Here is a 144,179-nt window from a genome sequence, read left to right as displayed (position 1 = left end):
ACGTTGTAATCAAATTATATTTAGCATGGACCAGAGTGATAAGAGTGCCATAAATTAAGAACATGAACAAAGGGGCCTGGGTTTTAATGAAGCCCTCCCTCATGCCATCTGTAATGATCTGCACACTTTCTACATCTGCACTGCTCCCCCACAGAATCTGCCATAGCCATCATTCATTTTACTCCACAATCCTCAGCGTGAGATGTGACGCACATTAAAAACAATGTAATAGCTGATGGCTTCCACAGTTAGCATGTTGCTGATATCTTGAGAATTTCGCACTCAAGCAATAAATCACGAGGGGTGTGGTATATTGCCAATATACCACGGCTAACGGCTGTTCTTAGGTGCGACGCATCGTGGAGTGCCTGGACACAGCCCTTATCTGTGGTATATTGGCCATATACCACAAACCCCCGAGGTGCCTTATAGCTATTATAAATTGGTTAGAAACGTAATTAGAGCAGTAAAAATAAATGTTTTGTCATCCCCGTGGTATAAGGTCTGATATACCACGGCTGTCAGCCAATCAGCATTCAGGGCTCGAACCACACGATGTATAATCCAATCAAATCAAATGTATTTATATAGCCCTTCATACATCAGCTGATATCTCAAAGTGCTGTACAGAAACTCAGCCTAAAACCGCAAACAGCAAGCAATGCAGGTGTAGAAGCACGGTGGCTAGGAAAAACTCCCTAGAAAGGCCAAAACCTAGGAAGAAACCTAGAGAGGAACCAGGCTATGAGGGGTGGCCAGTCCTCTTCTGGCTGTGCCGGGTGGAGATTATAACAGAACATGCCCAATATGTTCAAATATTCATAAATGACCAGCATGGTCAAATAATAATAATCACAGTAGTTGTCGAGGGTGCAGCAAGTCAGCACCTCAAGAGTAAATGTCAGTTGGCTTTTCATAGCCGATCATTAAGAGTATCTCTACCAATCCTGCTGTCTCTAGAGAGTTGACAACAGCAGGTCTGGGACAGGTAGCATGTCCGGTGAACAGGTCAGGATTCCATAGCCGCAGGCAGAACAGTTGAAACTGGAGCAGCAGCATGGCCAGGTGGACTGGGGACAGCAAGGAGTCATCATGCCAGATAGTCCCGAGGCATGGTCCTAGGGCTCAGGTCCTCAGAGAGAGAGAAAAAAAGAGAGAATTAGAGAGAGCATACTTAAATTCACACAGGACACCGGATAAGACAGAAGTACTCCAGATATAACAAACTGACCCTAGCCCCCTGACACATAAACTATTGCAGAATAAATACTGGAGGCTGAGACAGGTGGGGTCAGGAGACACTGTGGCCCCATCCGATGATACTCCCAGACAGGGCCAAACAGGAAGGATATAACCCCAACCACTTTGCCAAAGCACAGCTCCCACACCACTAGAGGGATACCTTCAACCACCAACTTGCCATCCTGAGACAAGGCCGAGTATAGCCCACAAAGATCTCTGCCACGGCAACCCAGACAGGAAGATCACATCTGTAACGAGAATTGAATCACCTTTTCCATAAGTAGACCATTACTTTAACAGGTCACCTCTTCTCAGCCTTCACATGTTTTTCTCTGATCCATCTGAGATCTTATTTTATCTACTACTAGTAGTGAGAATGCCTGTTTCATGGGGGTTGTCAAAACTTCCTAGTGTGAGAAAAAACACAAATAAGGCAAAGGATGTGTGTGTGATCATTGGTGTGATCTAGCTAGCAAAAATCATTTGGATCTCTCTATCAGCATGGATCCTGTAGTTGGGACATAGAGAAACTAGGACACCAGGTGTCACTAGTCTGATCTGGTGTACGTTGTCTGACTCAGCTTTTTAGTGCTGGTGTTTTGCCAATCTGACACAGTCATGCTCAACAATAACTGCCATTACTCTCTCATTGACACACATGTACAGTAGCACTCCGCTCTTATGAGCTATGGGCATTGACTCATTGTCAGTTTGTCATGAATAATGATGAGCATAAGAGGTCTCATTACCTTACTATGTTCATTAAATCTTGTTTAGTTTCTGTGTGCTTGATCTCATTGAGCATTATTAACTCAAATAAGATGTTCGGTCTGTAACAGATGCTTTTACCATATTTCTTGCTCACAACCACATTGCTCTCTGTACAGTTCTAAACTTGTTCCTAGAAATGACAGGCCCGAATCAATCAGCGTTATGGCTCTGTGTGCACGCCATTACAAGATGCAGATTGATGTATTCTAACGCCACTCAATTGGCTGCAACATAATTTGTTCCATCCCACTGTGTTCCAGTGGTATGGCTGCTTCAGCTTCTATCGTTACAGATTCATCGTAGAAAGTGCTGGGGTGGGATTACAGCCTGTTCATTTCTATGCTTGACTTGGCTGAATGGCTTTCGTCATATGAATGGTAAAAAGGGATCAATGTGGCTATACGAATAAATTAAAACATGTTAACTCTGCCCAAAGCACAAATACATGACAGGAAAGCAGGAAATCATTAGGCCTACAACATGACAAGAAAATATCAACATATAGCACACACCAATTATGTGTATTTTATGTAATTATTATCCACAAAACAATGGCAAAGAGGAATCAGAATTTCAGATTTTTTACTTGAGGGAGGCTTACAACAATTCTAGGACACCGGAAGAAGTAAATGCTATTTTGAAAAACTTGTCTACTTTAGATAGAACAAAAAATAACTATTCAATATCTTCTTCAGTCATCATCAGATTAGTGCCTGAAATGGCCCTTCCCAAGGTTCTTCCAAAAGCATGGGACAAGATTAGGCTGTGTGTTATAGGGTTAGATAGGCCTATGGAGATAGGTCTAGCCTATAACCATCACTGACATGACCATTACAGGTGGGCTTGTGACACCAAACCATACTGTCAACTCACAAGACAAGACATAAGAATAAACAAACAAACACTTAATGTATAAGTCCAATATGCAAATTTGAGTTACGTACCAGAGGAAACAAGGTTGACCCATCTCTGGTTGAAGTTAATTATCTTAACCATGATAGCATTCCTGGAAAAGCATTGACACTGGCTCTGTAGTCCCATCAAAGGACACACGGCAGAATGAAATTGACAAAACAGTTGACCAAGGTAAGATACAAAATATTTACAGGCCTACAGTACCTGTCCAGCACAATGCATCCTCTCTCACCTGTTCCATTTGGCAGACATTTCTAATTGACATTTTCAGGTGGTCTCATTCTAAGGTAAGAATGCCAGTTGCTGGCTGGTCCATTCCAGTAAGTTGACGGAGAATCACTCCAACACGTTTTTGAAACTGTAAATTGACATCCATCCGGGTAATTAGGTCAAGGCTAGAAGGGATCCTGCTTTTGTCAAATTAACGTCAAAAGTAGATTTGTTTTGTGAATTTTAGCTAACCCTAACCCTTTTCCTAACATGAACCTAATTCAATTCAATTAAAATCAAATTGTATTTGTCACATGCGCAGAAGACAACAGGTGTTGTTCACCTTACAGTGAAATGCTTACATACAAGCTCTTAACCAAAAATGCAGTTTTAAGAAAAAGTGTTAAGTAAAAAATAGATGAGTAAAAAGTTAAAAGAGCAGCAGTAGAATAACAGTAGTGAGGTTATATACAGGGGAACCCGCTAGAGAGTCAATGCGCAGGGGCACCGGTTAGTTTAGGAAATTGAGGTAATATGTACATGTAGGTAAAGTTAAAGTAAAAATGATCCTAACATGCTGTGTTAATTCTCCTAACCTGCTGCATAAGTTCTCCTAACCTGCTGTGTTAATTCTCATGCTGGGTTAAGCTGGGTAAGTCCTCCTGACCTGCTTTGTTAGTTCTCCTAACCTGCTGCGTAAATTCTTGTAAACTGCAGGGTTGATTCTCCCACACTGCTGAGTACGTTCTCCTAACCTGTTGTGTTAATTAACCCTATCTGCAGTGTTAGCTCTCCTAAACATCACATTAGATCAGATCAGCTCTCATAACCTGCTGTGTAAACTCCCCTAATCTGCAGAGTAAGATATCCTAAACTGATGGGTAAGCTCTCCAAACCTGCTGTGTTAGTTCTCCTAAACTGCTGTGTTAGTTCTCCTAAACTGCTGCGTTAGTTCTTGTAACCTGCTGTGGTAATTCTCCTTACCGGCTTTGTTAATTCTCCAAAACTGCTGTTAGCTCTCCAAAACTGCAGTGTTAATCCTAATGGGTAAGATTAATCAATCAATCAAATGTATTTATAAAGCCCTTCGTACATCAGCTGATGTCACAAAGTGCTGTACAGAAACCCAGCCTAAAACCCCAAACAGCAAGCAATGCAGGTGTAGAAGCACAGTGGCTAGGAAAAACTCCCTAGAAAGGCCAGAACCTAGGAAGAAACCTATAGAGAGGAACCAGGCTATAAGGGGTGGCCGGTCCTCTTCTGGCTGTGCCAGGTGGAGATTATAACAGAACATGGCCAAGATGTTCACAGATGACCGGCAGGGTCAAACAATAATAATCACATTGGTTGTAGAGGGTGCAACAGGTCAGCACCTCGGGAGTAAATGTCAGTTGGCTCTTCATAGCATATCATTCAGTGAGTCTCTACCGCTCCTGCTGTCTCTAGGGAGTTGAAAACAGCAGGTCTGGGAAGGGTAGCACGTCCGGTGAACAGGTCAGGGTTCCATAGCCGCAGGCAGAACAGTTGAAACTGGAGCAGCTGCACGACCAGGTGGACTGGGGACAGCAAGGAGTCATCAGGCCAGGTAGTCCTGAGGCACGGTCCTAGGGCTCAAGTCCTCTGAGAGAGAGAGAGAAAGAAAGAAAGAAAGAAAGAAAGAGAGCAAACTTAAATTCACACAGGACACCGGATAAGACAAGATAAATACTCCAGATATAACAGACTGACCCTAGCCCCCCGACACATAAACAATTGCAGCATAAATACTGGAGGCTGAGACAGGAGGGTCAGGAGACACTGTGGCCCCGTCCAACGATACCCCCGGACAGGGCCAAACAGGCAGGATATAACCCCAGCCACTTTGCCCCCAAACCCCCAAACCACTAGAGGGATATCTCAACCATCAACTAGCCACCCTGAGTATACCCCACAAAGATCTCCCCCACGGCACAACCAAAGGGGGGGCGCCAACCCGGACAGGAGGATCACGTCAGTGACTCAACCCACTCAAGTGACGCACCCCTCCTAGGGATGGTATGGAACAGCACCAGTGACTCAGCCAGCAAGGGTGGTTCGTTGCTCCAGTGCCTTTCCGTTCACCTTCACACTCCTGAGCCAGACTACACTCAATCATAGGACCTACTGAAGAGATGAGTCTTCAATAAAGACTTAACGATTAAGACCAAGTCTGCGTCTCTCACGTGGATAGGCAGACCATTCCATACAATTGGAGCTCTATAGGAGAAAGCCCTGCCTCCAGCTTTTTGCTAGGAATTCTAGGTACAATAAGGAGGCCTGCGTCTTGTCACCTTAGCGTACGTGTAGGTATGTGCAGGACCAAATCGGAAAGATAGGTAGCAGCAAGCCCATGTAATGCTTTGTAGGTTAGCAGTAAAATCTTGAAACAGCCCTTGCCTTAACAGGAAGCCAGTGTAGAGAGGCTAGCACTGGAGTAATATGATCAAATTGTTTGGTTCTAGTCAAGATTCTAGCAGCCGTGTTCAGCACTAACTGAAGTTTATTTATTGCTTTATCCGGGTAGCCGGAAAGTAGAGCATTGTAGTAGTCAAACATAGAAGTGACAAAAACATTGATACATTTTTCTGCATAATTTTTTGACAGAAAGCTTCTGATTTTTGCAATCTGTCCTTGAAACAGTCTTGATATATTAGTTGAAAGAGAGATAAGGGTCCAGAGTAACGCCGATGTCATTCACAGTTTTATTTGAGATGACTGTACAATCATCATGATTAATTGTCAGATTGAACAGAATGTCTCTTTTTTTCTTGTGACCTAGAACTAGCATCTCTGTTTAAAAGCAGAACATTTTCCGCCATCCACTTCCTTATGTCTGAAATACAGGCTTCCAGGTAGGGCAATTTTGGGGCTTCACCATGTTTCATCGAAATGTACAGCTGTGTGTCGTCCGCATAGCAGTGAAAGTTAACATTATGTTTCCGAATGACATCACCAAAAGGTAAAATATATAGTGAAAACAATAGTCGTCCTAAAACGGAGCCTTGAGGAACACCGAAATGTACAGTTTATTTGTCAGAGGACAAACCATCCACAGAGACAAACTGATATCTTTCCGACAGATAAGATCTAAACCAGGCCAGAACTTGTCCGTGTAGACCAATTTGGGTTTCCAATATCGCCAAAAGAATGTGGTGATCGATGGTATCAAAAGCAGCACTAATGTCTAGGAGCACGAGGACAGATGCAGAGCCTCGGTCTGACACCATTCAAAGGTAATTTACGACCTTCACAAGTGCAGTCTCAGTGTTATGATGGGGTCTAAAACCAGAGTGAAGCGTTTTTGTATACATTGTATATATTTGTCTTCAGGAAGGCAGTGAGTAGCTGCGCAACAGCTTTTTCTAACATTTTTGAGAGGAAATGGAGATTTGATACAGGCCGATAGTTTTTTAAATATTTTCTAGGTCAAGGTTTGGCTTTTTCAAGAGGCTTTATTACTGACACTTTTAGTGAGTTTGGTAGGTCAACGAGGTCAATGTAAATGTTAAGTAAATGTTAAGGTCAACTACGAGACAGCCTATAGGGAGGAGGTCAGAGACCTGGCCGGGTGGTGCCAGATAACAACCTATCCCTCAACGTAACCAAGACTAAGGAGATGATTGTGGACTACAGGAAAAGGAGCACCGAGCACGCCCCCATTCTCAACGACGGGGCTGTAGTGGAGCAGGTTGAGAGCTTCAAATTCCTTGGTGTCCACATCAACAACAAACTAGAATGATCCAAACACACCAAGACAGTCGTGAAGAGGGCACGACAAAGCCTATTCCCCCTCAAGAAAAGTAAAAGATTTGGTACCAAAAATTCATAAAAAATCCTGCAGTGATTTTCTGGATTTTTTTTCTCATTTTGTCTGTCATAGTTGAAGTGTACCTATGATGAAAATTACAGGCCTCTCTCATCTTTTTAAGTGGGAGAACTTGCACAATTGGTGGCTGACTAAATACTTTTTTGCCCCACTGTATGCAGAGTCGCTTTAACTATACATTCATGTACATACTAACTCAATTGGCCCGACCAAACAGTGCTCCCACACATTGGCTAACCTGGCTATCTGCATTGTGTCCCACCACCCGCCAACCCCTCTTTTTACGCTACTGCTACTCTCTGTTCATCATGTATACATAGTCACTTTTACCATACCTGCATGTACGTACATACTACCTCAATAAGCCCGACTAACCGGTGTCTGTATATAGAGCCGTTTATTATGTTCAACATAGGAGGGCCAAGCACAGGAGTAGCTCTTTCAGTAGTTTAGTTGGAATATAGGGTCCAGTATGCAGCTTGAAGGTTTAGAGACCATGATTATTTTCATCAACGTGTCAAGAGATATAATATTTAAAAACTTGAGTGTCTCCCTTGATCCTAGATCCTGGCAGAGTTGGGCAGACCACTGAGTTTTAAAGGAATACTCAGATTTAAAGAAGAGTCCGTATTTTGCTTTCTAATGATCATGTTCTTTTCCTCAAAGAAGTTCATGAATTTGTCACTGCTGAAGTAGAAGCCATCCTCTCTTGGGGAATGTTGCTTTTTAGTTAGCTTTGCGACAGTATCAAAAATACATTTTGGATTGTTCTTATTTTCCTCAATTAAGTTGGAAAAATAGGATGATCGAGCTGCAGTGAGGGCTCGTCGATACCCATTTCCGTTCCAATTTTCTGGAAGCTTGCTCAGGTATTTTCTGTATACCAGGTAGCTAGTTTCGTACGACAAATGTTTTTTGTTTTTAGGGGTGTGACTGCATCTAGCGTATTGCGCAAGGTTAAATTGAGTTCCTCAGTTAGGTGGTTAACTGATTTCTGTACTCTGGCGTCCTTGGGTGGGTGGAGGGAGTCTGGAAGGGCATCTAGGAATCTTTGGGTTGTCAGAGAATTTATAGCACGGCTTTTGATGATCCTTGGTTCGCGTCCGAGAAGATTATTTGTTGCGATTGCAAACGTAATAAAATGGTGGTCTGATAGTCCAGGATTATGAGGAAAAACATTAAGATCAACAACATGTATTCCACGGGACAATACTAGGTCCAGAGTATGACAGTGGCAGTGAGTAGGTCCAGAGACATGTTGAATAAAACCTACTGAGTTGATGATGACTCTGAAAGTCTTTTGGAGTGGGTCTGTGGACTTTTCCATGTGAATATTAAATTCACCAAAAAGTACAATATTATCTGCCATGACTACAAGGTCCGATAGGAATTCAGGGGACTCAGTGAGGAACGCTGTATATGGCCCAGGAGGCTTGTAAACAGTAGCTGTAAAAAGTGATTGAGTAGGCTGCATAGATTTCATGACTAGAAGCTCAAATGACAAAGTCTGGGGTTTTTTTGCAAATTGAAATTTTCTATCGTGAATTCTAGCAACACCTCTGCCTTTGCGGGATGTGCGGGGGATGTGGTCAGTAGTGTAACCAGGAGATGAGGCCTCATTTAACACAGTAAATTAATCAGGTTTAAGCCATGTTTCAGTCAGGCCAATCACATCAAGATTATGATCAGTGATTAGTTTGTTGACTGTAACTGCCTTGGAAGTGAGGGATCTAAAATTAAGTAGCCCTATTTTTTGAGATGTGACATATCACAATCTCTTTCAATAATGGCAGGAATGGAGGAGGTCTTTATTCCAGTGAGATTGCTAAGGCGAACACCGCCATGTTTAGTTTTTCCAAACCTAGATCGAGGCACAGACACTGTCTCAATGGCGATAGCTGAGCTGACTACACTCTGTGCTAGTGGCAGACTCCACTAAGCTGGCAGGCTGGCTAACAGCCTGCTGCCTGGTCTGCACACTAACTCATTGTGGAGCTAGGGGAGTTAGAGCCCTGTTTATGTTCGTAGATAAGATGAGAGCACCCCTCCAGCTAGGATGGAGTCCGTCACTCCTCAACAGGCCAGGCTAGGTCCTGTTTGTGATTGAGTCCCAGAAAGAGGGCCAATTATCTACAAATTAAATGTTTTGGGAGGGGCAGAAAACAGTTTTCAACCAGCGATTGAGTTGTGAGACTCTGCTGTAGAGCTCATCACTCCCCCTAACTGGGGGGGAGACAATTACTCGACGCCGACACATCTTTCTAGCCGATTTACACGCTGAAGCTATGTTGCACTTGGACACATCTTTCTAGCTGATTTACACGCTGAAGCTATGTTGCACTTGGCGAGCTCCGACTGTTTCATCCTAACATTGTTGGTGCCGACGTGGATTACAATATCCCTATACACTCGCCAGTTTTAGCTTTAGCCAGCACCATCTTCAGATTAGCCTTAACGTCAGTAGCCCTGCCCCCGGCTAAACAGTGTATGATCGCTGGATGATTTGTTTTAAGTCTAATACTGCGGGTAATGGAGTCTCCAATGACAAGGGTTTTCAATTTGTCAGAGCTAATGGTGGGAGGCTTCGGCATCTCAGATCCCGTAACGGGAGGAGTAAAGAAAAGGGAAGGCTCGGCCTCTGACTCCGACCTGTTGCTGAAAGAGGAGAACCGGTTGGAAGTTTCTGTCGGCTGAATGAGCGACACCAGTTGAGCTATCCAACAGCATTTCCTTCCAGAAGCCATGAGAAAATTTTCCGGCTGCGGGAACTGTGCGAGGGAATTTAAACTTCAATCTGTACTTACTGGTGGCACAGACACTGTTTCATCCTTTCCTACACTTAAATTACCCTTGCCTAACAATTGCGTCTGAAGCTGGGCTTGCAGCACAGCTATCCTCGCTATAAGGCGATCGTTCTCTTGTATATTATGAGTACAGCGACTGCAATTAGAAGGCATCATGTCAATGTTACTACTTAGCTTCGGCTGCTGGAGGTCATGACGAACCAAGTCCAGATAAAGCGTCCGGGGTGAAGAAGTTGAATGAAAAAAAGTTGAGCGAGGGAAAACCAAAAATATAAACGTAATTAAAAAGTAAAAAACGTAAAGTTGTCAGGTAGCAAAGTAAGGATAACAACTAACCGCACAGCAGCACGTAAACAAGTCTACAAATTGTGACCTGAAATTGAGTATGACGATAAGAATGCGGTGACTGACAGAGTCGAAATCCTTGGCCAGATCTCCTAACCTGCTTGGTAAATTCTCATAATCTGATGTGTTAATTATCCTAACCTGCTGTGTAAATTCTCCTAACCTGCTGTGTTAATTATCCTAACCTGCTGTGTAAATTCTCCTAACCTGCTGTGTTAATTTTCATAACCTACTGTGTTAGTTCTCCTAACCTGCTGTATTAATTCTCATCACCTACTGTGTTACTTCTCCTAACCTGCTGTGTAAATTCTCTTAACCTAATGGGTAAGATCTCCTAACCTGCTGTGTTAATTATCTTAATCTGCTGGGTAAGTTCTCCTAACCTGCTCTGAAAATTCTCCTAACCTGCTCCGTAAGTTCTCCTAACCTGTTGCGTAAGTTCTCCTAACCTGCTGAGTAAGTTCTCCAAACCTGCCGGGTAAGTTCTCCTAACCTGCTGCATTATCTGTCATAACCTGCTGTGTTAGTTCTCCTAGCCTGCTGGGTATGTTCTCCTGGCCTGCTTGGTTAGTTATCCTAACCTGCTGCCTAAGTTATCCTAACCTGCTGCGTAAGTTATCCTAACCTGATGCGTATGGTCTACTAACCTGCTGTGTAAGTTTTCCTAACCTGCTGCGTAAGTTCACCTCGCCAGCCTGGTAGTTATCCTAAACTGCTGTGTTAGTGCTCCTAACCTGCTGTGGTAATTGTCCTTACCTGCTGTGTTAATTCACCTAACCTGCTTTGGTAAGTTCTCATATACTGCTGTGTAAATTATCCTAATCTGCTGCGTAAATTCTCCTAACCTGCTGCGTAAGTTCTCCTAACCTGCTGCATAAGTTCTCCTAACCTGCTGCGTAAGTTCTAATAACCTGCTGCGTAAATTGTCCTAACCTGCTCTGTTAATTCTCCTAACCTGGTGTTTTAATTCTCCTTACCTGGTGTGTTAGTTCTCATAACCTGCTGTGTTCATTCTCCTGACCTGCTGGGTAATTTCTTCTAACCTGAAGTGTTAATTCTACGAACATAATGCGTAAGTTCTCCTAACCTGCTATGTTAATTACCCTAACATGCTTTGTTCATTTACGCAGCAGGTTAGGAACATTATCCTAAACTGATGCGTAAGTTATCCTAAACTGCTGCGTTAGTTCTCCTAACCTGCTGCGTTAGTTCTCCTAATCTGCTGTGTTAATTCTCCTAACCTGCTGAGTAAGTTAAATTCTCCTCACGTGATGGGTAAATTCTTCTAATCTGCTGTGTTAATTCTCCACACTGCAGTTTTAATTATCCTACACTGCTGTGTTAATTCCCCTAACCTACTGTGTTAGTTCTCCTAAAATGCTGGGTAAGTTCTCCTAACTTGCTGTGTTAGTTCACCTAACCTGCTGGGTAAGTTCTCCTAGCCTGCTGCGTAAGTTCTCCTAGCCTGCTGCGTAAGTTCTCCTAGCCTGTTGCGTAAGTTTTCCTAACCTGCTGCATAAATTCTCCTAACCTGCTTTGTATGTTCTCCTACGTTGCTGCATTAATTGTCAACACCTGCTGTGTAAATTGTCATAACTTGCTGTGTTAGTTCTCCTAGCCTGCTGGGTAAGTTGTCCTAGCCTGCTTTGTAAGTTATCCTAAACTGCTGTGTTAGTTCTCCTAACCAGCTCTGGTAGTTCTCCTAAACTGCTGTGTTAGTTCTCCTAACCAGCTCTTGTAGTTCTCCTAAACTGCTGTGTTAGTTCTCCTTACCTGCTGTGGTAATTCTCCTTACCTGCTGTGTTAATTATCCTCATATGTAGGGTAAGTTCTCCTAACCTGCTGTGTTAATTCTCTGAATATGCTGTGTAAGTTCTCCTAGCCTGCTGTGTTAATTCTCCTAACCTGCTTGGTAAGTTCTACTAACCTGCTGGGTAAGTTCACCTAACCTGCTGGAGAGTGAACTCCGAACCTGTTGTGTTACAACTGAACCTGTTGTGTTAGATCCCCTGACCTGCTGCGTAAGTTCTCCATCCTGCAGTTTTAATTCTCCTAACCTGCTGTGTGTCACGTTCTGACCATCGTTCGTGTGTGTTTTCCTTGTTTTAGTGTTGGTCAGGACGTGAGCTGGGTGGGCATTCTATGTTGGATGTCTTGTTTGTCTATTTCTATGTCTGGCCTGATATGGTTCTCAATCAGAGGCAGGTGTTAGTCATTGTCTCTGATTGGGAACCATATTTAGGTAGCCTGGGTTTCACTGTGTGTTTGTGGGTGATTGTTCCTGTCTCTGTGTTTGTTTGTGCACCAGTATAGGCTGTTAGGTTTTCTCGATACGTTTCTTGTTTTTGTTAGTCTATTCATGTATAGTTTCTTCATTAAAGAACCATGAATAATCACCACGCTGCGTTTTGGTCCGCCTGTTCAGAACTGCCAGTCTACAAGGAGCTGCCACCACAACAGGACCAAGCGGCGTGGTGACAGGCAGCGGCAGCAGGAGCTACGAAGTCTGGAGTACACGACTTGGGAGGAAATAGACAGGTGGGCGGTCGACCCAGGGAGAGTGCCGGAGCCCGCCTGGGATTCGATGGAGCAGTGCGCGGAAGGTTATCGGAGAATGGAGTTGGCGAAGCAAGCGCGGCGCGGACGGAAGCCCGAGAGTCAGCCCCAAAAATGTCTTGGGGGGCTCACAGGGAGTATGTCTACGCCAGGTAGGAGACCTGGGCAAACTTCCTGTGCTTACCGGGGGGCTAGAGAGACCGGGCAGGCACCGTGTTATGCTGTGGTGCGCACGGTGTCTCCAGTGCGGGTGCATAGCCCGGTGCGTACATTCCAGCTCCGCGTATCGGCCGTGCTAGAGTGAGCATCGAGCCAAGTGCCATGAAGCCGGCTCTACGCATCTGGTCTCCAGTGCGTCTCCTTGGGCCGGCTTACAGCCTTGCGCTCGGTGTCTCCGGTTCGCCTGCATAGCCCAGTGCGGGCTATTCCACATTGCCGCACTGGCAGGGCGACCGAGAGCATTCAACCAGGTAAGGTTGGGCAGGCTCGGTGCTCAAGAGCTCCAGTGCGCCTGCACGGTCCGGTCTATCCAGTACCACCTCCACGCATCAGCCCTCCGGTGGCAGCTCCCCGCACCAGGCTTCCTGTGCGTGTTCTCGGCCCAGTACCACCAGTGCCAGCACCACGCATCAGGCCTACAGTGCGCCTCGTCTGTCCAGCGCTGTCAGAGCCTTCCTCCTCTCCAGCGCTGCCGGAGTCTCCCGCCTATCTAGTGCTGCCAGAGCCTTCCGCCTCTACAGCGCTGCCGGAGTCTCCCGCCTGTTCAGCGCAGTTGGAGCTTTCCTCCTCTCCAGCGCTGCCGGAGTCTCCCGCCTGTTTAGCGCTGCCAGAGCTTTCCGTCTCTACAGCGCTGCCGGAGTCTCCAGTCTGCAAGGAGCTGCCAGTCTGCAAGGAGCTGCCAGTCTGCAAGGAGCCGCCAGAGCTGCCAGTCTGCAGGATGCCGCCAGAGCCGCCAGTCTGCAAGGAGCCGCCAGAGCCGCCAGTCTGCAAGGAGCCGCCAGAGCCGCCAGTCTGCAAGGAGCCGCCAGAGCCGCCAGTCTGCAAGGAGCCGCCAGAGCCGCCAGTCTGCAAGGAGCCGCCAGAGCCGCCAGTCTGCAAGGAGCCGCCAGAGCCGCCAGTCTGCAAGGAGCCGCCAGAGCCGCCAGTCAGCATGGAGCAGCCAGAGCCGCCAGTCAGCATGGAGCAGCCAGAGCCGCCAGTCAGCATGGAGCAGCCAGAGCCGCCAGTCAGCATGGAGCAGCCAGAGCCGCCAGAGCTGTCAGTCAGCATGGAGCAGCCAGAGCTACCAGTCAGCATGGAGCAGCCAGTGCCGCCAGTCAGCATGGAGCAGCCAGATCCGCCAGTCAGCTAGGATCCGCTATTCAGCCAGGATCCGCCATTCAGCCAGGATCTTCCAGATCCGCCAGTCAGCCAGGATCCGCCAGTCAGCCGGGATCTGCCAGAACTGCCAGTCAGCCAGGATCTGCCAGAACCAACGACCTGCCTGGGCTTCCTCTCAGTGCTGAGCTTCCTCTCAGTCCCGAGCTACCCCTCAGTCCCGAGCTACCCCTCAGTCCCGAGCTACCCCTCAGTCCCGAGCTACCCCTCAGTCCCGAGATACCCCTCAGTTCCGAGCTACCCCTCAGTCCCGAGATACCCCTCAGTCCAGTGGGGTCCTTGGTGAGGACTACTAGGCGAAGGTCGGCGGCGAGGGTCGCCTATCTAGGGACGCTAAGGATATGGACTAAGACAATTATGGAGTGGGGTCCACGTCCAGCGCCAGAGCCGCCACCGCGGACAGATGCCCACCCACACCCTCCCCTATAGGTTTAGGTTGTGCGTTCGGAGTCCGCACCTTGGAGGGGGGGTACTGTCACGTTCTGACCATCGTTCGTGTGTGTTTTCCTTGTTTTAGTGTTGGTCAGGACGTGAGCTGGGTGGGCATTCTATGTTGGATGTCTTGTTTGTCTATTTCTATGTCTGGCCTGATATGGTTCTCAATCAGAGGCAGGTGTTAGTCATTGTCTCTGATTGGGAACCATATTTAGGTAGCCTGGGTTTCACTGTGTGTTTGTGGGTGATTGTTCCTGTCTCTGTGTTTGTTTGTGCACCAGTATAGGCTGTTAGGTTTTCTCGATACATTTCTTGTTTTTTTATTGATCGTGTGTCGTCTTTATTTTCGGTCCGACTCTCTTTCACCGAAAGAAAACCGTTACACTGTGTTAATTATTCTAAGCTGCTGTGTTAGTTCTCCTAAGCTGCTGTGTTAGTTCTCCTAAGCTGCTGTGTTAGTTCTCCTAAGCTGCTGTGTTAGTTCTCCTAAGCTGCTCTGTTAGTTCTCCTAAGCTGCTCTGTTAGTTCTCCTAAGCTGCTCTGTTAGTTCTCCTAAGCTGCTCTGTTAGTTCTCCTAAACTGCTCTGTTAGTTCTCCTAAGCTGCTCTGTTAGTTCTCCTAAGCTGCTGTGTAAGTTCTCCTGACATGCTACGTAAGTTCTCTTGAACTGCTAGGTAGGTTCTCCAAACCTGCTGCGTAACTTATCCTAACCGTAAGTTATCATAAACTGCTGGGTAAGCTCTCCTAACCTGCTTGGTAAAATTTCACTATCTGCTGTGTAAGTTCTCCTAACCTGATGTGTTAATTCTCCTAACCTGCTGTGTTAGTTCTCCTAACATGCTGGGTATGTTCTCCTAACCTGTTGGTTATGTTCTCCTAACCTGCTTTGTTAGTTTTCCAAACCTGCTGCATATGTTTCCTAAACTGCTGGGTAGATTATCCTAACCTGCTGCTTAAATTCTTCTAACCTGCTGTTTTAATCCTCCGTTCTGCAGTTTTAATTCTCCTAACCTAGTGTGTTAGTTCTCCTAACCTGCTGCCCCTAACCGTAAGTTCTCCTTAACTGCTGGGTAGGTTCTCCTCACCTGCTTTGTAAGTTCTTGTAACCTGCTGTGTTCATTTTCCTAACCTGCTGGGTAAGTTCTCCTAAACTGCTGTGTTAATTCTCCTAACCTGCTGTGATAGAAGAGGAGTGGGAGGCCCTGGTGCATAACTGAGCAAGAGGACAAGTACATTAGAGTGTCTAGTTTGAGAAACAGACGCCTCACGAGTCCTCAACTGGCAGCTTCATTAAATATTACCCACAAAAACGTCTAAACGTCAACAGTGAAGTGGCTACTCCGGGATGCTGGCCTTCTAGGCAGAGTTGCAAAGAAAAAGCCAGACTTTTTCCAGCCAGACCAAAAAAAACATGTGGTCGAAATACTACATTTCAGTTAATCGTACATCATTTTTTTTTTAAGTCGAGGAGCCTTAAAACTGTTAAGGATATGGCAGACATACGCCCCCTTTGGAGAGATTGGGTACCCCTAGTAAACTGGAAAAAAAATCTGTCAAAAATTGTTAATATATGCAAATAAAAATTATTATTGGATAGAAAACACTCTAAAGATTCTAAAACCGTTGGAATTATGTCTGTAAGTATAGCAGAACTCACAGGGCAGGCATTCTTCCAAACTAGTTTTTGTGGCCATGAAAGTTGGAGCAACTTTGACGTCATGGCCCCCACCCTTCCCAACCAGCTATGATTCTGGGGACACTTTCTATCTCTTCCGCTAGATGTCCTCTTTCATTAGAGCTTCAAACCGTTCAAATCCCGCGAGAATTGACCCTATGGGAGTGAAATTAGTGCGTGCCACGAGAGAATAGGCTGTGCGTATGGGCGCGAATTGGTCACAGCCATTCCTTTGTTTCCAGCACTCAAGAGAAGGGCAGACGATGGCCGATTGAATTGAAGTTTGTTTTGCACGTCTAAAACATCATAAAGCTTGCTTCTGCACTTAGTTTGACCTGTTTAGTCGACATATAATGTGTAATTTTGAAGTTTTGATGCGCAACTTATCCGGACCAGAGGACGTTTTGGGTGCATTTCAGCTGATGTTATTAGCAGTAGCTAATACAAAGACGCAAGACTTGAAACCAAACGATGTATTGGGTAAGTATGAAGCCTTCCAGAACATTCTGAACGAAGACCATCGAAGGTAAGGGAATATTTATGCTTAAATCTGTGTTTCTGTTGACTCCAACATTACGTGGAAATGTAGCTTGGAACTGAGCGCTGTCTCAGCATATGGAATAGTGTGCGATTTCTGTAACATTAAAAATAAATCTAACACAGCGGTTGCATAAAGAAGCAGTGTATCTTTCTAACTATATGTAGAACATGTATATTTAGTCAAAGTTTATGATGTCTATTTACGTTATCTTGCCGCGCTACATAGATTTCCTGCGGGCATTTTTGAGTAATTTCTGAAGGTGAACTCACTGTAAATGGACATTTATGGATATAAATGGCATATTATTGAAAAAAAAAAATATGTACTGTGTACTACTATATTACTGTCATCTGATGAAGATTTTCAAAAGGTTAGTGAGCGATTAATTTTTTAATCCTGCGTTTGTTGATTGCATGTTTTGGCTATTGAAATGAGCTGTGTCTGGTGGTGGTTTTACATATATATGTGCTATGTTTTCGCCGTAAAACATTTTAGAAATCTGACTTGCTGGCTAGATGAACAAGATGTTTATCTTTCATTTGAGCTATTGGACTTGTTAATGTGTGGAGGTTAAATATTTTTAAGAATATTTTTGCGTTCCATGCGCCACCGTTTCAGCTGCACGTGGGAGGGTTGATTCCCAATTGGGAACCAATATCGTAAACAGGTTAAGTTCTTGTAAAATAGCTGTCATGTACCTCTATTACCATCATAGACCACTAGTAAGGAGGTTAACTCTAAATCTTCAGGGGATGTAACTGTGGGTTCAAGGGCCCCTCGCGTCAAGCTTTTTTTGTTAAGAAAAAACTGTTCACTGCTGGTCCTCGACACTAGATTCAAATAAGGCGCATGTGACGAAGTGGATGATTATAATAATGCATATAAAATGTTGTACATGTAGTAAGTGTGGCCTACACGTCTGTTATATAGCCTATATTGTAGGGGGAATTATTTATGTAGCAGTAGCCTTTATGTCGGTCTGCAAGAAGGACTTCCGTTTGTAACACACTAACAAAATAAATGTCATTTTACATTTCAACTGGAAAAACGGTATCTCTCCTTGGATTCGAATTTGCCACAAACTGCAAAATGACCGGGAGCCATACTAGCTAAACTGTATGCTATTCGTCCAATTGCAATGTCGCACATGTTTTAGTAATATCTAATAGCAGAATTGACTTCAGTTAAGGACACTTTTGTGAAAAGTGTTCAATCATGGTCAACTATGCCAACATTTGTAATTGGCTGATGCAGATTTGTTCTCAAGTATGGACCCATAGGGTTCAGATGTATTTACTGCTGAATCTCAGGTTGCCACATTTCAGCTAGCCCTAGCCCTAAACTGTCTGCATCACACAAGTGCAGCATGTCAAAATCTGATTGGATGCATTTGCTCTATTCCCATTTTTTGTTGGTGGTGCACTCTTTGATGGTGTGTACATCTTACAGAGTGTGGCTTAATGGCAGTTTGCCTCCAACCACTATGCTGCAGTAAGGAAAAGCTAGATTGATTAGTGCACAAATTAACGCAAGAAAGAGATCATTCTCCCTCCATAAACTAATTTGCTGTCCTGGATCTCTTATTAATAAGTCAATCCAATTAACATTTCCAAAGAAATGGCTATTGCTGTAGTAAATCTACTAAATTCAATAAACTTAATTACAATAAATTCAGTAAACATTTAGATTGAATGCAGTAGCTGTGTCACTTACACCACTAGGATGCTTTAAGCATAATTTAATAAAATGGCAAAGGAACCTCTGCAAAGCCACTTAACCTTGTAAAAGCCTTGAATACACATTAAGCTAAAGCTTATTTGGACAGGAATAGATAATAATTGATCTGGATTTCTTTGCAAATATTTGATCACTCCATCTAAGTTGTTATTGGGTGACTTCACTGTGGTCGCCTCTAATTGCTGTTTGTCACTGGTCTCACTTGTCATTCGGTGCAAAGCTCGGAGGCCACTTTTTCTTTTGGATCCCAAGAAGCCGGCAGAAGTCAATACTGGGGGATCCTAATCTTTCTGGGTTTAGTCATGATGTAGCATGCTTTATTCCTAATGAGCGGTGATTAGAAATATATGAGCTGTGCTGTAGCTCAAAATCTTCTGTGCAGGAAGGCCATTGTCAAGTCTGCCCAACAGCACTAGACTACATGCAGCACTACAGGAAAAAGCAGCATAATAAGAGTGAGCAAAACCTTGTTTGAATACTGTAGTTCAATGCAAGAAAAAAAGATTGTTGACTCTGAAGCTAAGATTCTAGTCCACTTCTCTCAGATGTTCACCTGTGTTGCACAGCTGGTTTGTGAAGGAGTGAGGGTACTACAGTATTACCTCGATAACTAGTATCCCAGTAAGGCCTTGAAATTAACTTTGCCGTCTTTCCATAGGTCCAGTATAATTCCTGAGTTACAGGAGACCCTGTCTGAGGCCCTTCCAGAGCTGACCACAGAGCCCATCACTGGAGTTGTTGTGGTGGTGTGCCGAAGCAAGCAACCTGCTGGATACTTTTTTGTAAGTAACTTCTTGCTTTTTTAATCATTCACTCTTTTAGATTGAGGATACATTATGAAGCATATTATTTAATAAAAGCATATAGCAATGCTTATCATGGAATATAAATAAATGTTACTGCACTTCGCTCAGCATTTTCCAGTTACTTTGACTTCAACCTCATTTGAAGGCAAATTAATTATGTTATGCATATGCATATGTTGTAAAGTAGGTACAGTACTATTTTGGTAAATTCAATACCTTCTGTAATCACCATTTGATCAAAACCGTGTTCTCAATATCACTGCTGTGTTGCTGTGGATTCTACCATTTTGTTTTTGGAAGGTAGCCATGAAGCACTTGGACCTGCCCTTGGCTATCACTTCTGAGCAGTGTTGTGTTTTTTGTGAGACGAATCAAATAACTAATTCATGCAGTTTACTTTGATGATGGAGATGAGTACTGTAGACCTATTTGTTGCCATTAGTCCTTTAGCCTTACCAAAGGCTATGGTTTAACAACCCTTGGTGAATGCCCCCCACAGTTCTGGCACTGTGTCACCATGTTTGTTTAACACTCTCAGCGAAGAGGGGTTCCCGGCTGTTTGGCACCCCAGCAAGTTTGAACAATCTGGTTGTGAGAGACAGAGGAAAGTAGGACAGCAATATCACTGGCCCATGGGAACCATGTTTATATTTTTGAAAGAGTGAGAAGTGAGAGCTAGCGAGATGGAGAGAGGAAGATGTTTTGTGAATTTAGCAAAGCACAAAGCATTCACAGTGATATAGCCTGAAGTGGGCTCAAGGGCAGATCTCTTCTCCTTTTCTTTCTCTACCCTCTCTCTTTCTTTTTCCTTCCTCTCATCCCCTTCTCTCTCTTCCTGCCCCAACCCACACAGCCCAACTGTTGTAATCTCTGGTGGGTTATGGTGGGTTGGCATTGTGACGATGCGTTCCCTACTGGCATTGGGACTGCATGCATACCACATGGCAGTGAACGAGAATGAAAATGCTGCTTGACTTCCTGCATGGTTCCTTCAGTAGGATAGATCCCTCTGTTACTGAAGGGAATGGAGGTGTTGCTCCGCTTTGGTAGTCTGGTTACGTCAATGGTAAGTCATGTTCTTCTGCTGTTCATGTTATAGGCTAGACCTTCTTTGGTTGCTCCTTTTTGAATTTCTCTTCAACAATGACTGCTTTTTAGAAATATGTTTTATGCCGTAGTAGATCAATGAGCTGATTAACTCTTTTGCTCTCCACTACAGTGCACTCACATCTCAGACCTTGAACAGGTTGTTCCTACACAAGAGAGCAGGCCCAGATCAAACACAGCTCCACAGGGATCGGGATCTTAGCTCAAGCTGCAGCAGCCGCCCCACATCAAACACCTTAAGCGGGCACTGACACTGACACAGACACTTAGGGCCGCAAAGGGAAGCTGGGTGTCATTCAAATTTGCCTGAGCATATAACATACTACCCTCATGAACACATTAACATAAGTTTATTTGAAGGAGTGTGTTTTGCTAGCCTGAGATCTGAGCCTCCTGTAATTGGCTAGGACCTCCGCTGAATCGGTTGACCAACCTCTGATGACTCTGAATCTTGTGTCCGTTTAATATACTGTAGAAGCAGGGTTGGGTAGGTTACCTTCCAAATGTAATCCGTTTCAGTTACTAGCTTCCTGTCCAAAACTGTAATCAATAACGTAACTTTTGGATGACCCAAACTCATTAACATAATCGGATTACTTTCAGTTACTTTTGGGTTGCTTCATCCTTAGAGGCATTCAAATAAGACAAAAGGATCCATCAAACACATTTGGTGTGTCATCATAGTGGTCTCTGACTTGTTGTAAGACTCAATCACATGGAACAAACTTAAAATTGCGCCTATTTTCAATGCTGAAATTAATGTCGTTGAGAAAACAGAAAGGTGTCAATGTATTTTTACCCAAACATACTTTTTTTAATTGAAAAGTAATCCAATATGTAATCATCTAGTTTTCCAGAAGTATCTGTAATCTGATAACAATAGTTTTGCTCGTAACATAACTGATTACACTTACAGTTCTGTTTTGTTAATCAGATTACATGCAACTGACTACATGTAATCAGTTAATCCCCAACCCTGTGTAGAAGAATTATCATTCAGCAGTTTATTGGTGATCTCGATGACTGGGAGGCAATGTGTGCTTCGCCTACGGTGCATTTGGAAAGTTTTCAGACCCCTTACCTTTTTCCACATTTTGTTACGTTACAGCCTTAATCTAAAATTTCTTAAATAAATGTTTTTTCTCATCACATTTATTAAAAATACAAAACAGAAATTTAGACCCTTTGCTATGAGACTTGAAATTGAGCTCAGGTGCATCCTGTTTCCATTGATCATCCTTGAAATGTTTCTACAACTTGATTGGAGTCCACCTGTAGTAAATTCAATTGATTGGACATGATTTGGAAAAGCACACACCTGTTTATATAAGGTCCCACAGTTGACAGTGCAAGTCAGAGCAAAAACCAAGCCATGAGGTTGAAGAAATTGTCCGTAGAGCTCAGAGACAGGATTGTGTCGTGTCACAGGTCTGGGGAAGGGTACCAAAACATTTCTGCAGCGTTGAAGGTCCTCAAAAACACAGTGTCCTCCATCACTCTTAAATGCTCTTACTCTTACTAGAGCTAGCCACTTGGCCAAACTTTGGTAAGGGAGGTGACCAAGAACCCGATGGTCACTCTGACAGAGCTCCAGAGTTCCTCTGTGGAGATGGGAGAACCTTCCAGATGGACAACCATCTTTGCAGCACTCCACCAATCAGGCTTTTATGACAGATGTAAAATGTGGTCTACTGTATTAGCACAATGATTTGTCTTCAAGCTCACATGATTTGGAAATAATCTACTATATCAGATTTTTTTTTTTTTTGGTATGGCTCTAATGATATTTTGGTTTCAATGGTAGCAGCTGTCTTTCATAGCCTTTTCCCAGCTAAAGTCCCACGAGGCTGCCTATTGTAGGTGCTCGCTCTCATTATTAACTCAGTGACGTTTTCCGTCTTTTGAGATCTGTCAGGAATTACCAGTACTACCAATAGATTGACCTATTCCATAGCAGTTTTTAATTTGTGCAGAATTGGCAGTTGGATATGTCAGTCAATCAGCCCACTTTATATGTGTACATATATATGTGTACAGCCCACACTCAACGTCAACAAAACTAAGGAGATGATTGTGGACAGCAGAGGGAACACCCCCCTATCCACATCGATGAAACAGTAGTGGAGAGGGTAGTAAGTTTTAAGTTCCTCGGCGTACACATCACAGACAAACTGAATTGGTCTACCCACACAGACAGCATCGTGAAGAAGGCGCAGCAGCGCCTCTTCAACCTCAGATGGCTGAAGAAATTTGGCTTGTCACCAAAAGCACTCACAAACTTCTACAGATGGACAATCGAGAGCATCCTGTCGGGCTGTATCACCCCCTGGTACGGCAACTGCTCCGCCCACAACCGATAGGCTCTCCAGAGGGCAGTGAGGTCTGCACAACGCATCACCGGGGGCAAACTACCTACCCTCCAGGACACCTACACCACCCGATGTCACAGGAAGGCCATAAAGATCATCAAGGACAACAACCACCCGAGCCACTGCCTGTTCACCCCGCTATCATCCAGAAGGCGAGGTCAGTACAGGTGCATCAAAGCTGGGACCGAGAGACTGAAAAACAGCTTCTATCTCAAGGCCGTCAGACTGTTAAACATATAATGTTACATACCCTACATTATTCATCTCATATGTATACGTATATACTGTACTCTATATCATCTACTGCATCTTTATGTAATACATGTATCACTAGTCACTTTAACTATGCCACTTTGTTTACATACTCATCTCATATGTATATACTGTACTCAATACCATCTACTGTATCTTGCCTGTGCCGCTCTGTACCATCACTTATTCATATATCTGTATGTATGTATGTACATATTCTTTATCCCCTTACACTTGTGTCTATAAGGTAGTAGTTTTGGAAATGTTAGCTAGATTACTTGTTGGTTATTACTGCATTGTCGGAACTAGAAGCACAAGTATTTCGCTACACTCACATTAACATCTGCTAACCATGTGTATGTGACAAATAAAATTTGATTTGATTTAACATCAAAATGACAAGTTCAGAGTTCAAAGATTGATATAAAGTCAGATATGTGATTCTTCTGTTCTTCAGACTTTTGGAAAGTGGAAGTGGAAACACTTAAAGCAATGAGCCCTGTTGGACGATGGGAGCCACATAACAGTAGATAGTATAAAGAAAATCGAGAGCAAATGCATCCAAACTTTTCTCCTGCTTCTACCTCTGCGTCTCTGCAATTGGTGTTTCAAATTCTGTCCGCGTCACCCCCTGCTTCTGGAGCTGTGGCAGGATGACGCCTGAGGTGTCGCCTACTGTAGAAGCGCTGTGCCCTCTTACGCCCCTGCTTGACTTTGGGTTTCACACAGCCAGTCTTTTGTTTACGCTGACAGGATGCGCTGGCTACTGACCTGGAAAAAGTGGCCAAGACGGGTTGTCTTGTAAGGAGGTGGGGCTTTTGGTGATGTATGGGCTTCTCATCAGACCTTTTAACTTGCCCGCTGGAGATGCCTGCACACCCTCTCTCTTTCTCTCTTTCCCCCTCTCACTTTCCTCCTCTCTCTTTCTATCTTTCCCCCTCACACTTCCCCCCTCTCTCTCTTTCTCTTAGCCCCTCTCTCATCCCATCTAGTCACTGGTGGTTTTGCATGAGTCACTCCCTACCATGTTTTCCACAGCCAATCACCAGGGTCATTCATCATTATTGTCAGGGTGGTAATGTGTGTGGGTGGGTGCAGAGATCCAGGACTTCTTCGTTTGAATGAACCTCATTAAATATACTCTTCTTTGTGAAGGATCCTCTCGGAGAATAAGTCTGGCAGTCATTTTGGTGATTTACTGACGATGGCCAATGTAACATGACGTTTCAGCCAAGCTTATTTGCTGGTAGCTATGGAGAAGTGTCTGACTCACTCATGTGAGTGTCGTTTTGGCTTCATCATTCTTCAGTTCATGCACACTAGGTGGGCTGCCAACACTGTCCGTCATAGCCTTTTCTAACGTGCCTGGGCTCTTGTGCATTATGTTACCATATCCGAATACACTGTAAATACTCAAATCTCCCCATTCCCATCAGAATCTTTTGGCAGCACAATGAAGTTTGGTTTTCCTTATTAGAGCAGATCTTTGTCAGGTTGTCTTTAATTAATCAGCCCCATCCCAAGGGATGATATTTTTAGCCACCTGTTTTGGAGGCTGCGGCTCCTTCTTTACACACAGGGCACTAATGAGATGGATCTGTAGCACGGGCGACCGTTAATTAAGTATGCAAGAGAAGAGGCTAAAAGCAACGCGCTCACACCATACATACATTAACTTTATCCCACCTCATGCATGTTCTTCTCTCCTTGTATATTTTTTTTTCCTTTTTTCACGTAGGTTGCACAAACAACAGATGGCTCCAACCCCAACCTGTGGAAGGACGGCTTATTCAAATCCAAGGTCGCCCGCTACCTCTCTGTCACCAGAGATAATGTAAGTGGAAATGTAAACTTCTCCCTTTCCCTACGCATGGTGCAGTAACACCTCATCCCTAACACCTTTTGTTGGCACTGGCTTGCTTGTTTTGCCCTCTCTAGCGTTCTCCTGTAGAGCTCTTTGATCATTGAAAGTCCAATAAAGTTCCATGAATTTTAAAAGTCTGGAATTTGAAATGAATGCAAAAACCAATCTGAATGTTGTGTTATATGATTGCATTTTATTCTTGATGTGTGATACCTTGGTGGGCTCCCAGGATTATATTGTTGACGTTCTTGCGTCCTCCAGAGAGGGAGATTTATGATTATTCATAGTATTAGAATGAGCTTTTATTTCAACTATTTCAGTTCATTCAATGAACCTTGTCCCTGTACAGAATGTGGATACCTTCCAGTTATTCTTCAAAGATGAGGCACACATTTTTCTTTAAATATGACATTATGAATATTTCCTTTTATAAGAAATAGAACTTCAAAAGCTCAGTTCAATAGGGTTGGAAATGGGGCACCTATTTCAAATAACAGTAATAACTCTGTGAATTGAGCTCTCTTTGAACGTTCTCCACAAATAAACTGGTAGACACATTTTCATGGTCTTTTTTTACAGATTAAAAACATTTGAGAATAGAGAACAGCGATGCTCCTAGTATAAAGACAAAAGTTACCATGGAATAGAAATATATTCAAGTAGTGGGCACAAAGTGTTGCATAGTTGTCATCAATACATCTGTTCCAACATTCATAATTCCTTTTGCTTTCCTGTGGCTAAATTGCCTATTTAATTAAAGAAAATGTAACAGTTCATAACCATATGCTACTACCTATGCTAACTATACTATTGTTTTTTTTAACTTGCTCAAATGCAACTAAATATGTGACATGGGTTTACTCCATTCATCAGACTGACCAAGTAATGGGCCTACATTAAACAAGTGATGGTTTAGATGGGACCTATACAATACATGAACATTCTTCAGTCCAAAAGGCTGATAGTACGTAAACAGGATTGTAATGATTCGACAGCCACTTCAACCTTTGTTCCTTTCCACAGTTTCTGTCAGTGTCTTCATTTACAGCCTTGAGGTTTGAGTTTATCAGCTGAATGAGTGCCACATTGTACAGCCCTAGACATTTATTTGATACAACTATGATTTTACCTCATTGGTATACATAACAGGATTTTTACCTACAATCAATTATTTCTGTGTGTTCACTTTGACATATTCTCGTTCATGACAAATCAATAATTTATGGTTAGACATTACTACTTATTCTGAAAATACTTCCTCCATTCGAATCCTTGTGAGTGTGATTGAAACCTCTGAGATATTTGAGGCCTTGTAAAGGCACCTGTAGACGGAGCTCAGTCTGGTCCACAGTTTAGTGCGTATCACACAAATAGCTTTGCCCTCATTGCTGTGTATTATCTTAAAATTTGTGTCCGCACTGTTTTAAAGACTTTGACACAAATAAAACATGACAGAGCCATCAACAAAGGCTATTTTGTCTGCCAGTCATTGTAGCCCTCTCTGTAATTGTCATTGACAAAAACAGATTCTGCAAAATTAGCCACTGAATTATGTGGAAGGGAAGTAAACAGTTTGTGATTTATCATACTCTAGGTTGGATGTAGATGGCCCTTTTGTCAGGTCCTGATGGGAAAAATCTATCTTGCAACCAAAAAAAATAAACAAAAAAAAAAGGTTTCATGCATAGTAATAACATTCATCCATATTCCACCCTGAGTCAGAATAAAAACAATGAATAAAACATGTATCTAGTGGTAATAACTGCCGGGTAAAAGGAGCAGTGGAATCCAGATTTCCGGACGCTTCAAGTCACGGCTCGGTCGCCACACTCTCCAATGCCGCTGTGTATTATTGCAATTTATTATGGGGAAAATTTTCAAAATAATGACTGGAGGCTGGGAGGAGTCATGCTTGAAAATGACAAATAAACAGTCCCTGATTGTTTTTAACCAGTCCCATTCTGATGAACAGGCAATCCTGCCTCGCACATTGTGCATCTCTCGGAGGGTTGAGAATGATTGCAAGTTCACAGATGCATTCAAATTTTTTAAAGAAGCTATTTTGGAGTAATTACTTCCACCATCGTGTCAACTCCTCTCTTTAGAGACTTCCCAAGCTTTTAGGAAATCGCAGATACAATTGTCTTTGTAATTTAGTTCCAGACCCTTACAATAACTGAATATCCCTCACCCCCCTCACTACTTTTGGAATGAGAATTGGTTGTTACAGTCTATTACAGTATATGTGAAACGTGCATAAAGTACGTGGATATGTCATTTTTTTTATGTTTTCCTGTAGAGCCAGTCATCAGATGTGCTCATTGACATGAGGTTGATCGACTTGAAGGACACTCTACCAAAGGGCGTTATACCCATCCAAGAAACAGTGGACACCAATAAGTAAGCAGTTTCCCCTAAACCACATCTTTGCTTGAGAAGGTGAATGTTTTATGGGTGCAGGTTAGCTTCATTTACGATAGTCTGTGGAAATAAAATAAACATTTTGCCCTGGAGGTACAAGTGAAGAGAATCATGAGTCATTGTTGATCTCAGCTGGAGCTGAAGGGCTTATTTATTGATGTATTTATTTGGGGAGAGGATGAGTGGATGGGATTATCTAATATTAATGAAATGCATTCCCCAATGCTTTAGTGCTCTTTGAATTCTATGTATTCCCCCCTCACTATCCAGGCCTTGAAAATGTAATAATATTTTGGTGTGGGGAGTGAGAACAGCTTGTTTATTATTTTTATTACCATTGCATTTACTCTGCACTTTCTATCCCTGGTTGGAAATAAATGGGCAAGGCACAGAAGTCATTTGGGCAAGCATGGCTATGTTTTCTAGCTGGAATAAAGAACAGAATTATTATGTATTGTTGGGCTATGGTTTAATGTCATTTGTATTACTTTCTGTGAATCCATGTTTAATGTACACAACTAACATTATGTATGACATTTTACCCTCCATATACAGTAAAAATTGACATTTATATTAGCTAGCAATATACCGTGGCTGCTGTAGGGGTTAGTGTTTGTCTTTCCTTTTCTAAACAAAGATGTTAAACAATCATCATTTGGTTTTTGTCAGTGCTTACAGCGTATTATCTGTGTTTATATTTTATATCATTCTACCATGCATAGCTGTGACCAAGAGTAGAATTTGGCCTCTAGTTAATGATCCCTAATATGGTCTGTCTCTGTTCTTGCTTGTCAGAGGAGCCTGCCTTGAAGAAGAGGAGGCTGTGTGTAAAGCTCCGCCTACACGTAGACACAAAGACTGCTGTGTGTGACATCCAGATCCAGGGGATGTCCGATCTTACCCCTGCACACTACACTTGTTCCGCGTATTTGGACAGACCTGTGGAAGGCAGAAGGAATATTGTAATTATTTTCGGACTTTCTTACTGACACCCATAGCATTGTGTTTGTTTGGGCATGCAGTACCATGCCAAGATTCTCAGTAGGCTCAGCAGGTTTAGCAAGATGGCACTGACAGACATGGCAGCTCTGCTTCTAGCTCCTAAGTAACTTTGCAGTATTTCGTTTTTTGTGTGTTATTTCTTACATTTTTAGCCCATAACTTTTTTTTTGTGTTATTACACTCAACCACTGCTACTCCCTTTTCAGATGCCCTCCCTTTGGCAAATCAGATAAAGACTCAATTTTGCTCCTCCCTTCCTATAGGCAGAAACTCAAACAGGAAGTACCCGTGCTAAAGTCTATTCAACGCCGGTCTGACCAATCAGAATCCATGCTTCAAGATTGTTATGATCATGCGGATTGGGATAATGTTGACGTATACACGGACATGGTGAGTGAGTTCATCAGGAAGTGTACAGGGGATGTCGCTCCCACTGTGACTATTAAAACCTACCCAAACCAGAAACTGTGAATAGATGGCAGCATTCGAACAAAACTAAAAGCTTGAACCAATGCATTTAACCATGGCAAGGTGAGTGGGAATATGGTTAAATGCAAACGGTGTAGTTATTCCCTCCATAAGGAAATCAAACAGGCAAAACATCAGTACAGAGACAAAGTGGAGTCGCAATTCAACAGCTCAAACACAAGACATGGCAGGGTCTATAGACAATCACGGATTACAAAGGAAAAACCAGCTACTTTGCGGATACTGACATCTTGCTCCCAGACAAGCTAAACACCTCCTGTAGTGTTGTGGTGTCTCTCTTGTTGTGATGTGTGTTTTGTCCAATATTATATTTTGAATCCCCAGCCCCCGTCCCCGCCCCCGCAGGAGGCCTTTTGGTAGGCGTTCATTGTTAATAAAAAGTGTTCTTAACTGACTTGCCTAGTTAAATAAAGGTTACATTTAAACAAATATTTAAATAACTTTAGCTCAGGACTCAACACCATAGTACCCTCCAAACTCATCATTAAGCTCGGGGCCCTGGGTCTGAACCCCGCCCTGTGCATTTGGGTCCTGGATTTCCTGACGGGCCGCCCCCAGGTAGTGAAGGTAGGATGCATCACATTTCGCTGATCCTCAACACAGGGGCCCCACAAGAGTGCGTGCTCAGCCACCTCCTGTACTCCCTGTTCACCCATGACTGCGTGTCCACACACGCCTCCAACTCAATCATCAAGTTTGCAGATGACACAACAGTAGTAGGCCTGACTACCAACAATGATGAGAGCCTACTGGGAGGCGGTGAGGGCACTGCTGGACTGGTGCCAGGGAAATAACCTCTCCCTCAAAATCAACAAAATGAAGGAGCTGATCGTGGACTTCAGGAAACAGCAGAGGTAGTTGGTGGAGAAGGTGGAAAGCTTCAAGTTCCTCGGCGTACACATCACTGACAATCTAAAATGGTCCACCCCCACTGACAGTGTGGTGAGGAAGCACAACAGTGCCTCTTCAACCTCAGGAGGCTTAAGAAATTTGGCTTGGCCCCTAAGACCCTCACAAACCTTTACAGATGCCGGGCTGTATCACTGTCTGGTATGGAAACTGTACCCCCCGCAACTGCAGGGCTCTCCAGAGGGTGGTGCGGTCTGCCCAACGCATCACCCCCGGGGACACACTGACTGCCCTCTAGGACACCTACAGCACCCGATGTTACAGGAAGGCCAAAAAGATCATCAAGGACATCAACAATCCGTGCCATGGCCTTTTCACCTTGCTATCATCCAATGCGAGGTCAGTACAGGTGTATCAAAGCTGGGACTGAGAGACTGAATAACAGCTTCTATCTCAAGGCCATCAGACTGTTAAATAGCCATCACTAGCCGGCTACCATCCGATTATACAACCCTGCACCTTAGAGGCTGCTGCCCTATATACATAGACATGGAATCACTGGCCACTTTAATAATGGAACACTGGTCACTTTAATAAGGTTTACATACTGCTTTACTTATCTATTATGTATATACATTGCTCATCCTAATATTTATATATTTCTTAATTCCATTATTTGACTTTTAGATTTGTGTGTATTGTTGTGAATGGTTAGATACCACTGCACTGTTGGAGCTAGGCACACAAGCATTTTGCTACACCTACAATAACATCTGCTAAATATGTGTATGATTTGATTTTGATTTTACATAGTCTCCAATGAGCAGGATTCCTATTTTCCTGCTCAAAACAAACTTTTGCTGCAGCCTGCTCGAGGCACCTGCCTTGACATCAACAGTGCATAGCCTGCCAGTAGTACCTACTTTTACCATAGGGACACGAGAGAGACAAAGGGTCACTCTTCTACTCTGATCATCCTGATTTATGACCTTGTTCATCAATGATATACATACATGTGCTGTACTCTCATTAGTTATTTTTTTCAATAGTTCATAGTGCTGTTGTACTGTGGAGACAAAGGGGAGGAAACGTAGCCTAGAGAGGCAGAAACAGCTGAAGAGGAAGGGAAGAGAGCGGCAGGCAGTGCAGAGAGCTCCACCATGCCATACTGTTGCCGTACCATACCCCCATCCTCAGCTACTCTGTCTTCCCCTGCCTGGGGCCCACATAGAAGGAGCAGGCCTTTGTACTGCAGCCAAATCCAACAGCTCAATTATTTATTGCAATGAAGTACTGGGGATTTCCAGAGCAAATTGTAAATAAACAATCAAGGCTCCTTTTGAGTGGCGGTGGGGAGGGAGGCTTGGCAAGGGTATCCTGCCATGAGGTTGCCAGCTTGAAGTGCTTTGTCCTGGTATGTTAGAGGCTCGGTGTAGAGTGCAGTGTGAAAACCAACCACTTCACAGCAGAGATCAGACTGAGGGAGGGGTATTCAGAGGTGAGACACTGTTCATATGGCTACTCGGTGTAATGAGTGAAAGTTGCTAGTTTTAATGGCAAGGTTTAAAGTCAGCAAACTATGGTTTGACAGGAGAGACCCCAAAAAAATGAGTTCTGTGAATCACAAATATTTGGGGAGCAGATAGTTTATAATGTTTGATGTCTCGAAACGATCGAGAAAGCCTAGGCCGTATACCCCCTCAACTGTTACGATAATCCTTAGCTCTTTTGAAGCACACTTTCAAGTTGCTGAGGCGTTGGGGGGGTGAGAATAAATTGCACATCGAAGCAACACACTTACACACCCCCTCCTGATGCCTGCTGCGATCACACCCTCCTGTTTTTGTATTAACATTCAAATTCATGCCACAGTGTGAGAGCCTTGCTTTAGTGCATTTCCATCGACAATGCACAGACACACAGGAGCAAGAAGGAGGGGCTGAAGAAGAAGCTACCGCCAGCCAAAGTAGACAATGCCATTTTATAAAGCCTATTTTGCTGTTCTCTTCTTGTTTGGCTGCTCCAGAACCCTCATTATAGACAGATAAACAACTAACACTGAGAATGTGCACCCTTTCACTATACTGAGTATCTTGTGCAATGTGTGTTTATGAGGCATATAGGCTATGTTTGATTCAATTCAGTCAGTATCTGCTACCAAAATAAGCATTTATGTGTTTTCGAACTACTGCGGCAGTTCGGTATCTGTCATTTCTGAAAACTTGGTTGCATCACTTGACCACTTTCCTTATCCATGTTCAGCATATGAGAATTCCCTCCCATGACCTATGCTGCCTTGGGGTTATCTATAAGAACTTTAGGAATGGCATCCCTTAAATGTACGGTAAGTGCCTTTCACAGTCAGTGGAAAATATGTTTAAAACTCATTCAATATTTGTGTAAATATTTTATGACCCTTGTAATGCTGGTGATTCCTTACATTTAAAGCTGTCAGCATCTAGGTTAAAGTTACCTAGGCATTGTTTAGAATAACCTGAGCCTCTAGCTAAACTGAAGAGCTATGATGTTACAGATGTAGAATCTTAATTTGAGCCAGTTTGCTACAGCAGGAAAATAATCATACAGCAACAGGAAATGTTCATTATTATGTGGATTATAATTCATGGATATTTTCGTAGGGGTTGACTCATTTTCCAAAGTGGAAATTACAAACTTCAGGAGCCTTAGGAAAGTTATCCCGCAACAGGATTATCACATTAAGATCCTATTGTATTTGTACTTTTTTCTGATCAGTTTTATCTGGAACATCCTGACTTGCTGCGTGTTCCGTTTAATTAATATCTTTGGCCTGATGTCAACCACTTCAACACTCTTTCCATTTAGAGAGGGGCCAGTCGGCCAGTTCCTTATGTGAAAAAGCTGTGCCGTCCAGTCAGGCTTTTAATGCGTCCACAACAGCAACCCCCTCTCCTCTCCTCTTTTCCAACGCTGCCATTTGTTCTCCTGATAAAACTGTCATTTCTGAGGCTGATATCTGACCTCTAGACAGAGTGGTGGCATAAATTAGCTTTATACTAACAATGTCATGTCTTTTTCCCCCCACAGAATCAAGGTTTTTGGCATTTCTCTTAGAATAATAGCCTGGACACTTTTTAAATCAAATGGCCTAGCGATAAAAATGTTGAGGCCAAGAATCTTTTACACACTGTAACTTGACCATATTTTTACGATTTCGGTTTTCAAAACTGTTATTCATAAAGTATTTGTGTCTGACGGAGGTCAAGCACAATAATTGAAAGAAAAAAAAGTCTCAATCCCAATGCCAGGGTTGGCATGCATGCACTCTCTAACTTTTATATTGTCCTTTCCTCTGCCTTTGACACTTTCCAAAGTGTTCCAGCTGTGTGTTGGCATTGTACCTGTCACCATTCCTCGCTGCCTAACCAGCACAGTACCTGATTCTTGAGGGAGGCCATCATTGTCTGTGAGTGGGCTGTTTTGACAGAGCTCCCAGCCGTAACGTCACCGTCACACTTCTTGAAAGCACTCTTTTTCTTTACTTTGTGGAATCCTAAAAAAAGTTGCAAATGTATCTCAAAATCAAGCAAATGGATGCAGAACTGTGCCACAAACGATAGAATCATCAAGTGAGATCTGATGCTCAGTGTGCTCAGAGATTCCTGTGAATTCAGGCAGCTATTCTTTTCAGCACCTGACACAAAGCTTAAAGGGAGATAATGATGGTTGAGAAAGCAGCCCCTGCAAATCAGGACTGTCTGCATGTTCAAGGTGTGGAGATGTTGTCATGGAAGAGGCTGGATGAGTGTCAAAATAAGAACTACCAACTCTATCAGAGCTCAGGCTCTTCACTGATATTATTTTTATCCTTGTCTTGCCTGTCTGCAGACTACTACTTGCCTGTCTGTAGACTACGACTTGTCTAACAGAGAGACAGCTTCATTTTATTCTACCTCATTTCTATCTCACGACCACTATCTTCAACCATAAATTGATATTGTGCACTAGCGTAGGATCTAAACAGCTAATTGATCTTATCAAGCAATCAGCAGTACCCTAGTTTTAGTTAGAAAATTCTGGCTTGAAAATGTAATGTGAGCCAGCTCAAAGTGAATCAGGTTTTTATGCATATGGGTTTTATGCATATGTGTTTGTGATTACATTCCGCATCGGTTTCATTGGGCCAATGGGCTCCTGAGTGAAGTTGTAATTGTTTAAATCTTTCAGGCTATGTTCCCAGTTTTACAGTAATTTAATGAGGAGCTACACTGTAATTAAATATTCAAATTAGGAACAAGTGTCAATATGGCTCTCGTTGCCTAGAATGATGATGAATTGTAGTCAAAACTCCAGTGGCCAACATAATCTGAGCCCAACCGCTGCCGTTGATTATGTAGCAATACACTTGCCATGTTTTTGTTTTAAGAATTAGACATGTAATTGATTTGCCATATGGTACCCTATAGCCAGTGCACTCAAATTACGTCTAGAAATCCTGGAATTTGGATTGACACAGTTCTTTGTGTTTTGTATGAAATATGAACATGAAAACCCTTAGACCCTTTACTTTATATTAGAACCAAAAGAGTCGCAATTTATGTGAACAGTTTGCTGATTTCATTCAATCCTGTTTCATTCAATCATGTTCGATGAAGATCTGTGTTTGTTGGAGAATCAGCTATGCCCTATTCTATGGCATCGTCTGATCTTCCCTCGATTTCAGTCAGTGGCACCCCATCATTTCGTTATGAAGTGCTTTGTTCTTAAGCCAGGAGAGATGCCATTTTGAGTAGAATAGTTTTCAAAGGCTGGCTAAACAAATCTCAATTTTGACCAAAATCAAATTGATATTTGAGCAAAGGGATGTTTTAAAATAGGTTTTCTCTGAATGCTTCATTTACATTTGTGTATCTCAATGGATCTGTTCATTGTTCTATGCAATATCATGAACCATACCGCTCAAGCGCATTTCTTCAAAAGAACATCTAAACAATCTTCCTTCAGTTTATCAGTGTTTGTGAAATGTCTCACGGCTTGGAGAGACATGTCCCTTCCTTTTTCAGCATTGGAGTCAACCTTTGCAAGGTAAGGGAAGTCTTCATTAAATGTGGCAAACGGTTCCACAAGATTGATGCCAACCTTTTAAAAATTCACCATTGGCCCGGATTTAACATGGCCAAATGCTGATGTAAATGAACAGGGGAAAAGTCGACCCTATCATGGCAAATAAATCTGAGTTGCAGACCTCAGCTCATAAATACCACAAACTGTCAGGGAGCTTGTTTTATTGCTTTTGATATGAATTATTGCATTTATTTATCTCATCAAAAGAGATAAAAAGGTAAAATAGTGCCATGTCGCCCTCAGAATATGCAGATACTGTCAGATACTCTGTCGTTAGTCTTGCATTTTGGAAATTCATTGCTCAGCCTCCTGAAGATGCATTTTCCGAACCAAAAACAGAGCAAATGGGCAAACACACACAAACATACACATAATACACAACTATATTTTTCCAAAGTTAGTTTGCTTCTTTTTTTTCTGTCTAAAGAGTATTTAGTTATTTGTTTGAATCCTTGAATTTGAGTTCCCATTAGTATGATATTACATTAACATCTTGCTCAGCGTTGCCCTACATCTTTGCACACACTGTAGCCTATAGCTACCTCAGATATGTTTAATAATGTTCTGGAGGAGCTCATTTAACTTCAAACCATGTCCAATGTCACATTATGCAGTTCTGAAGCAGAGACATTCCTTGCGCTTGCTGTGGATTTATCGATCAGTGGGGGTGAGTCGCAGGGTGTAATTCATGATAGCTTGATTGATGAGGATTGCAATCTTATCAAGTTTGTTAGCTCCAACTGCCCATGAAGTGCCTGATTTTTTTGTAGTACCAGCCTATAGTATGGTAAAACAGACAAGTTATATTCCTTTAGCACTAACCATCCCCTAATCCTAGACCCAAACCATTAAAGGTCTACCAAAGCCCCCTGGGCAGCTCACACACAGGATAGCTTTTATTTCACGTCTCTATATCCAGCACTCTTCTGTCAGCTGTGTCTTGTCCTGATCAGGTCTCTGTTTGATCTTGAATGGAGTGTGGGTGTTGTTGTGGGGATGATGGTGTTGGAATAAGAAAATCCTGCCCTTGTGAATCCCTTACCTTCCTGACACCAAATCTGCAATTTGGCATTCTTCTCCAGATCTCAGAGAAAATGCCACCTTCAATGTTGTGGTACACTCGTTTGACATGGCATGCTGCTTTATCTCCTCCAGGCAAATACATGTAGCGCTCCCCACCAGTGATGTAATGAACTTAGGTAAAAATACTTTAAAGCACTACTTAAGTCATTTTTGGAGGGGTGTCTGTACTTTAATTGACTATTTATATTTTTGACAACTTTTACTTTTACTTCACTACAATCGTAAAGAAAATATTGTACTTTTTACTCCATACATTTTTCCTGACAACCCAAAGTACTAGTTATATCTTGAATGCTTAGCAGAACAGGAAAATGGTCCAATTCACACACTTATCAAGAGAACATGTGGTCATCCCTATTTCCTCTGATCTGGCGGACTCACAAAACACAAATGCTTAGTTTGGAAATTATGCCTGAGTGTTGGAGTGTGCCCCTGGCTATCCGTAAATAAATAAAACAACAAGAGAATTGTGCCTACTGGCTTGCTTAAGATAAGGAATTTGAAATGATTCATACTTTTACTTTTGATACTTAAGTATATTTAAAACTGAATACTTATAGACGTTTCCTCAAGTAGTATTTTACTGGGTGACTTTCACTTTTACTTGAGTAACTTTCTATTAAGGTATCTATACTTTTACTCAAGTATGACAATTGGGTACTTTTTCCTCCACTGCTCCCCACCAACCCCTACAGGAGGAGCTGTATACCATATCAGCTTAACTGTCTTTTTATTGCACCAAACTCAACAACACATATCTGGAGTCTCATTGTGTAGACCCTCCTATAATATGGAAGGTGCAGATTATACAGTTTGTAGTAAGGCGTCTTGCAAATTATCTGACCTCTGTTCTAAATCTGTTCAGCTCTCTCACTGTGCCCCAACTTGACCCACCGATAAGTTGAAGCTAGTGTTAAATTCCACTCACTTTTAATCATTGCAGAATCAAATTTTTTTCATCTTTTTATCTGTATGTTGTTATGAAAGTATTTCATCTTCACCAACGAGTAGATCGCTCCTTTGGTAATTGATCTATGCATATCGTATATGTCTATCTTTTATCACAGATGGGTAAAGAGCTGTGCTTATCTGAAAGAGTGAACACTGCTTCCCAGAGGAGCTCAGAATTACACTCAAGAGAACGTTTAACAGCTGTCAAATATGATTCATCACATGCCACGCTAACATTTACCTGCAGTTGTAGGAGAAATGCTCTTTTAGTAATAATAGAGTGGAAAGTGTACTGAAATTGATCTGGGCATGGTTGTAGAGTCAGAACTTGCTAAAACGCCGTACTGGCTGGGGTGGTGCTGCTCCAGACGAGGTGTGTGAAGAGGAGCTCAAGCAGGTTTTATCCAGCTGGAGAGAGACACCATGTGGTGAGGATTCCTCTTGTTCCACAGTGGAGAGATAGCGGGGCTGTGACATGCAGTTATCATCTCAGTTATCCCTGTCACACACGGACTGTCTCCTTACTTGTTTGTACAGATAGTCAAGCCTACCAGTCTGGAATTATATGAGCTCACACAATTTGGGAATTCATTTTTGCAGTGTTATTTAGAATGTTCATGTTATTGTTTCTGCTACCTGCTACCTACCTCGGTCTATTCTGTGGCATTCCATTTGAGTGACTATAAGAACCATGGAGGTTCAGTGCAATGCCAGAAATCATACTTTATCAATAGAGACTGTGCTCTATAATTGTACCAATGTCATTTGATGCCTGCTCTTCTATCTCCATGTCACAAAGCCTACACGCCTTTCTTTCTCTTTTAATCACTTTGTGGGGTTAATCTTCCCAAAGTGGCATACTGTACAAAGGCTTTATCTTTCAGCTTAATTTGTCTTGGAAAGAGAGCCTTCCAGCCACACATTTAGATTGTTAGAGGCAGTATCTTTCCTCCTTCATTATCAGTGTGACGACCTGCAGACCAAGTGTGGGGTCGGAGCAGACGGTGGGCTTGTGTTAATTGTGAGCTGTGTGGTGTGGTGTAGTGTGTTGACAGCTGGCCAGGTTCACGTTGGTCTAAAACCATGTGCGCTCTGTCAGGGTTGTACAGGCGGCTTCTTTAGGATTGATGAATTGCCTGCTTTCTTGATTAAACCCTCCGTCACTTCCCAACAAAACAAAAACCCCAAACAAAAAAAAGAACGAGTCGAGGGGAGGAGAGGCAACATGTCTGGGAAAACTGTCATCTTCAGTCACATTATGTGCAGATGTGATGTGCAGGCGCTTTGACATTCATTACCAGAATATTAAAAACTTATTCACATTGATTTTGCAACCTTCTCTCACTTGACAGTTCAAGCTCATTTGAACAAAGATGGAGTTTTCAGAACAGCCCCAACATTTTCTTTATTTCACCAGTATCTCTTTGATCCAAGGCAAGTTTTTTTGCCAATTATTCCCTATACCATTGACAGGGGAGCAAGTTTTTCTTGGTGCATTTAATTATATTGAAATATGTATTTATGAAATGTGTTAGGAAATGTATTGTATTGCATCAAAATGCATCTTCAATGGTATATAGTATTGTATTAATTTACATAATAAGGAGTACTGTTTTATTTCCCATTGCTTGACTTCACTAGATAACATCATAAGATGATTGGTTTTTTGAATGGAGTTCATATACTATCTGCTTTATTGTGTATCAATGGAACAGCATATCATATTCATCAGAAATCCTCATGATAAAAAGGTAAACTAATAAAAGCGAATATATTAACATATCTATTGCGTTAATAAAAATAAAAAAAGTGACATTGGCCCTGATCTAACCTAATATGGAGTGCAATTATTTCCCAATCCATTATAAGAAGTTCAATTAACAGACGGGAGACGGCTCATACTTTGGCGGAGATTCAAAATTAACTTGGGGTTGTGAAATATCATGGCAAAAGGATGACAATGATTTTAGATTTTCCGGAAACGATATTAGAATCCTTATTAAACTATGTGCATCTGCTTTTAATTTGCTCCAAATAATTGGAAAATGCAATGGAGCTCTCCAATTAAAGCGCCACTTTACACTGTTTAATAATACCCTCATAATATTATATCTTATGAAATGACAGGTGAGTTGGTGTATGAATAAAACATAAAGCCCCGTAATAAGAGACAGAAAAAAAACGAGACAGTTGTTGGGGGGCTTTTAAATGCTCGACATAATTTGCATATATTAATCTCCTCTTTTCAGCCTTATCAAGCATTCCACTGTATTTGAAGTTAAAATAGTCGTGACAGGCAGGGGTACGCTTCATTTTTCCAAGGATTTATTACTTGTATAATTCTGGATCTTTAATAAGCCAATATGACTGATCCTCTGAGTTTTGTGGAATTCGGTTAATTGTTCCAGATGGTGCTCACTGATTATGCAAAATTACTTTCTTTCTTCCTCTTTTTCCCAACTACATAATTTTTTGATTGACTAACACAGAGACAAAAGATTATTTTTAGCCCAGCACTTTCATTAAGAGGCTTCTCATCAGGTTTCAAACAAAAGTTCCATCTTATCTCTCTCTCTGTGGTGCTCAGCTTGCTGGACTAGCCTCTGCAGAGGGAAGAGTTTAGCCCCTGCTTATCTCCAACTCTAATCCCAACCCACTATGATGTATTTTAACAGCCTTTGCACTAGTGTGGCTATATTTTATAATAACAACATTCTTTAGGCTGAGGGATTAAAATACACAAACTATGGCTACAGACACAAAAGTCATCAGCAAGTTCTTCTTATTCAGTGGCTTAGTGGCACCTCTGGTGGTTGATTAAAACCCTAACCAGTTTGGTGTTTTCTTCTCCTGTAAGGGTCCATACAAAGTTCACCTGGATTCTGTTTAGCATCAGCTAAATTTAGCTAAATTAATCTTGCGTGGGCATTTCATGGGGGGAGGTATTGGCAGATTTACTGCAGTGTTTTAATTTAAATGATACAAGATTTAAAGTATGCAATTCCTGTACGGTAAAACTGTTCTAAATGAAACGAAGCCAAAGGGTTCGGGCTTGCGTCAAGTCATGAAAAACTGCAACACTTCTTTCTCTAAAACCCATTAATGATTTATTCTTACGGTCAGTGTGGAGAGAGAAGCAAGAGAGGGCTAAAATTATTCTTACTCACACAGTGAAAATCCCCAAAATGTAGCTGGTGGTCATTTTACCATTTTGGTTATTCATATCTTGAATATTACAACTCTTTTATTTTGTCAATTTTACTTTGATAGCTAATGAAAATGATTTCTGTTTTGATCATCTGCTAACTGCAAAAGGCCAATGATTGAAGCATATTAATATATTTCCCGATAAATTATTTCAACGCAATGTTTCTGAACCCCATTATAGACTCAAGTAAGTGACTTTGGATAGCTTTGCATTTGCAGGCCTGACTGGACTCTGAAGTCACATCCCTCATTGCTCTCTATTCTTCCCTGGAATAAAAAGCAGTGCTCTATTATTCTCAGTAGCCAGACATGGAGACCATCAATGGATGGCCTGTCACAGCTCCCTCATTCCCTCCATGTACAGCAGGGTTTGTTATCACACATCTAATTAGAACTTGATAAAAAATATTTCCACAAAATCCAGTCATTAAATATAGTTTAACGAGATGTATGGTCAAATATGTCTTAAAGATCTTTTAATGGCTCTGCTGACTTGTTAAGTTTGTAATTAATGATCTCCTAAATCATCCTGTAGTGTGATTTAAAGAGCACAATGAAATTTTGGAAATGAAGTCGTTTTGGAAATGGTGTCTGGGGATATTGAATAGTTCTGCTCAGACTGGTTGTCTATGAGGAACTGTGAAGTATGCTTTAGAAATGGTCTAAAGCATCGCCCTCTTTACAAAGATGGAGTCATTTGTGGGTTTGTGAACATGGCAAAGGACCTGATTTAAGAAACAGTTCCCATATGATTGGATCAAAGTCCGTTTTAGACTATTTTTAGGAGAACCATGAACATACTTTAAATGGTTATACAGTATACTGTTCGTTGTCCGTAGCTTATGCTTACCCATACCATAACCCCACCACTACCATTGGGCACTCTTTTCAAAACATTGGCATCAGCAAACCGCTCGCCCACATGACCCCATACACACTGTATGCCATCTGCCCAAACTGCAGTCATGGCAAGACCCTGGTGTGGATGACGATTTAGCAGGTGAGCTTCCTTGAGATGGTTTCAGGGATGTAAACAAATTTGTGCACAAAATTACAGAAAAATTATATTTTTGTGAATATGGAAAACTTCTGAGATCTTTTATTTCAGCTCATGAAACATGGGACCAACACTTTACATGTTGCATTTATATTTTTGTTCAGTGTACAATGGACTTTTCATTGTAGCATTTCAACTGAATCAACTGTTTTGTCTCCCCAACACAAAACACTATAGGCCTCACCTCACCCACATACAGTATACTGACCTACACGGTGACGTGTACGAGCATACACCGATGTGTCAAACTATCCAAAAGGCCTTAACTAATAACCATCACCTGTTTCACCAGGAGAGTAATGGAGTGCTTATTAGCATAATGAATGACAAATGCTGTGTCGGCATTGGTGGATTGGTTTTAGGGGGATGATGAATTGGTTGAGGCCCGGGTTAGTGGCTGCCAAGGAGGCCTCTCTGGCTGTCATCCCTCCTGCTTCCGCGCTGGCACCGCTCATTACTCACCATGTGAGGTGCCACTTTACATTGCCTGGTACTGTGAGCATGGAAAACTTAATAACGCCACCAACAACCTCGCAGGGTCTGCTGCTCTGCCCACAGTCCAGAGGGCAAGGCGTTCTGACAGGGCTAGGAAACGGTGTGAGCAGTTTAGAATGGGGACCACCCCCTTACTGTATTGTACAGCTGCTCTGATCACAATAGATCACACGTCACTCTCTGATCCTCTTCAGAGGGCACATGGCCATGTGACCCTCTCTCCAGTGTTCTGGAGTGTACCAATATAGTTTTTTTTGGGCACAACACATCCCTTGCATCATTACAGGTTAGTTTTCCCACAGATCCGCTAATTAAGAGGATTTGTGTAATTGTGCCTTCTGCTGTGTCCCATCCGGTGCATGCAATTTATTGTCAGCCCTCTGCCAGCTTTTACACTTGTCCAGAGAGGCGTTCCCCATTTATACAAAAATCCTGCTGCACATTTACCAGCAACCACAGCTGGGGCTCAATGATGGTGCCACTGTTAAGTATTTAAAGACAATGTGCTGCTCATCAAGTTTTTATGTTTATTCAATTCCCAGACTTGTGCTATGTGGTCCTCGTGGTTAGCCTACATTGGAAATGTCAAACTTTAACAGTGATGTTTGACTTTGTTGTGCAATTACCAATCACAATATATACAAGCATAATGTGATTGATCCAAACATTTGAATTGTAAAAATAGCATTTGTGACAAGATAGGTCCTCTATGTATGATTGATCATTATGCCTTAGCCTCCATTTGATAGAATTCTAGGTGTCTCTTGTGTCATCATGTGCATTTAGTGTCCATTGCAGAAATGGAAAAAATATGGGCCCTCACGTAGGAGGAATCCTCTGAAATTAGACTGCCGCTCTAAATATCCACTGTTGTGCTGGAGTGTTTGTGGCCAACTCACTGTAGGTGTTGCTCGCTCTGCCCACTTTCTGGAAGACTGATGGACCAGCACCCTACTGGGACTGCCTCCTGGCTTCCAACCCAGAACCAGATTTCAAGGGCTGCTTGTCACACAGATGGAAAAATAACTCCACTCCCTCCTTGCTAAATGCTCCTCCATTTCCCCTGCTCTCTTTCTCTGTGTAAACCTGGGTGTTTAGCAACCCCACTGCTGCCCCTGAGGAGTCTACACAGACACTCATATAATCCACCTACTGTATACTAATGATCAGCTGCACTGAGACAGAGAACCATGCCCTCCAAACTATCTGGGACTTGCTCTGTTCAGTATAGGAATTGGCATTTCACAATTGTCTCCATTTCATGAATGTTTCTTTGGAATCTATTTTTGTTGACTGCATCTATTTAGCTGTTAGGAGGGTTGCAATTCTGAATTAGTAAGTGCATTGAGCCAAATGCCATTTTGCATTTACAGTAATCATTCAAAATAGCACTTTTTTGCTTCTCCATGGGAGATTTTCAGAATTGCTTTAAGGAATTTCCCCCCCGATCTCCCCCTATGCCGCCTGGAGGAATGAAAAAAAGAGAAAGGAAAAAGAATGGAATTCATAGAGCCATAGTCATTAAAATGATCTGAAAATAGCAACGCGCCATCATCTGTTCTCATAGCACGGGTCAGGAGCTTTGACATCTCCAAAATTCCTCCTGTCAGGGTAGGGGGCCATTTGTATTCTCTCTCATTAGGCAATTTGACTAATGACCTGCCGTGGCTGCAGAACTACTAAGGGACCCTGCGCCTCACGCCCTCTCTCCTGCAGCAGCCTGAGCACACAGCCTCTATTGGAACGGCACAGATGGCATGCCCGGGCGACAAAATAAACTACAATATGTCTCAGATGCTTTCGGGACTGGCCACTATTTCTCATGGCAGAGTCTGGGTAAGGGATGTGAGTGGGCAGAAGAAGTCCTCCTCCACGTTCTTTATGTGAATCCACTCTCCATTTACCTTTAAATGAGGCAGAGAGCATGGAAAGTAACCTAGAATAGAGTATTTGGACACTGGTGTGGTTGTGCACAAAGTTTATATTGTAGAGTAAGGATCAGAAAAATATATATAGTAGGTGCATAAATCCTCAAGAAGGGATACACGGTTAAGATCATGTCTAAAGGGAAGTCCAAGTGCTTGAATGGAAAGTGGAAACTCTTTCACAATAGAGTTAATAGAGGTAATCATTTTTACAAACTGAGTCTTTGATAGATTTTGGCCAACGGGGAAGATTCAGCTGGTTTTTCACCATCATATTTCACAAACTCGCTCCCGCTGTCCACTCACTGTATCTCAGCAGAATTACCACAGCAGTGGTAGTGTAACCCAAACATTTCTGTACATGGATTCATAGTCACTTTAAAAATAGCCACATGCATATAAGATTGTATTGAGTAAATATTCAGTAGTTACACATGATACAGGAGTCAGCCTGGTTCAGTTGATAGTTACACTGGTCACAGATCAGTGTAGTTACAGTGCCTTGCGAAAGTATTCGGCCCCCTTGAACTTTGCGACCTTTTGCCACATTTCAGGCTTCAAACATAAAGATATAAAACTGTATTTTTATTGTGAAGAATCAACAACAAGTGGGACACAATCATGAAGTGGAACGACATTTATTGGATATTTCAAACTTTTTTAACAAATCAAAAACTGAAAAATTGGGCGTGCAAAATTATTCAGCCCCTTTACTTTCAGTGCAGCAAACTCTCTCCAGAAGTTCAGTGAGGATCTCTGAATGATCCAATGTTGACCTAAATGACTAATGATGATAAATACAATCGACCTGTGTGTAATCAAGTCTCCGTATAAATGCACCTGCACTGTGATAGTCTCAGAGGTCCGTTAAAAGCGCAGAGAGCATCATGAAGAACAAGGAACACAGCAGGCAGGTCCGAGATACTGTTGTGAAGAAGTTTAAAGCCGGATTTGGATCCAAACAGATTTCCCAAGCTTTAAACATCCCAAGGAGCACTGTGCAAGCGATAATATTGAAATGGAAGGAGTATCAGACCACTGCAAATCTAAACTTTCAGCTCATACAAGGAGAAGACTGATCAGAGATGCAGCCAAGAGGCCCATGATCACTCTGGATGAACTGCAGAGATCTACAGCTGAGGTGGGAGACTCTGTCCATAGGACAGCAATCAGTCGTATATTGCACAAATCTGGCCTTTATGGAAGAGTGGCAAGAAGAAAGCTATTTCTTAAAGATATCCATAAAAAGTGTCGTTTAAAGTTTGCCACAAGCCACCTGGGAGACACACCAAACATGTGGAAGAAGGTGCTCTGGTCAGATGAAACCAAAATTGAACTTTTTGGCAACAATGCAAAACGTTATGTTTGGCGTAAAAGCAACACAGCTGAACACACCATCCCCACTGTCAAACATGGTGGTGGCAGCATCATGGTTTGGGCCTGCTTTTCTTCAGCAGGGACAGGGAAGATGGTTAAAATTGATGGGAAGATGGATGGAGCCAAATACAGGACCATTCTGGAAGAAAACCTGATGGAGTCTGCAAAAGACCTGAGACTGGGACGGAGATTTGTCTTCCAACAAGACAATGATCCAAAACATAAAGCAACATCTACAATGGAATGGTTCAAAAATAAACATATCCAGGTGTTAGAATGGCCAAGTCAAAGTCCAGACCTGAATCCAATCGAGAATCTGTGGAAAGAACTGAAAACTGCTGTTCACAAATGCTCTCCATCCAACCTCACTGAGCTCGAGCTGTTTTGCAAGGAGGAATGGGAAAACATTTCAGTCTCTCGATGTGCAAAACTGATAGAGACATACCCCAAGCGACTTACAGCTGTAATTGCAGCAAAAGGTGGCGCTACAAAGTATTAACTTAAGGGGGCTGAATAATTTTGCACGCCCAATTTTTCAGTTTTTGATTTGTTAAAAAAGTTTGAAAGATCCAATAAATGTCATTCCACTTCATGATTGTGTCCCACTTGTTGTTGATTCTTCACAAAAAAATACAGTTTTATATCTTTATGTTTGAAGCCTGAAATGTGGCAAAAGGTCGCAAAGTTCAAGGGGGCCGAATACTTTCGCAAGGCACTGTATGTTGAATAATTTTTTTATTCAACTTTTATTTAAGCAAGAAAGACCCTTGAGGTTAGAAACCTCTTTTACGGGTGGGACCTGGCACGAGGTCAGCAGGAAGTAGTCAGCATGTACACATTACACAAGAGCACATTACATAAAAATTGCAATGGTCAACAACATTTTCTTCTATCAGAGCTTCAATCTCAGACAGCAACACCCTCTCCTCCAGTTGTAAAGTATTTTGCAGCTCATTCCAATACCAAGAGGCATTGTAGGATGATTTTTTGCTTATTTCAGTCCTTGTCCTTGGAACTGTGAATTAGAGCCCTGACTGAGAGTGGAGGCTGTAGGATTGTGATGTTGTTGCTAGCAAAGATATGTGAGGAGTAGCCCAAGCACTCACTGCCTTGTGCCAAAATACGTGCCAATGCCTTCTGGTAGGAAGGGAGGGCCACTTCACCATGTTGTGTAGTTCAGTCTGGCATTGGTTATGAACAACACCGTAAAAAGGCAAAGCCCATAAAATGGACCCTTAAAAGATTCCTTTTGTGATCTGTCGAAACTCTGATTTCATGCCCTCCTGTGCAACACACTGGTAGTTTTGGAACCAATCAAAAGCTCCAGAAATAAAATCCTGTGTCTAACCTATGCAGCAGCAGTATGAAAGAAAAAGTTCATCAACATTATTTTGTTGTTGATAAGAATTGTGGTTCAAGTTGTATGAGGTACACTACTCTATAGTGTATGCTCGATCACCCACGCAGAGTCTTCCATTAGTCAATGTCTGAGCATTTCCCAGTAATGTGTGTGTGTGTGTGTGTGTGTGTGTGTGTGTGTGTGTGTCAGTCATTGGCTGAATATTACCCTGTCTGCATTAATCTGTGTGTGAGTAGGTTGTGTGTATGTGCGTGCGCGTGCATGTGTGTGTGCATGCATCTGTGTGTGGGTGTGCGTCAGAGCCCTGGAGATGCTGTGTATGGGTCATAACGGGACTGAAGCTGAGGTCCTCGGTGACAATGTATCCAACAATAGAAATATGAAGGATTAGTGCTCAGCGCAGTGTACGAGGAAGCCCTTCCGTCCTAAAACAGTCATTTGTCTGCACCAAGGGGCTGGAGATGACAATGCAGCCATTCCTCATCGCACCTGACGAGCCATTAATAAGGCAATGATCCACACGGGGCGCGTGCTGACTCCGTTCTTTACACTACCATCAGTCAGGGTCACAGGGCCCTTACTCGCTAACACCACTGCACTCATCTTCATCATTGTTATCATCTTCATCCTTGTTATCATCATGATCAGCATCAAAACATAATTTTCATTAGGAGAGTCATAATTTGAGCACCTGCACATTTTTGCATGGGCTCTGATTTTATAGAAATGGCATCTACCAAATGCATAATCACTCTATAATGCACACATTTTTACTGCACCATTTACACAAATATAGATCGGACCACACGACCAATGATAAAATATTTAGAGATTCGCTAGCACAGACTGGAATATGTTCCGGGATTCATCCGACAACATTGAGGAGTTTACCACATCAGTCACCGGCTTCATTACAGTAATAAGTGCATCGACGACAACAATTCAGGACAAGGGCTGGAACAGGGAACAGGGAACAGAACCGAAAACCAGAAAATAAAAACATTATTTGTAGGAACAGAACCCACACTGAAAACTAAAGTAATCTATACTGTTCCGGAACAGAACCATTCATTTGAAAGCATGGGAATGGATTAATAATGTTATTTTATGTTCAGGGCATTTTTTTTCGAGTCCCACAAAAATTGCAACAAAGCGTCTATGAAAAGCCCTTATTCTGTCACTCAAACTTATTGCAGCGCAGGCCTGCCAGCTGGAAATCTTTGCCAGTGGGTGTGCATGTGTGTGTAGGCTACCTGCCACTAACCCTCTGAAGCATAGGTTACTGTAGCCTACTGATGATATTACAAGTGTAGTTCAGAAATGCTAGTTAAGGATACATGTTTAAAATTAGATTTATTAACTACTACTTTTTAATTAATGTGCTGCTCTGTACACACACGCTTTTTAGCTAGCTAGCAAACGTTTGCTCTGTTCCAACGTTAAACCAACTCAGAATTTCAAAGACATTAAAAGTTCCTCCATATAAGGACTAAGATCTAATCCTAATACGCCAGCTCTGACGCTCGTCGGATGTGGCAGGGCTTGCAAACTGTCATGGATTACAAATGGAAACCCTGCCACAAGCTGCCCAGTGACACAAGGCTACCAGACAATCTAAATGCTGTCTAAGCTTGATTTGAGGCAAGCAACACTGAACCATGCATGAGCGCCCTCAGCTGTTCCGTTTGCCTGTGTGATCTCACTCTCCATAGCAGATGTAAGACCTTTAAACAGGTTAATAACATTCAGACGGATTACCAGGATGCATAGTCATCATGCGCTGACCAGCTGGCAAGTGTCTTCACTGACATTTTCAACCTCTCCCTGACACATTCTGTAATAGCTACATGTTTCAAGCAGTCCACCATAGTCCCTGTGCCCAAGAACGCCAAGGTAACCTGTCTAAAAGACTATCGACCTGTAGCATGCACATCTGTAGACATGAAATGCATTGAAAGGCTGGACATGGCTCACATCAACATCATCGTCCCAGACACCTGGACCCACTCCAATTCGCATACTGCCTTAACAGATCCACAGATCCACAGATGATGCAATATCTATTGCACTACACACTGTCTTCTCCCAATGGGACAAGAGGAACACCAATGTGAGAATGCTGTTCAGTCACTAAGCTCATGACCTTGGGACTGAACACCTCTGCAACTGGATCTTGGACATCCTAACATACTGCCCCCCAGGTGTTGAGGGTAGGAGACAAAATATCCGCCATGCTGACCCTCAACACAGGGGCCCTTCAGGGGTCTGATCTTAGTCCCCTCCTGTACTCCCTGTTCACCCACGTCTGCGTGGTCACGCACGACTCCAACACCATCACGACAACAATGAGACAGCCTATAGGGAGGAGGTCCGTGACCTGGCAGTGTGGTGCCAGGACAACAACCTCTCCCTCAGCAAGACAAAGGAGTTGATCATGGACTACAGGAAACGGAGGGCCGAGCATGCCCCCATCCACATCGATGGTGCTGTGACGAAGCGGGTCGTGAGCTTCAAGTTCCCCGTGTCCACATCACTGAGGAATTAACGTGGTCAACACACACCAACACAGTTGTGAAGAAGACACAAGAACGCCCTTTTCCCCTCAGTAGACTGAAAATATTTGGCATGGGCCCTAAGATCCTCTAAAATTTATACAGCTGCACCATTGAAAGCATCTTGACTGGCTGCATCACCGCTTGATATGGCAACTCCTAGGCATCCGACCGCAAGGCACTACAGAGGGTAGTGTGCACGGCCCATTACATCACTGGGGCCACACTACCTTCCATTAAGGACCTCTATACCAGCCGGTGTCAGAAGAAGGCCCTAAAAATGTACTCCAGCCACCATAGTCATACTGTTGTAGTGATGCACCAAGTCTGGAACCAACAGGACCCTGAACAGTTTCTACCCCCAAGCCATAAGACTGCTAAACAGTTCACCAAAAAGTTAACCGGACAATCTTAATTTACCCCCTTTTACACATAAGAATTTTGACTCATCACATATGCTGCTGCAACTGCTTATTATCCCTCCTGTTACCTACTGTAGTCTCTTTACCCCTATCTAAATGTACTGTACATCTCTCCCTCAATTACCTCGTAGCCCTGCACATCGACTCGGTACTTGTACCCTGTGTATATAGCCAAGTTCCTGTTACTCATTGTGTATTTATTCCTTGTGTTATTATTTTTCTATTGTTTTTCTTTTTCTCTCTACATTGTTGGGAAGGGCCCATAAGTAAGCATTTCACTGTTAGTCTACACCTGTTGTTTACGAAGCATGTGACAAACGTAATTTTATTTGATTGATTTGATATTTGTTTAACATTTGAGTAGGTAGTGTATGCTTTAGACTGGGATTGTTTCAACCAGGAGATTGAACTAACATTACTTCAACACTTTCCACAACTATACTATGTGTCGCTGGTAAATTATACATTTCTCGCCCAGTGCAATCAGCTCCAAGTTCCTCCATTCATCTGGGTGTGAGATGGACCCACCAGTATGGATGGTGGGGGGATACTAAGTGAAATGCACCCCAACTAACAATAAAGAAGCACCCCAGCCTTCAGTTCTGGATTAATCTGTGTAGCAGACCCATCAAAAGGGCACAATCTGCACTTCCAATTGCTGGGTATAGATTCTAATGTATTCCCCCACCTACCTCCCTCTTTGCTCCCAGTGACACAGTAGCACATGTTTATTCACTTGTTTTTATGGGCTTAAACAAGCCATCATATCCACCCAATCAACCAGCCCTGCTGCTGCAGATAGCCCTTCAGCTAGCACTGTTGCTAAATTGTCCCGCTCTGAGCAGGTTGAATCACACATGCCAGGGCTAGCTTTCTGAATGGCTATAGGGTGATGGTAAATGAGGGCCAAAGGCTAGCCTCTCATCAGTCCTATCTCATGTTTTAATATTACAGTAGTGGCTTGTAAATGTGATGGTGGATTTCAGGGAGAGGTGATATGAAATGTATTTTTCTCAGTGCGTTGTAGTCATTACATTATATGAGGTCATGGGTAGATTACAAAAATCTCATTGTAGCAAAATAAAAATCTAATTTCTGGGTGGAAAGTCCAGTGTCATGGATCCCTACTGTAGAGGTACACAAAAAGGCAGTCATAAGTGTCAGAATGAAGGATCATTCAAATGCCATTGTTTGAAATGCTGTTATTAAGTTGTATTCTCCACAGACTAATATCAGACCCAAAAATGACTCATGAGAAGCATTTGGTTACATTTATGAGTTCCTTTTCCTGTGCCAGCAGGTTGATGGACTATGGGTAAAATTAAAAAAAACACCAGTTGGAAGGTTGGCCTCTTGATATTTGTGGCCCCTCAGAGAGAGAGAGGAGCTGGAAGTGGTGTGCCTCGTGATTTTGGAGTTTTTAAGTGTAGCCGAGCTGTGGCAGTTAGTTCCCCCCTCTCGTCTGGAAAGGAACGAGAGCCTTTGTGTCCCCTGTCACCCTGTGTTAATTTGGGCCCTAATGTATTTTATAAACAAAGGGCTGCTCTCTAGCCTGACAGTCGTGACACTGAATCCTGTGCAGGCTGCCTGCAGTAAGGGGTTACACTATTAATAATCAACTGGCAGCCATCACACCATTTTAACCATGATCATTATGATAAAGGGCATACACTTAATTACAGGCCTGCTTAATTATAGCTCTGTTGAAGCTCATTTGTTTGGTGAAACGCTAATTACACCACCACGCTTTTGGCAAGTCTTCATTTCAATCCACTTTTGCCTGCCGAACACTGTGGCTTATTTTCATGCAAATCAGTATCCGGTGAATGTTTTGTCTCCCTTCTTTCCCCTTTTTCTGTGCGAGTGTGTCTTTGTTTAAGAGTGGAACATCTCTCCGACAAGACAGAATCAGGAATAATCAAGAGTAATTAAAGTGGAGGAGGGCGAGGCGAGGATTTTGGTAGAAGGAAGGAAGTGGGAGGGTGGAGGTACCCAAATACAGTGGAGAATAAAAAAGTATTTCATCTTCAAGCTATTGTGGAAGGGTTGAGGTGGGAGGGGGGTTGTGGGGGGTTGTGGGGGGTTATTCATCTGTTATACTTTATACTCCTACAAGGTTGAGATGATTGGTTTTGTATGAAATGTATGATTTGTGTTGTCATGTTTTTATTCTCTTATGTTTCCACTGAAAGTTGTATTGTCTCTTTTCAGCAATGGATGGCGTGCCCTTCACAATCTCTGAGAAATTTGCAGAAGTAAGTGTTTTTAAAAAGCTTTAGAATTATGATAACTAGAAATACTTTTTTTATCACATCTAATTTGTTAAACTTAACTTCCTCTGCAGTCCTCTCCTCTCCAATCCTCTCCTCTCCAGTCATCTCCCTCACCTCCTCTCCTCTCCTCTCCTCCAGTGTAGACTAACTGATTAATACGTGCAGCCAGGCAGAGCTGGTTCAATGCAGTCCATTTGGCTGGCGGCAGCTGTCACTATAGCACCGTTTGTATTGACACAGAGAGAGAAAGGATGAACGATTTTAAGCATGCTTACTTAGCCATGTGCCTAACCACCATGTTTCTTGTTTTTATCTCTCTCTCTGCTTTTGATTTCAGATGCAGTGACTCAATTTAATGGGCATTACGATCAAATCCTTGGCAGAGATCGAGGAGGAAGTGAGTAGGGGCTACAATGTTCGGCTGCCGCTGACGTCGTTGGCCCAGAATGTAAAGCAAACGTTCTTGGAGGTTGTGATTAAGTGTCTGAGATGGGCAAAGACCTTTTGGCTCCTCTAAATCCAGATTGAATTAGAGTACGCCCAAGCTGGGGCTGGGCAGCCACTCTCTCTGAGAACTGACTAGTTTCACTGTGGGGAAACCAAGGAGGCCATTGTGTCCTGTAATTGCCTGTGGGGTTGGGTAGATTACTTTTCTAAATGTAATCCATCAAAGTTACTAGTTACTTGTCCAGAATTATTATCAGTAATGTACATTTGGATTACCCAAACTCAGCAACATAATCTGATTACTTTCATTTACTTTTAGATTGCTTTCCCATTAAAAGAAGACAAAAATGATCTGTGTGTCATCATAGTGGTCTCTGACTTGTGGTCAGACGCTCAGGTGGAACAAACTTAAACTTATACCTTTTTTCAATGCTGAATTGATTGTCATTGAGAAAACAGAAAGGTGTCATAATGTATTTTATTTCTCGCAAACATCCTTTCTGAATTTTTAAGTAATCAAGAAGTAATGATCTAGTTTATGTAATCTGATAACAATGTTTTGCTGGTAACATACAGTAAGTGATTACAGTTACCGTTTTTTGTTATCAGATTACAGGTACCTGATTACATGCCTGCCAGAAATTCAGCCCTCTCACTATAGAAACTCATTGCCAGTATGAATCCAATCAAATTGTATTGGTCGCATACATATTGTTAGCAGATGTTATTGTGAGTTTCGCGAAATGCTTGTGCTTCTAGTTCCGACAGTGCAGCAATATCTAACAAGTAATACCTAACAATTCCACAACAAATACCTAATACACACAAATCTGAGTAAAGGAATGGAATAAGAATATATAAATATAAATATATGGATGAGCAATTACAGAGTGGTATAGGCTGAGATGCAACAGATGAATAGAGTAAAAACATATGATGAGTAATGCAAGATATGTAAACATTATTAAAGTGCCATTATTAAAGTGACGAGTGTTCCATTTATTAAAGTGGCCAATGAAGTCTTTATGTAGGCAGCAGCCTCTCTGTGTTAGTGATGGCTGTTTAACAGTCTGATGGCCTTGAAATAGAAGCTGTTTTTCAGTCTCTCAGTCCCATCTTTGATGTACCTGTACTGACCTCGCCTTCTGGATGGTAGTGGGGTGGACAGGCAGTGGCTTGGGTGGTTGTTGTCCTTGATGATCTTTTTGGCCTTCCTTTGACATCGGGTGTTGTAGGCGTCCTGCAGGGCAGGTAGCTTGCCCCCAGGTGATGCATTGTGCAGACGGCACCACCCTCTGGAGAGCCCTGCGGTTGTGTGCGGTGCAGTTGCCATACCAGGAGGTGATACAGCCCGACAGGATGCTCTTAATTGTGCATCTGTAAATGTTTGTGAGGGTTTTAGGTGACAAGACAAATTTCTTCAGCCTCCTGAGGTTGAAGAGGTGCAGTTGCGCCTTCTTCACAACACTGTCTGTGTGGGTGGACCATTTCAGTTTGTCCGTGATGTGTATGCCGAGGAACTTAAAACGTTCCACCTTCTCCACTGCTGTCCTGTCAATGAGGATAAAGGTTTGCTCCCTCTGATGTTTCCTGAAGTTCACAGTCATCTCCTTTGTTTTGTTGACATAGAGTGAGAGGTTATTTTCCTGACACCACACTCAGAGAGCCCTCACCTCCTCTCCATAGGCTATCTCGTCATTGTTGGTAATCAAGCCCAATACTGTTATGTCGTCTGCAAACTTGATGATTGAGTTGGAGACATGCATGGCTACGCAGTCATGGGTGAACAGGGAGTACAGGAGGGGGCTGAGCACGCACCCTTGTGGGGTACGGATGTTGAGGATCAGCAAAGTGGAGATGTTGTTTCCTACCTTCACCACCTGGGGATGGCCCGTCAGGAAGTCCAGGACCCAATTGTACAGGGTAGAGTTGAGACCCAGGGCCTCAAGCTTAATGATTAGCTTGGAGGGTACTATGGTGTTGGATGCTGAGCTATAGTCAATGAATAGCATTCTTACATAGGTATTCCTCTTGTTCAGATGGGATAGTGAAGTGTGCAGTGCAATGACGATTGCATCGTCTATGGACCCATTGGGGCGGTAAGCAAATTGAAATGAGTCTAGGGTGACAGGTAAGATGGAGATGATATGATCCTTGACTAGTCTCTCAAAGCACTTCATGATGACAGAAGAGAGTGCTATGGGGTGATACTCATATAGTTCAGTTACCTTTGCATTCTTGGGTACAGGAACAATGGTGGCCATCTTGACAGCAGACTGGGATAGGGAGAGATTGAATATGTCCGTAAACACACCAGCCAGCTTGTCTGTGCATGCTCTGAGGACACAGCTAGGGATTCCGTCTGGGCCAGCAGCCTTGCGAGGGTCAACATGTTTAAATGTCTTACTCACGTCGTCCACGGAGAAGGAGAGCCCACAGTCCTTGGTAGCGGACCACGTCGGTGGCACTGTATTATCCTCAAAGCGGGCAAAGAAGGTGGTTAGTTTGTCCAGAAGCAAAATGTTGGTGTCCATGACGTGGCTGGTTTTCCTTTTGTATTCCGTGATTGTCTGTAGACATATATGTCTCGTGCCTGAGCCGTTGAATTGCGACTCCACTTTGTCTCTGCTGACATTTTGCTTTGTTTGATTGCCTTGCGGAGGTAATAACTACACTTTCTGTATTCGGCCATATTCCCAGTCACCTTTCCATGGTTAAATGCGGTGCTTTGCGCTTTCAGTTTTGCGCGAATTATGCCATCTATCCACGGTCTCTGGTTAGGGTAGGGTTTAATAGTCACAGTGGGTACAACATCTCCTATACACTTCCTTATAAACTCACTCACCGAATCAGAGTATACGTCAATACTATTCTCTGATGCTACCAGGAACATATCCCAGACCACGTAATGCACCTACTGCATATGCTTGGTTTCAATTAGCCTTACTTGATCTTTCTGACCCAATAACATAGCCAGCATACAGACAGTGGAGATTGAAGTTCATATAGAGCAAATGAAACAATACAAACAGTGTACTAGAGGTCTTTGCGGGTACAGCAGCATAAATGATGAAATATCTCTCTCTCTCTACTGCAGCAGTCATGTTCAGATATGTACAGGCCCTTCCGGATAAGTAAGTTAAAATTACACATACCCTAGACCTGTGACAATCACATCAGATCCGACCCAGACCCGTGACAATATTTAGAATTCCGGACCCTCTGGGTCCTGGATCTGGTCTCGGGTAATGGTGGATCTGTGAAGACCTCTACAGTGTACTGTTACAGAGTGACTACCCAGCACTGACCCCAGGCATAAGCAACATAAATGGTCGCTAGGGCCCCCCAACCAAATCTTGCTTAGGGCCCCCAAAAGGCTAGGGCCGGCCCTGTGCCCTACAGACATTCTTAGTAAGGAACAAATTAGAAAGTGTGTGTGTGTGTGTGTGTGTGATTTTACTATTGTTGTGGGGACCAGACATCCAACAAGGAAAGTTGGGGACATGTCGCTGGTCCACAAAAGGAAAGGTCCTATTGTAGGCTTAGGGGTTAGGGTTTCAATTAGGGTTACAATTAGGGTTAGGAGTTAGGGTTAGGTTTAAGGTTAAGATTAGGTTAAGACTTGGGTTTAGGGTTAGCATTAGGGAAAACAGAATTTTGAATGGGAATTAATTGTTTGGTCCCCACAAGGATAGTAAAACAAACATGTGCGTGTTTGTGTGTGTGCGTGTGTGTGTGCATGTAAGTGTGTGTTCATTCTCATGTGTGTGTGTTCGTTCTCGTGTGTGTGTGTTCGTTCTCGTGTGTGTGTGTTCGTTCTCGTGTGTGTGTGTTCGTTCTTGTGTGTGTGTGTGTGTGTGTGTGTGTGTGTGTGTGTGTGTGTGTGTGTGTGTGTGAGTGTGTGTTTATTCTCGTGTGTGTTTGTTCTCGTGTGTGTGTATTCTCACACTCTTATTGTGTGTGCACTAAAGAGAGTGACACCCCCCCACCCTCTCTCTCATTAGCACGATATCTGGGTATCAGAACTGCCAGGAAGTGACAGACCACTGTAAACGAACAGGTGCTGTTGGGTTTGAGATGTGTTACAGAGCAAACACTCCCTCATCAAACTGGGTGTCTGTTCTGCTCCCTGGTTCTGTATTCTGTCACATAGTATAGAAATCACACAGAGTCGCCATCTTGTCATCTGGTCTCTGAGAATGGAGCTCATTGTCATTGTCAACTCAGGTACTAATATTGTGTGTGTGTTTGGCCACTGTGGACTGCTGATGGAAACAGCCTGGCAGCTCGTCCCGTAGGCTCGCTCTCCTCTCAGAGAGTGTGATTAGCAGCAGGACACATGGCGAGCTGAGCCGGGGAAGTGAAGGGAAGGGCGCGAGGAATCATTCATTACCACGGTGGTAGCTGGAACTGATGAAGTAAATGTGAGATAGTGTAACACGCAGGATTTAGTGAAGTGGAGGACAGCACAAGATTAATGGTGGGCCCAGGTTGATGGGGATGAAGTCACAGCTTAGCTTGATAATTAGTTTCCAAGAGGAAACATCCCTCACCATTGTGTTATTTTTCCTTCTCTACTCTCGCATTATTATCTCGCTACAATATCTCTAGAGATGGGAAAATATATAATCTTTCAGTTTAATATTACACTTGCCACATATATTTTCAGGACTTTTGGAGTGCATATTTTTGGTTAAATATGAAAAATATTTGTCATATTTGAAAGTAGGGCTCCAAAATGTAGATGAGGGGTTTCTGTTCTATCATAATGTTGATGCTAAAATACCCAATCAATAACTGTGCTTACTAGTAACACCTGCTCAAACCAGTTGTTAACATATATTTACAGTTATCAAAAGCTTAGTAGTATTTGGAATATTCAAGGAACTGAGATATCTTTGTTTTCAGTGGATCAAAACCAATACCTCTATCAATGTATCTAATTAGTGTAGTATTTAGTGCGTGCAGCTTTTATAATATGGAGACACATGAACGTTCTTGTTCACTTGTGAGTGGTTTTCAGTTGTCCAGCAGAGGTCACTGTCAGTGTACACTTACTGGAGGAGTTAGCGTTCTCTCTTCAGGGAGAAGAAAGCCTTTACGGTATTAAGCACATTCTAATTGACTGATTTCGAATTTCATTAAAAATAGATAGATAAAAGAGAGGTTCTTGGAGGTATTTATCATTCGCACATGTAATTGAGGAAAACTGTTGTAATCACATACAATGTTGTAGATAAGAACGTTTCCCAGGCATCAACTAAGCCATATTTCTTAGACGATGTTGGTTCCAGCAATTAGGCATTCTTTTCATTTCCCAAATGACTCGCAAAACTTGTGGAGATTTTAATTGCTTTTAGCCACGCATATCTAATTTGTGTCTTTTTAAGTGTTAATTAGTAAGAGATTTGAGCTGACGTCTTTATGTAGTTTGCACTGCTGAATTTTTTTGTTATTGGCGTTTGGCTAATGATTTTCAGAGTTAGTGTGTGAGAGTGTGTCTGTTAGTGTGGATGTCTCTCCATATGTGTGTATGCATCTGACGGCTCTTTTCATTTGCACGTTGTGTGTGTTTCCGAAGTAAACTGCGTGCGTGCGTGCCTTGGTGCATATAGTGTGTAAGCGAGACAGACAGACAGAGAGAGAAAGACAGACAAGGAGAGAAGGGAGAGTGGGCGAGAGACAATGAGAAAGAGGAGAGTGGGCGAGAGACAATGAGAAAGAGAGAGAGAGACAGACTGAAAAGGAGAGAAGAGAGAGAGAGAGAGCTCCAAATAGAGGTGGAATTGATGAAGACAACATGTCACATATTTTTGGCAGTGGAGCAGGGACAGGAAATGAAGCTCTGCTCATCTGGGTGACTGCCGCCCATGTTCTTCCGTGTCACTGTCCTGTCAGCCCGCGTGTAAAAGTGGCAGACAGTGATACATGCTCTTCCTGATAACACCCCATTCCCCCATCCATCATCCACACAGACACACGCATGCTCACACTTACTTATATTTGTTTATTTATTTATTTTGCGAGGTGTCGTGGCTCAATTTAATTATAGCTAACCGTCTTGTGACATGTGATGCGTAACTTACATTTTCCTGAAAGACATAGGGGTGTTGGTTGGACGGAGAGATCCCCAATACATCCATTGTGCTTAGTTGGAATCTTGGAATGTAGCTAGATATTAAAACATATGTTATGATGTTGCAGCATCACCTAGAGCAGTTCCTCGGTATTGCAGATTAGACAATTGAAGTGATGGGTTGGTATTTTGTGGAGCCCAATTATGGGAGCAAAAACATCTGTCTGGATTTATTCTTGGCAGGAACAGAGATACATCTACAAGAGGCACTTCATTGTTATTGTTTGTCTGCTTGCCTGTTTTAGTAACATTCCAGTGGGCAGTTCATAGGTGGTACTTCTCTTTCAACAACCTTACTTTGATTCCTGGAGTTTAAAAAACAAAAATGTTTAATTGCATCCAAATATGTTATAAACTGATTTGAATTGCTTTCCTTGACTGCAATTTGTTTTTATTCTTGCGTGTGATGTGGCCTCAAACTAAACATAGAAATTGGAGATATTTTTTATCCTTTGAGAAAGCCTAGAAGAACAGTGTGCTGTATAAAATGAACACATCTGGGAGATTGATTGTTGAAAGCAAATTGTTGTTTTCCCCTCAACCCATTTATGCACAGCGTCACCTTGCCTTTTTGCATTATTTTCCATTCTCATCTTATTCCACAAGGAGACAGTATTTGCTCATATTTCTTCTTTCGGGTTATACCCAAACCCACACCCATCCTGTAATAGTAAAGGCAAAGTGCTCTGGTTCTGAGGGGACTGCTTATACGATGCTTAATCAAACCTTAAATGGTGTTTTCCTTGAAAAGATCTGTCAATGTGAACTAATATTACCTCACAACATATCTGAATGGGTTGGCAGAGGTGTTTTCCTACATAAACAATTTGTACTGGATATACTACTACTGTATGTTGTATCCTTCTATTCTTCTTTCGTGTTTCAGTATGAGTACAACTTCAGCATGGAGCACAGCATCAGCCCGTATCTGCCACCCAGGCACACCCAGAGCCAGTACTGAGAGAGCCTTGCATGGAGTGAGGAATGCTCTAGAGGGACAGGGTATAAGACTAAGGAACCTTCATGAATGGTATCCCATTCCCAACAGCAAAGCACTTACTGGAATGATTTCTTTAATGTCCAGATTAGAGCACACATTCACAATAGTCCACAATATCAGAGTCGACTGGATTCAAATATATCTTAAATGAACAGGTAGCAGAAGCCTCATGAACAGGATGTGAAGTTTAATAGAATTCTAAATATTTTAATATTGGAGAAAAATATTCTAAATGTGCATTTTCAATCTCTTCATAGCTCTATATATTTCAGAGTTATGGTCTAATTTGGGAATTTGTGATCGCTTACGCTCATTAAATTGTTTGTGCTCACTTATTGTTTGCTCGATAAGAGCCACAGTAAACAATTTATCTCATGAACTCAGCAAAAAAGAAACACCCTCTCACTGTCAACAGCGTTCATTTTCAGCAAACTTAACATGTGTAAATACAGTGCCTTGCGAAAATATTCGGCCCCCTTGAACTTTGCGACCTTTTGCCACATTTCAGGCTTCAAACATAAAGATATAAAACTGTATTTTTTTGTGAAGAATAAACAACAAGTGGGACACAATCATGAAGTGGAACGACATTTATTGGATATTTCAAACTTTTTTAACAAATCAAAAACTGAAAAATTGGGCGTGCAAAATTATTCAGCCCCCTTAAGTTAATACTTTGTAGCGCCACCTTTTGCTGCGATTACAGCTGTAAGTCGCTTGGCTGGGGTATGTCTCTATCAGTTTTGCACATCGAGAGACTGACATTTTTTCCCATTCCTCCTTGCAAAACAGCTCGAGCTCAGTGAGGTTGGATGGAGAGCATTTGTGAACAGCAGTTTTCAGTTCTTTCCACAGATTCTCGATTGGATTCAGGTCTGGACTTTGACTTGGCCATTCTAACACCTGGATATGTTTATTTTTGAACCATTCCATTGTAGATTTTGCTTTATGTTTTGGATCATTGTCTTGTTGGAAGACAAATCTCCGTCCCAGTCTCAGGTCTTTTGCAGACTCCATCAGGTTTTCTTCCAGAATGGTCCTGTATTTGGCTCCATCCATCTTCCCATCAATTTTAACCATCTTCCCTGTCCCTGCTGAAGAAAAGCAGGCCCAAACCATGATGCTGCCACCACCATGTTTGACAGTGGGTATGGTGTGTTCAGGGTGATGAGCTGTGTTGCTTTTACTCCAAACATAACGTTTTGCATTGTTGCCAAAAAGTTCAATTTTGGTTTCATCTGACCAGAGCACCTTCTTCCACATGTTTGGTGTGTCTCCCAGGTGGCTTGTGGCAAACTTTAAACGACACTTTTTATGGATATCTTTAAGAAATGGCTTTCTTCTTGCCACTCTTCCATAGGCCAGATTTGTGCAATATACGACTGATTGTTGTCCTATGGACAGAGTCTCCCACCTCAGCTGTAGATCTCTGCAGTTCATCCAGAGTGATCATGGGCCTCTTGGCTGCATCTCTGATCAGTCTTCTCCTTGTATGAGCTGAAAGTTTAGAGGGACAGCCAAGTCTTGGTAGATTTGCAGTGGTCTGATACTCCTTCCATTTCAATATTATCGATTGCACAGTGCTCCTTGGGATGTTTAAAGCTTGGGAAATATTTTTGTATCCAAATCCGGCTTTAAACTTCTTCACAACAGTATCTCGGACCTGCCTGGTGTGTTCCTTGTTCTTCATGATGCTCTCTGCGCTTTTAACGGACCTCTGAGACTATCACAGTGCAGGTGCATTTATACGGAGACTTGATTACACACAGGTGGATTGTATTTATCATCATTAGTCATTTAGGTCAACATTGGATCATTCAGAGATCCTCACTGAACTTCTGGAGAGAGTTTGCTGCACTGAAAGTAAAGGGGCTGAATAATTTTGCACGCCCAATTTTTCAGTTTTTGATTTGTTAAAAAAGTTTGAAATATCCAATAAATGTTGTTCCACTTCATGATTGTGTCCCACTTGTTGTTGATTCTTCACAAAAAAATACAGTTTTATATCTTTATGTTTGAAGCCTGAAATGTGGCAAAAGGTCGCAAAGTTCAAGGGGGCCGAATACTTTCGCAAGGCATTGTATTTGTATGAACATAGCAAGATTCAACAACTGATAAATAAACTGAACAAGTCCCACAGACATGTGACTAACAGAAATTGAATAATGTCTCCCTGAACAAATGGGGAGGTCAAAATCAAAAGTAACAGTCAGTATCTGGTGTGGCCACGAGCGGCATTAAGTACTGCAGTGCTTCTCCTCCTCATGGACTGCACCAGATTTGCCTGTTCTTGCTGTGAGATGTTACCCCACACTTCCAACAAGGCACCTGCAAGTTCCCTGATGTTTCTGGGGGGAATGGCCCTAGCCCTCACCCGCCGATCCAACAGGTCCCTGACGTGCTCAATGGGATTGAGATCCAGGCTCTTCTCTGGCCATGGCAGAACACTGACATTCCTGTCTTGCAGGAAATCACGCACAGAATGAGCAGTTTGGCGTGTGGCATTGTCATGCTGGAAGGTGATAAACGCAAATTCGACCATCACCCCTGGTGAGACAAAACCGCGACTCGTCAGTGAAGAGCACTTTTTTGCCAGTCCTGTCTGGTCCAGCGACGGTGGATTTGGCAACATTGTTGCCATACAACAGGCCTACCTCAGTCCAGCCTCTCTCAGCCTATTTCGGACAGTCTGAGCACTGATTGAGGGATTGTGCGTTCCTGGTGTAACTCGGGAAGTTGTTGTTGCCATCCTGTACCTGTCCCGCAGGTGTGATGTTCGGATGTACCGATCCTGTGCAGGTGTTGTTACACGTGGTCTGCCACTGCGAGGACGATCAGCTGTCAATCCTGTCTCCCTGTAGCGCTGTCTTAGGCGTCTCACAGTACAGACATTGCAATTGATTGCCCTGGCCACATCTGCAGTCCTCATGCCTCCTTGCATGCCTAAGGCACGTTCATGCAGATGAGCCGGGACCCTGGGCATCTTTCTTTTGGTGTTTTTCAGAGTCAGTAGAAAGGCCTCTTTAATGTCCTAAGTTTTCATAACTATAATTTGCAAATAAATTCATTAAAAATCCTACAATGTGATTTTCTGGATTTTTTTTCTCATTTTGTCTGTCATAGTTGAAGTGTACCTATGATGAAAATTACAGGCCTCTCTCATCTTTTTAAGTGGGAGAACTTGCACAATTGGTGGCTGACTAAATACTTTTTTGCCCCACTGTAGCATGCACGATCAATTTTGTATTTCCACTCGTTCAATTTGCATGTTCATATGTATTCCTCAGAGATCCTAGAACGCAACCAGACTTCACTATATCATTAGGGGTGTAGTATATCCTATTCGATACCAAATTTGGTCAGAGAGCGTCGGCTTCATGGCACGCCGATGACGCGGCCGGTCTTCATTTGATTGATTGTATCTTTGTCAAATGAGCACCAATCTGGGTCAAACAAAGCTAACAAGATAGCCAATGAGCTGGGCTTCACGGGAACCTTTACCTTGTATCTGTCGCAAAATGTAAGCCTAACCTTTTGCGGCATCATGCCTTTTCCTTGTGGACAAACATTCTATTAATATTCAGTTATGAAGTTATGAAAACTGGTTGTTTTGCAAATGTTGAACTTATAATACAGCTACTAATATTGGAAAAGCTAAATCAAAGTCCAAGTATACAGATTGGACAATAGTCTTGCAGAAAAATGTAATATGAATGCAAATGTCTCCTTCACGATTTACCCAAATGTACCTGGGTGACTTCACACTAAATGTCATGTACTCATACTTCAAGTTAGCGGAAATGTCTTTTTAAACCTATAGTGCAGGTACCCTCAGGTGTACGCTCAATGCCGTCGGGGGTATGCCAATTAAAAAAGTGATTAACATTTTAATAAAAATATTTAAAAAATGTAATATATATATATATATATATATATATATATATATATATATATATACATACATATACATACATATACATATACATATATATATATATATACATATATATATTTATATATATTTTTTTTTTATTAAAATGTGTCACGCCCTGACCTTAGATATCTCTGTTTTCTATATATTTTGGTTAGGTCAGGGTGTGACTAGGGTGGTTACTCTAGTTTTGACTTGTCTAGGGTTTTTGTAAGTCTAGAGTTGTTGTAGGTCTAGGGGTTTTTGTATATCTATGTTGGCCTTATATGGTTCCCAATCAGAGACAGCTGTTTATCGTTGTCTCTGATTGGGGATCATATTTAGGCAGGCCTTTTTTGTGGGATCTTGTCTACAGTTAGGTGCCTGTGGGCACACTAGTAGCTTCACATTTTGGTTGGTTGGTTGGTTGGTTGGTTGGTTGGTTGGTTGGTTGGTTGGTTGGTTGGTTGGTTTGTTGTTGTTTTGTTTTGGTGAGTTCAGTTTAGTTCAAGTATGTGGAACTCTATTCACGCTGCGCCTTGGTCTCATTACGACGACCGTGACAAAATGTGAATCACTTTAAAAAATGTCATAAATGTCATTCCATTTTTTTTCCTCCACATTTTCAAACAGTACATTCATATTTTCCAATGGGGCTATACATTTGTGAATGTTTTTTTTCTCGCCTGAGTAACCTCGTTTTACTGCCAAAAATCAAATTAAACCATCTAGTGTTCAGCGAAATAACAACACAATGTAAAATACAGGTTGCCTAGTCAAATAATTAACAACCAATCACATTAACCGTTACTCTCTCCCGGGAAACCTTCACTCTTGCACAAACATTTAGAAATTAAACATGACTATTTGAAAAATAAGCCAAGAGTTTATTGAGCGAGAATAAAGACGACTTCCGAGCAGTAAGACATGTATAAAAGCAACAGATATCATTAATAAGAAGAGGCTAGAAGCGTCTTATATGGTGAGCTACTGAGTGGCTAGGACAGGCAAGCCCCATACTATTGTGGAAGACTTAATTCTTCCTGCTGCCGTGGATATGGCTGGGACAATACTGGGTGAAAAGGCCTCAAAAATATACAAACAATGCCTTCATCAAACAACACTGTTTCACGACGCATCACTGACATGGTAGGACATGTTTTGAAACAATTACTGCTTTGCATACAAACCAGTGAATTATATGCATTACAGCTGGATGAGTCAACAGACCTGGCACAGCTCCTGGTATATGTCCGCTACGTTTATGGGGTGGTCAACATGTGTTGGTATCTGTACTGATGGCGCAAATGCCATGACAGGGAGACATAGTGGAGTAGTAATGTGCGTGCAAGCAGTTACTCCCGACGCGCCACTTGTGTACACTGCAGCATCCACCAAGATGCTCTTGCTGCCAAGGGAATGCCTGACAGTTTGAAAGACGTTTTGGACATTACAGTGAAAATGGTTATCTTTGTTAAAGCAAGGCCCCTGAACTCTTGTGTATTTTCTGCATTATGCAATGATATGGGCAGCGACCATGTAACACTTTTACAACATACAGAAGTGCTCTGGTTATCAAAGGGAAAAGTATTGACATGTTTATATTAATTGAGAGACGAGCTTAAAAATGTCTTTACTGACCATCATGTTCACTTGTCTGACCCCTTGCATGATGATGAGTTTCTCACACGACTGGCCTATCTGGGTGATGTTATTTCTCGCCTGAATGTTCTGAATCCAGGATTACAGGGACTCTCTGCAACTATATACAATGTGCGGGACAAAATGGAGGCTATGATTAAGAAGTTGGAGCTCTTTAATGTCTGCATTAACAAAGACAACACACAGGTCTTTCCATTGTATGATTTTTTTTTTGTGTGCAAATGACCTCAAGCTTACGGACAATGTCAAATGTGCTATAGCAAAGCACCTGAGTGAGCTGGGTGCACAATTACGCAGGTACTTTCCTGAAACGGACAGCACAAACAACTGGATTCGTTATCCCTTTCATGCCCTACCTCCAGTCCACTTACCGATATCTGAACAAGAGAGCCAAATCGAAATTGCAACAAGCGTTTCTGTGAAAATGTTATTTAATCATAAGCCACTGCCAAATTTCTGGATAGGGCTGCACTCAGAGTTTCTTGCCTTGGCAAATCGTGCTGTTAAGACACTGATGCCCTTTGCAACCACGTACCTATGTGAGAGTGGATTCTCAGCCCTCACTAGCATGAAAACTACATACAGGCACAGACTGTGTGTGGAAAATGATTGAGACTCTCTCCAATACAACCCAACATTGCAGAGTTATGTACATCCTTTGAAGCATACCCTTCTCATTAGCCTGTGGTGAGTTATTCACAATTTTTGATAAACAAATAAGGTTTTATATGTAAGATGGTAAAATAAAGAGCAAAATTATTGATTATTATTATATTATTATTTGTGCCTTGGTCCTATAAGAGCTCTTTGTCACTTCCCACGAGCTGGGTTGTGGGTTGTGACAAAAACTCACACTCATTCTTAGGTTTTTAAATGTATCGTATAGTGTGTGTGTGGCAGGCTTACAATGATGGCTAAAAAAAAACATTTGAGAGTGCGCTGACTCTGGTGCTAGAGGGGGTTGTTGAATGTTTGTGAAGGGGTATGGGACTATAAGAAGTTTGGGGACCACTGCAGTAGTGCATCTCCAAATATGATAATCTTTTCTATTTTTTATTTTGGAAAAAATGCCATAATGAGTTGGAAGAATCAAATAGGCTATACACATGTTATATTCATATTCTTGTTGAACATTTTTAACTCAAATGTTATTCTGTACATTTTATACAGACATTTCATACAATGTCAAAGAATGAATAAACTGCTTACAATTCTCATGACTACCACTGAATCTCATTGTGTCTCCCTTTTGGTTGTCATACTAACATTTAGGATTGAGCCTGTGTACCAGTAGCAGTGATTGAGCCTGTGTACCAGTAGCAGTGATTGAGCCTGTGTACCAGTAGCAGTGATTGAGCCTGTGTACCAGTAGCAGTGATTGAGCCTGTGTACCAGTAGCAGTGATTGAGCCTGTGTACCAGTAGCAGTGATTGAGCCTGTGTACCAGTAGCAGTGATTGAGCCTGTGTACCAGTAGCAGTGATTGAGCCTGTGTACCAGTAGCAGTGATTGAGCCTGTGTACCAGTAGCAGTGATTGAGCCTGTGTACCAGTAGCAGTGATTGAGACTGTGTACCAGTAGCAGTGATTGAGCCTGTGTACCAGTAGCAGTGATTGAACCTGTGTACCAGTAGCAGTGATTGAGCCTGTGTACCAGTAGCAGTAATTGAGCCTGTGTACCAGTAGCAGTGATTGAGACTGTGTACCAGTAGCAGTGATTGAGCCTGTGTACCAGTAGCAGTGATTGAGCCTGTGTACCAGTAGCAGTGATTGAGCCTGTGTACCAGTAGCAGTGATTGAGCCTGTGTACCAGTAGCAGTGATTGAGCCTGTGTACCAGTAGCAGTGATTGAGCCTGTGTACCAGTAGCAGTGATTGAGCCTGTGTACCAGTAGCAGTGATTGAGCCTGTGTACCAGTAGCAGTGATTGAGACTGTGTACCAGTAGCAGTGATTGAGCCTGTGTACCAGTAGCAGTGATTGAACCTGTGTACCAGTAGCAGTGATTGAGCCTGTGTACCAGTAGCAGTGATTGAGACTGTGTACCAGTAGCAGTGATTGAGACTGTGTACCAGTAGCAGTGATTGAGCCTGTGTACCAGTAGCAGTGATTGAGCCTGTGTACCAGTAGCAGTGATTGAGCCTGTGTACCAGTAGCAGTGATTGAGCCTGTGTACCAGTAGCAGTGATTGAGACTGTGTACCAGTAGCAGTGATTGAGCCTGTGTACCAGTAGCAGTGATTGAGCCTGTGTACCAGTAGCAGTGATTGAGCCTGTGTACCAGTAGCAGTGATTGAGACTGCAGGGAATGAATGGAAGGCTGCAACACTGCTCTGCTCTCTCTGAGAGAGAGACAGATCCAGTCAGCTAGTCAGTTCTTTTTGAAGGTGTACTGTATGTGGAACAAGCACAGACATCCATCACAGAGTCCATCATGAGCACTGTGCAGCAAGAATGAGCAACGCTTCATGACATGTGAGCCACCACTTCAGAACCCCCCCCCCCCCCCACACACACACACACATTCCAGAAAATTGTATAATATGTTATCAAAACTGAAGTATTCCATGCCCCCCCATTGTAGTCCAGTTTCACAAAGGACCTAACCTGTAATCTCCCTTTACCTCTCCACTCTAGAATCACACCTCTTTCTCTTTCCAAGGGCCAGTGCTTAAGTTTAAATGGTAGCATGTTGTCTCTTCATTTTACAACATTTTACCAACTGCTGAAATGTGTCATTCTGAACGAATGGAGATAGCAGAATCTATTTGCTCATCTCTGCAGATTTAATTTGTTTATGAAATTACATTAATGTAATGATTTGCTTCCTTAATTAGACTCGCTTGTTACCTTGATGAAGTTGTGATTTCTGTATAAGCAGTGTTAATATGATTTCTACTGAAACTCCTAATGACTTTGGTATTCCCAGGTGTTTAGTGATGTGTGCAACAGATGACAACCCTCTGTGTTGTGATGGTCTGTCTCCTGTTCTGCTGTTCATGAAGGTGACACCCATCACCCCATATCAGTGAAGCCCTAAAGCACAGTGACAGCCCAAGATCGCACCCTCACACACTCCCCCAATAAACTACACACAGCTACACTACATTCAATGTATTCATTTAACTTGGCAAGTCAGTTAGGAACAAATGCTTATTTACAATGATGGCCTACCCCGGCCAAACCCTAACCCGGATGGTGCTGGGCCAATTGTGCACAGCCGGTTGTGATACAGCCTGGAATCGAACCAGTGTCTGTAGTGATGCCTCTAGCACTGAGATGCAGTGCCTTGGACCTCTGCGCCACTTGGGAGCCCCCATGCACACATACTCTACACAAGAATACACAAACTCATAGGTTTCACTGTAGAGGTAAGCAGGGTTAAGTGTTTTACTGTAGAGGTAAGCAGGGTTAAGTGTTTTACTGTAGAGGTAAGCAGGGTTAAGTGTTTTATTGTAGAGGTAAGCAGGGTTAAGTGTTAATACCAACACATTGCTCTCTTCACAGTTTGAGACGCTCTCTATGCAGGTTGGGAGAAGGCAGGAGGAGCACTGTGTTATGTGACAGTGGAGTGACAATAATGACAAAGGTGTGCTCTCCCTGTAATATGAGTGTTTGCTATCAGCCTGCCACAGTATCTGTTGTCTCACACTCTAGTCAGCATTAAACCTATTTTCACCTGATCCATCACATGGGAAGCAAGCGTTTGACAAACAATGTGTGTGAGACAGTTTTTTTTTTATGACCCCTTGCCCCCTTAATTAAGACTAGTCTTTTGTTGTCTAATCTTTTATCGATTGAAAGGTAATAATTGTAACACAGATCCAATTCGACCAGAATAGAAGCACAGCAGGTCAGATGTCATTTCAGGGCTGAACTTGTACACTTAGACTGTTGCGGCCCATGTCACTTGGGCAATTTTGTGGGGGCGTATTGCTGCTGAGCTGGGGACTGTGGCTGGCCAAGCCCACCAGATTGGCTCAGAATAGGCCCTCCTCCATAAGAACCACAGCTCCTTCACAAGCCATGCCCAGCGCCCCTTCAAAAAGCTGCCTCACATGGTTTCACTTTTCCCTCTGCTCCACTTTGTGATATTGAAAAATAATAATGATATTCAGAGACCACACTGTAAAATCAGAAAGGAATAGGTCTTTATTTTGTCCCTGTTTTGTGTAAACCCATGCCCTAGTTAAAAGGGTAGAGGCTTGCACATGTGTCTTTAGCGGATCTATTTAAAGGTATCTCTTTGTAACTTCCCTGCTATTTCTGGCACTGCTATATACAACCATTGGCATGGGGATAGCTTCATTTTCAGCTACAATACATGTGAGAATTGATTTAAGGAAGTTCAACTGAACTCTGGATCAGCACTTCAAAGCTTCGCCTTCTGAGAGTGAGGCCAGATGCACCATAGTCATTTTTTACCTCACACCCAAGACCAGGAACAGTATGTAAGCATGTAGACAGAGGGGGATCTGCCAGTTGGAAATTGGAAAAGGAAGCCTGTATTTATGAGGTGGTTTGAGGGGCTGTGTTAAGACTGGCTTAGCCTCTCACTCTCCCTCTGACAGGCCTGCTTCCTCTGTGACCAGGGAGAGGGAGGTAAAGTGAGTGACGGTGTGAGGCTTGTCAGGGGCAGGCAGCCCGGTAGACCCAGGGCATACAGCAGGCAGGCAGGCAGGTCTCCTGTGATCCAGCAGCCCACTGATAAACTCTGCCTCCAATGTGAAAAGGAGCACAGGGAGCCATTAATCCCAGAGCATTTCAGTCTGTTTTTCTATTTGATGTGCTGCAGAGACCATGTCTCTCCCGCTGGCACAGATGGTCTGATCAGTAGCAACAGCATACACACAACTTCCACCGATACACCACTAATCTGATTATAGCACCGGCACATGCACAGCCCCAACACACCCAACCTACAATACGCCTCTACACCACAAATACTTTTTGCATTCGCAAGATATGGATAAGCAAGAAGTTTAGCTTTGTCTTTTATCATACTGTAGCTTAACACGTGATCTATGATCTGGTAGGTTAGGTTAGCAACACAGATATTATTACTATCTAGAAAATGTTTCCTGCTTTACGTGCAGCAACACGTGACACTGTAGTTTATTTTAATGGGCTTAGCGCTGTGTACCTGGATAGGACCATCCGTGGTAGAGGGAGGTGGTATTGCTCTAAGTGGTACTTCAGTACTGTTTGAAGTTCACCTAGAGGCCTCTAGTCTCTTTGTTGTTTTGTGAGTGTCGTCAGGTAGTGGAATGTCCCGCCTTTTAGAGGGGAGCTTGAACGTGTGGTCCTCCGCGCACCTCTACCTTAACAAGCCCCAACAGGACTCAAGGGAGAGAGGGATATCAAAACCATCTTGGCCAAGTACAGCAAGTGCTGTGGTACAAGGAGTGATCTCACAGAGGAGAACAGAGCCCCACGGCTCTCCTCTCCTCTCTGCCATGGCGTCTGGGCCGTGTGAGCCACATTACTGTAATTGAGCAAGGATGGAGCCGGGCGTGAGGTGATCTCTCTCTCCCTCCGTCTCTCTGATATTTCTCCATATGTGAGATGACCAGTCAGAATCTTTTTTTCCCTCCTGGGAGAGTAGGCCTTCAGCACAAAGTGCCTGTAACACAGAGATCAATTAACTCCTTTCAAGTGAGATCAAAGGGCCAATGTGCTGTGTCCAGACCTCAGCAGAACCTGCAGCCTCATTAAGCTCTTCTGATTGGACACATGAAGGGAGTTTGCTGCCATGTGTCTCATATGTGTGAGCTAGTCGTAAACAATGGTGATGTGATTGACTAGGACGGATGTTTGCAAACAAACCAACTTGGTAATGAGATTTTGTATTTCAGATTATTTAGATAATTCAAAATATGCCTACAACAAATGCGAACATCCCTTCAGACATATGTTTGCAATAATCAACAGTCACACAAAAATATCAAGGAATAATGTGTTTTCATATCTACTGGACATCAAATACTGTAGTGAGACGTTAAAACTCCCCTCAGTGGAAATTAGAGATTAGTAGATGTTATGTAGTATAGTACTACTATGGGAGAGTTAATGCCACCAGATGACATTGTATGACAAACAGGGAGGGGCTGGAGGTGGTGTGGTACAGCAAGGTGATGGACCATGGGGAGAGAGGAGAGACTTACTCCACAGACAGGTGCAATGACCCCGCACACCCCTGGAGGTGCTACATGCATTTTATTGGACATTTATGGCCGGGCAGCGTTTTTTAACACAGCCACCTGGATGCAATAAAGGGTCAGCTTCCGAGCTCCGGCTGCCCATAGGATTTCCCAGCAACTCCCGTGGGACGCTTGCCCAGTTAAGATGTTTATTAAGCTGAAAGTGGTCCGGAGGGAAAACACAGAGCAGTACTGAGCGATTTGGGCAGCATTCTTCTTGTTAGTTGCAGCGCTCTGCAAAGGATGGGTTTATTTTCCCTGCTGAACCCAGAGGCAGGACAGGGTCAGTTCATAGGGCACGAGGTTGCCAAAGTGGTAACTAGGCACATGAACTCCAGGAAGGAAATTCCAGCAGACCAGCAAGGTCACTTTCTAACAATCCCTCTCAATTACTCCCACATTACTGAGGGGGGTACTTACCTACATACGACGTCCATGCAGACCTGACCCGTTAGCATGTTCAGTGTACATTCCTTTCATTTTGACAAGATATTTTGTGACTTGCAGAAACAAATTCTAAATGGTACTAAATGTATTTTAAGAACCTTTCACATGAATAATCATTCAAATGTTATTAGCAAGAAACCCTGTGCTCTATTACTACACTATAGATGATTGTTTTTCTAGTGACCTCCGTGAGTACCACTAGACCACTAGTTCAAAGCCCTGGTCTTCAGCCCCAAGTGGGGGCTCTAATAACTTCATTTAGCCTGTTAGCTTTCCTTTAAGGGGCAGAAAACGTCCACTAATATATTCATTAGACTTTATGGTTCTCTGCTCTGGCTTTCTCATCTTGACAAAAGCCAGAGAACCTTTTTCTCTCTCTCTCTCCCTCTCTGTCTCTCTGTCTCTCTCTCTCTCTCCCTCTCTGTCTCTCTCTCTCTCTCTCTCTCTGTCTCTCTCTCTCTCGGTCTCGGTCTCGGTCTCGGTCTCACTATAGGTATATGCAACTATTCAGTCAGACGTTCCAAGTATTTCTTTGTTTCTGGGAGGGATATGCTAAAGTTGTGGTCAGTCCATAAGGAGCAGCACGTTGTGATGGAGAGGGGTTTTAGAATACTATGCCTAATGTTCAGGACAGATTGGAAATGTTCACTTGTGAGCGATGCTGTCTAGATCTTCACTACCAGATCTACCCAGTGGATAAACATCTGGTTGATTTCTACCTTTTCTCTGAAGCCTTTTAATGGGAAACACACACTCACACACACACTTCCACAAGAACACTGTGTTACACCTATGGACTGCACAAGAAAAGTGACGTGTTCGTGAAGAAATTAACTCAATTATATAACTAAAAATAATAGTTTAAGTACTTTTCTTAGTAACTCTGGCCCCTAAGCCATTGCACAGTAGGTGTGACTGTGCATTGCCTACACACATCTACTAAACATTATGGACTTACATTGCATGTATAGCTGTGCAATAAATGATGAAATCATGTCTAGTCTCTGTTTAGCATCATTTGTGATAGTATTGCATGCAATGCATGTAAACGCCTTTGGATTTGATGTCAATTGTCTCCAAGTACTTCTGTAATGGATTCTCCATAGTGTGGTGTTCGTCATGATTACACAGCTTTCAGGACTCCTAAAACTAACATGGTGTTATGACACAGCATGGAGCCTGTAGATCCATTTAAAGTGTCTTTCAGTGCTCTAGCCACAAGGTCTGTAGGCACATATCATTTAGAGAGCTCATAGAGAATTTATGCGTCCCACATGAGAAAGATCTGCTTATGCCTGTTGTAAATGGCACATATCCTACAATCCTGCTGGGAACCTCCTACAGCCTTGCTTTCTGTCAAGGGAAACATTATTGTTCTGGAGTTCACCATCTGATGAAAGGCATTGTAAATCGTGCTCGAAGTTGAGAAACGTTTGCCATCGCTAGAGCCTCATAGCAGGCTAAAATATATTTCTGCAGCTGTTACACACTTCTTCTATAATTATTTCCCAGGAAGGACACTCTATCGGTCCATGTTTGTGAGCAAATGGAACGTGTACTGTATGTTCTCTATTGTTTCAGCTGAGTAGTCTCTGCTCTGGTCTTTCTATCATCTCCCACTCACAGACACAACTCCCCTGTCTGTCTATTTGGCCTATTAACTTATCCAGATGTGGCTTGGTTTTCTATGTACTGTTCTACAGCTTCGTTCTGCACTTACCTCAGATGCTTCATGTTTCTTAGTCACAGCACTATGCGTATGCCAGATGGATCATGACAGCCTTTACCAACAATGGAATGGTCAACTATGGTCACAACCATCTGGGTAGTGGCACGGAGAGATGTTGGGTGACTGACAGAGATTTGGTACTAGCACTGTTTTGGTAATACAACATCTTGCCACGTGTTTTGGGTATTTGATACGTTTTTGGTTGCATGAAGACGTGTTTTACAATACCTTGTAGATATGACACAACGCAGAGAAGAAAGATACCCATATCCCTGAAAACAAGCCTTTTCCAATGCTGGTTTGACAGTATGTTTCATCTGTTGCTATCTTTCATCTGCTCTCTCCACAATGATTGATGTATAGTTTTGGAGGAGGACTTTTGGTGGGGAAAGTTGTTTGATCTATGTGAATGGCATGCCATAGGCAGACACATTTTTTTTGTGTTTTACGAAACTCTGCAGTAATGGCAAGTAGAACAACCCTTCATTGGCAACCCAGTATTCTTTACGGTATTATACATCATCGGTGTTTGGATAAGATGTGCCAGTCTTGAATTTAGTCATTTTTGATGATATTGTTATTTATTCTTTTTAAATATTGCTCAGATTATATTCCTCACTCATTATAGTCAGATCCAAAATGATTGAAACCCTTGATAAAGATGAGCAAAAAAGACTGTATAAAATAAACAACACAAGTACTGAGCTATATTGTTCTACTGTTACATATGCAACAAAAAAATGAAATAATAATTGGCCACCCTGTTCAATGCAACATTAAATTGCTGTTCACTGTAACCTTGTGTAGCAATTTGACATTCTCATTTGTCGTGGATAACACTTATTCAAGATTTTGGCATTACACATTTTGTGTATGACGTTATTATGATCTCTTACCATGTTAAATTGAAAGTAGTTCTGGGGCAAAAAGAGTAGCTCATATTTCTGCAGTGTGTGGGAATTTACCATGAGTGAGTCACATGTAACTGTTAGAATGTACAGCAGGGGGCGTCATTGTAGTGCTGATTTTCTCTCAGATGGGGTGTATAAGGCTGGGGCTGTGAAAATTATAGAATTTCAGCACTGTTGTTTTGCTGTTCTTTTTGTTGTTGTTGTTGATTATGTATGTTGTATTATGTTTGTTTGTTTTTATTGATGTTGCCAGTAGAACTCCAGCATTCTCTTCCTTCTTTCTATGTACTGTATCTGTATGAGTACATTCTGCTGTGAAAGCGGCCATGTGTTTGCTGTTTGTTCAGAAAGGAGTAACCAGTGTATTTTAAAAAACTGGCGTGAAATGTGAGTGTCGTTTTGGGATTGCAGAATGAAATACATATAATAGGCACTCATATTTCAATATTTGTATTCATTTTCAGTGTTTTGATGGCTAATTATTTCCCTTTCTTAAATTTAGTTTACTATTAAACGTATGTTTGATTAGGCTAAATCAAGGATGTTGTTTGTAGTTTTGGATATGAGTGTATCAAAGAGGGCATGATTGAGTTGCACGATAAAGGATTCTGGTGGTCTGTACTGGCCTCCAGGAGTGGCCTTCAGAAATCAAGAGTTGAATAAACAACACCTAGTTAATAATATATTATGGCCATTTTGAGTGATATCTCAGAGATCATGTTCTGTGTACCTCAGCCTATGCTTGTAAGCAGCTATTTAAGCTACAGTAAGCCATATCTTGTGTGGAGCTCTGGAGCTTTTCTCCTTGCCTTTAAAGACACATCATGGAGAGCCAGGGGTTTTGAGGAACATTCATTAAAAGATCAAAGTGAGTTAAACCACCAAAGTCCTCCACCACTGCAATTTACTGTATGTATCTGGTGTGTGCCTTCAGTCTGGGCTTTTTCACTGGGATCTCTAGACTAAATAAGTCACATTTGCATTAAAGGGAAGTTTGATTTGCGTTCCTGTATTTGTATATCCTTTTGTAGCCATTGTCAATATTTTGGAATACTATTTATCTGACATTAATATAATCTGATCTGATGTATTTAAAGTATAATTATAGTGTTTTGTAGAGTACAAGATTCCAGTAAAAAAAGCTTGACAAACTTTTCCACAAAATGTACTCTCTAAATGGTTATTCTCATTATGTTGATTATTGATTATGTTGGATATGTTGAACGGAAAGCCAACCTATCAATTTTACTGATTTGACCAATTTTAACTAAATTAAACTCATTATGTATGCCCTGCAATGTCATCATCAATACTTAAAATCGTATTTTATGCCCCATGCACATTATTGAAATCGAAAAACGTTTATATTGGTGAGAGCAAACTAAATTGAGGTTGCCTCTAGTTACCAGAAATTCGTAGGCGTCAAGTGTAATAAAATGTACCTTTGAAAAATATAACAATCAAATGCATGTTTATACTTGGCTACATTATACCACGATTTTAGGTTTTCTGTTTGTATTATTATTGTTATTATTTAAGGTAACAGTAATAACAGTAAATTAATAACTTAAATAAAACGATTTTGTGTGTGTGTAATTCAACTAGTTATCACTATGTTTGAGACCCGTCATTATGATGGTGGTAAAGATATATAGTTGATATTTAAATTGTTTTATCAATATATGATCTATAATATATATTTGTGTATAGTAGTTATAACCCGTGTTTAATTCCTTGTCGGTCTATTATAGAGGGTTTGGCGATGAAAATAACAAGTAACAGGTTCTTCGAGCCGATAATGAAATAGGTATTGACCTGACCCTTCACATCCCGCTCAGTGATCTCACAAACACACACTCTTTGCCCCGGGCTCTGAAAGTTAACTGTTCACGGAGGGGAAAAACGTGCCGAATAAAGAATACGTCACATTTGGTTGTCATATCATTGTTGATCTATATATAAAATAATAAAACGATTTATATATTAAACGAATTTATTAGCAGTTTCAGTTTTTGTCTAGTGATTATTGGTTTGTTGTACTACAATATCGTCTATTTTACCATAAGATAAAAGTAATCACAATGGACACAATAATAAATTACAGTTTGTAACCAACAATTTAAAACTTTGACTCAAATCAGTATTAAAAATAGCAGTTTATCATTCGGTTACTTGATTCGTTCTCTTATGTCTTGAATGGCCTATTTAAAATATGAATAAAGTAAATGTTGTTGTTGCTATTTAGGTCTGCAACGAACTTAAGCTTGCATGCATTTCATTTCATTCAAACAAAACCTCTTGTATTTTCGGTGGGTGCAATAGAAATGGGTTGTTTTACTGAAAACAGACTATTCTTTGCATACTATTGGGACCTTTCCCAAGGTGCACATGCAGCACACCTGCTGCGTGAAGTTTCTTCGAAAGTAGGACTATGGCAGGACGGGGTTCTCACATAGAGACCATTAAACGCGGCGGGCAAAAACACAGCTTTTGGTTAAGTATTGGCCTATCCGATAGCCAGTAGTTGGTGTTCATGATAAGCACGTATGAATTGTCTTGTCGATAGGATGCAATGAGAGTAACATGTATACCATCCCCACAGAAGGCAGATCAATCCCATAGGCCTAACGTTCAGGAAGCTTACTATTGTTCTATCTATTATATACCTATACTCTTCCATTGTACGCGAATTAACTATTTCTCTAAATTAGTTTTCTGAATATGACAAAATACCTTTGTCTGATGCCTCTGACATACAGTATATCCTATAGGCAAAGTAAATCCAACATTAGTCTCTGTTGAGGCAGTCGTTTTGTAAGAGAACCGCAGCATATAAACAAATATATTTATCAAATCAAATCCAACTCAATCCAGAATATGTCTAAATAGTCATGCACGAATAATTATTATCAAGACAATTCTTAATTAGACCCAGTCGTTAGTAGTTCTTCTTCTGAACGCCAGAGGGCATCGGCTTGAACATTGCAAAGTAGGCTACAGTTCACTGTATGGTCCACAAAGGATATCAAGAACAATATGGATACCAGGTAGTTCTAACCTAAAACTAAGACCACACACTCTAGTATCATTCGATCACGTGTAGAACTTTTTTCATAGGATTATGTTGTGCATTTTATTTTCCATAGGCCTATGTGTAATATACCTAGTTATATTTATATATGTGTAATATAGGCTGCCTGGTTATGTTTAATTCCTTTACTACGATTGTAAACGTATTATTATTAGTAGTAATAGTAGTATTGTGTTATTTCTGATTGTTGTTTTGGTTATTTTGTATTTGATGTGGTTGCTAATTATTGTGTAAAATTCTATCGGATTTTAGCTCAAATAATTTGCATCGGCCAACACATCATTGGCATCTATACCATATTTCTTATTTATTAGCCTATATGTATACATATCCCAACTTTGGCTTTGGTTGGATCAGCCCTGCAACAACATGAAGCAATATTATTGGAAATAAAATATGGGCTAAATGCAATAAACTATTACCGCCTGATTTAGGTCCTTTAAGCTATTTAAACAACGATGAAAATGTTGCCAGTCTCTTTTCTATTGCTGACAAGTCGGTTTGAGTTTGATCTAGTATTTATTTGACTACTTGGACATTTAGGATATCCTTTGGATTTAGACGCGCGGCGATAAATAATATCTGATCCAAGTAATTAACTTAAGCAGAGGACGTCTCTTCCAACCCACCTCCTGCCCGATGTTGTGCTTGATCACATTGAGATTATAATCACATTAAACCGCTGAGCTGAGGAATCTCCAGACCTAAAGCCATGCATGGGCGACGGAATGGTCAAACCCATGAAGGTGTGCGTCTATTAGCCAATTCAAGACTTTCTAGGCCTTTAGTTGGTGTAGAGATATAGAGAGGGCTGAGGTAAAAGAGGTAGCCTTGTAATCTCAGAGTGACTGCTTGAAGTGTCCTTATGCCTCTGAGGTACTGAATCCCTGGAGTACTGCGAAAGGGGAGGCATGACGAATTATCTATAGCACCCTGTGATTTTAGCTACGGTCGACTCACATTCCCCACCTTTGCAGACAACTTAAAACATGAAGCCCGTATTGGAAAGCTAAAATCTTTTTCATGGCCTTTAAGACACATTATGTCATAGTCTATAGGCCTACATAATGGCAACTAGTTGCATCGAATAAAACATGGTTTTACCTGGTTCCTTTTTTACATGTGTATCATTGGTTAAAATTGGAAATAATTGAGGAGTGCTTCTTTTCTTTTGTGGGGGATACTATTTTCGATTCCAAGGCTTGCTTTTCTGAGCCATGCTGTCATGAATAAATCTGGTTCCAAGTCCTGTGCATCTCAATCACAACCGAGGACACGTGCGATTGATAAAAAAAGATTAAAGGAATTATAGCCCTCTGCTGAATTATAATGAAGGCCTGTGTCCAGCACAGAACAGCATTGTGTCAGTATGAATAATTAGTATTACTACACTTGTTTGTTTATGATAAATGTTTGTTTGTTTATGTGAATAAAATGCAATTTTTTAAAACCCAAATTTGTTCCTAAAATTACACCACAATAATAATAGTTTTGATTCCTCGGGATGCACACAACCAAAAAGAGAAGCATGTCCAACTGCGCACAATAACTAGGCTTATGCAAATAGGTGCACAGCCAAACAGGTCGCATTCCATGATGTATTAGGCAACAATATTACTAACAATTTAACATAGACCTAAATTATGCAAACGATAGCCCTAAGTTATTGAATGAGATAAAAAGGGTTCCATCCTGTTTTTAAAATAGATTGTACGTGCATAAGCTCTAGCAACATGATTAGAGGAAGAAAAAGTCAGTATAGGCTACTTTCTAGACGGGCTACTTTCAAGTATGTTTCAGTGGAAGCCACTCTCACCGTCGGCATCAAGGCTGCACAGTGTTCAGTTATCGCCACCCATCGCCAGGTGCATCGGCTGTACAGGAGTCACTAGGTTCGAGTCTTTGTAGTGCACAGTGGACACAATACCACAAAGCATGTGAACGTCGAAAGCGTAATGGTCCAATACTTAATTTCAAAGCTTTTACTAACCTATATGAAGACAAGAAGAAGAAAAAAGAAGAAAAAGAAGAAACATCAACAACAACAACAAAAAACAATACAAACACCAACTATAGGCCTACTAGGATACTTATACTACTACTCTAATAATTACAATAATTTATGTATTATTATAATTATTATAATATCAATTGTAATAAAGAAGTATTATCTTAGCAATGGTTCACTTTGAACTAAATTAAGATAAATTGCAAATGGCCATAGCAAGTTAAACTTCTTGATATACCTTTAGATTACAATGTACAGTATTTGAGTTGTTGTACACTGACTGCATTTTTGTTTCTCTCACCATGTTGTGTCTATAGCTTTGTTCAAAGTGATAGGCGAAACATAGTTCAACTTTTAGAGCGCACCAAATGTGAGCACCAATAGCATCTCAATGTCAGTAAATAGTCTAAAAAAGTGACGCTGCCCCAGAGGGGTGGGAGGAGGATCCATTCGCTTCAATCTCGTAATGCAGACTTTTCAAGCGGCAGGGATCCGTCCAAGGGGCATAGCATTTTAAGAGTTACCATTGGAACATTTCACTCATATTTTCTGGAGTTACAATTGTTGTTGTTTTAGTAGTTTTTCTTGGTAGAAACATACGTCTCGAGCGGATAAGCTTCATCCTCCATAGAATTCTCTTCTGGTCACGCGCGGGTGCAAACAAGAAGATAGCCTACAGTATACATATTCAGTCCAAATTAACAGGTGACTGCTCCAAATAGTGTTTGTCAGGTTTATTGTCGCTTCTCATCCGATTCTGTGACATACGACGATTCTGCTTAGGATAGTTCTACAAACAGTGACGTCTGTCTTAACATTGGGACGACTTTTTTTTTTATTATTATTTTTTTAAGTTAGCGATCTGGGAAAACGCATTGTTTGTGTATGTGTGTGCAAGTAGCCTCAGCAAATATTGTGGCATTTAGCTAGTATTTGAAGCGAAGAAAAGTCTGACAGTACATTGTTATGGATATTGCAACAGGTCCGGAGTCACTGGAACGCTGTTTCTTGAAGAGAAACCAATCCAAGTACCCAAGGATGTTAGACGGTATAAAGACTGAAGATCATCCCCATCGTCAAGCTACCCTTGGAGTCGTGCTTGGTAAGTCCGCATAGGTTCATCTGCATCTAAAAGAGCCCGGAGTACAGACATCACACACAATACGAGAAAGTTCTAGAATATACTTACATTGCTATAAGTGTGTGTCCTGCAAGCTATACGTGCAGACAATCCCCCCACGAGCCATAGGCCTCCTTAACATTTGACATTTTACACCATTTGCTTTAGTTATCATTTTAATAATGAATGTAGTGTATTTACTGTAGGCCGGACTGTTTAGCAGAAATAATAGCACAATTATATAATTGTATTTAGAATCTCCCTATTACACTGACAAAACTAGCCTATTTCATTATTTTGTGAAATTATCACTATTTCAAATAATTGGATTACCGTTACTGCAATTGATTGCTGTTTTTTTTAGGCATATCACATTTAACAAATACTTTATTTTCACCGCAGGCGGATACCTTCTCTTTTCAGATTTTGTGGTTGTGGTATAGATAGCCAATTAAAACACATTCATATCTTTGGTTTAGAATATTTAGATAATTCCAATTATAAGATTAGGTAGGGCCTAAAACCGGGTCTTGTAGTGTGATATGGACTGTTTGTGTATTTTTATAGTTACCTGTTTATGACATGTTTATCATCTATGACCTTATATTTATTAGCTAAACTGAACATTTACATTGTTTAGCTAATAAATATAAGGTTATATAGATTATAAACATGTCATAAGCCGGTAACTATAAAAAAAGACACAAACAGTCCATAAAGTATAGTTAGTATGCATACTATTGTTAAAATATTTTTGCCCTTTTAACTTATTTTACATCCATTTTAGGGACGGAATGCCATCACCAATCTGTATGTGAAGGATGCCAGCGTCCAATATCTGACAGGTTTCTGATGAGAGTCAACGATTCCTCGTGGCATGAGGAGTGTCTGCAGTGCGCTGTGTGTCAACAACCTCTAACTACCAGTTGTTATTTCCGAGATAGGAAACTGTACTGCAAACATGACTACCAACAGTAAGAAAAATAATATTTACATATAGACTATTCTCTGGTTGTTTTACGCACAATGAAATAACACCAAGTAGGCCTCTCCTGTTCACTTGGGACGCATGAATGTAATTATGTTTAGAATGTGTCCAACAATTGTATAATTTCAGCCAAATAATCAATTTCAATTTAACTTTATTCATCCCATGATCTATCAGTAGGCCTACACTATAAGCTGATGTGTACATTTTTTTCCAGCATTGTCACTCTCACACAGATACGCGCTCCGGCTACTTGTCAAGTTGCCAGACGCTCTTTAGAAAATATGGCCTACATTTATTATATTATATACCTATAATTGAGAACATTTTGCTTTTCAATCGTTTCTTTCTATTTGTATGGCATGTGATAATTCACTTTGGTGTTAACCGTAATACGTTTCTAACGGAGATGTGTTCTTATAGCCCATCCAGTATCGACGACTTAGTCAAAACTATAATCAGTCACAAAACGATTGCTTTTACTGGCACTTAATTATCTGCAATTTTGTTGATATTTTCTGAATTGTTATGACAAGGATCTCTTGAGGCAAGGATCTCTTGGATTGGAGACCGATGATGGCCACTGCAGCATTTAGTGGAATATTTATCCTAACCGCTGTGTATGGTACGTGGAAGGCACAATTGAACAATTTTAGATTTAAATGTAGCTAGACCTTTTGTTCGTTTCAAGATAAAACAACAACCAAAACATATCGACCCACCTTTTGGAATAGTTTCTTGATATTATTTCGTTATTAATCCTATATCATGGTAATAATTACACACACACGAACAAAATAGAACTAGAGGGAGCTATAAGCCTTTTCGAATATGGTGGGCCTATATGAAAATATTGGCTTTAGTTTTGTTCCTTTCTTACATTAGAATAATAATATGTCAGCATTCGACCATTAAAAAAACTCCACGCGCAAAGCAACAATGACATGCTAAAGATTTGTGGCCTTCGTGGTCGTCAAATGGTTTTACACTCTGAGAACTTAAACTATAATTTCTTGAACTTATTATTATTGTTATTATTATTATTTGGTCTTTATAACTTTTACTTCAGAAATGTTTAATTGGTAGACTAATAAGAATTGAATGGAAATGTATTATGAAATTATTACACACAATTATTACACAATATATTTGTTTAGTTATTTATCTATAACCAACAGTAAGAACATGGGCCATTTCAGTTATGGTATTTTGCTGGCGATTAGCCGACATGCATGCTTGGAAAGGACAGAGTCCCGGAATTCTATTGGCAAAGTTACCTTTGCGCGCATCCAATCAGTGCGCCTTGATAATAGTGAAACTCACTGGCTGGGGGTGTTTGCTGTTGTCTCGATGGGAGGCATACGTTTATTCTGCCTCGCTGACTGTGTGCAACATGTGACCCTATGTCCCCACTCATTGTATTAGTGCTCTTCATGCTTGTCACTACATTTTAAGCTTTATGTGTCAGGGTTTTTTAACATTGCTACTTCAATCCCTGGGACATTCTAGCTCCCTGCAACAAACAATGAGCTACATATATTGCCCTGCATCACTGTTTTTGTCAGCCATTCATCCTGCTCTGTCCGACATGACCATATGCAGTTAGTGGTAACAATGTGGATGTCATAGCAGCAGCTCCAGGATGCCATTGCCTGGGAGATGCAGTCAGGAAACAGTGACATAGACAAACGGTGCGAAGGGGGGGGGGCATTTGATTGGTCCTCACAAGGTCAAATGCTATTTCCAGGGGGTTAGGGGTTCCACGGGGTTAGGGGTTCCAGGGGGTTAGGGTTAGGAGCTAGGGTTAGGTTCAGGGTTAGGGTTAAGGTTAGGTTTAGGGTTAGGGGTTAGGTAAATAGAATTTTGAATGGGACAGAATTGTGTGTCCCCACAAGGTTAGTTGTACAAGACTGTGTGTGTGTGTGTGTGTGTGTGTGTGCGTGTGTGCGCGTGTGTGCGTGCGTGCGTAAAATTGTGTATGAGGTCTGAACAGGCAGTAATTTCTAGACACATTTGGGGTGTTGTTTTGGCCGTGAACTTGTTGTAACGGTGTGAGCTTCGAGGATATCCAGAGCCTCTAAACAGCAACCTGCTGATTCCTGTCATGTACGCCCACACTATTATCCATCATTACATCATCCAGCCTCCCTTTCTTCACCTTCCATCAGTCTCAGGTCAACAACTAGCAGGGGGGTCCCATGTGTACACAACACTACCTGTATTTGTTTATTTCATTTGTATTGATGGGATACTTAGAGATGTAATTGGCACCATTATGATTTTTATGACACCAATTTAAGGTGCATATATCAGCCCACAAACTGCCGTGACCTGCAAGGCAGACTCCTTGCTATACAACAGGAGAGGTGCCTAATTACATTTCTACAGAAATTGATTCATGCCCCATAATCATATCTGGCTACCGTAAATCAATGGATTGGCAAACATTTATTTTCACACCTATTGCACAATTTATGTATGTATGTTCAGACAGAGGAGATTTGATGATTTTGTGTCCCAGTAAATTCTCCCTCCAATGTATTTTTACAAAACCTGTTATGCTGAATAATGTTATTTTAGAATTAGTGTGCAATTTCATTCTATAAATGTTCAGAAGACCTGTTGATATTAACAACGGGATTGAGCATTTTTCCCCGCGTTATCGGTCTGCTAATATAGGACTAGTAAAGGCCCTGTGCACTACAAATACAAATATTCAGATTTTTCAGAGGGTGCTGCAGAACCCTCAGCATCCCTACTTCCCGTGACTATGATGTGTAATAGTTTAGACTAGTATAGGTTACAATGTAAAGCCACTATTAACCAAAGTAAATAGTTATGGTTGGTTTGGTTGTCTGCTGGGTGGGAGCTGTAGTAGAAACTATGAGGTGGTCATTTGTCTGTCTGTCGGTCGGGGAGTGAGATGATGTGTGAGAAGTGTAGTGAAAATAGACCATCCCCCTGATAGCTGCTTCTGACCTGGTGTTGGGAGTTCAATTAGACATCATTAGAGGACACACATCTCCCTGAGAGGGGCGTCTGGTCTGAAAAGACCTGTGTAATAAGGGTGTCACTCCACATGTGTTGGACAGTAGACTACTATTGAGGAATGTTGAGCATTCTAATGATCTGGCTGTTTTGTCAGTTTATGAGAATAATAAAGTGTATTATTTCTGAAGATATATTGTTGTCAACTATTACACTGTGATGCTCAGACAAGTGCAGATGGGTGGCAAAAGATCTAGTGAAATATTAAAATTAGAATGCATTTTTATCTATATTGCTAACCACTTGATCCTCTATATGAATATACAGTATGTTGAAGCAGCAGTATTGTTCAATTCACTAGCCACATTATTTTAACAGACCACTGAACTCATAACACCAGAGCCCCCTTACCTTCACTCCTTCCCTTGTAATTCTCAGTGTTGGACGATCCCCTGGTGTGCTGATAGGTGCTTTTTATGCTGGATTGGGGTGTCCTCCTGTGAAATTGTGTTTTTTAATTAGCTGTGTTTGGGATGCGGGGTGGTGGATAGGCTACATGCTGACGGCTAGGTTTCTACATAAGCTGCACTAACTTACTGTGTTCCACTCACTGTAGTGTACGACACTCCCACGTGGCCTTTGTTCTCGTGTGAAAGGGGATGCACGCAAAATGGACAAGGCTTTCTCCTGCCTCAAAGCTACTCTTACACATACATACTGTAGCTATGGCATGGTGTTTAGATGATAGGATAAAAGACTAGGCAGGTCAGAAACAGTGAGATGTATTTCGCAAGACGTAGTGTTCTTTATTCTCAAATTTTTCCAAAAGAAAGAGTGAAATGGGGGTGAAGGAGTAGCTACGGCTAGTGCTGGTGTTGAAGTAGAGGGCCCCTGCAGAAAGACACATCTAATATTAGCTGGCGTAAGCTGGATAATATTGCTTCAGCTTGCCTGGATTCTTAGTGCACTGACTGGGTTAGCTGTATTCCTCTGTAAGGAAGTATTGGGTTCTGTGTCAGCATTGCCTGGCCTATCCTAGCAACATAAAATGATGCACTCATCTGTCATTTCATAATGTGCCATCCATTTCCCCCTACACATTGTGACCTGTTATTTAGGGGTATTAATGTGTAATGCCGTGGGCACTTGGTATTCACTAGGTGCATTTCCCAATGGTTAATTGAGTTTCTAATTATACGCTTGTAGATGAAATGATGAATATTTTATTGAACAGGTCATAATACCCAACATAATATAGGCGTAGTCATTCGTAAACTAATACTTTACAAAATGGTGTGTTTAATATGACTGCAACAACGTCTTGCTTAATCACAATGTGTGCGTGTGTGTTTGCGTGGAGTCTGTGGGTGTGTGTGTGTGTGTCTGTGGGTGTGTGTGTGTGTATGTGTGTGTGTGTGTGTGTGTGTGTGTGTGTGGTGTGTGTGTGTCTGCGGGTGTGTGTGTGTCTTTGTGTGTGGCTTTGTGTGTGCATGCATGCTTGCACGTGTGCATGATAACAGTTGAAAAACAAAGAGCTAGCAGAATACTTTGGCAAGCCACAGAGGCTCAACCATGTTAATGCCCATCAACACTTAAGAGGCCAGGCTGATGGGTAGGGATGGGGGGCTACGCCTCTGTGGCTTGGTGTGGGGGAGCTGTTGGCCTGAGGAAGAGAGGAGGGGAGTCAGACCTGTACTGGGAGCTGTCTGGTGGGTTCACATTAGAATGATAGCAAAGGAAGCAAAGCAGCTCAAGCATGCAATTTGTTAGTAGCCACAATAACCTCATCTCCTAAAGTTGTCTGTTAGGGATCCAGTGAAGGAGCCAGCGGGACAGGTCAGTCAGATATTAATATTCCTCAGCTATGGTAAACAAACTAGTACATGGTGATTTTCATCAGCAGCTTCAACTCTTCAGGGGATCAAATGTATTTGCAGAGGATGACAACTATTCAAAACACACCACAAATGTTTACCGCAATATGCTGCAAAAATGCAATCTAAAAATAACCGCTAGAATGAATATGAAGAAAGCTAAATATCCAGTTGATCATTTCAAAACTGAGAAAAACAGAGAAGATTCAATGAAAAAGGGAGAGAGTTAATGGCACATTAGTAGAGGTGTCAATTTGGGAAAATATAGTAGGATTGCAGTTTTTCATTGATTTTATTGTGAAAAATAGATAAATAATTGGAATGCAATTTTTTTTACAATGACGTTTTAGTGTATGTACCTGCAAAATAGCATCGTCTCTTTCCTTGTCTGTTCTACAAGCACCCCAGTCGAACGTGCATGTGGAATTGAGCCAAGGCCTCTTCTGGCTCAGGATTTCAGGACTGGCCCCCTGCACTCTGTAAATGTGATCCAGCTCTGGAATGTTTTTCCAACACGTAGGCTTTTCACAGATACACAAGAAATGGGTGGCATCAGGGTGGCAAGTGCTGCAGTCCGAGTGCTGTATGCTTGTAGCTCACTCTCACACTAACGTCACACATTCTACAACCACATGGGGTTCTGGGCATACAGTGCATTCGGAAGGTATTCAGACCCTTTGACTTTTTCTACATGTTGTTACGTTACAGCCTTATTCTAAAATGGATTAAATGCATGTTTTCATCATCATTCTGCACACAATACCCAATAATGACACAGTGAAAATAGATTTTTTGAAATGTTTGTAAATGTATTAAAAATAAAAATAAACAGAAATACTTTATTGACATAAGTATTCAGATCCAATGGCATGAGACTCGAAATTGAGCTCAGGTGCACCCTGTTTCCATTAATCATCCTTGAGATGTTTCTACAACTTGATTGGAGTCCACCTGTGGTATATTCAATTGATTGGACATGATTTGGAAAGGCACACACCTGTCTATATAAGGTCCAACAGTTGACAGTGCATGTCAGAGCAAAAACCAAGGCATAAGTTCAAAGGAATTGTCCGTAGAGATCTGAGACAGAATTGTGTCGAGGCACAGATCTGGGGAAGGGTTCCAAAATGTTTTACAACATTGAAGGTCCCCAAGAACACAGTGGACTCATTCTTAAAAGGAATAAGTTTGGAACCACCAAGACTCTTCCTAGAGCTGGCCACCAGGCCCAACTGAGCAGTCAGGGGAGAAGGGCCTTGGTCAGGGAGGTGACCAAGAACCCGATGAACCTGACAGAGCTCCAGAGTTACTCTGTGGAGATAGGAGAATCTTCCAGAAGGACAATCATCTCTACAGCACTCCACCAATCAGGCCTTTATGGTAGAGTGGAAGACAGAAGCCACTCCTCAGTAAAAGGCACATGACAGCCAGCTTGGAGCTAAAACTCACCTAAGGGACTCTCAGACCATGAGAAAAAAGATTCTCTGGTCTGCTGAAACCAAGATTGAACCCTTTGGCCTAAATGCCAAACGTCACTTCTGGAGGAAACCTGGCATCATCCCTACGGTGAAGCATGGTGGTGGCAGCATCATGCTGTGGGGATGTTTTTCAGCAGCAAGGACTGGGAGACTAGTCAGGATCGAGGGAAAGATGAAAGGAGCAAAGTACAAAGAAATCATTGATGAAAAACTGCTCCAGAGCGCTTAGGACCTCAGACTGGGGCAAAGGTTCATCTTCCAACAGGACAACGACCCTAAGCACACAGCCAAGACAATGGAGGAGTGGCTTCAATGGCCCAGCCAGAGCCTGGACATCTCTGGAGAGACCTGAAAATATCTGTGCAGCGACACTCCCCACCCAACCTGACAGATCTTGAGAGGATATGCAGAGAAGAATGGGAGAACCTCCCCAAATACAGGTGTGCCAAGCTTGTAGTGTCTTACCCAAGAATTCTCGAGGCTGTAATCACTGCCAAAGGTGCTTCAACAAAGTACTGAGTAAAGAGTCAGAATACTTATGTCAATGTGATTAAAAAATGTGCACAAATTTCTATAAAACTGTTCTTGCTTTGTCATTATTTGGTATTGTGTGTAGATTGATAAGGGGGAAAAAACAATTTAATCCATTTTAGAATAAGACTGAAACGTAACAAAATGTGGAAAAAGTGAAGGGGTCTGAATACTTTCCGAATGCACTGTAGCATTAGGCCTAGCCTCAATCAGTGGATCTCTCTCTTTCTCTCTATCTCCCTGTTTCCATTTCTTCTGCCCCTGTGCAGTCTGTAATCATATTTTGTTGGGGCAGTACATTCACTGATAACTTATAAATCATTACTGTGTTACTTACACTCACTGATTAATTAAATATGTCATGCTCAGTAGGAATGTCAGAATTTTGGTGCATTTTGTGACTTCTTTGGCATATTTACAATACCAGTCAAAAGTGTGGACACCCCGACTCATTCCAGGGTTTTTCTTTCTTTTTACCATTTTCTACATTGTATAAATAATAGTGAAGACATCAAAATGATGAAATAACACATATGAAATCAGGTATTAACCCAAAAAGTTTTTAAAAAATCTAAAAATATTTTATATTCTTCAAAGTAGCCACCCTTTCCGTTGACGATGGCTTTGCACACTCTTTTCATTCTCTTAACCAGCTTCATGAGGTAGTCCTGTAATGCATTTCAATTAACATGTGTGCCTTGTTAAAAGTTAATTTGTGATATTTCTTTTCGACTTAATGCATTTGAGCCAATCAGTTGTGTTGTGACAAGTTAGGGGTGGTATACAGAAGATAGCTATATTTGGTAAAAGACCAAGTCCATAGTATGGCAAGAACAGCTCAAATAAGCAAAGAGAAATGACAATCCATCATAACTTTAAGATATAAAGAACTTTGAAAGTCTCTTGAAGAACAGTCACAAAAACCATCAAGCGCTATGATGAAACTGGCTCTCATGAGGACCGCCACAGGAAAGGAAGACCCAAAGGTACCAACATCAGAAATTGTAGTCCAAATAAATGCTTCATAGAGTTCAAGTATTTGTATTTATCATGGACCCCCATTGGCAGCAGCTACTCTTCCTGGGGTCCAGCAAAATTAAGGCAGTTTAAAAACATTACAGCACATTCACAGATTTCACAACACAGGCCCCTACTCCAACACTACTACATATCTACAGTACAAAATCCATGTGCGTGTGTACAGTGTGTATGTTATCGTGTGTGTATGCATGTGCCTGTGCCTATGTTTGTGTTTGTGCTTCACAGTCCCCTCTGTTTCATAAGGCATGTTTTATCTGTTTTTTAAATCAAATTTTACTGCTTGCATGAGTTACTTGATGTGGAATAGAGTTCCATGTAGTCATGGCTCTATGTAGTACTGTGCATCTCCCATATTCTGTTCTGGACTTGGGGACTGTGAAGAGACCTCTTGTGGCATGTCTTTTGGGGTATGCACTGGTTCATTCAAAATGTCAGCACCTCTCATAAATACAAGTAGTGATGAAGTCAATCTCTCCTCCAATTTGAGCCAGGAGAGATTGACACGCATATTATTAATATTAGCTCTCTGTGTACATCCAAGGACCAGCTGTGCTGCCCTGTTCTGAGCCAATTGCAATTTTCCTGAGTCCCTTTTTGTGGCACCTGACCACACGACCGAACAGTAGTCCAGGTGCGACAAAACTAGGGCCTGTTAGACCTGCCTTGTTGATAATGCCACTGGTTTTACTTAAAGCCAGTGGCATGTCATTAATGAAGATATAAAAAAATAAGGGGCCTTGACAGCTGCCCTGGGGAATTCCTGATTCTACCTGGATTGTTGGACAGGCTTCCTTTAAAGATCAGCGATAGAATCGTAGTACATTCGAGTGTAGCTTAGTAACGTCATTTACACAAGCTCATTGATAGGACATTGTTTTTGCACCAGGAACGGTCACATTTCTTACCATGGAGCTGCCCAAATCACTGCTGGCAAGAAGGACAAGGAAATCCGCCCACTCCCACACTTCACATGATTCGGAGAACCCTTTATGGACGGGCGAGAGGCAAGATAACTTGAGCCCGGCACCTGGTGCAGGCCTCCAACAGATGGAGAAGCCCCGCTCGATCCAGGGCAGGGATGGAATTTTGCCGATGTTGACTTCGAAATCTTAGTAGTAGGCACTGTGGCCACGGACACAGGCACCCCCAGCAACACATGTGAAGGAAGATCAGGCTTTAAGGACGGCGAAACTGTTCATTGTTTGTATCTGCTCCGGGCCTCTCATTGGGAGTGTAGACTGCTTTGCGGGAGGCCGTGTCTTCGGTGTTCACAGCTCGTGACATACGACCATCATTGATTGCCTTGCTCCTCTTGCTGTTCTCCGTCGACTCCGATATCAGATTGGGGAGCTCCGGGCAACACCGGCCATTAGGATAACGACAAACAACAAGGCAGAGATGCATCCAACTAGTGCAAACGCCGTCTAGCCACCTGCTTGGAAAATGTAAACATTCCACTTTGTGTTTTCCCCAGTTTCCTACGTAGACTAGTGACCTGCATGATCAAGGAAGCCACCTCAAGCCTATAATCCTCGGCACGCAAACAATTGCTGCAATGGAACCAGATCATTGGAGTGATCTGGTTTGTCCCGAAACAAAGCGTAGTGGATACAGCTCCTATGGCACTGGAACAGTTCATTTATTTCTTCAAATAAAGAGGGATCCGTTGTAAAGCTCATATGGTACCAACTTCGTTAGCTTGATGGCTAGCAGCTTTGCGTCTCTCTCAAGCAAGCTTCAACCTGTCTGTTAAGCGGGAATCCGGGACAAGAAATAGCGGTCCTAGATGTTAAAAGCTAACCGCGTCGCGGAATCCACACATTATTCATATTTAATGAATAGCGGTTTTGTTTTAATCAAAAATAACAAACCTAGTGTTTCCAGCATAGAATTTTCAGCTGCGCACTCAAGTAACAGACACATCTCAACATCAACTGTTCAGAGGAGACTGCGTGAATTAGGCTTTCATGGTCGAATTGCTGCAAAGACACCACTACTAAAGGACACCAATAAGAAGAAGAGACTTGCTTGGGCCAAGAAACACAAGCAATTGACATTAGACCGGTGGAAATCTGTCCTTTGAGCTGATGAGTCCAAATTTGAGATTTTTGGTTCTAACCGCCGTGTCTCTGTGAGACGCAGAGTAGGTGAACGGATGATCTCTGCATGTGTGGTTCAAACCGTGAAGCATGGAGGAGGAGGTGTGATGGTGTGTGGGTGCTTTGCTGGTGACTCTGTGATTTATTTAGAATTCAAGGCACACTTAAAACCAGCATGGCTACCATAGCATTCTGAAGTGATACGCCATCCCATCTGATTTGCGCTTAGTGGGACTATCATTTGCTTTTCAACAGGACAATGACCCAAAACACACCTCCAGGCTGTGTAAGGGCTATTTGACCAAGAAGGAGAGTGATGGAGTGCTGCAACAGATGACCTGGCCTCCACAATCACCCAACCTCAACCCAATTGATAGGGTTTGGGATGAGTTGGACCGCAGAGTGAAGGAAAAGCAGGCAACAAATGCTCAGCATATGTAGGAACTCCTTTAAGACTTTTGGAAAACCATTCAAGGTGACTACCTCCTGAAGCTGGTTGAGAGAATGCAAAGCTGTCATCAAGGCAAAGGGTGGCTACTTTGAAGAATCTAAAATATAAAATATATTTTGATTTGTTTAACACTTTTTGGGTTACTACATGATTCCAAAAACCCTTGAATGAGTAGGTGTGTCCAAACTTTTGGCTGATTTTGTATGTACTCTGACACTTGAGCAAATGTCATTACTTCAAAACAAATTCTCTCTCTGCCACTCTTTTTCTTCATCTCTTAATGAGATTAGCTTCCAAACACTGTCTGCCCAAGCTGACTGACAGAGATCTGCACTTTTATCATAGACAGTGACACTAAGCTGTGGAGTGCTTTGTCCTGGGTAGAGGGCCTGACGGAAACAGGGGCTCCTAATCCCTTTACTTGTGTCAGGTCCAAAGAGGAGGAAGAATGGATGCAGAATAGGATGGGGCTCAATAATGCCTCAGCTCCAACTTCCCCCTAAGCCTTCTTCCACAGCCAAGTGAGCAGGAGACTGATCTTATGAGTCACACCCCCACAAACATTCAACTCACATCCATAGTTCAGTTATTTACGAAAAATGGTGTGTGTGTGTAGGGGGGTGCACATACATTGCATGCAAGTGTGTGTGTGTGTACACTTGAGCACAGGTGTGTGTTTGTGTGTATGTGAATGAGTGCATGACTTGCAATTGCTGGAGGTGCAGCCCAGGATGAGATTAATAAACCTGGGCAGTTCCCTGGTAGAACCCCAACATAGGCTTTTGTCTGCAGTCCCCTGAGTACTGTGGGGCTTAAACTCCTTTGTGTGTACCCTTACAGTAATCCGTCTCCAGCAGGAGTCCCCTGGGGCACTTTATTTACTCATTCAACTGTTTGGAAGTCTGTTAGACTGCTGATCACATGCACTGAAACAATCTGATTACTTTAACCAGGCCTGCAGATTCCTCCCCAGCCTCTCTCCTGTCTTGACTCATACTGTATCAGATGTAGGCTGCAGGTGGGCGGGTCACTGGCACTGCTCTGGCTCATCTCCCTGGCTCACTGACCTGTCCATCAGCAGCCTGTGTCTCTCAAGCCAATGGTGTACAGAGGTGTTCAATACGAATGCTGCCTGTAGAGTAGCCTCCAAGGTGTATTCACTATGAATGTTTAGACAATTATCACCTCATACAGTTACAGTTACTGCAAATAAAAGTGTTGGTTGATGTTGGTTCTTCTACAATCTATTAGTGTTTACAGGTCAGATATGTGGTGCTGGGGCAACTGAAGTAACAGTAACAGGTCACTCAGAAATATGTTGTACTTTTTGGCTCCCCTGCTCAATGGGCCATAATTCAGTAACAACAAGAACGGCAAGTGATGTGTCACAGTGTAAAAACGAACAGCTCCGTTTTATTGGAAACCAGGAAATGTATTGTGTTCTCCATCTATCAAGGAGAGCCAGGGCCCTGGATCTGGGGCTAAATCCTGAAGCCAGGCACAGCAGGCTATCAGGGACTCTAAATATGCTTAGGCCTATTCCCCTGGAGCAGGAGGGGAGAAAGGTTTAAGTAAACTGCAACGATGACACTCAGACCAGCGAGGGCTTCCTAAACCTCCTCTTTGTTTGGGATCACCACTGATTGACCATCGCTGTCTTGGCAAGAAAAATAACCCTGGAATGAAAACATTGCAGATTAGGTTTCCATGTGTACCCCCCACACACAACCAGCTAAAATGATTTGTGCTCAGGGTCCCGTGACCCATGGAAGCTTCAAAAAGCACTGAGGGGAAATATTTGGATGATATAAATGAGGGAGCTGGAGGAGAGGGAGAGGAGGGGTGGTTGTGGGGTGCTGAGTGCTGATGACCAGTGTAAGACAGATGTTGAGGCTCTGTAGTACTGTGGTGATGACAGTGGAAAGTGTTTAATAGTGAACTGAGTGGCTGCCTGCCCTGCCCACCCTGTAGGACACAGACGCCATGCTTGAGAGAGAGAGAGAGAGAGAGAGAGAGAGAGAGAGAGAGAGAGAGGAGCAAAAGATAAGGAGAGAGAGAGAACTGGGATATAAGAGGCATTTCATCATCAGAGAGACTATGATACTGATCGTCTCTGACCCCCTCCCTTCCCCCGCACCTCACCTTCTCTCTCTGCTGGCTGGATCTTAATATTTCCCCGAAAACACCTACAATACATCTTCCTGGGACATTCCAGCGCTCGTGAGCACTGCAAATTGACCCTGCACCTTGGAGAGGGCTGGATAAAGGGATGAAATATGGAAGATTTACAGAATGAGATAGAACATTGATATATTTTGTTATGAAGTGTTCATGAAGATTCATGTGTCTCAATTCTGTTGAAATTGTGAAAGACATTGAATAGGAAAAACACATCACTTCCTCCTTTAATTATTTATTGTTTCTCTTTTTCTCTCTCTGCATTGTTGGGAAGGGCCTGTAAGTACTGTTAGTCTCCATCTGTTGTTTACAAAGCATGTGACAAGTACAATTTGATTTGATATACTTTGTTTTTGTATGAGAACTGTCACTATATGGATTCTACAGTATAGTCTATGTTGAGAATAGTGTGAATCTTATTTATTGACCTCTGGATGATTTGATGTACTTACCATATGTTGTTTCGTTTGCTCAGTTATTGCCATATCTCATCATGGATAATACTTTTCAAATAGTTTTACTGTACCCCCACAATCTCTTTTGATTTGTCTCTCTTTGGACCTGTAGCTGTTTACATTTGTTTAATGCCAGTGCCTTAATGAGATTGTTATTTTGAGTCGGTGAGGTGGAAAACCCCATCGATGGAAATACATGCACAGTTGAAGTCGGAAGTTTACATACACCTTAGCCAAATACATTTAAACTCAGTTTTTCACAATTCCTGACACTTAATCCTAGTAAAAAAAACTTGTATTAGGTCAATTAGGATCACCACTTTATTTTAAGAATGTGAAATGTCAGAATAATAGTAGAGACAATTATTTATTTCAGCTTTTATTTCTTTCATCACATTCCCAGTGGGTCAGAAGTTTACATACACTCAATTAGTATTTGGTAGCATTGCCTTTAAATTGTTTAACTTGGGTCAAACGTTTCGGGTAGCCTTCCACAACCTTCCCACAATAAGTTGAGTGAATTTTGGCCCATTCCTCCTGACAGAGCTGGTGTAACTGAGTCAGGTGTATAGGCCTCCTTGCTCACGCAAGCTTTTTCAGTTCTGCCCAAACATTTTCTATGGGATTGAGGTCAGGGCTTTGTGATAGCCACTCCAATACCTTGACTTTATTGTCCTTAAACCATCTTGCCACAACTTTGGAAGTATGCTTGGGGTCATTGTCCATTTGGAAGCACCATTTGCAACCAAGCTTTAACTTCCTGACTGATGTCTTGAGATGTTGCCTCAATATATCCACATAATTTTCCTTCCTCATGATGCCATCTATTTTGTGAAGTGCACCAGTCCCTCCTGCAGCAAAGCACCCCCACAGCATGATGCTGCCACCCCCGTGCTTCACGGTTGTTCTTCGGCTTGCAAGCCTCCCCCTTTTTCCTCCAACCATAATGATGGTGATTAAGGCCACACAATTCTATTTTTGTTTCATCAGACCAGAGGACATTTCTCCAAAAAGTACGATCTTTGTCCCCATGTGCAGTTGCAAACCGTAGTCTTGCTTTTTTGTAGCGGTTTTGGAGCAGTGGCTTCTTCCTTGCTGAGAGGCCTTTCAGGTTATGTTGATATAGGACTTGTTTTACTGTGGATATAGATACTTTGTACCTGTTTTCTCCAGCATCTTCACAAGGTCCTTTACTGTTGTTCTGGGATTGATTTGCACTTTACACACCAAAGTACGTTCATCTATAGAAGGCAGAATGCGTCTCCTCCCGAACGGTATGATGGTTGCGTGGTCCCATGGTGTTTATACTTGCATACTATTGTACCTTCAGGCGTTTGGAAATTGCTCCCAAGGATGAACCAGACTTGTGGAGATCTACAAAAAAAAAACAATTCTGAGGTCATGGTTGATTTCTTTTGATTTTCCCATGAGTTTGAAGGTAGGCCTTGAAATACATCCACAGGTGCACCACCAATTGACTCAAATGATGTCAATTTGCATATCAGAAGCTTCAAAAGCCATAACATAATTTTCTGGAATTTTCCAAGCTGTTTAAAGGCACAGTCAACTTAGTGTATGTTAACTTCTGACCCACTGGAATTGCGATATAGTGAATCATAAGTGAAATAATCTGTCTGTAAACAATTGTTGGAAAAATGACTTGTGTCATGCACACAGTAGATGTCCTAACCGATTTGCCAAAACTATTGTTTGTTAACCTGAAATTTGTGGTTGAAAAACTTGTTTTAATGACTCCAACCTAAGTGTATGTAAACTTCCGACTACAACTGTACATTGTGGTGGGATGCAAATGCAAAGTCAGCAGTTTAAAAGGCAAACTTGTGGTCTATGGCAGCCCTATGACAGCCTTATGGAAGCCCTATGACAGCCCTTTGGCAGCCCTGTGGCAGCCCTATGACAGCCCTATGACAGCCCTATGGCAGCCCCATGACAGCCCTATGACAGCTCTATGGAAGCCCAAACTGTCTCCGACCCCTGTGCTTGTCGCTACCTCCTCCTGAGAGCGGGCGGGTGAGCGGGCCCAGCCCCCTGGGGTGGGCGTCTGTCTGATGTCAGTCCTGCAGGACTGCCGCTGGGCTCTGCCCCTGCCGACACAGGGGACAGGCATCCCACCTCTACACCCCCTAGGCTGGGGTCCAGCTCTGAAACCCAACCCTCAGTCTAGCGTTGTGATCCCAGCTGGAGAGACAGCGCCTGCTCTGACCAGGGCCTCTCTCTCGGTGTGGAACTGGGGTCACGAGTTGCCTCTCTCCCTCTGCTCAGTCTACTCTACACCACAGCAGTGTGCAGTGGGACTGGATAGTCCTCTGCTCAGTCTACTCTACACCACAGCAGTGTGCAGTGGGACTGGAGAGTCCTCTGCTTTACACAGACTGGCAGTATAAGACTTGTTATTGGCAGACTCAAACACAACAGACCGATGGGTTGTGTATCTACAGTAAATAAACAGCAGTTACTGTAGACCCAACAGTATTTGTTTGAAAAGTGTTGTATTTCACAATTGCTGTTCAAATATATATTTATTTTAGGGATGAAATATTTTTAATAATTCTGGTGCCGGCACACGTTTTCGACCTAATAACCAATATTTACTTGATTCTACAAGTTTTGACACTTCATTTCATTCTTTCACGTTCAAAGCCTCTTAAGCAGATGGAGGGGGGACAATATTGTAAGTATGCATGTGTGTATATTATGTTCATACAGTGCATTCGGAAAGTATTCACACCACTTGACTTTTTCCACATTTTGATACGATACAGCCTTATTCTAAGATTATTTCAATCGTTTTTTCCCCTCATCAGTCTACACACATGACTCCATAATGACAAAGACAGTGGTATAAAGTACATAAGTAAAAAATACTTGAAAACACTACTTAAGTAGTTTTTTTGTGGTATCTGTACTTTACCTTACTATTTATATTTTTAAACTTTTATTTTTACTTCACTATATTCCTAAATGAAATAATATACTTTTTACTTCACACATTTTCCCTCACACCCAAAACTATGTTTAGCAGGACAGGAAAATAGTCCAATTCACGCACTTATCAAGAGAACGTGCTCATCTCTACTGCCTGTGATCTGGCGGACTCACTAAACACAAATGCATTGTTTGTAAATGTTAAGAACAAGAAAATGATGCTGTCTGCTTTGCTTTACATAAGGAATTTGAAATTATTTATGCTTATACTTTTGATACTTAAGTATATTTAAAACCAAATACTTTTAGACTTTTACTGAAGAAGTATTTTACTGGGTGACTTTCACTTTTACTTGAGTCATTTTCTATTTTCTATTTTCTATCTTTACTTTTACTCAAGTATGACAATTGGGTACTTTTTCCATCACTGGACAAAGCAGAAACGGAACAAAACTGAAATATCACATTTACAGAAGTATTCAGACCCTTTACTCAGAACTTTAAGGCACATTTGGCAGCGATTACAGCTACATGCATGGCACACCTGTATTTGGGGAGTTTCTCCTATTATTCTCTGCAGATCCACTCAAGCTCTGTCAGGTCGGATGGAGAGCGTCAGGTATTTTCAGATCTCTCTAGAGATGTTCAATTGGGTTCAAGTCCGGGCTCTGGCTGGGCCACTCATGGACATTCAAAGACTTGTCCTCGAAGCCACTCCTGCATTGTATTGGCTGTGTGCTTAGGGTCGTTGTCCTGTTGGAAAGTGAACCTTCGCCACAGTCTGAGGTCCTGAGTGCTCTGAAGCAGGTTTTCAACAAGGATCTCTCTGTACTTTGCTCTGTTCAGTCTCATAGCAAAGGGTCTGAATCCTACTGTTTTACATTTTTTATACATTTGCAAAAATGTCTAAAAACCTGTTTTTGCTTTGTCGTTATGGGGTTCTGTGTGTAGATTGATGAGGAATATTTTTTTATTTAATCAGTTTTAGAATAAGACTGTAATGTAACAAAATGTGGATAAAGTCAAAGGGTCTGAACACTTTCCGAATGCTCTGTATCTGCTTTTGTGTGGTATAATACATTCAGTGAGTGAGTGAGTGAGGGTGGGCATAATGTCTGTGTTTGTAGTGGATCTGTCCCGCAGCCAGGCATTGGACACGGTGTTGGCAGGCGACACAGTCTGTGGCTTCTCCTCCCGGTTGCGTGGCTCTGGAGGCAGTAAGCGGTGCGTGCCACCCAAACCACCACCTCCTCCATCATAGGCAGGCTGGCCCTCTCTCTGCTCTCCCTTTCTGGGCCCTGAGCCCTGGGCTGTGGCCTGTGGATGAGTGCTACATCCTGGCTGTCAGCACAGGGGTTAGCTGGGGATTCGCCTGCGGTGGAGATGTAGTATCAGGCCCTGTCTGTCAGCTCCTCGTTCTCCCTCCTCTCACCCCTTTGCATGGTCGGCCTGCAGTTGCACAACACACACACCCCTCCGGAAGACAGGACTGCGAGTGACTCAGATCTCTCACATGAAAATGAAAGGATTGCCCTCAGAATAGGCATATTCATGGCCATGCCAGTGAAAAGAGGCTGTTTAAAACCCTTAAGTGCTCTGGTGTTGTGTTTTCAAACAGACCGGTAAGGCTTTGACAGATGGTTTACTATTTCACTCTGTATTTCATTTCAGTCCGTTTTTGCGGATACGTTCTAAGCTTCAGGGGGAATGCACTGACCCAGAGCCTGTATTTGCATACAGTTGCTGCTCACTTGTGACCTCTTATTCTGAGTGGATATACACATTCATCAATTGACAAATGAATAGTGCATGCAAAATGTCAGTCGAGGGAATGTTTGCATAAATGTTTCCTCCAGTCCAGGGGTGTTAATAGGTGTGTGTGTGTGTGTGTGTGTGTGTGTGTGTGTGTGCGTGTGCGTGTGCGTGTGCGTGTGCGTGTGCGTGTGCGTGTGTGTGTGTGTGTGTGTGTGTGTGTGTGTGTGTGTGTGTGCGTGCGTGCGTGCGTGCGTGCGTGCGTGCGTGCGTGCGTGTGTGTGTGTGTGTGTGTGTGTGTGTGTGCAGTAAGTTTCTGTACATGAGCATTGTAACATTAGTGTAAATAGCTGAACAGGCTCAATAGGCTTTTGGAGAAAATGGAATAATCTTCATAAATATCAACGCTTCTACTCTTACAGAGTTACAGTGTATCTCTATGTCTCTCTATGTCTCTCTCTTTCACATATATACCCTAAACATCTTTAACTCACATGATCAGAGACACATGTAGGATTTGCGACCATAATCAGAATAATAGGTCCATCTACGCATGAAGGCGTCTTTTAGCTTTCAACTGGGTCCCAGTTACCATGGCACCAGCTGGATGGCTTGTAAGGTCAGAGCATGCCCTCTGACACGTCAGATCTAATGCAATGGATACTACATAGATCCCTATACTGTCACATGCCATTTTACAGTCTACCTCCACTCATATTTTGTATGTAATCAAATATTCTAACTAATTCAATTTTATCCATTCTTTGTAAGTTGTACATCTCCATATCCTTCTCTTTCAGAGACTGAAGTTTAAAACATAATAATACTGTTGGCCTTGAATAAAGTGCATTAGCTGAAGTATGTTTCTACTCCTTATTAACATTCTCCAAAGTCATGTATGAAATACAGGTTTGGTGCCACACTATGCAGCACATGTTTTTCTTTTTCTCCACAACTATTTCTCAGAGAGAGAGATCATCTACACCCGCTGCTCTTCCTTATTTTATTATAGGTTTTAAGTTCACCATAACTCTGAGATGGGAATGCAGAGGAAAGAAAAGTAAAACAGCTCTTTCCCCCTCTCTTTCCTGTTCTAAATGCCCTCCATTGGATAACATGTTTTAGTATAGCTATCAGGGCTGTGATGTAGTTGGAGCTAAGAGTTTTGCATTTTTTCTTGTTGTTCATTATCGGTAGTAAAATAAAAGAGCACAACATCATTGAGGCGACTGCAGAGCTAAGTCTGTGAGCTCATGCCAACTGCGTCAGTCTTTCTTGACTGCTTCCCAAATGTGCATAGTAAAGACTATAAATTATGTGTGTTTCAAAGGTTTCCTCTTGTAAATCACGTGTATGTGACAGCCCATCGACATACCATGCAGTATTGAGCTCTTGTAATTACATCAATAACTACAGTACTTGCTGATATCATTAATAGGTGTGGTTTTATATTTACATCGGGGATCATGACTATAAAGTGCATTGTCAGGTGCAGTTATTCTCATGTCACAGTACTTAGTAGTGGAGTGATGTTGCATAGGGTTTGATGGGTATTCTTTAGATACTGTACACACAGCTGACCCAGAGATGTCTCCCTCCCTCCCTCCCTCCCTCCCTCCCTCCCTCCCTCCCTCCCTCCCTCCCTCCCTCCCTCCCTCCCTCCCTCCCTCCCTCCCTCTCATATCCTGGCACTAATAAACTCACACACACACCACACACCACAGATACACCCCCTCAAAGAATACACGCATGCAGACATGCAGCACTTCTGGGTCCAGGGGAAGCGTGTGGCTTTGGGGCCTGTCAGGGAGTGATGTCCCACAGAGAGATGGCAGGAAGATGAGAGAGAGAGAGAGAGAGAGAGAGAGAGAGAGAGAGAGAGAGAGAGAGAGAGAGAGAGAGAGAGAGAGAGAGAGAGAGAGAGAGAGAGAGAGAGAGAGAGAGAGAGAGAGAGAGAGAGAGAGAGAGAGAGAGAGAGAGAGAGAGAGAGAGAGAGAGAGAGAGAGAGAGAGAGAGAGAGAGAGAGAGGCCAATCTACACAACAACATCCCACTATGACCCTGGGGGAAGAGATGGAGGAGGGGTGGCCATCTTTGCCTGGACAGATCCACACACCTTCTGTTGCATTGGCAGTTTATGTAGATGGTCATCATGTTAATGTACATATTATTTGGTAAATGCTCAATTGACCATGCCATATCTATCGATTAATATCAAGGATGAATTTGAGAATGAATCCACAGTAGAAATATAAGCAGAGTCAAAGCTGTAATGTACAGCAAGAGCCTTATTATGTCACAACTTTAGCTCTGTTTTTATGGGTTTTCTAACCAACAACAAAAAAAACAGAGAGAGCGAGAGCGACAGACTCGTGGCAGAGTCATTCTCTGCAGTTATAACTTTAGAAACCGCTTATAGTTTGCAATATTTGAGAAGCTGAAGTGAAAAAGTAGCTTTCTCTCCCAGACAATGCGTAATGAGGGAACTGTGGGGTGCGAGAAACAGCGAGTGGTCTCTGGAAGCGCCACTAACACAGGGATCAGCAACATTAAAAATGATTTACACCCCAAGTCCTTGAAACAGTTTTTTTTGCTCAATAGCTCCTCTTTTCCAGATATTTCAGGGAAGTAATAAACTGCTCTGACAAGCGTTTGAGTGGCTCTGAAACATCCCTTATGGGCAGTAGGGCTCCATTTCGGTTGCATCGGCTAATTATGGAGCTGCTGTGTATGGGGGCTTTGTTTGAGTTATTTCTTGTACATTATTACACGATTGTTATTTGAGCGACAGACATCCTTCAAGACTTCCAATCTTCAGGTTGGTTGCTTGGTACAACATTTAACTTAAGCCATAAATGAATTTAGCTCTTATAGGAAAACAATAGTGGAACTAAGTTAGGAATGCTGCTTGGCTCCATGGTAGCCTCATACAGACTCTGTTTTTCTTGATGGTTTAGTTCTTTTGAAGCTGGCTCCACAGTCCAGAATGGAGCCCTGCACAGTGTAAGATGTCATACTCACACTGTGCTGACCAACATGTGCCCATAACATTTAATGGCGCCTTGGCAACTGCTAATGGAAACTTACTTTGCCTAGTAGCAATCACGTTTAGTTCCCCTTCTTTTGGTTGCATTTCTATTTTTTTTACAATAATTATTCCTTTGCTTCTTTGATATACACAGGCATGAACACATGGTTGAGAGAGGAAAAATATGCATATATCTGCTAATTATTAAGATTATTGATGGGATATATAAACCAAAACGAAAGGGAACATTTGTCTTGAGTAAGGCACGGTGCCCTGCTCGCTGTGCCCTCGGCCTGAATGTTTGTATTCTTGCTGGGAAAGAGAGGAACATCACAGAGTGTTCCTCTGGAGCTGTGTGCCTGGGACTGTGACAGGGGCGGGGAGGGCAGAGAGTAGGACGAGTAGGAGGTGGAGGTGGAGGTGGAGGAGGACCAGGTCATGCCATGGCACATGTGTCAGTGTGGGATGAAGAAACTTGTGAAACTCTAACAGGTTGAGATGTCCAAGACTGCTTGTGATTAATCACTCTGATTCCTTTTGACAAACAATTCCTGTGGTCATCTTCTTCATGCTCTCTGCAAATGTACTTCCGCTTTCACTGTTGTGTGCTGTGTTTTGTTGTGGCATGTCTTTGTATGTGTGTGTTTGATTGTGTGTTATGAATAATATTTAATGAGTTATATTGGCCTTCAGATGTTTTCTATATTTATGCTTGTAAAACTGGTTGTTTGGATCATGGATGCTAATTGGACAAGCTGTGTTCCAAGCCATTCTGGCATTGGCCATCACAAGCACACTATGCTTGCTAACAGTTGCTACCATCTGAAAATGAACACTGCACCCCCATAAGAATATCATGTTGCTGTTTGAATCATCTCTTGTATTTATCTCAACTCACACGTTATTTCACCTTGCTTCAAGCCTAGCATTTAGTTTGTTACAGCGGGGTTAATATAAGCATCGCTGTCTGCCTGTCCATCCTCAGAAACAATGTTTCACTTTTGATTTTCGATCTCTGTACAATACATAGAGTGACCGGTGCCCAGACGAGACGAGACGACTTTTTCTGGGCCAGGCAAAATCACGCATCAATGTCATTATCATGGACATATCCAAGTAAATGCCAAAACAAATGAAAATGCAGCTAGTGTACTGTTATTGCAGGCTCAGTTTGAGGTGACTGAGTTAGCTGAAGTTGTCTAGCTAGCTAGCAAGTGGCAAGAACGTTATCCAGCCTGCGTAGCAACCATTTTGTTTAGAACAGACGACCAGGTCTTTTGCATTTACATGATTACATTTTTGTCATTTATCAGACGCTCTGATCCAGAGCGACTTACAGTTAGTGCATGCATCTTAAGATAGCTAGGTGGGACAACCACGTATTACAGGCATAGTAAGTACACTTTTCCTCAATAAAGTAGCTGTCAGCAAAGACAGAGCGTCTAAAGGGGGGGTGTAGTCATTTCATAATGTAGTCAAATGAAAGTGTTGGATCAGGAATGTATGAGAGCGAGAGGGCGATTATTTATTATTTAAAATACTATTTGAGAGGTAAGGTTTCAGGTGCTTTTGGAAGATGGCATGTTTCAGGTGCTTTCGGACGATGGTCTGGGACTCTGCTGTCCTAGCTTCAGGGGGAAGCTGGTTCCACTTTTGGGGTTCCAGGACAGAGAAGAGCTTGGACTGGACTGAGCTGGAACTTCCCTAGGGGTGGGAGGTCCAAGAGACCAGAGGTGGCAGAACTGAGTGCTTGGGTTGGGGTGTAGGGCTTGAGCATGGGTTTGAGCAAAGCAACTATGCAAAAAGAATTAACGACTGGGTCGCATCTGTAGCAACATGACCGAAAGAACTAACAACCAGATTTTTGTCCGGACTATATCTTCTGGTGGAAGAATGAAATGGTATGAATTTACTTCTCAAAATAAAATGTAAAGCTGCAATATGTTACATTTTTGGTGACCTGACCAAATTCACATAGAAATGTGAGTTATAGATATGTCATTCCCATTGAAAGCAAGTCTAAGAAGCAGTAGATATGTTCTATGTAAGCTATTTCTATGCTTCCCGTTCTTAAGTTTTGGTTTTGTAACACCAGCTTCAAACAGCTGAAAATACAATATGGGAAAGATATTTCACGGCGGTTTAGATGGTACAATGATTATCTACGCTCTACTTGCTTCTTTTGTCACATAAACTGAAATTAGGCGAACTGTTCTAATTTTAGCAACCAGGAAATGGTGGAGTGATTTCTGCATAGTGCATCTTTAATGAAAAGATGTCATTCATTGTTATTTATATATGTTTGTAACAGTTTTGTAAAAGTAATAAGGCACGTGAGGCAGTGCTGTATCATGAATACAGTAACAGGTAAATGGCATTGTTCGGCCCGACGCCATATACAGCGCTGCCTCACGTGCCTTATTGCTTAATTAAAAGACAGTTAGTATGGTAGTATCAAGATCATGATTATGTTTAGGTCAGGGTCAAAACCACATTGTTTACAATAATGTGTCTGGTTGGCCATATCAAAGCCAGTCATGTCTAAACTGTCCTTTTGAATGTGTAGAGATGTCTCACGGCAGAAGGCAGTTACGCTGGTTTTGGGGTAATTTTGTAATGCCTTTCAAAGCTTCAGATGAAGCTCTTCTCCTGAAATTGGGTGTAGGTGGCCTTTTGGTTGAGAGAGAAGCCAGGTATCTCTGCAGCACAGATGATATTCAAAGATGAATCTCCCTGTGAATAGCATAGCCTACTGTCACAATGAGAGAACATTTCATAAGATAAAACCTCACCACAACAGCAACGTCTGTACAACATTATCTTCAGAAAGAAAGAACTGAAAGGAGTCATTGAATGCCCTTTATTTGTCAGCATACTACAATAATCCCAAGACATTTCAATAGGAGAGCCAGTTGTACGATATGTTCTTGTGCCTTGGGATGTTATCTGTTTCTGGACTTCCTTGCAGATGCCTGGCATCAAACCTCCTGGCACTAAAAGTGTCATGAGAAGGTACGTGTTTATGGTGAAGATCCATAAGGTTAGAGGGATCAAAGCCCTGTTGAAAGGACATTAGGCAAGGAAACAGGAACAAATAAACAAAATGGCCTTATTTTTGTCATCCACGGTTAATCATGCTATCAGATTTACAACTCATCCCAGAGTGAGAAACCATGCCGGGGAGAGGCCAATTTCTTTACTATATTTTTCTTTATTGCTGTGAAAAAAAAGACGGAAAATAAAAACCAGACCACTTGAACATAAGAACAATAGCAGTTAAAAGTAGGGGAGAGGAAAAAACTCACAGAAAACAGTTGAACTGTCACACCACAGACATACAGTATATTCTGTTTTTGGCTCTATTTTTTATTGCTCTGTAATATTTTATTTTCTCTGTCCAGGATTGAAACAGAACACTAATTGGATGAAAATTGTGTTTGACAGCATTTTCATTCTCAATGCATTTCTGGGATTGTGAGGAAACGTTGAGCAGAACACTGTGTGAATGAAGCCTTCATGTCAGACAAGAACCAGTATGTGGCTCGCTTCTGTTACTCAGCCGTTAAAATACTGGAATTTTCTGGTGCTCGTCGGCTAGAGAAGTCTAATTGATCTGACTGTTTTAGCACGGACTGTCTTTTATTCTTGAAGTCTAGCTGAGCTTGAAGCTAATGGCTGAAATGGTCTTCACTACTCTTAGACAAAAAAACCTGCTTAAAAATGCTTTGGAATTGCATCATCATTTTTGGGGGTTGTTATTTCAGCATTGTGGTCAAAATGATAAATGATAGTTTCAGACCTGATGATGTAATGATTACATCAGTAGTAGAAAAAGTTGTATTTATTTTGTAAAAATTGTACAGACTGAGGACAGTAGGTGAATCATTTTGTAAGTGTTTCATACATCCTGACAGACACCTCTGTATTGGAATGCATCTTGTGTGGCTTGGAGCAATTTCTTAACTGAATCGTGTTGTGTGTGCATTTGCGTGCACTCGTGTGAGTGCATGTGTGTTGGGTGTGTAAGGTGAGATGACAGTGGTCATAGTCAAACCTGTGCTAGGGGCAGTGTAGCCTACCACCCAAGTATCTGGACCTGCCCTACCTGGTCATCTACAGTGGAAAGAAACGGGAATGTGAACCCTTTGGAAATACCTGGATTTCTGCATGAATTGGTCATACAATTTGATCTGATCTTCATCTAGGTCACAACAATAGACAAACACAGTCTGCTTAAACTAATAACACACAAACAATTATACATTTCCATGTCTTTATTGAACACACAAGTGTAAACATTCACAGTGCAGGGTGGGAAAAGTATGTGAACCCTTGGATTTAATATCTGGTTGACCCTCCTTTGGCAGTAATGACCTCAGTCAAACGTTTTCTGTAGTTGCGGATCAGACCTGCACAACGGTCAGGATAAATTTTGGACCATTCCTCTTTATAAAACCGTTTCAGTTACACAATATTCTTGGGATGTCTGGTGTGAACTGCTCTATTGAGGTCATGCACAGCATCTCAATCGGGTTGAGGTCAGGACATATTTTCTTCTGTTGAAGCCATTCTGTTGTTGATTACTTCTGTGTTTTGGATAGTTGTCCTGTTGCATCACCAAACTTCTGTTGTGCTTCAATTGGCGGACAGATAGCCTAACATTCTCCTGCAAAATGTCTTGATAAACGTGGGAATTAATTTTTCTGTCGATGATAGCAAGCTGTCCAGGCCCTGAGGCAGCAAAGCAGCCCCAAACCATGATGCTCCCTCCACCATACTTCACAGTTGGAATGAGGTTTTGATGTTGGTGTGCTGTGCCTTTTTTTCTCCACACATAGTGTTGTGTGTTCCTTCCGAACAACTCAACTGTAGTTTCATCAGTCCACATAATATTTTGCCAGCAGGGCTGTGGAACATCCAGGTGCACATTTGCAAACTTCAGACGTGCAGCAATGTTTTTTTTGGACAGCAGTGACTTCTTCCATGGTATCCTCCCATGAACACTATTCTTGTTTAGTGTTTTACGTATCGTAGACTCGTCAACAGAGATGTTAGCATGTTCCAGAGAACATGAACATTTCTGTAAGTCTTTAGCTGACACTCTAGGATTCTTCTAAACCTCATTGAGCATTCTGCGCTGTGCTCTTGCAGTCATCTTGGCAGGACAGCCACTCCTAGGGAGAGTAGCAACAGTGCTGAACTTTCTCCATTTATAGACAATTTGTCTTACCATGGACAGATGAACATCAAGGCTTTTAGAGATACTTTTGTAACCCTTTCGAGCTTTATGCAAGTCAACCATCCTTAATCATATGTCTTCTGAGATCTCTTTTGTTTGATGCATGGTTCACATCAGACAATGCTTCTTGTGAATAACAAACTCTAATTGTGTGAGTGTTTTTTACAGGGCAGGGCAGCTCTAACCAACATCTCCAATCTCATCTTATCGATTGGACTCCAGGTTTGGACTCCTAGGGTTTCAATACTTTTTCCAACCTACACTGTGAATGTTTAAATTATGTATTCAATATAGACAAGAAAAATACAATCATTTGTGTGTTATTAGTTTAGGCACACTGTGTTTGTCTATTGTTGTGACTTAGATGAAGATCAGATCAAATCTGATGACTAATTTATGCAGAGCTCCAGGTAATTCCAAAGGGTTCACACAGAGGGTTCACACAGAGGGTTCACACAGAGGGTTCACACAGAGGGTTCACACTTGTTCTTGCCACTGTATTAGACTGGTGCAGGTCTAAGTGGGACTTATTACTTGTGAGATAAGTGTGGAGATCAACCTGATCCTACTCAGGGAGATATATGAGGTGTCGACACTTCAAGAGTTGCACCTGATCAGGAAATGAATGGTGTGAGGGTACAATTGCGACCCCTGGCCCTCTTTCTTCAACCCACACTGCAGCACACTAGATCATTATCTGACTTACAGGGTAAGGGTAGCATCTTAAATTCATCCATGGTCATTTGTTTTCTTGTTTTCAAATGTGATTTTATACAGAAATACAGTCAATAAGATCTGTTTTCTCAGTATGAACCAGTCATATTTTCCCTCTCTGATAAGGTATGTGGGGAAACATTCCTGGTTGGTTGGTATGAGCCTCAGGGCCTACACAATCCAATCCACCCCCTTCTTTTGAAGTTCCCCATAATCCTTCTATATCTCTCTCTGAAACATACCTCGGCCCTCTTACCTTTTTATTTATTAGACAATCCCTCACCTGTAAAATATGATGAAGATGACATATTAGAGGTCTTCAGGCAGATTGCTGCTGCTGCACATAGATTAATGGCATGGAGAGTGTTTTCTTAAGCACTTAAAACACATTTGAGCTTTACATTAGAAGATACTTACATGCCAAGAGTGTTTGCTCATTGGCCAGGTGCCAAGACATATTTCTAAAAGTCAGACCAGATCACCTTGGTCCTGCATAGTAACAGTAACCGTACAACAAAACTACTTAACATACTCATCTGCCTTGACATTTAATAATAATGACTTTAAAATACTTAAGTTATTTTTCTGAATAATGTAGCATTAGTTTGCATCAGTTTGTTTTATTACAATTGTATAATGAGGAAGTTTTGGTGGACTAATCTCACGTGTCAGTGTCTGTTGGTCATCTGATGTGATAAAACGTCACCGGTTGTTCCTATTGAAGTGAGAGCTGTTGGTTTGACCCAGACATACAGAGAGAGTCTCCTAGGTGGAAGACATGATTGTCACTCAGCTCGGGTGGTTTTTTAATCATTTGATCTGTGGTGGGGACCTCTCCTGAGACACGGGCGACGTTTAGCAGTCTGCAGCTTAGGACCCCAGGGCTCGTCTAAGTCATGCCCGTATCTGAGCTGCCGTTATTAGCTCTGCTCTCGAGAGCGTGTGGCTCATCTCCCCCCCGAGAGTGGCTGTGAAATGGAGAGCGTCGAGCAAGGCTCAGCGGTGGAGGGGCATATAACAGTAATTACTCCATTGATATTCCTCACACAATAATGCTGTCGTCAGTCATTTGCATAACCCCGATCTCTTCACACAGGCAGATGAATGCATATGATATTGTCATGTGCCTCAGGGAGTTTATATTATTTATGGATATATGTTTTTCTCTCCTTTATGCTGCCAGTACTAGAAATACAGAAGCTATGATCAAACAGATGCTGGATTGTGTTTAGTTTAGCCGTGCAACACCATATGTTGTGTGTTTAACTGTACTGCCCTCTGATACTGTAATCGAATATAATTGTCCTTTAACAGGTCCTTTGTCTTTCTGCTGACACAATGGCATTTTTCCACAGTGTGATTTGGGTGATTGGGATCAGATTTGTTGGATTTCTCTTTAACACTTTGACTTTTGATGGGACATCTTGATAGAGAAAATGAGGTACGATGCATTAGGTGGGTGGATGTCCGTGTGTGACACATTCTCCGTCTCTATAGAGGAGGGCTGAGGGGGGTCACTGGATGCCATAGGGCTTTGCCTCAGCCCTCAGTTAATAGGCATTGGTCATAGGCTGTCTTCTCTTTATTTCCTTTGCTCTCCTGCACCTGTCCTCCCAGCCACGTCTCCCGCTGGAGTAGGGCCCTCAGGCACCGCATCATTTGTTGTTGTGAAGAGCCAGGGGGGTGGAGGATGGGTCGACTGAGGAAGATGTGCTTCAGAGAGAAGCCATCGGAAGGGGTGGGAGAAGCAGGCGTTCCAGTCAAATCTCAGCTGTTGAATATTTAATGATGCCTGGAGTGTTTATTTAGTTAGCCTGTCGATTTTTACTGCTCTGTCAATAGAAGATCCCATGTAGCAGCGTGCTGATGATCTTTATTGTCTTGCCTCCCAGGAGAGGCCCGGCGCTAAACGCAATTATGGATTTTCTTCCACTGCAATGTGTTTGATATTTTTACTGATCTAATTTGCAATCTGGTAGTTTATTGTTTGGCATTTTAGTGGCGCTCAAGTGGCGAGGCAAATTTGATTTCCTCATAATTCTTTCTAACATCATTAATGCTGTTAGCACATTCACACAGATCTTAAATAAAGCCAGAGAATCCTCCCATAGATGAAAACATTCCCTTTTTATTGTCTCTACCCTATTTTCATTTGACTGATTCTGGTTCTAATTACAAATCATCTCGGTAGTTCAATGCCTATGTGAAATATTACATTATAATAGGATTGAATGGTGGGTCCCGTTGCTCTGCTAAAGGCATATACTGCAAGTTCAATAACATGTATAGAGCTTTTGTGGGCATAAGAGGGTGGAATCAAAACAGTATTTCTCTCCCTAACACATTAGGCCACATTCTCAGAGACAAATGAGGGCATTTCTCACGACAACCACAGAGGGTGTTGAGGCAAAAAAATCAATCTTATATTTTTAGAAGGCTGCATTGTGGTCCGGTTGTTTTTGCAACAGAGCTAATGCTGTTAGCATGTAGCTCTGTGAGTGATGTGTTAGTTAGAAGCCCAACATTAGAGCTAGCTAATGATGTTAGCATGTAGCTCTGTGTGAGTGATGTGTTAGTCAGACGCCCAGCAGTAGTGCTAATAGTGTTAGCGTATAGCCCTTGAGAGGGATGTGATCGGTTAGCCAATGATGGAATAGGGTTGTGTCACCAAGGCCTGCTTCCTCACTCGAGGAGCTGTCACCTTCATAAGTGGACGAGCAGAATTAGTGATGAAATCTGAGTCCTCCTAATCTGATGGTATGCTTGACACACAAAAGTGACAAAATAGCCCTCCCAACCAGTGATGAATGAGTAATGGCTACTATAAACAGAGCAGTCAAAGCTGTGTAAGGGAGAAGGGACTGATACTCATCTTTCCACCTCATTTTGAACCATTCAATATACCTTAAAATGCAAGTGGTACTTGTCATGTAGTCTCTCAAAGTGGAGGAATTTGATGTCTCAATACATAGGATTCGATTCCTATTACACTTTCTGGACAGCTATGTCTTAATAGCTTGGTTGGTTCTAATCTGTTGCATAATCTGTAGCCTCTAGCCTGAGGATCTAGACATAAGGTTAGCTCATCCCTGCTTTATCCCTGTAGAATGTAAGGCACGAGAGGAGAGTGATGTGAGTGTCATGAAGAGCACACAGCAGCATACCACCAGTGGGGTGACAAGCAGGCCATGTCACACACACACACACACACACACACACACACACACACACACACACACACACACACACACATACACACACACTCCACATATTCACGCCTGACTTTGTTTCCAAAACAAGCATTTGACACGTCAAAGGCAGACCCCGCCGTGTTCAGAGCACCACATCGCATTAGTGCAACCTTTTCTCACCTGACTGACTGACACACTCTTCAGCCACATAGCTAGCAGGATTAGATGGCTATAATTGGGAGCTATGTGTGTGTTTTATTTTCTTTAACACCATCAGATAGGAGTCTAGGCTCACTGAACCTATGACCTAAGGGTTATAGAGGCCACATTGAACAGGGACTGTGCTATGGATGCTTAGGATGATATGACAGTGCTACATTTTGTTCTCGCCCAATATTAAATTACTTATAGTTATTTATTTCTGGTGTTGCTTTTCTCAAAGTATATATATTTTTAATTAGGGGAGATTATCTAATCAAAATGTCAAAGGTTTATTTGTTTAAACAGATTTGGACCAGTAGGCCTCAACCATGAAAAGTGAAAGTAATACCTTAGAATGACGTATGGAGTGCGATAATGAACATATATACAGCTATCTTAGAGAATGTTCTGATTTATTCACTGATACTGTTGAAATAGTCTAAAGCTCCCACACCCTGTTTTACTCTGAGCTCTCTGCCATATTTCTGTCTCCACTACCTATAAATTACTGGAATATTATAATCCCATTGAGTATGATGTTGATTCATATGAAGTACCCACCCTCTTAATATGAAGCTCTTTATTAGAGCTCACCATGCTCCATAAAACAGTAAACACATTGTTTTTATTTGCAATAATCCCCTCAATTGCTACTGGTTAAACCCTAGCCTGGAACTGACTCCCCTTATTGTGTTGAGACATTCCTGACAAAAGACAAAGTCCTCTCTAAGTCCTCTCTAATTGAACACTCTCATTAAATCATTGTGAACTTCCCTTGCTCTCATCTCATGTCGATTGCGGCTTGGGAAGAAACTCTAGTGGAGAATTCAGAGCCCCTCTCAGCCAAATCTGAGCAGAAACCAATCCAGTCTGAGAGATGAGCAATGTTTATCTTCCAGTCTTTCCCCCGATAAAAAAAAATCTAGTTCCGTTATCAGAAAAGGCGAGAAGGGGGAGAGAGCTAGAAGTAGAGGAGGATTTCACAGGGAGAGGAGAATGTCATCCCTACATAATAGTTTATGATTCATCCCTGCACCTTTGACTAAATAAATGAGAGATGACAATTAGAGCAAGCCATGGGAGTAGGAGTCAAAGGGCTGAGATTCCTCTTGGCAGAGGCAGCCCTGTCTGAGTGTGCTCACAGCAAACTCAATCCAGATGTCGCGGCCCGTGCTGCCATAAGCCCAAGCTGCTGCCAGAGCAACACAACAGAGCCTTTCTGCCATCCACCGATCCAATCTCTCAGCCTTCGTGCTGCAAACATGACAGGAGACTCTCCTGGAGAGAGCTGGGAACGGGCCCCCCTCCAGTCCAAATGAAAGAATTCCAGCTAGCCCCCCTAACAAAGCCAAGGGCTGCAAAGTATCATTTCTGCACATGCTGTGATTTATCTAACCCTTGGTTTATGTCTGTATCCTTCACCTCCCTCCGTCCCAGCTCTCTCCCTTCTCTCTCCCCTGCTCTGTCTCTATTTCTCACAACATACACATGGGAGATCAGTGAACAGATTTGAGGGGTGTGGGAAACACCATCATGTAGTGAGTAGGTCTATAATACATTTACACAGAGCATATTTAATATCATACATTTAATTCATCCTTATTCATCTATTTCTATTCAATTGCATATTGAGCATCATCTATTGCTCCATAACACATTTCAGTTATTTCAGCCAATACATAGCTGGGAATCTGATGAGTTCCTTTTTCTTTATTTCCTTCAGACGTGGGTGGAAGGGGGGGGGGGTGTCTTGTCACTCAGCACACCGGCAGCATCAATGGGCCAGTACGGGAGAGAAAAGGCCAATAGAGCACTATTGATATGTTTAACTAATTAGCCGTGATGACGGCAGGTGTGATTGTGGGCATGGCAGTGGGGTCAGCTCGTCATATGGCTGTTAACAGACACGATATTGCACTGTGGCCTGATCTCTCCATTCCCACACAATGGCATTAGAGGCTCCCCAGGGAAATAAAGAGTCCCTCTACCCTATCCCCAGTGCTCCTCAAATTAACTCCCCAGAAGGTTAAGCTCCCGGATTCATAATTATTCAAGCCCTTTCTCCCCATCCACCCTCACCCCGTCTCTCTCCCTGCCACTTCTCCTGAGTGGCACTTGCTTTTTTTTTGTGGGAAACCGTAGGAATTAGATTAGCTAAGACTGACCTGTGAACATATAGCCAGATGACGGATCCAGCTTGATCTCTGCCTGTCTAGCTGTCTTTCTATCTAATCTAGCTGTCTATCTCTCTGATAGCATGTTATTGCTTGTGTGAAACTCCCTATGGATGAGGTGTTTTCTGCCTCACCTTTTCTGTAATTGCATAGGTGTGTGGCTCTCAGAGAGAAGGCCATGGTCATAGATCTAACTTGCATGGATATCTTTATGAGGACAAGAGATGGTATCTTTTGCTGGTGCTTTAGATGTGATAAATTACTATTTGTTCCTTTAGCATGTATCAATGTCACAGACAATACTGTAGTACAGGCAACTAACTGAATGGCATGGTATGAGCATGATGTTACAAAAATCTAAGATGTATTGTAATATGTGATTTTTGTTGGCTCTTAGTAGGGTAATCATTTCTTCCTCATATCCACAGTCTTAAAAGGAATGCTTGTGGTGGTCAGAAGTCAGGCACTGTACTGCTCTTTAAAGCAGCTTCATTTCTAATGTCATCCACAATGATTATTTATGGTTTTCAAGGATTTGACCATTTTGGAGCCATAATGCATTTCTTCCATACAATACTGTATGGATAATCCAGTAGAGGAGAATACTGGAACATTCTGATTTGCTAATAATTGATAGCATAAGAGGCTAACTTGACCATGTATGCAAACTGAAATATAGTGTAATTCTGCTGCCACTAAAGTCAGTTTTAATCTACAAGTATATTTTAGCCTCTGCAATTTATCATTGCCCTTGTGGAAGTACACAGAGACATTATCTGAGAAGCAGAAATACACCCTTAATAGATGTTATGGTTCTCAATCAGTGTAAATCTACTTTGGGTAGGTACCTCTCTCCTCCACCTCTGAAGCAGTGGATCTGTGTGGGTCTGAAGTCAATTGGGTTTCTCCAGAGGCCTCAGTAATGTAATGAGGAACTGGTCTGAGTCTGACTGAGGGTTGTTGGGCTCCTTCTCTTCTCCACAGTCACATAATTAATCTTGTGCTTCTACAATGCACAAGGAGGGAGAAAGAGCTCACCGTCTCCATCTCATGACAGATATGTTTGTACTTGATGCATCATGGTAGTGTTCTGTGGGTCCTGCATGTCTCCAGTTTTTAAATGGTTTATAAACCCATTCCTTCATGGCCTACAGAGGGTTAGTTACAAAACATCCATGTCCCTTTGGGCCCTATTAGGAGACCGAGAAAAACACACACACTTCTCAACCAGGTACTCTAATGATATGTATGCAGTTTGGATAATGACTAAGAGTGAGATAAACTGAAATGTGTATTACCGGTAATAGGATCTCCAATGCGCTACCTCTCTTAAGCATCAATGGGCTGTGTATTGTTACTCTTGTTCCCCCAGTTTACCAGTGGGAGCATGAGATGAACTGCCAGTGATAAGTATGTCTCTTTAAGTCTTGTTGTAGTGCTGGCTGATTTCCTCAACCAGGAAGTTTAGGACTCAGGCCATAGACATCAACACAACCCACAGCAAATCAAAGCTGGCTTTAGATAAATAACTCCAGAAAACCCCTGACTTGTATAAACACCATGCCCTATATTGGAGAGGGAGGTTCTGCAGTGGCTGAACCCATCGTTTGTTCTCAGCTCTATTTTTCTTTGTGCTTGCTTTTTTTTGGGGGGTGGGGGGTTCTCACATGCATGGTCAATTAGTGATAGATGACACATACCTGGGGCTGTCAGAATGATGGACTTGAGTGGGCTGTTCTCAGAGGTGGAGTAGAAGTAGCAGTCATAATAGGAGGTGTCAGGCAGGCCTGTGTGGAAAGGCTTGGGGACCCATAGATGGGTAACATTTCAGCGGCATGATGGAGCCTGGCTCTCCCTTTAAATAGATTAGCTGGCAGTGCTAGACCAGGCCCAGGTCCACCCAGAGGGCCAGGAGGAGACAGATATACACCACCCCATTACTGTGGAGCTGAGGGTCCAACACAAGCTTCATTAATAATCTGATGATGAATCACTACCTTAATTAACTATTTATAGCTAGTGCCTGATCCCTAGCCTCCTCCTCTCAGCTGACTTCTTAAAGGTTTGTATACAACACTTCCTCATGTATTTCCTTTCTTTAGTGTAGATATGTAGGGAAACTGGTAAAAGAGATGGCAATAGTACAAATTGTACAACGGGTGGTTTGGAATTCCCATAGTTAGAGTCTATGCTGACCATAATATACCACACAACACACATGGCCACATTCATAAAAAAAGTGGCATAGTTTACATTGTTACTTAGCAACCAATGTTACCTCTTAACTGCGCATAGGCGTGCAATAGACCCCAAGACTGCTGCGCAACTCCCCTTGGGAGTTACAGAAAAAGATTGAAGTTTTAAAACTGCAGTAAAAGTGCAGTAACTGCAGTCGACTGTGGTGTTTTGGATAGGCGAACTGTTGCCATTTTGAACCGTTTCATGTGTCTGAAGGTACAAACTCTGCCTTCCAGGTGGGCCCAGAGAGTAAATCAAGTGCACTATAGGTCTACCGCTGGCCAATCGGATGGCTCAGATTACCATGTCTGCAGTAAAGCTACAGCTAAATTGATACTGTGAGATTTAAAATCGTTTAAATCCATGACTAGAGAGAGACTGTCAACGAATACAGCAAAGAGCTGCTGTTTTTATGACTGACTTCATGTTTACGTTCTTACTCGGCACTGTCAACACTTTGTATTCAACACTTTTATGAGCCACAAAATGTATGTTCTTCTTATTTCCACTCAGCGCAACAACAAGTACTGCAGCAGTAATGAATGAGTAGGAAAGTGTATCTATAGGCTTGCATGGCTGTTATTATTAGTGGCTTGCTTATTTTTTTAAATCAAGGAATATTTCACTTTCTCTGTTCATAGGAGTAACAACATGAATTTGTGCATGAGGCAGAAATAATGCTGTGCGACTCATGTTTCTCCATCAGCTGGAAAATGGTGTCCCTTTTGGTCAGTGGAGGAAAGGGAGAACGGAGGGATGTTGAGAGGCGGACCCTCAGTCTGCTGCTCTCTCCCTCTGCTGAGACTGACCATCAGAAGCAGGCAACATCAGCCCAGTAAAACACAAATTATTTAAATATATGCTCACTCAGCAAGTAATAAAACAAAGGATCTATTATCGGTGTGCACATATAGCCTACCTTAAATTTTGAAATATAATTGATAAGTGATAAGTGATAATAATAAGTGATAAGTAATAAGTGATAATGTACTGTATTGGGCCTATAGCTTACTGCACAAACCTCATTGCTACAGTACTGTTTTTAATTGGTTAATGTTGCACAGGCATATGTGTTTTAAGTGATGTTAATCTGGCTGCTACTGTAGGCTGAATGATAGAACAGCTATTTCCATGTGAAAATGTTATGGGATGCATTTTCCACATTGTTTTTGATGGTAGGCCACTCTGGTAGGCCTACATTATGATCAAATAGCCACAGTAGCCTACTTGGCCACTGTTAAAACTGTAACTTAAAGTGGGTACAGCCTCAGTGTTCACAGCAAACGCGTGCTGGAAGTAGCACATCATTTTGCTTTCTAAAATTTTGTCAGTGTCGACAACATTTTGAGGGAACATTGGTAGCAATGTACTTTTACAGATCCACTGTCTCATTTGCCCAGTCATGCAACTTATAAACTTGATCTCCACTGTAAAAAGCATCTCGACATTATCTCCAATATTTGAAATTCAATCTCTGTTGTGTCCTATAATAATGAAATGGGAGTCGGGAAGAGACAGACAAGCAGCTTTTCTCAGCCTGTCGAAATCCTGAATCCGAATAATTGTATGGATATATACAAAAAAAATGTCAATAGAAAAACAGGTGAAACGCAACAAATTGCAGCTAGTTTGCCATATTTCCAGCTTCATTCTGAAGTGATTGTGTTAGCTGTGTAGTTGGCTAGCTAGCAAGGGGGGGAGAGCCTCCATAGCAACCATTTTTGTTGTTGCCATAGCTACTTGCAAAGTTCTGGAACTATCAACCAGCGCTTGGGTAGTTTTGCTTTACGTGGCAGTCAATACGAATAGAACTAACGACCAGAAAATGCCTAAAATTGCACTTGCCAACCTTTGTTAGTGAATGTAGCTTCATGTTTTGTAGAAAAATGTATGGTTTAGTAAAGAATCGTGCTTTTCAATGCTGGTAACCCATTGTATAAAAGCAATAATACACACGAGTCCATGTGTTATGACATTTTTATCATGCATTATTGCTTAAATGTATGATGCTATGCTTAAACAGATGGATGGAGCAGTTGGCAAATAAAGGGAAAAATATCTCAAATGCACTATACCTTTTTTACTTTTACTCCTGTTTGCTGTGGTTCTTTATTTTGGGGGTTTTGTTTCAAATATTTTTTTATCATTTTCACCACAATGTTATTTTTTTTGCATGTGAGTACATGCGGGGTCAAATTTCTTAAACTCTTAACTAGATAAGGGAGGGGCTAATTAAATCAAATTCATTATCCTCAGCTTCAGAAATCAAGCAGTTGTATTGGAAATAAGGTTAGTCTCTCCCTCATCCATCATGCCCTAACTAACCAATTTACAGGCCAGCCTTTTGCATGCAGCATTATTACCTTGTCATAAACAGTTACCTTTAAGATCCTTGAATCAAGCAGTGATAGCAGGAGCTTTTATCACATTAGTTTGTGCTACTGTGTCAGCCTCTTTCTGCCTAAGATAAAGTACACTCCAAATAATCCTATTACCAATGCTGGGCAGAGACAGTGCAAACGACCACTAGTTAAAGCTGCCTGATAATTCTCCATAATTAAGATATACTGTATTGTCTCCCACATAAATACTTTTTAAATGGGAATATGGTGCTATTTCACTAAACAACGACATCTTTCCCCCTTTATTTTAAATGTTTATGCAAATGTCTTTTAAATGCACAGAGTTTAGTGGATGGCTGTTCCTGCATCTACATCCTCACGTTTTCGTCTGACGTGTCAATGCCGGTCTCATGTTGCCTTTTGACTGTGTGGACTGACTGTTCTGACCACATTAGACACACACTCCCAGAGTTCTAATTCTGCAGCTGCATGTGTCAAGTCACACTGTGACCATTGTCTGAGGAACACAAAAGCCACCAAAATGTATACTCCCAGCTCAATTGAACTGCCTCACTGTTTGTCTCTCATGACAAAACCAGAGGTTCTACCATCTATGAATCTTTGAGACACACACTAGAGTCTGATAACACACTATAGTCACACTAGAGTCTGATAACTTTTTGTTGTTGTTTGGAACCATGGTGGTCACAGTATGGTCACAGTGTGTTGTGAATATTATTTATAAGGGTGCACCATAGGACCAGCAGCCCTTAAAACCCATTCAGTGATGAAAGCGTACTCAGAAGCACATGGGGCTTGTCTTCCACTCTATGCTGGAAAGTGAATTAGTGAGTGACAATCTGGAGAGGGAGAGAGGAATCAGAGAATTGTGTGTGTGTGTGTGTGTGTGTGTGTGTGTGTGTGTGTGTGTGTGTGTGTGTGTGTGTGTGTGTGTGTGTGTGTGTGTGTGTGTGTGTGTGTGTGTGTGTGTGTGAGGGATAGGACAGGGTGGGGGGGCTCATCACTCAGTGTTTACTCACAGTAAATGGAGTTGAAATAATGGTGTTTCTCTGAGGCCAGACAATGGCCCAGGCCGCGGGCCATGGGCTCAGGCTGTGGCAGAGCTGGACCAGGGCACTTCAAATGAAAGACTGGGCCTTGGGCCATGGTAACACCAGTCGTGAAGCAGACGCCCCTCTGACAGGCACCTGGGAAGGACAGTGGGGCGAGGGGCGGGGAGGTTGTGTGGGGGTGACAAGGCCTCAGGGCTCTGTCATTAGGGTATAGAGGTGGGAGGTGGGGAGAAGGGTGACTGCCCTGAGGATAGGAGAGCTGCAGGCCCTGGTGGCACAGGGGGCCACACACCCCCTCACCCCCCTGGGACTGACCTCGGCTGGTGGGGCGCGTCGTCCTTTTAGCCACCCAGCACGTCCCCATAACCTCTGGCTGGGTCTGTGCATCACCACCCCTACCTGCTGGGTGCTTATATGCATATTGTGTGTGTGGGTGCTTGTGTGCCTTTCCCCCTACTTTTCTGTGTGTTTCAGATGCTTTTCATTAGCTTTAAGCTCTGCGTCTTCCCCTTTATTTATCATTCTGTAACATAAAGTGCCGCCACTGCATTATATAAACAGCTGCTTTTTGTAAGCAGGTCCAGAGAATGGGCTGCTCCCAGCCACGATGAGGGGGCTGCACGTGCCCAAAGGGAGTGTAAAATTGGCTTGTGAATACACACCCTTTCACTAGCTGAGAGGGATCACCAAGGTTGTCAGTGTAGGAGGATACATTCACTGTCACCCTTTCTGAAGAGAAATCGAGATCCATATCAGTTGTTTTGTATAGTGAATGGTGTTTGGTAGACAAGACTCATTCACTGCACATACAGCTGGTACAACGTCACATACCCTATAAAGGTTGGATCTCTGTTAACCAGGATTCATCCTCTTACTTCACAGCTGATGGCACTTACAGGGCATGTTTAGAAAGAAGTCCTGCTGATGTGTTTTTGGCCTTAAAAAAATACTTCTAACTAAATGGGTCAAATCCCTTGGTGGATAGTCAGAGGGGTAGTTTTCAGTCAGGAGCCATAGTTAAACCAGTGAGATGTGTTGTGGTCAGTGCTGGTAGGGAATGTTGGGAGTCAGTGTGTGGGTTGATTTTGTGGGGAGAGTGGACGTGCTCTGCCATGCTTTACCGTTCCCATCTGTGCCTCGAAGGCTCCACGTGAGAATTTTGTCCAACCTGTTCTCTTCCAGCTGGAGTGATTCACACAAGCACTCAGCCAACCGCATGAAAGAGAGCTGTGTGTGTGTGTGTGTGTGTGTGTGTGTGTGTGTACGCGTGTGCGTGCATCCAACTCACATCCATAGTTCAGTGAGTTACGAAAATGTTGTGTGTGTGGGGGGGGGGGCATCTCAGACAGACAACTCCTTTGCCAGATCTCTGGAGGCGAAATGCATGCTTGAATACTTGAAGACATGAACAGAATAGCCTCACGGTAACATAAGATGGCAACAAGTAGGGTGGAAAAAACCCATTCAAGATGAAACACACAAAAATACCTCCAATTCAGATATACCAATACAAGTTTCAGCAAGTAAGGGACAACTCAGACAATTATTTATTGTTCTTTTGGGGTTGTTATTTGTTCCTTGCACAACGTCTAAATTGCAGTATGTTACTCTCATCGCTGTGATGCAGAGAAATTGCTTTTCATGGTTTTCTCTGTATATTGCAGCACATTTGATGTTCTGTATGCTGTTGTTATAGAAACTGCTGGGCTCTTTGCACATAGTAAATGCAGCCTAATCATTCCAGTTTCACAAAGGGACAATACTACTGCTCAGGTGCTGTGGCATTTTCAAGATGGAAGGTTTAAAACACAGAACAGACCACATAAATAGTGTTGTAAATGTTATTTTAGGAAATATTGCAGACTTGGTATTGTATACTGTAAAGCAGCAGAAATATTAAAGGCCCAGTGCAGTCAAAATTCAGTTTTCCTGTGTTTTGTATTATATTGTACAACAGCTGATGAAATTGTTACCCAGAAATGATTTGACATTGAGATTTAAAAAATGTCTGCATTGTGCCTTTACGGCTTAATATCTGCAAACAAGGATTTAATTGCTAACCCTCTCATTGCCTGCAGTAACTTACCTCTTAATGAATCTGTGCAGACCTTTCCAAGTGATTTAATGATTGCCCTCTCGTTTGATGATTGCCTCTCAGGGAAAATGCTGAATATTCCTCTCTGATTGTCATCCCTTACTCCAATTACATAACAGTGTCAAATCAAATGCATTAGCATTTGAAAATAACCCAATACCTAATAAAGTGGTATTTGAGTGCAGGATTTTCTTCCATCGTTTTGATTTGGAGTGGCACCAGACCAGTTCTGTGACTGTATATCTGTGTGTAAAACAAAACCAAGTCATGTCCATGTTTCAGTTGTATTATCATACCATAACTGACCTCGTTATGACATTGCTGGTCTATGCGTCATGCTGTGGCTTTGGCAGAAGGTCCAGAATGCTTTAGCTAGTCAGTTTCCTTCTTCCCCTAACATTCCAGAGGAATCCTGGGCCATCGCTCTATCTGATCTTATTCTCTGCAGCTTCAGTCTCTCTCTTTAAAAGCTCACAGCTCCCTGTCATTGGTGCAGTGATATATGAGTGACAGTTCTTTGTCAACAAAATGAAAGCACCTGACTTCAGCCTTTATGTGCACATATGTCCATCTATTTTACAACACAGACAATACGTCACAATGTCAATCTTCAGTAAATTGCATGTTTTGTGTGAATGCTTCACTTCATGAATTCACATTTTTTATTTAAATCTTCCTCAATTGGCTCCTCTCTCACAAAACATAGACAATACAGAGATAATCAGGCACTGAAAAGCTTTGATCTCACAATAAACGTTTTCATTTGCCTCGGCCAAAGATACTTGATATTTATAGGTGGTCTGTAGGCAGAACAGCGAAGTAGATTATGCTTTTGGGGGGAAACAGCAGGTTTTTGGTTAGCTCCGTGGTGTGTGTGTGTGCCCCTCTCTCTGTCTGCCACATTCCAACACTGTCCCCCCTCTCCAAGGCTCTGAGATACCAGTTGGTTTCTATGGCTACGGCCCTACATTCATGCCAACCATTCACACTAAAGACATATTTGTTTGCCTAGTGTAACTATGTCACACAAAACGTGTTTTAGCATAACACCTGCTAATCTTGGATTTAGTCTTTTGAAGGGGCCTGCGGATCAGAAATTCAAATATATTCTTTGTATGCTAATCTCAGTGTTAATCCCTGGCCTTTGGGTCCTGAAACATCCTGTCATTGAAAAATATAGTTTTTTTTTCTCCATTGGCTTTCTCTATCCCATCCTGTCCCACTTTCTCTCATTTGTTCTCTCTATCATTTTACATTGTCTGTGGCTTCATCTTCTAAAGCTTTTGCTATCCCTGTCAAGAAAAAGCATTTCATTATCTTTTTTGAGAGAACCAGAGTTTACAGAGGTCCCTTCAGTGAACTCTGTCCCTAGAAGAAGCAGCAATGGGATTTTGAGTAAACCTCCTCCTCTCCCATCAGCATCCCAGAAATCTCCCTGGTTATTGTGTGCTGTGCTCCCTCCCTAGAACATGTATTTTAAAGAACGCTGCCTCTATGTCCTGGCTGTGGCAGGGATGCTGTGGTGTCCTCACGCTGAGACCCTCCAGGTCATCCATCACAAACACGTTATAGCTCCTGCCAATGTTGCCATGGCAACATGCTTACCCACAAATCAATCTTTAACCAGATCTTTTAAGAGCCTTACTACAGTATGGTTAAGTTGCCTGCCTGCACTCTGGGCATACCCTGTCAAAACCTTTTTGGAATTAATACTGCACATTTTTAAGGGAGTCTTTTGTAAATTGTATGACATTATGACATTACATCAATCTGATACAATATCTGTATAGTAGATTTCATTTTACAGCCCAAATAGTTTTTCAGAGTCAACTATGGGAGTCAGATGAGCAGCTGTTGACTTTATTTCTCTGTGTGCGATGCTGTTCACAGCTAGGTGCCAACCTACAGTATGCCTATTAAATGTGCATTTGTTTACATAGCCAGACAGGAACATGAGGGCTGAAGGGGGATGTTCAATTCCGGACCATTGAGTGAAATATGAATGAAATATATTTTTGTGATAATTGTGCTGGAAATGTAACATTTTGGTTTTGATTTCTTCTAATCAGTACTTTTCTGTAATTAAGATAATACCCAAGGATAATTAAAGCTGTATCCAAAGTGATATCAAACCAGTGGATCGGAGCCGTCTGAGTTAAGAGGTTTACGTTGCTGAGAAAGACAGAATCAGTGGAGAGAGTGAAAAAGCAGGAACACAAACAGACCAGTGGACAATAGCTAAGCCCTGGCTGCCTGGGATTCTTCTCTTGTGACTGATTTTCGGCTTAGGCTGAATCTCTGTTGAATAAATTGAGCCCTTCACCCAACTATCCACCATCACAATAATCACCACCTCATTGCTGATCATTAAAACCTGGGCAAACACTTGTCTGCACCAGTATCCTAAAGATGAGCGGAAGCAGAGGGGGAAAACACACATGCGATTCTCTTCCAGATTGTCTGCCTCTCCCGCTCTACCTATTAATCCAGTGTCTTTTCAGCCATGGTAAACTCCACAAGATGGACAGGGCATGGTTTGTGGTAGAGGGGCAGGCTCCATTGGCCTCTGCATGGAGCTGTGGAATTTTTCATTAGTGAATAGCTGGGTCACAAGTGGATCCAAAGCCATTTTAATATTGTGTTCGCCCACAGATTAGGAGCTGAGAAAAGAAACCAAAACGTGATGTTCTCCACCAGACCCTGTCTTTGCATATTTGCAGAACACTTCATATTACTGTTTGTTTTATTTCTTAGTCCAGGACCCTCTGAGGTTAATAGTAATTATAAAGCCCTCTGTTCCAAATGTTTATTTTTAACTATTTCACCGCTGAATGTAAAAGCTGATGTTCCACATCTATTTTCCCCCAAAATGTCCCAAAATATAATTCTAGGTTTTTGTTGTTAGAACCCCATTATTCAATACATTTAAACAACCATGTGCATCTTGATTCCTAGGAGTGCTTCTGTATTGTGTTGAGTTGAGTTTATAGAATTTATCGTTTTTTTGTGTCTTGAACATTTCGTCTTAGATTGGTGTTTGATGGAAAATCAGGTTATTCATCATCAAAGAAATCTTTAAATTTAAAAATCTTTAAATCTTTACTTACAGAGAAAAATAACTGGAACTTTAGCCATTACTCTTGGTTTATTTGATGATGTCAGCTCTCAGATGCAGTGGGTGGTAATGAGCACACAGGCCCCCTCCTCTGCCCTGACTGCTGCCCTAAGTACAGCAGGACTCAGGTCCACTGTCATAAGAGCCGACTGTATCTGTAGGCAGTTAAAAGCAGCAGTATACTCCAAAACATCTTAGAACTATGTATCCAACTGTAGCTAGCCATCACCAGCTCTCTCTCAAAAGAAGCAATCACCCAGGATGCCTCATTGAGTGGGCCAAGCCCTTAATGGGGGGTCTGCTACACCTCACCTAGATTAGCTTGGAAGGGACAGACAGAGAGAGGCCCTCAATAGTTATTAAAAATATAAAATGGGTGCGGAGGAATTTACAGTTGCTTTAAATGGGAGCTATCCCCAGCCCTCCTTCTGTTCTCGGCAGCTCTCATTTGCAGAGCATGTGCTGTTAAGATGTCAAATCTCCAGCAGGGCGGCAGGTGAGATGGGCCATACAAACAGTTTCAGTTACTTTCAGCTAGACTGACTGGTTTGGAGTGAGAAGAAGCAGAGCACTCTTAATACCAGTCTGGCAATTCACAGCCTTCTGCCTCATTTGTAGAGGAGTAAGTTCAGCTGTTTTGAATCCAAGATAAAGGTCCAGTTTAGAGACAGTTACAATTACATAATGGGCCTAAACCTTTAGACCAGGGATTGACAACTTTTATGGGGGTGCGGGCCACAACAAACAAACTAAGTTGAAACAGTAAGTTGAGACCGACTGGTGAAATAAATACAAAATTGGAACTCAGTCGGTCTTCCCAGGGCCGCCAGTTACCTGCTTTAGACTGTCGGGTGATTACCTTGAATATTATGCTATTAATTAGCAAATGTACATGTAGATGCAATACTCTATGTATCGTGTAGATGCAATGTAGATGCAATACTCTATGTATCGTGTAGATGCAATGTAGATGCAATACTCTATGTATCGTGTAGATGCAATGTAGATGCAATACTCTATGTATCGTGTAGATGCAATGTAGATGCAATACTCTATGTATCGTGTAGATGCAATGTAGATGCAATACTCTATGTATCGTGTAGATTCAATGTAGATGCAATACTCTATGTATCGTGTAGATGCAATGTAGATGCAATACTCTATGTATCGTGTAGATGCAATGTAGATGCAATACTCTATGTATCGTGTAGATTCAATGTAGATGCAATACTCTATGTATCGTGTAGATTCAATGTAGATGCAATACTCTATGTATCGTGTAGATGCAATGTAGATGCAATACTCTATGTATCGTGTAGATGCAATGTAGATGCAATACTCTATGTATCGTGTAGATGCAATACTCTATGTATCGTGTAGATGCAATGTAGATGCAATACTCTATGTATCGTGTAGATGCAATGTAGATGCAATACTCTATGTATCGTGTAGATGCAATGTAGATGCAATACTCTATGTATCGTGTAGATTCAATGTAGATGCAATACTCTATGTATCGTGTAGATGCAATGTAGATGCAATACTCTATGTATCGTGTAGATTCAATGTAGATGCAATACTCTATGTATCGTGTAGATGCAATGTAGATGCAATACTCTATGTATCGTGTAGATGCAATGTAGATGCAATACTCTATGTATCGTGTAGATTCAATGTAGATGCAATACTCTATGTATCGTGTAGATGCAATGTAGATGCAATACTCTATGTATCGTGTAGATGCAATGTAGATGCAATACTCTATGTATCGTGTAGATTCAATGTAGATGCAATACTCTATGTATCGTGTAGATGCAATGTAGATGCAATACTCTATGTATCGTGTAGATGCAATGTAGATGCAATACTCTATGTATCGTGTAGATGCAATGTAGATGCAATACTCTATGTATCGTGTAGATGCAATGTAGATGCAATACTCTATGTATCGTGTAGATTCAATGTAGATGCAATACTCTATGTATCGTGTAGATGCAATGTAGATGCAATACTCTATGTATCGTGTAGATGCAATGTAGATGCAATACTCTATGTATCGTGTAGATGCAATGTAGATGCAATACTCTATGTATCGTGTAGATTCAATGTAGATGCAATACTCTATGTATCGTGTAGATGCAATGTAGATGCAATACTCTATGTATCGTGTAGATGCAATGTAGATGCAATACTCTATGTATCGTGTAGATTCAATGTAGATGCAATACTCTATGTATCGTGTAGATGCAATGTAGATGCAATACTCTATGTATCGTGTAGATGCAATGTAGATGCAATACTCTATGTATCGTGTAGATGCAATGTAGATGCAATACTCTATGTATCGTGTAGATTCAATGTAGATGCAATACTCTATGTATCGTGTAGATGCAATGTAGATGCAATACTCTATGTATCGTGTAGATGCAATGTAGATGCAATACTCTATGTATCGTGTAGATGCAATGTAGATGCAATACTCTATGTATCGTGTAGATGTAATGTAGATGCAATACTCTATGTACCGTAAGAGTAGCGCATTTGAGTGGTGTTTTTTTGTCACCCACCCTATTACTCAGAGTGAGTGATGACACTGTATGTGTGGATGAAGGGCTTGAATGTGATGTTGCATTGAGCATCCACCTTCAGAAACTACAGCTGTCCAAACAGCACTTGTGTACCTGGCTGCCTGCCCATCGGCTTAGTTGTGTACTCAGCCTCTTCTGCTGGCCAGCCATTTCACTGTCCTTTCACATTTCAACACTAGCTTTTCTCTCACTGTGTGCTACAGATGTGAGATCTTAATTTGATCACTCTTGTTGCTAAGAATTTTCCTGCAGCGCAGGAAGTGCAGATGAGCTTTGTGATTTGCATACATTCACTGAAAACCAACAATAACACATGGTTGTATTAACAGTATTGCACTTTTCATGTAACCTACTTTTGTCCAGCTAATAGCCTAACCACCGATCAAGCACCATTATGGACTAAATGTTACAATCCTGTTGCTGCAGAATTAGTTTGCTGTGAAAATATATGTCAAATAAAGATCCCAAACCTGTAGAAGTACAACTCTTTCCCTAACATGCATAGAACGTTATCCCGCTCGCTCTCTTGACTACAGAGTGAAAAAGATAGAGGTTAACTGTATGGTGTTAATTTGCTTCTGTTATAAACTCACGGGAAAGATGGTGATAACAACTCAACAACAACACCATGGGACTCCATATGTCAGACTTAAGTAGCCAACAGGTTGATCAATGCTTGGAGGAATGTGAGTGTTGTTCTTGGCTCTGTTTTCTGATGTTTGGTGCCGCAGAATGTCTTGTAAATGATAGACATAGCATTATGATAGGCAGCAGTGACATGTCAGGGCCCTGGTTGATTAACTGTCTGACCTTTTCCTATAGGTGTGATGAAGCTCTCCCATGTCCTTTTATTCCCCCACAGTTGACTGTCAGGTGGTGCCCACAGGCTTTACAGTGTCTGGGGATCCTGGAAGGCCAACTTGCGATAGTAGAGTACACCTCCACAAACAAATTGCAATTTTAAGGAAACAAACAGCAGGTATAGAAGTTGATACATTTTGCCATATAAAGCGATGTGAAGACATATAATATTGATAGCAAAGATGACATGACACAACTGACTAAAGGCAGAGGACTGTTGTGTATAGTTGTGTAATACAGTGATATTGCCCAAACTAATATGACTAGCTGGCAGTCTGTGTGGCCAGAGGCTTGTCTGAAGAAATCTCTCCGTATTCCAGTACATAGGAAATCATGTTGTCATAGAAATACTGTGTTAATTTGAGCCAGACCGGCAGTGGGGGTAACACCTCCTCATCCCAGACTGTGGCTCATTATACTGTATAATGTTTTAAACATAGTGAAATTGCAAAATTGGAATTTTGGGGCAGGTGCATATGAGTTATCATGTAGCTTGCTTCAACAAGGTATCTTAGTAAATGCCAGTCTTGTGAGAGAGTTGTTACATTCAGCAGATGCTCTTAACCAGATACTTTCAGGAGCATTTAGGGTTAAGTGCCTTGCTCAGATTTTTCACCTAGTCGGCTCAGGGATTCAAACCAACAACCTTTCGGTTACTGGCCCAACCCTCTTAACCGCTAGGCTACCTGCCACCCGTTGTTGTGATGGAAAAGGCCCCTTTGGGCCATTAGTGGTGTGCACATTTTCCTCTAATGCGTTTTACTTTTACCTGCTGGGAGTTTAATTAAAAAACAGAGGCTCAATTTAAAGCCCATTACTATGCTAATGTATTAAGGGTGGGGAGGGAGGTGATTAAGCAGCTTTTAGAGCTGACTGGAGCTGGCCCTGGGGACTAGAAGGATGGCATTTCTTATTTGGCTTCATTACTTTCTACACGTATCTATTTACACCAACCTAAGATACTTGCTGAGACCTTACTGCTATTGAGCCATATCCTTTAGGATTATTAAAAGTAATGCTGCTCTAGACTACAATTGTGTGCTCTAGATTTGAAATTGGATTGAGAGTAAATGAACAAGTTTTGTGTTGATTTGGTTATGATGACAGTCCATACTCTCCCATGTCAAGTCCCCCTCTATGTGTGTTTTGCAACTGTGGTTATCAATGTAAGCAATTAGACAAAGTTGGGTTGTAGTTCAGGCTGCTTTATATTTAGAGCATGTGCCTCTGTGATCTAACATAGAAGGCGCTGTATGTAGTAACCAGCACAATTGTACATGAAGTCATTTTCTAAAAGGTGAAATAAAGTTGAAAAGGATCACCTTTATTCATCATTGCATGAAAATACATCCACAACCAGTAAATCTGTTCAACTGTAAACCTCATCCTCATATTCACGCTGTTACATGCTGACCTCTCTGCTTGCGTCGCATTGCAAAAGAAATGTACACATACATGTTTATTGAATCATTGCACTCACACTGCTTGAGCGTGTCAACGAGCGTCTGCGTAGCTAGGCACTAAAATAGAACTTGGTTGTATTTGTGACGCGCGACGCACTGCAAGTCCTGCCTCTCCCATCTCCTCATTGGTTTTTAGGAGCATATACCCACGTGGGTGATTGAAAGATGAACTGAAGTCCACGCTCCAGTCCAGTTGGTGGTGGTAATGCACCTTAAAGTTTGTTGCCAACTGTCATATAAAGTTAGAAGAAGAAGAAACCTGAAGGAGGAGAGATTACTAGAAATGAACTCGGTTCACCGTTTTATCTGTGGATTAATTGTAGTAGAGGACCTTGTGCATTTCAGGTAAAATAGCAACCATACTTAGCTAGCTAAATTGCCATAAATGTTTAATGTTTTTCAACCTGTCCCAAATTAATATAATTGGTTGATCAACGCGGACGCACCCGCGCGTGTGTTCTGGTCAGCATGTTACACTCCAGTCTTCATTGCAACAGAGTTACCATGGAGCTGCTGTTATTGGAATTGTTATGGAGCTGCTGTTTATCAGTAACTTTAGCCTCTGGTCTCCCCCTTCTCAACCTTCTCTCCATCCACCCATCTCCTTGGTCTCCAGGACAGGCAGCTTGGGCTCTTGTTGGGCTGCAGTGGAGATGGATAGTTGGGGAGAAAGGTCAAGCCAGAGATGTAGCCTGTAAATAAATCAATGAACTTCCAGCCATGCAGTGTTGACCAATCATTCCACAGGTCGTCAGTCTGCAATCAGTGTCCGGAGGCCTTCCTGTGGCTGTGACCCTGGCCCATGCACCTCATCTCTCACGTCTGGCTGATTGACATGGCTAGCCTCACAGGCCCACCCGCTTCCTAGTGAAACCAGGAGGATCTTCAAAGTGATAGTTTACAGCTGTTTCATGGGTTAATCCTGATCCTCTCTTTCTTTTGAAGGGGATGCGGTGACATAATAGCCTGGGCTATTCTTCACTAAATTGTTATGCTATTTCTCTGGTTGTTCAATAGCAAAAGGGGAGTAGGTGAGATGGGAACATGTGTTGCTAAATGTACCTTGATTATCAAACCACAAACTCCTCCATTCCTCTCTCTCTCCTCTGGCCTTCTCTTTTATCTCACCCACTCACCCTGATCCTTATCACTGCGGTAGAAGCATTGAAAATAATGTCTTTAGTGGGAAATCATTGGCAACATGTGGTGAAAGCTTAAGATGTTGTCACACTTTAAATTGCCTGTAATCAGTTCAAAGGGAAAGTTCATACTTCTCCAGTGGGCTTTAGCAGGAGAAAGAAAGAAGAGGAACAGGGAGCTGAAAACCTCACGACTCCCAAGGCCGAGGCCTCTCAGCTGCACTGAGCTTAGCCTTTGACCATGCAGGGATATTTTTTTGAAATATCTTTATCTGACAAAGCTTGTCAAAAAGTTTGGTCTTCTCCATCTGAAGAGGTGCTTTGAGGGTTCATAGCTGCACCATATCGAATACAACTATGCTGTAGTAGGGCATTGCTCTAACGAGGTGAGAGTCTGGGTTCTTGTGAATCTCAACTGATAGAATGTATACATGACAGAGAGAGAGGGAGAGAGTGAGGGAAGAGAGAGGGATGTTGAGAGACGTAAGGATGGAAGGAGGAATTGTGTGGACAAAGGATTGGAAGGAGATAATGATTCCCCTGGGAGCCCTCTTAAAGGTATCTGCTGAGAGTATGTCTTCTTCTAGTGATGAGGTCCAATGCTGAGAAGGCCTGGGTAAATGTTGACACTTTGCTGCTGGAATCGTGATCATTGATCCACACAGGAGGGTCTTATGGGCTAATCCGTGCGCTCAGGTGTGGCAGGAGAGAAACACAGATCCTGACTGCAAATTAAAGGAGGGACAGACGATCCTGCTGGTGGTCCTTTTTTTGGTCCCTGCTCTATCTCTGTCCTCAGTAAACATACAGGACACCTGCTCTATCTCTGTCCTCAGTAAACATACATGACACCTGCTCTCTCTGTCCTCAGTAAACTTACAGGACACCTGCTCTATCTCTGTCCTTAGTAAACATACAGGACACCTGCTCTCTCTCTGTCCTCAGTAAACATACAGGACACCTGCTCTATCTCTGTCCTCAGTAGACGTACAGCACACCTGCTCTATCTCTGTCCTCAGTAAACGTACAGCACACTTGCTCTCTCTGTTCTCAGTAAACATACAGGACACCTGCTCTATCTCTGTCCTCAGTAAACATACAGGACACCTGCTCTATCTCTGTCCTCAGTAAATGTACAGCACACCTGCTCTATCTCTGTCCTCAGTAAACTTACAGCACACCTGCTCTATCTCTGTCCTCAGTAAACATACAGGACACCTGCTCTATCTCTGTCCTCAGTAAACTTAAAGCACACCTGCTCTATCTCTGTCCTCAGTAAACATACAGGACACCTGCTCTATCTCTGTCCTCAGTAAACGTACAGCACACCTGCTCTATCTCTGTCCTCAGTAAACATACAGGACACCTGCTCTATCTCTGTCCTCAGTAAACATACAGGACACCTGCTCTCTCTGTCCTCAGTAAACTTACAAGACAGCGGCTGACTACACAACAAACGTCCTACCACATCTTCCAGAGGGGTTAATATTGGCAGCAGAAGAAACTGATTGATCTTTGGCAGATATATGATGATTACTCATGATTGAGTAATTTTTTTGTCTTATGAGTCATAATCATATTTATACGTTTGGATGAAAGTAATAATCTAACAATGCTGGCCCAACAACTCTTGCATCTCTTCCCTCTTGCCCCATTAGGCCTAGCCTACACTACAAACTGCAGACCCTGTTCATCTTATGTGTGGAGTCAGCACAACCAAGTTGATGTGTTTATTATAGTATTTTTATGGATCAGCGTAATCATCATAATCCACGTCTTTCCCTTGTCTCCCGTGGGCATGTTCTCCCCACCGCCTGGACCTCTATCTGCTAATCAGGTAATGTTAGGGAGGTTGAATGGCGTGCCTCCCCCTGGTCGGCCTTCACTGCTCACACACTGGTGTTGTTTTAAAGAGCATTCTTTAGGAGCTGAACTTGGAAAGGTATTAAAGCGGGATTAGGGTCCTCCACAATCCAGTGCTTGTGTCATTCAGGGAGCTGTGTTCTCTTCTTTGCACCGTGTCCCTCCACCCCCTTTCTGTTTGATTGTGGCTAGCCACGGGAGTCGGAGTGACTAGGCCTTTCAAAGGAGAGAGGTAGGGTTAAATCCCTAGTCCAGTGCTCCCTGCTAATTCCCCTTGTTCCTTAGAGAAGGATTTACTTCTGCTGCCAGCTTCTGAAAGGCCCTCTCTGCCCATCCGAAAAGTCGCCGTTGCCTTCCTGTGGAGGTGTGGTTGCCATAGAAGGGGCGTCATGCATGGATATTCCATCTGAACCCCACTGAGAATGGGGAACAGGGGCCAACAACAGGCTAGAAGTCCGGATTAGATCAGAGGACAAAGCGGGACAGGAAGATTCCAGAAGGGACAAATAGGAATTACAGCACCAAAAATAATGCAAAGTGACAGAGAGGGGAAATAGAAAAATAATGGCTTACAAGATTAGAATCAGAGAGCAAAAGAAAGAGAAAGAAAGAAGGGTCTGAATAAGAATGTTTTCATCTGGGTGAGAAGATTTGAGAGAGCGGTTGAAGGTGAATGTGCAATCCGGGACATATCAAACCATACTAACAAGTAATTTCCTCTGCCTTTATACTCCCAGACTAAGACGCCAATCATTAGCTAAACATTAGAGCTGGACCTCTGGGCTGGTCTCCACACATTCCTCCCCCAATGTCCCTCAATCCCAGCATGCAACAGTTAGACAGTCCTTCTTTCTAAAGCTATGAATGATTATTGATCTATCTTTGAAAAAGCAGGTGAAAATGTGGATTTGTGTAAACAGGGATAGCCAATTTTCCAAGCAACTGCATGGTTGATCCACGAGGGCTATCAGTGTTACTGATCTCTTTTTGTTTTACGCATATATTTTTGTGGTAGACTTTGGATTTTGGATGTTTGATGTCCCTGCAATAATCTTTTGATACGCAATGTATGACTATTCATATTAGGTGATCATTAAGGTTGTATGAATAGTATATTTGGTTGTGATCACAGTCATTTCATTGTTGAACAATGTAGGTCAGCAGGTTGTTTTCACAAGAAGTCAGCGTGTTTGCAAAAAGTACTTTTTTTAAGGGATTATCCTCAAGGTTTTTCCATAGTTGAATAATAATCTTCTTAACGTATTGTAATAAATGACAGATTAAAGGATTTCATCAACCCTACGTGTGCTAATTCTGTTATCTGATATATGTTGTTTTTCCATTATAGTGAGAAAAGTTCCAATAGCCTAGTTGGTTGGAGCACAGTGTGGGAAAATGAAGGTCGGAGGCTAGTTTTCACACTCAGGTCAAATGTGTTCGCCTCTTTGGATAATAATGCAATATTTTGTATTAAACATTTTATTTGGAGGTTATAATCATTCAGAAAATGTCATAGTTGCTCTATTATCAATGTCAATGATCAATTGTGTGATAATACTATTGGATAGCTTATAAAATGACCCATCCACTGGAGTAGAACCAGTCTGATCTGTAGTACAGTCTGATTTGTAGTACAGTCTGATCTGTAGTACAGTCTGATCTGTAGTACAGTCTGATTTGTAGTACAGTCTGATCTGTAGTACAGTCTGATTTGTAGTACAGTCTGATCTGTAGTAAATGGCAGCTCAAAGATGGACCTAATATGAGATGTTGACACAAGAGACAGCAACCAAACATGTACTATCTTGTTTCAACCATGCAAACAGCTGCTCTACTGAACTGTGTGGCAGACAAACTCCCTAGCAGTTTTAAATCAGCATCTACAATAACATTAGCATGACAAAACCTTCCCTGGGTTACTCTCCCCTCATATTTACACATATTCATCACTATCGCTCATCCCTGTCCTGTTTCAGGAGCAGATTATGTCAATTGCTGTGCTCTCTCCCTTGCACAATGAAATAGATGTTCACCAGAAATAGATAGGCGGCTGCCAGCTGTCCTCCAACCCAACGCAAACAAAGAGCACGCTAGTAAATCCAGCTTCAAGGCTGGCCAAGATCAACCACACTCTCTGTTCCTTGCTCCAGCTAATGGGGCTCCTTCTGAATGACAACAAATGAATAAAAAACTCTCCCAGCAACCAATAAAACAATACAAACAGTTTTACATCTTCATGAAAGGACAGAAAGGAAGATGGAGGTGTTGTTTGGGTACTGGTAATGTTGCAATGTACCATAGAGGCTGGTTTAGGATGGCCTAAGGTGTAACCTTCGAGGAGGTCTGATATGTAGGAGGAGAAGAATAAACAGATATAGTGGGTGTAGAATAGAATGGGGAGGAGACACAGTGGGCATGTTCTACTTCTAGGCATTAATCAAAAGGACCATGCTGACAACCTATTGCAACAGTTACATAGGGCCAAATATATCAGATGCTAATCCGACAGAGAAACAGTGATTATGATAAACAAGTGAAAAGACATGTGTAGGGTTTTAATGTGTGGATTCTAATTGAGCATTATAACTGACTGATCCCCGTGTTGGCCAGCTGTCTGAGGCTAAGAGGCATTTGGGTGCCCATGACCGAGCGCTGTTGGTGTGGCGTGGGGCTGGGGCAACCTTAGGCACTTTAACACATGAGCTCTAGTCAAAAGAATCACTTACTGGTACTGGCTGCCCACAGGATCAGCCCACAGCCTCCTGCCCCCTGCCCCCAAACCCTCTTAATCAAAAGCCCATGGTGACAGGCCAAGCTAGGGAGACTAAGTAGACCCCCTTGACTCTGTGATGAAATAATAATATTAATGTTACATACATTTTCAATGCATCAATTAGTAATGGTACCTTTTCTCTCATCTTCTTCCGTAGATTGTTTGCCACCAAGTGCAGTGGATGCCTGGAGAAGATCGCCCCCACAGAGTTTGTGATGCGTGCTCTGGAGTGTGTGTACCACTTAAACTGCTTCTCCTGCTGTGTGTGTGACCGGCAGCTGAGGAAAGGGGATGAGTTTGTCCTGAAGGAGGGCCAGCTGCTGTGTAAGAGTGACTATGAGAAGGAAAAGGACCTGCTCAGTTCTGTCAGCCCAGACGATTCTGACTCAGGTAGGACCAAATCCTATCCAGGACCAAATCCAAGACCTATTCTGGTTGAGACACCCAGTCTTTTGTGATTTATTTTATTCTAATGGATATTATGGGCAGTGAGCAGAAGCCAATCTGTATTAATGGCTCTTAGGTTCTTGTGTGGGCGGGCTGTTGTGCTGGAAGGAATATAATCAGTGTATCATGTTCACTGACGGGAGGATTTGGAGTCTTTCTGCGGAGGGCCGAGCGTAGCTCCTCTTATCTGCTTCTCTGTATTCCTTGCATCCTCGCCTCGCCTCCACACAGTGAGGCATCTCGCCAAGCCTTACTGTTCAGACCCATCTGGCTCTCATTTAAACACACACACAAAGGCAGAGAATTTATCAAACCGTCTGTGCCTGTGTACACTTTTGTCAACTTATAGGAATATTTGTTTAACTTCCGCGCTTCGTTTTCTCCCAGTGTATCACACTGGTATTTTATGGAGGGTCTCCAAAATTCCAGAGTTGACATGAAGAGAGGATAACCTTGACGTATGCAGCAGACAGAATGTTGAAATCAACTGGAGAAATACCGATTGGCCTACTACACCACACTATTTACAGTAGAGATGATCAGAACCAGATGACAGCTTACAGAACGGAACCATGATGTGTGCATCTCTAAGCAATCACTGGAAGCCCACATCATTTGTTGCTTGAATTGACATTGCTGCTGCTTCTGAGAACACTGCCTTTCACTCACACAGGCCTTGTATTATCTTACTAATGCATTGGGGATACATTATTCAACACAGGAGTCAAAGCCATTATGTTAAGTGTTATAATTATGATTATCTTTCTATTACACTGATATTGCTTATTAGATTAGCAGACTATTTTGATGATAAAGCAAATTAGCTAGTTTGTTAAGATAGCACTTAATGTGTGCCAATAGAGAGAAACATCAAGATCCCTTTATGGACACATTTAATTAACATAGACAATAAAATCTACATCAGCTTTCCACCTTTTGGTAACTTTTGCAATTTGTCTCTTTATGCATAGCGTCCCTTCAGTCTTTTTGTCTGTTGGGACCCAATGTGTATTTTCCTTTTAGTTTGAGTTTGTGTGTTTCTAAAATATATATTTCCCATTTCCTTTGATATCTTGAGTTCATTTCCCATGCCTTTTCATGTTGGGGTGGATCTGCTATGTAGGATTCTTATCAAAGATTTATTTGGTGTAAAACAACCATTGCAATGAATTACCAATGACACAATGTCAAATCTAATGACAAATGTGCATTTTTCATTATGCTTTTCAGTCCTCTGAATGTCTAATCGTGCATGTGGCCTCATGTTTTTGTAATAAATTGATAAAAAAGGTATTAAAACCACATGTGTCTCCATTCATTATGGATACAGTTGTGGATTCTGAATCTCTTGGAATTGAAAAGAACAGACCATATATTTATCAGTAGACTGTCAGGGATGTTGTCAGCTCAAACCCATGCTGATATTGGTGAAAAATGTCTGTCTATCTATGCAGAGAAAAGTGACGATGACGATGTGGATATCAAGCAGGAGAAAGGCACGGGAGGCCAGGGGAAGGGAGATGATGGGAAAGACCCCAGGAGGCCCAAGCGGCCACGGACCATTCTGACCACTCAGCAGAGACGAGCTTTCAAAGCCTCCTTCGAGGTGTCCTCCAAACCCTGCAGAAAGGTGAGGCCCTTTCCTGTCCTTCACATGACCTGATCTCTGCCACAGCAGCTCTACTCTCACCAGACAGACAGACAGACAGACAGACAGACAGACAGACAGACAGACAGACAGACAGACAGACAGACACATACAATATCACTGTCTGCCTACTGAACACTGAACAGAGCAGAAAACTAACACTCTATTTAACCTCTTACGCGAAGACAGCTGGCTGCAGTTTGAGCTCAAAAGTAGCTGAGGAACAAGTTTATGTACAGAAAATTACCTGTAAGAATGGCCTACATTGGAAAAGCTACTTAAAATGTCTGCATGGCTACATTATACACACATTGTGAACTGAAACCTGGGTTTTTGTGGAACAAAATCAGTCTTTTAAGCTTGCTTTGACATGCTTTTGTGGTATACGGTCGATACAAATCCACACTAATATTTTAGAATATCCCCCTGGACAGACTGGCATGTGGAGAATTGGATGCATGCCATGAGGCCTACAGTAGTTTTACAAATCAAATTCTCAAATTCAAAAAATCTCCAGCACCTCAGAGCTGTGCTTTGAAGTGGCAAGCAGCACTCTGGTCTGTGTTAACTGAGGTAGAGGGTAACGCAGCCCGCCTGCCCTGCGCCAAATGACATTCTGAGAGAGAGGAACTGCATTTAGCGTAGGCCCTAAAAGCATTCACTGCACTCGGTCCAGAGCTTTGAAGAGGCAGTAACCAAGCAGTCCAAAAAGACCGCCACATTAATTCAACATTTGAAATCAAAGAAAATAGAGGCAAGGCGCCCACTTGGAAATATGCCACAAAAAAAAATTAAAAAGCACATGCGATTCCAATCTGTAGTTAAGTTTGTTTTCTTGTATGACGTTGAAATGCTTTTGTGTTGACTATTAAAGGTGAGGGAGACTCTGGCTGCTGAGACAGGTCTCAGTGTTCGTGTGGTACAGGTGTGGTTTCAAAACCAGAGAGCCAAGGTGAGAGCATAACCACCCCAAAGGCAGTGTTATTTGAGATAATGATGTTATTTGTTACTAATCAAGAGAACAAAGTAACAACAGCAATGGTGCACATGGATTGGCTGGAAAGGGCAAAACATTACTTACTCTAAAACAGCTATCAAATCACCACAGCTATCAACGATAAATGTAACTTTTTCATTGCATTCCTTTCAACTCTGTAAAGTTAAAGTGCAATGCTTGCAAATCTACCTCAGTCTTCCATTAGATGTCTCCACCCACTGCCTTTTTTGATATTATCTTCAAAAGCCTTTGATAATGATGTACAGTCAGATATGTGTTCCTGTAGTTCACTCAGGGGTGAGCAACAAGGAGCATCATTTTCAAATTAAAAAGAGCACATGTTAGTTTGGGGAGTACATTAAAACTCTGTCTCCTTCTTTCAGATGAAGAAGCTGGCAAGAAGACAGCAGCAGCAACAGGAACAACAGAATTCTCAACGGCTTGGCCAAGGTACAGTACACAGCCTTCAGTTCAGCCTGAAATAGGGCTACACCCACTGTCCCAGTATCATTTTTAATAGCTGTTTCAGTAGTTTAAAAACAGCTGTTATTACCATGATTTTAGACAGTTTTGCATTTGAGATGATGTTTAAATGGTGATCTGGGATTATCACATAGCAGAAATGAAAATTATGTTTCAGCCAGCTAAATGTGTAGCATGACACTTCAATGAGAAGCACAGAGGCAGGATAATCACATACTGTACACCACAGCTCTGTGTGACCACTCTAAAACATGGCATGCATTAATTGAGGAACATGCGAACCATGGGAGTAGAACGGTCGTAATGGCTTCTGCTCATGTGTGACCCCCCTCATATTATCCCTAGTGTCCACTGGTGTGCGGAGGTGGAGGAGGCTAGCTAGCGTCTGTGGCCCCAGTCAGGCGTGGTACAAGGGAGACCGTGTCTACTGTGTGTGTGGGTGGGGAGATTTACAACTCAAACCCTGTTAAGCATCCTTGTAAATTAGATGACCCGTTCTGTGTGAGTACTGTAGTCTGCATTTTGTAGCCAGGTCCAACTCTCGTGTCCCCGTTCAGTGTTGGGCCAGTAACCAAAAGGTTGCTGGATTGAATCCTTGACCTGACAAGGTAAAAATCTGTTGTTCTGCCCCTAAACAAGGCAGTTAACCCACTGTTCGCTGGTAGGCTGTCATTGTAAATAAGAATTTGTTCTTAACTGACTTGCCTAGTTAAATAAAGTTTAAATTTAAAAAAAGAATAATGATGTCATACACACAGGAAGTTAGAGCCACACCAACACGTGTTCACAGACAATCTTCAAAGCAAATAAAAACAGAGGAAAATAAAGAAATATTGCAGATAATGCCATGGGAACACACTGCCAGACAAAATACCTAAAGCAGTTGTAAAATGTTTACAAATCATATTTGATTGGGATTTTTCAATTAAATGGTGGTAATGATATCATTCCAGTCATAGACAAAAGCTTAATTGGAAAGGCATACATCCACTATGGAGGAAGCATCTCACAAAATATGGTAAGAAAACACAAGAATTATAACAGTGAGAAGGAAGAATCAAAACCAGGTATACAGTAGACATAAGATTAACGATTTAAGAGATGTTGCACTAGAGAAATTACAGTTTTACAAGTTAAAGGAGCTCTATATTTATTTTCTGTGGAAATCCCAAGGCTTACATTGACATCGTATTACTGAACAGACCGACATTGCCTTGGTACTGAAAAGCCATGAAGATCATTGAATCATTTTCAGATACAGTATAAACTTAATGTAATAATGCTTTCATTTTATGGACCAGTTTGTAAAACTGACCTTGTGGTGTGTTAATTTATGGACCTTATGTCAAACTCTCTAGGAAAATGAATATAGTCATGCCCTGAAATCCCCAAAAGTGCATACTGTGGATAGGATAGTATGGGAGGAGATAGGATTTACAGTGCCTTTCAGCAGGACAATAACCTAAAACACAAGGCCAAATCTATACTGGGGTTGCTTACCAAGAAGACAATGAATGTTCCTGAGTGGCCGAGTTACAGTTTTGATTTTAAACTACTTGAAAATCTATGGCAAGACCTGAAAATGGTTGTCTAGCAATGATCAAACATGTTTTCACTTTGTCATTATGGGGTATTGTGTGTAGATTGGTGATTTCTTTCTTTATTTAATTTTGAATTCAGGCTGTAATAACAAAATGTGGAATAAGTCAAGGGGTGTGAATACTTTCTGAAGGCACTGTATGTATTTAAGATAACAAAATCCACTCTGTGCTGTTAATAACTTAAACATGAAAAAATCTCAAGAACATATAAAACTTCTGGAACTAAAAATAAATGAATGACAGACATCTTTTCACAAGGGCTCACCAATGTAAAGGAAAGTGCAGGGTGGTGAGCTCCAGTCTTAAAGCAACAAGGGCTGTGTGTGTGTCCCACTCACCTCTAAGTGAGTCAAGAGCCGCCTTCTATCAGGAAATGCTGGGAGAATCTCCATTGGCCACAGCAGAGCAGGGAGGGTTTCCATGGAGACAGTGCTTTTGGTCTAGTTTCTATATTAGATTTAGAGTCGATGGCTTTCCTTCCAGCTGAAAAATGCGTATCAGGTAAAGGCCTCTTCCACAACAGTCTTAATGTAAACTCTTTCTCCGTGTGGTTGGCTGTGTTACAGAGGTGATGTCCAATCGGATGGAGGGCATGATGAACTCCTTCACGCCACTGGCCCCGCCCCAGCAGCAGCTGGTTGCCATGGATCAGAACGGCTACAGTACGGACCCCTTCCAGCAGGGCCTCACCCCCCCACAGATGCCCGGAGACCACATGAACCCATATGGTGAGCATCAGTCCCCCTGCCCCTCTACTCAACCTCACAAACTCCCCAGTGTGGGACATGTGTTCAGGCCACAGACCCCTGGTTTAGGCATATCGCACAAAGTACAAGCACCCCCCCCCCCCCCACCCCCACATGAGATGACACAAACAGGCCACTGGTTTATTTTGAAGTTCATTTTGAAATCAATCCAACATGTTTTCTACTACCCTCCTACTCCCACCCCACAATCACTCCCTATATTCTCTCTCTGCATGGGGTTTGGTGACATGCTCTGGTATGTTATCTAAAAGTTTACATTGCGGACTATGTGAAGAGCTTTTAGATAATCCACAGGGCTTGCGGTAAATTATAATCAAAACAATGGTGACCATGATGAGTATAGTAATGTGCCACGATGCAAAATAACAATTTTCTGAGATTAATATGTGACAATCAGAGGGATGCAGCTGCAAGCAAGAAAAAACTAATATTTGAATCTATCTTGAATCTGTTGTTTTATTCTTCCCTTTACTTACACGGGGTGAAACGTGTAGAAGAGAATTCTGACCAATGTCTCCAACCCCATAAAGATAGCTTCTTCAACTTGATATCATTTTTTTAAGCCACCATTTTGTTTCTTGCAATTGCAACACCCAAAGTCCCAGTCTCATCACACTCCCTCTATTTTTATGGGATAAATAGAGGGAAGGATGATATTGCCAACACATTAAACGATATGCCTCTTCATCACTCTGTCCCCGTCTTGTGTAACAGTGTCATTAAAATCTGGAGTGCAATAAAGTTAACAATTCCCGCAAGGAAAATAATAGGACAAGAAATGATGAGATGCATATTAAGTTCTTTGTTGACATGTTCCTCTCAGATCTATAGTAACTGTCCCAGGGAGGCAGGACAATGACTTCAGAGAGTTATTGTCAAAACAGTTATCAGAATTACACTAGTATGTAATAACAATAATTCAAAGTGGGATTCAAGACTAACAATTATTCATTTTCAAGACAGTCATAACTACAGTACATCATCAGTATTATCAGTGCAATTGGAAGTTGCAGTTTGCTTTTATTCAATGTGTCATGTTTAGTATTTAATTTTTATGTACATGATTATATTCTTGCAACTTATTTTTCTCTTTCTCTTCTTTACAGGTAATGACTCAATTTTCCACGATATAGACAGCGACACATCTTTAACCAGCCTCAGTGACTGCTTCATGGCATCTTCGGAAATGAATATGCAAGCACGTGTGGGACCCATTGACCGACTCTATTCCATGCAGAACTCTTACTTTGCATCATGAAAGAGCCACATACAGAAATGATGTTATGTAATATAGCAGATCATCCACAAAATCTGCTTCTCAACTTCCTCAACTGCCTCACATCAAGGAGTTTCCACACTGCTATGGACAAGACATAAGCAACAACCTCTTCCAGTGACTCCTGGATCATTTGCAGACAACGGACTCAAAGAGAGAGAAACTAGTTTCTCAACCGTGAAGATTCCCTGGGATGATTCTATTTTCTCCTCCTTTCTAGAGATTATTTGTAGCATATTTGTATAGTACTGTCACAGAAGTAGCACATCTTTCTTTGTCCACCTAAAGAAATTTCATTGAGCCACTGATTTAAGAAAAACTCTTACCAAATACTACAAGCCTACCAGTTCTCATAATGCATGACTCCATAGTTAATCGTATGACCATAAAAGTGAAAAACCCTTAAAAAAAATCATGTGAATTGTTGAGATGTCAGAATGTGGTTTTGAACTCCATGTCCTCGTTATAATGCGTTCAGCCTGATCACATGGATAGTTTTAGCCCTAAAGAGACGATATGGTGTTCATAGTAAATAGACAGTGTGTTCACAAGAGAGGATGTGAGTGTGTATTTGTCCGGGCGTCGACATATACACCTTTGTGTAGTGTAGTGTCTGTTTAGTGTAAATACATTCCCAAACAGATTGGTTGTGCATGTACAAATGGAAAGCGTTCTATTTATTTAACTACAACATGCTCTTGAAGGTACTTATGAATCTGAAAAGCTTTATTTAAAAGGATAATATTTTGTTATGTAACTAATGAGTACCAGTGGAGGCTGCTGAGGGGAGGAAGGGTCATACTAATGACTGGAATGGAGTCAATGGAATGGTATCAAAAATATAGGGTATCAATGGGTTTGATACCATTCCATTCACTCCCTTCCAGCCATTACAATCCATTCCAGCCATTATTAGCAGCCTCCACTGGTGAGTACATGATTATTAAAATTAATTTGTATGCCATTTAATTATGAACCAACCATAACCCTTTTTTTCAGCCAAGCTGTAAATGAGCAAAATTGTGCTATTTATTTTGTACAGATTTGAGACCATGTCAAATGTACATTTTTAATGTTAAGAAATTGCTAAATTACCAAAGTCAATTGGTTCATTGAATAAACAATATTTCCATCTCCTGATAATAGCTTAATTCATGCTACACTAAAACATTGTTGTACTCAAAAGACTAAACCTCATAATAGCAAATTCAAAATTGTATTGCGTATTTTCATTGTATAGTAATAGTTAAAGCGACTGAACTCAAGGTTTATTTTTTATTTTTATTAAACTCTGTGAATGGATGAAATTTGCAATTGCAACCATGTTCGTTTTTGATTTTATTGAGAGAAGGAGAGAGAAAGAGAGAGAGTTGGGGGGGAGAGAGAACATTTGGTTTATTATCTATTTCACTTGCTTTGACAATGTAAACATATGTTTCCCATGCCAATAAAGCCCTTAAATTGAATTGAGAGAAGAGGGAGGGAGAGAGGGGGGGAAATGGGTCATTTGGGTGACCGAAAAAGAGAGCAGGATACTGTAGCATGGCTTGAGTAGGCTCCAGACACACCCCCAGCAGCTGCTTGAATGTAGGCTAGATACCACCTGGGTGATCCTTCATCTCCCTGACAGCCCCTCAATAAGGTCAGGCAAGCTGACACTTCCTCCAGAGCCTTGCCTTGCCTCCTGCTTACTGCCTACAGTCTCTTCTAATCTGAGCTCTATTTTATCATACTAAATGAGGTGATACTTCTGTCCATTCAATTGTATAGTCCTCCTCATCCTCCCATTCTATGTCATTTTATGACTGCAGGTTGACATTCTGCGAACAGTGAATCACATGTGATTGTATATTTGTTTAGCTTTTAGCTGCTGCGGTCAGGATGTTCACTTTTATTTTTTTAAATCATAACTGGGTAGTAGCTCCGCTTTCTTTTTTCTGCTGTGTGTTTGCTTCTGTGCTTCATGCACAGCGTTCATGAGAGTGTGTGTCACGTTGGTATGAACGATTTG

General features: G+C 42.0%; 1 protein-coding gene across 3 annotated transcripts; it reads left to right on the top strand.

The window, feature by feature from the left end:
- The first annotated feature begins 78,859 nt into the window (after window positions 1-78,859).
- Window positions 78,860-143,482, top strand: lmx1bb (LIM homeobox transcription factor 1, beta b). Of its 3 annotated transcripts, XM_021605860.2 has the most exons (9): window positions 78,865-79,657; window positions 79,935-80,054; window positions 80,860-81,046; window positions 135,107-135,339; window positions 136,851-137,026; window positions 137,919-137,996; window positions 138,425-138,491; window positions 140,692-140,853; window positions 141,999-143,482. In XM_021605860.2, exons 2-9 carry the CDS (start codon window positions 79,991-79,993, stop codon window positions 142,148-142,150), a joined length of 1,119 nt encoding a protein of 372 aa, XP_021461535.2. In that variant the 5' UTR covers window positions 78,865-79,657; window positions 79,935-79,990; the 3' UTR covers window positions 142,151-143,482. The 3 variants fall into 3 exon arrangements, with proteins under 3 accessions (XP_036835620.1, XP_021461534.2, XP_021461535.2); XM_021605859.2 differs by having other exon boundaries at window positions 78,864-80,054; XM_036979725.1 differs by lacking the exons at window positions 138,425-138,491; window positions 140,692-140,853; window positions 141,999-143,482 and adding an exon at window positions 138,035-138,404 and having other exon boundaries at window positions 78,860-80,054.
- The last annotated feature ends 697 nt before the right edge of the window (window positions 143,483-144,179 follow it).

Source organism: Oncorhynchus mykiss, chromosome 6 (genome assembly GCF_013265735.2).
Source record: "Oncorhynchus mykiss isolate Arlee chromosome 6, USDA_OmykA_1.1, whole genome shotgun sequence".
NCBI lineage: Eukaryota > Metazoa > Chordata > Actinopteri > Salmoniformes > Salmonidae > Oncorhynchus > Oncorhynchus mykiss.
This window is presented reverse-complemented; position numbering and strand designations above follow the sequence as displayed.

Coding starts and splice junctions, on each gene's coding strand:
- lmx1bb (XM_021605859.2), top strand. CDS start 79,919: ATGGATATTGCAACAGGTCCGGAGTCACTGGAACGCTGTTTCTTGAAG. Junction 135,340..136,850: donor CCCAGACGATTCTGACTCAG/GTAGGACCAAAT, acceptor CTATCTATGCAG/AGAAAAGTGACGATGACGAT. Junction 137,027..137,918: donor CCTCCAAACCCTGCAGAAAG/GTGAGGCCCTTT, acceptor TGACTATTAAAG/GTGAGGGAGACTCTGGCTGC.